Genomic DNA, 126834 nt, shown 5'->3' with positions numbered 1-126834 from the left:
CTTCAAAGTACCTGTCGTTGAGTTATGGATGGGGTCGGAGAGGATTTAAGTTTTTGTTTTATTTCAGCTGGTCTGAGATATTGTTAGTGCACTTAATTTTGTTTTTTGTTTTTTTCCCAGATGTTATTGTACAGGTTTCCCAGGGTTCCAGTGGGGACCCTGTCTTGAAGAGGGGGGGTGTTACGGCCCAAGGCCTTTTCCTCTGGGTCTCTAACCTCCATGTTTTGGTCTCCTTAATTGGTGCTGATTGGAAGTGGAGGCAGCTGGCCAGTGTCTCCAGATGACGTCAGATCCACTTTAAGATGTACCACTTTCTTTGACTAAGTCCTTTATTTTCTTTCTGTCGCCCTGTCACTCTCTCCCCTTTCTCCCTTTCTTCCCCAACCAGTTTTGATCTTTGTTAAATAAATTCCTTTTCTTAAGTTATCCCTAGCGTTGCTTCCCTTTCATTTGTTATGGTTTAAGAGCCGGACCATAACAACTGTTCAAAGGTATAGATGACAATCTTTTATTTCTGGGTGGATCATCTAAATAAGGGATTCTCCTAATTGTCAATCATTCTAGAGATATGTTTATTTAAAGCCGTCCTACGTGCTCGTCCCGTTAGCTATCTTTTTCTGCGTGTTCGCACTTTCAGGCGTATATCTGTGGTGAGCTACGGTTTCATACAGTCATTGAAGCTCACCTTTCTCACCACAGTTCTTTGAAAATGGCTGATGGTCGTAAGAGAAAAAGTGTCTACGAAGTCTAAGAGAAGAAAAGAAAAGCCTCCGAAGAGGCAGATATATCCCAGAATGCTTTGTGTGGAGGGCTCTCCTCACAAAGCATTATGGCACTTGCTGTCATGGTGGTGTACCATAGGCTGTCGATACCTGACAGCTGCGACTAGTAACAAAGATGCTGTATGTGGACACAGTAGGCTTGTATGAGCTATGGGATCAGCACATTTTAAACTTGCACGAGGTGTGCACGAGAAGAGATGGGCTCCTGCATGCTCTTGCATATGCATTTTTTTTTTTATGGAGAGGGCAGGTCTTTTAATAAATACTCCAAAATACCTTTAAGATGAAAAAAAACTCACCAGACTACAGAATGCAGTGCTATTTATCTGCGACAGCTGAATAATCAAAAACATTTCGATTTTCTTCTCCCCAGGATCCTCATCCATCTTCTCTTTGGGAAACCTGAGACATTCCTGGGCCTGCTGAGAGACATAGTCCCTGCAGTGTGTCCTCAGCCCCCTACCAGTGGAACATGCCTGGGACACTTCATGAGGGAGGCATCCGCAATAGATTTTTGAACCATTTTAGGTGGACCTGACTCCTCTGAATATAAGTAGTACAATGGACGAAAAATGAACTATTTTCATGTTTTAAAAAGTACAATGGAAGGGTATTTATCAAGAAATGTAAATAGTTTTATCAGAAATATGCTTTGAATAGGAAAATAAAATGTAATTGTGCAGTTAAGACAGAAAATGAAGAACCGAGTTTGTGACCGCCAGGTGGTGGACAGAGAGAAGCTTGTAAACAGGAATTCATGAGCCTGAGGAATAAGTTGTTGCTATGCTAATGTTCCAAAAAAAGTTAAAGTTAAAAAGCAAAGTTAAAAAACAACTTCTTCTTAACTTCTTCTTCTTAAAAAAACAACTTCTTCTTCACCAACATATGCTAATGTTATACAGCCGCTGCACTGAGGGCACATGCTTGTCTAAAGAATCAAACAGTAAAGGTCTTTATTGGCTAGACAGAAAGTACTCACAGCCGGATGAATATCCAACATGCCAGACTGGTTAAAAGAAAAGGCTAGGTAGACAGCGGTGGGTTGGGGATAGGATACATTTCTCTGAATTCTGCTCCGAAACACCTTTTCTTCTTTACCTTGGACAAATATTGAACAGTGTTGGAACAAGAATTTTTGTCCCCTATGATTTAGAGGAGAATAAGACGGGATTACAGCCCCTGTTGCTTTTTAGCTTCAAAGGCCAGTGTTCTGGGGATCAGGACAGCTAGGTATTTTAGTGTAGTTTAACCTGATCAGTGGATCTAAAGACTGAAGATGAAGACCAAAGACAGGTTATCCTGGGGCTGAAGAAATCTGTTTCTTAGGAAATTCCTTTAGAAATGAAGTCAAGTTTTCCGAGACTTCCCGGCCACGGTCTGAAGAAATGTGTTTCTTAGGAAAGGCCTGTAGAAATGACCAAAGGAAAGAAATGTTAACAGACACATACCACTGCTGGTGTGCACACCATAACAGCAGTGTACTGTAAGGTAAAACAACATGTTACTAAATAATTTTCAGGAAATACTGATAGAAATAAATGAAAAATATTACCGATGTGGGGCTTCAGCCCCCACAGAAAAGTTGTTGGATGTATGACTACACCGCCTTACTAATCATGATACCTGCAATAGAGAAATTATTCTAAGGCTCTCAGTTACAGTGGTAGAAAAGCTTACGGAGTATACAATGTATGAGCTGTTTACTTTTATCCAAGATTCCAACTAAGTTATTGTTGACATGTGTATGACTGACTGAATGTATTCTGTACTGTAGTTACCTATTCCACACCGCAAGGGGGTGCTATTTGTTTTGGAAGAGACCTACATCGCTCTCTCTCTGTTCTTGTTGGAGACAAAGGTTATCAATGGACGTGGTCCGCTTGTTACTAAAAAAAGGAAATAAATATGCCCTATGGGCTGAAGAGAGTAGTTGTCTGTCTACCTTTCCTAGTGTTGCACTATTGGACCGCTGTCAACAGGTTATGGGCCCAGTGGTGACGACAAAATAGTTGCAACAACGGAAAGCGTGACGACGAACGTGCGGTAGCTAGTTCGGCACGGCTAAGCTAACATCTGAGGAGAATGGCACAGCAAAAGGCAAAGTGGCCGATGTTTGACGGTAGGGCCGAAGAATATGAGCTCTGGGAAGAACGGATGCTGTGTTGTATGCACCGTGTCGGATTAAAAGAGACTATTCTGAACGAGCCTGGAAGACCACTGACGGCGGAGCAACAAGCCGAGGATGAGAAGCAAAATGTTGATGCTTACTGTGCGTTAGCGCCATTACTGGACAACGTGAGTTTGGGACTGATATTCAGAGACTGTAAAAACAAGGGGCGCGAGAGTCTCCAAGTGCTGAGGGAGCACTACATTGGCAAAGGCAGGCCAAGGATTGTTTCATTGTACATAACGTTAACCTCGCTGAAGAAAACTGAAACCAAAACCGTAACAGAGTACATTATCCGGGCGGAGCAGATCTTCACGGCGTTGAGAGGCGCAGGCGAAGCACCGAGTGAGGGGCTGATGATGGCAATGATTATGAGGGGACTTCCAGAGAAATACAAACCATTTACGCTGATGGTGACTCATGGTTCAGTGGAGGTGACACTGACTGAGTTCAAAGGGAAGCTACGAAACTTCGAGGCGTCGGAGGGAGCAGAGCCAGAAGCCGAGACGATGGGAGAAAGGGTGCTAAAAGCCCGCACAGCCCTGAAGAAAAAGAGCAGCGGATCTTCAACAGAGATGGCATGTTGGCGATGCGGTGAGAAGGGACATCGAAAAGACGAATGCACAAGGAAAGTTTGGTGCGGTTCCTGCAAAAGCACAAACCACAGCGACAAAACCTGCAGGAAGAAAGAGCGTGCACAAAGTTCCAAGTGTGCTCGCGCTGAAGACAGCGGCGGCAGTAACAGCAGACGCGGCAGAGGCGACAGGAGCAGCGGCCGCAACAGCAGAAGCGGCAGCAGAGGCGGTCAGGCAACGAGCGGTGGAGGACGGATCGAGGCGAGAGACGAGACCGGGCAGAGACCGGGGACACCTGCAAGCCAGTGCAGCAGCGGCAGATTGAGGGAAAAGGGCTGATCGTTGACACAGGCGCGACGTCCCACATGCTGAACGACAAAAGCCGGTTCAAAACCTTCGATACCTCATTCAAGCCAGAGAGTCACAGCATGGAGCTGGCCGACGGGAGGCGGATGTTCGAATTGGCGGAAGGCAGAGGAGACGCACAGGTATGTCTCATGGACAGCAACAGGCGCAGATGTACAGTGACTCTGAAGGACGCCCTGTACATCCCTTCATTCCCACAAGAACTCTTCTCTGTGAAATGTGCCACAGCACACGGTGCCAAAGTACTCTTCGAAGAAGGTAATAACACTCTGGTGGCACCTAATGGGACAAAGTTTAACATTCAAGTGTGTGACAGAATGTACTATTTGCAAACCGAGTGTGATGAAAATGATATGTGCAATGTTAGCCATGATATCCAAACCTGGCATGAGATTATGGGGCATTGTAATTACGACGACATACTGAAACTGCAGAATATAACCATAGGCATGCACATTAAAGGTGCAAAGCGCAAGCCTGACAAAGAATGTGGTGTGTGCATAGAGGGAAAGTTTACCCAGACGAGAAACAGAAATGCAACTGAGAAGGTGAAAACACCACTTGAGTTGGTAAACACTGATCTAGCTGGCCCAGTGACCAATGGTTCAATCGATGGTTACAAATACATGCAATCTTTCACAGATGTGTGCACAGGAGTAGTTTTCACATACTTCCTCAAGACAAAGAGTTATGCCTTACAGGCTACTGAAAAGTTTCTGGCTGATGTAGCGCCTTATGGCAGTGTGAAATGCATCCGATCAGATAACGGGACTGAATTCACAAATAGAGAGTTTAAGACACTCCTGAGAGAGAACAAAATTAGACATGAGACGTCCTGTCCTTACTCCCCACACCAAAATGGGATAGCTGAGAGGGAAGGGCGTACTCTCTTCGAGATGGCAAGGTGTAAGCTCATTGACAGTAATTTACCTAAGAGGCTATGGCCTTATGCGGTACAGGAAGCAGCCTACACCAGAAACCGGTGCTTTAATAAGCACATTGGCACAACACCATACACAGCACTGACGGGAAAGAAGTGTGATCTAGCAAAGATGCGCAAATTTGGATCAGAGTGCTATGCATATATACAAAATAAGGGTAAACTAGATCCCAAATGTGAAAAGGGCTTCTTCATAGGGCATGACAAGGAGAGCCCTGCCTTTCTAGTTTACTACCCCAACAAGGAAAAAGTGCAGAAACATAGGCTGGTAAAATTTATCACGAAGACCACATGTGACAGCGAGACTCAGACACAGGGATTAGGGTTTGACTCCATCATAAATACTGACAAGACAGACACATCACAACCCAGTGCTAAGAGCACAGATGTACAGACTGAGGGTCCAGGATCCCCAGAGGATGATGGCGAGGAGCACCACAGGGTGACGCCAAAGACCCCAAGCAGTAGAAGGTACCCCACTAGAGAGCGTAAGCCCCCGAGTAACCTTAGTGATTACGTTACTCAGGGGGGTAGTGATGATGATGATAGTATGCTCACCAGTATTGACTATTGCTACCGAGCGGTGTGTGGTGTACCACTGACTTTTAAACAGGCTATGACATCTCCACAGGCGAGTAAATGGAAGAAGGCCATGGACGAGGAGATGCAGTCTTTAGAGGAGAACCAGACCTTTACCCTGACCAAATTGCCAGAAGGCAGAAAGACAGTGGGAGGTAGGTGGGTGTACTCTATTAAGGAGGGTGGTGATGGTCATGAGCAGTACAAGGCCAGATTTGTGGCAAAGGGGTATAGTCAGAGAGCAGGAATAGATTATAGTGAGACATTTTCCCCCACAGCCAATATAACAAGTGTACGCGTAGTCATGCAAAAGGCGGCCCAAGAGAAGTTGATACTACACCAAATGGACGTAAAGACAGCGTACCTACACGCGCCAATAGACCGGGACATTTACATGGACCAACCTGAAGGTTATGAAAAACTAGGGAACAACCTAGTGTGTAAATTACAGAAATCAATCTATGGTTTGAAACAGTCGGGTCGGAATTGGAACGAAATGTTACACAAGTGTTTGTTAAGCGACAATTTCACACAGAACCCAGCAGACCATTGTGTGTACTCAAAAGAGTCAGAGCAGGCAGGGAAGGTGATAATAGTCATTTGGGTGGATGATCTGATCATCGCAACGAACAAAACGCAAAGTCTAGAGCAAGTGAAGTCAATGCTGTCCAACATGTTTAGGATGAAGGACCTAGGCAGGCTAAAACACTTTCTAGGCATAGACTTCAGTCAGACTGATGAGTGTGTAACTATGTCACAACAGAGATATGCTGAAAAGATCATCAACCGTTTTGATATGCAGGAGTGCAGAACACGCGAGACCCCATGTGAACAGAAGGTTGACTACACTGATGATGCGCCTAAGATGACAGATGTGAGGAAATACAGGGAAGCTGTAGGTAGTCTCATCTACTTAGCTGCTTGTACGAGACCGGATCTTTGTTTCGTGGTAAGCAAGCTTTCACAGCATTTTGCAAGCCCCACAGAGGAAAACTGGGTGACGGTAAAGCACGTACTGCGTTATCTTAAAGGTACTATTTATAAGCAGCTGACTTTTAGGGAAAGCAGTGATGGTTTAGGCCTCCGGGCATACAGTGATGCAGATTGGGGCGCGGACACTAATGATAGACGGAGCACGTCTGGTTACTGTGTGAGCATGAGCAAAAATAGCTCGCTGGTGTCATGGAGAAGCAAAAAGCAACCCACAGTAGCCTTGTCAACATCCGAAGCCGAATACATGGCTTTAACTATAACAATACAGGAGTGTATTTATTTAGGGCAACTGCTGAAGGCTATGGATTCCTATCAATATGCTCAAACCATTGTTTATGAGGATAACCAGGGCACCATTGCACTTGTAAAGAATCCTGTATACAGACAGAGGTGCAAGCATGTTGACATCAAGTACCATTTTATAAGATCAACCATTAAAGATGGAAAGATGGCACTTATATACTGTCCTACAGACGGGATGATAGCAGATGCTATGACCAAACCAGTGTCAAAGGTCAAACTGAAGAAATTTTCTGAATTCATGTTTGGTAGAAGCATCTGAGGGGATTATAAATGTGTTAAGTTCTGTATGTGCTGTAAAATGCACTGATTCAACTCTGTTTTATTCTGGTTGTTAAAAGAAAAGAAAAAAAAAACAGGTGTACAGGATACAAGTCACTCATAAGTGGGAGTGTTGACATGTGTATGACTGACTGAATGTATTCTGTACTGTAGTTACCTATTCCACACCGCAAGGGGGTGCTATTTGTTTTGGAAGAGACCTACATCGCTCTCTCTCTGTTCTTGTTGGAGACAAAGGTTATCAATGGACGTGGTCCGCTTGTTACTAAAAAAAAGGAAATAAATATGCCCTATGGGCTGAAGAGAGTAGTTGTCTGTCTACCTTTCCTAGTGTTGCACTATTGGACCGCTGTCAACAGTTATAAACATACATGGTGTTGAATATTGATTAATCATTCCAAACAGGACAACTTATTGATCCATGTGTTATGTTAATTAGCCAATAATTATATTTGCCATCGAATAGCGTTCTGGCAAATGTGATTATGTGTCTGTCTGCTGATAGTGCCCAGTAAACAAATTATTTCAAGTAGGACTAAATAAACACTATCAAGATGAACATTTGTCATATTGTTTCATTTCAAGATTGATTAATTGTTTTTTTGTGCATTTTTAGCCATAGAACATGGCTAAAAATGGCTTTGACTGATCTATTTAAACTGTAAACTGAAACATCATTAGGTTAAATTTGTACGTTTTTTTTTCTGCTTGTGTCATACCACTGAAAGGTACTTTTGTCTGTTTTTGTTTTTGTTCTGTTCATGTACAGCTCTTTGAATTATCTTGTCAATAAAGTGTACAGTAAATAAACAACAGATAGAAATCATTCAAATACAAAAAATGAAAATGAAATACAAGCCAATAACCAATAAAACCATACTGTGATGTCATAGTCCATTACTATTTTTAAGTTAATATTTATGTTTGTTAAGAACTTAGGTTTGTTTTAAAGAATTTAGAAAATTAGCTTTAAAATCTTAAAGAGAACAGCAGTTGCTCTATGTATGTGTTAAAAAACAAACAAACAAACAAACAAAACAAAAAACAAAGAAACGCCCCTATGCAGAGAAAAACAGCCAGGGGGAAAAATCACAAACATCATTTGAACATAATAACAGAAAATAGAGTTTTGAAATGTATTTGCTTTAATAGAAATAACATTTTGGAGAATTTTTTTGCCGGCAAGCTATCAAAATGATTGAGTCAAAAGACCAATTCACAAAATTCTCTACTTTTTGTTTGTCTATCAGTGTTCACAAAGCCAAAATGACCAGGGTGGAAACACACTGTGGTTATTTTAAGAGAACATTTGAATACGTAAAGGTATGAATGTGTTCTCTGAGTCACTGTACGCATTATAAAACTACTACTATGATACAGTTTCATTAGTCCCATTTTATTTTAGCTCTAACTGTTGCTATTAGCAGATTTCCCATTTTCTGCATGTAGCTGTCACCAGGGGAGACTCCCATTGTAGTAGCAGACAAGCAGAGGAAGAATGAATGGGCCGTTTCAACATCTTCACTAAGTTATTTCCCCACAGGCAGCCAGCTCTGGCTCATTAGTACAGCCCTCACCTTACTTCCTGTACGCCCCTTGCCTGTCTCGCAGGTGACATATGAGGCCTGCTGATTTTATGTTGTTCCTGAAGGGAGAAATAAAGAATTCTATCTAAAACAATTTAATGTAGGTGCAGTGCAGCAGAATAGAGAATCAGGGTGCTCATTGTTTGTGAAAAATCACATATTTTTTTTTAACATTTGTGCATGCATGCATACATGCAAGTGCCATGCCTTCCTTCATCAATTTGCTCATGTGTCAGAGAGGTTTACAGAGAAGCGTCAACTAGTGATTAATGTTGGAGAACCCTCAGATTAAGCTTTTATTTGACCCCAGAAGGGGATTATTCCAAGCAATGTCTCATTCCTCCTTTCTTAACTTCCATGGATTCTTGTTCCAGTGTCTACAAACACTGTTAATTTAGACCCATAACTTTGTATTTAAAACATATACTCATTGTAATAAATAAATACTACTAACCTCTCTTTTTGTGAATTAATATTTACACCCTTTGCACCAGAAACAACATTCTTAAGTACGCTTAATAATCCATGCACTCATTAAAGGAGAGTTGGGAACACCAGCATTCTGGCAGCTGTCTTTTGTCTTATATGGGAGTGGCACAAATTAAGGTGCCAGGTTCCTAAATATAGTGGGAAACGACAATACTGCCCCCTGCTGGTGATTGTATAGAATGAACAATGAGTGGCAGACAATTTTTGAGTTTTGTCTCCAAGCTACACTGTGTCAAAGTGGAAACTGACAGGCTAGTTAATAATATGATTTTTACCTGTTCCATTGTCTATTGTTATATTTATCTCTGGTCTGATACTTAGAGACATAATGTTTGTGAATAATAAAATTAAACTTCTGCAGTTTATAACATGTATTATTGTACCACTCTAAAGAATTGAGGAATATCAGCTTTCCTACTACTCAAAAGTCTTAATGTTGTAGAGAAAGGAATATTTTTCCAGTCAAATTTAAAAAGTCATATTATATTATATACAGGTGCTGGTCATAAAATTAGAATATCATGAAAAAGTAGATTGATTTCAGTAATTCCATTTAAAAAGTGAAACTTGTATATTATATTCATACATTACATACAAACTCATATATTTCAGATGTTTATTTTGTTTAATTTTGATGATTACAAATGACAACAAATGAAAATCTCAAATTCATCATATCAGAAAATTAGAATATTGTGAAAAGGTTCAAAATTGATGGCCCCTGGTGCCACACTCTAATCAGCTAATTAACTCAAACCACCTGCAAAAGCCTTTAAATGGTCTTTCAGTCTAGTTCTATAGGCTACACAATCATGGGGAAGACTGCTGACTTGACAGTTGTCCAAAAGACGACCATCGACACCTTGCACAAGGAGGGCAAGACACAAAAGGTCATCGCTAAAGAGGCTGGCTGTTCACAGAGCTCAGTGTCCAAGCACATTAATAGAGAGGCGAAGGGAAGGAAAAGATGTGGTCGAAAAAAGTGTACAAGCAAGAGAGATAACCGCACCCTGGAGAGGATTGTGAAACAAAACCCATTCAAAAATGTGGGGGAGATTCACAAAGAGTGGACTGCAGCTGGAGTGAGTGCTTCAAGAACCACCACACACAGACGTATGAAAGACATGGGTTTCTGCTGTCGCATTCCTTGTGTCAAGCCACTCTTGAACCACAGACAGCGTCAGAAGCGTCTTGCCTGGGCTAAAGAGAAACAGGACTGGACTGCTGGTGAGTGGTCCAAAGTCATGTTCTCTGATGAAAGTAAATTTTGCATTTCCTTTGGAAATCAAGGTCCCAGAGTCTGGAGGAAAAGAAGAGAGGCACTTCATCCACGTTGCTTGAAGTCCAGTGTAAAGTTTCCACAGTCAGTGATGGTTTGGGGTGCCATGTCATCTGCTGGTGTTGGTCCATTGTGTTTTCTGAGGTCCAGGGTCAACGCAGCCACATACCAGGAAGTTTTAGAGCACTTCATGCTTCCTGCAGCTGACCAACTTTTTGGAGATGCAGATTTCATTTTCCAACAGGACTTGGCACCTGCACACAGTGCCAAAGCTACCAGTACCTGGTTGAAGGACCATGGTATCCCTGTTCTTAATTGGCCAGCAAACTCTCCTGACCTTAACCCCATAGAAAATCTATGGGGTATTGTGAAGAAGAAGATGCAATGCACCAGACCCAACAATTCAGAAGAGCTAAAAGCCACTATTAGAGCAACCTGGGCTATCATAACACCTGAGCAGTGCCACAGACTGATCGACTCCATGCCACGCCGCATTGCTGCAGTAATACAGGCCAAAGGAGGCCCAACTAAATACTGAGTGCTGTACATGCTCATACTTTTCATGTTCATACTTTTCAGTTGGCCAACATTTCTATAAATCCTTTGTTTTTATTGGTCTTCAGTAATATTCTAATTTTCTGATATGATGAATTTGAGATTTTCATTTGTTGTCATTTGTAATCATCAAAATTAAACAAAATAAACATCTGAAATATATGAGTTTGTATGTAATGTATGAATATAATATACAAGTTTCACTTTTTAAATGGAATTACTGAAATCAATCTACTTTTTCATGATATTCTAATTTTATGACCAGCACCTGTATATTATATTATATATAAGGGTCATATTTTTTGTTCTTTTTCAAAAGTTGAAGAAGTTAGTCTAAGTTTTGACCTAGTTTTTGACCTGCCTACATTTTCCTTAAGATTCAAAAGAACAAATACAATATTTGAAGAAAAATGTATAAATATACATCAGCATTCACAAAAAAGAGCAAAATAGTTGAGAGAGAATACATATGTTATAGGAAATCAAAATTGCATTTGACAGCAAAACAGATTAAAACTGCAGAAAAAAAAAATCTAAAGGTTGATTTTTAGAAACTCAGAATACTTTTATATTGGAGTTTTATTGTATTTTACTTTTCAGGGCATCTAGTCAATTCAATGACTCTTGGAAATACAATTTTTTAGTTTGGTCATTTATGATAAAGTTGGTTGGTTACTGTATTCAAATAATATAGCAATGTAAAGGTAATTAAAAGATACTCATTACAACTCAATGGCCTAACGACAATAGGCCCGTAAGCAACATTATTTGGGTGAGCCCCATACGAAGTACAACACTCTGGGTTACCCTTAATACCAAATCGTAGTGTAAAAAATAAATTACCCAAATACATTGTTCTTTTAAGATCTTTATTGCAGTTTGAAACATATTATATGAGCATATATTTTTTTACCAACCTTCTAATGAATTATACACAGTTATTAACAAATTAAAAGTACCACTGTCAGCTTTGCTATTGGTGTCGTGTTTAAACGGCTCACCATCACGTTGAAATCTGGCATGTCTTGGGGTATAATTAAGGTCCGGTCAGTCATCTTAAAATCAGGTGGGTTTAAAAGAAATTTTTCGCACCATTAAGGCCCCGTCCACACGAAGTCAAACCCTGGCCTAAACGCACAAATTTGTCACCAAACCAGCCTCTCATCCATACAAAGCCGGCGTTTCGGGGGTCTGTAAACGACCTTTTTTTTATTATGCCTTCAGAGTGGGAAGATTTTTAAATGCCGTTTTCGCGTTTCCATCTTTAAGCTCTAACCACATTTTTTTTCTTACACGCATGCGTCATAGCGTTGCCTCTAAACACGCATGCGTGACACAGTATCACAACAACTGTGTTGAATGGTTGCTGCTCATGCTGCTCACCCTGCTGTCGGGCTTACAACAGAATCTTCTTCTTCTGGAATATCTCCAGGAAGAACAGAGCAATATCGACGACATAGTTCAGCACCTGAATTTGACTGAACCACGAAAATGGACCCGCAGGGCCATTTTCCGGTTTGGTTGTTGTATAAATATTACTGCGCATGCCCAACATTTCGTTGCCTGTTTTCGCCTATTTTTGCTTTGGCACCACAGCGCCACTTACAGGCCTGGAATACATTTTGCAGCGTTTTAATGCATTCGTGTGGTCGATCACATTTATTTTACGTCTCCGTCTTTACGACAAACGTTCTGGAAAATATTAGCGTTTCGTGTTCGTTTTGACTTTGTGTGGACGGGGCCTCAGTCTGCATTTAGACGTCCTAGTCCACAATTGCGAAAGGGGCCTTCCAGGTGTCATTGACGGTGCCCGTAAGAGTTCGGGGCCTGTAAACAACTGCAGTCTCTGCTTACCGATAATTATGCTATCGTTACAACGTATTACTTTATAAACAGAAGCCTTGTAATTTCATTTAGACTAAGTGTTTTTACCATTAATGCTGAAACAGTTCATTAGATTAATTTAGACTAGATTATGATTAATTGATTAGAGCATCCTAACCTTCTATGCAGCACAACATTTACATAATAATGCAAAGATGACCTGAGTTAGATATATTTCTGTCTATATATGAACATGCCCTCGGTGGGGCTGGAGATTTGTATCACAAGTCTAACTAGTTTAACGCCACAATGTGAACATCTATTTCCTCCAGTGTTTTTATTTCAACAGCTTGAAACTTCTTACCTAATTAGACTTAATTAAGAAACTTTAAACTGTCCTACAAATTACCACATCTGTTTACCCTTTGCTAATTAAGCCCCACCCCCACCTGGTGCCTGTAATTTTAAAAAATCTGTCACTATGTTAGAACAAAACAGAATCTAATCCTTTATGATAATACTATTTTCACAAAAATAAATTCTATATTTTCCACTTGTTAAATTAATGTGCATCATTAAGAAACAGATGAGAATCGACTAGCATACTAAATATGCTAAAAAAAAAAAAAATGTGATTGTGAAATTTGAACACTCCATTGTCCTCCAACTTCCCCCACAGCAGTTCTGGTCTGATGGTGTTAAAAGCGCTGGAAAAGTTATAGAACATGAGTATCACTGTGCTCCCGGTGGTCTCCAGGTGAATACAGTAAGTGCCCGCTGCAGTAGGTAGTGCCAGCAGGTAGACGATGGCATCCTCCACTCCGGTACACTGAAATGCTTTCGAGATGTTTACAGAAACATTTCAGGTACAGTGTCTTTTGAGGATTATTTGTCTCTTAAGAGTAGTGTTCATTTATCTATTGCCTTTTCCCCACTGAAATTAATGGGTTAACCTTGGTTTGAAAAACCCAGGTCGACCAGCCAATAATCTGCATTTGGATCCCTTCTCATTGGCAAAAAAGGTTGGTGTAATCCCCTGCTTGCAAGTAGTGTGGCCTCTGTCCCTCTTTCCACTGGGTGTCTGGGAACATTATTCAAATTCCAGCATGATGGTGCGACAGAAATCACGAAAGTAAACAATGCAGAGCGACATGTAAGGAAGCCAGGGTATAGTAAGTGTTCTGTGTTTTTACTCTTTTGTCCCTCTGAATCCCTCTTACTAGTGTTGCGCCATGTTTATTGAATGTATACCGAGTTTTTTCTGCATGTTACATCACAAAGCTATCTCTATAGTTATGCTGCTATAGTTATGTTGACCCCTTTTCATTCTGCTTCATTCTATCTCTATTCTCCCACTCTGCAGAATTTGTTAGTTCAATGTCTAGCGCTGTGCTCTCTCTGCTTTTTATAGTAGCTTCATCTGGTCTGCTCCTGTTTGGCTGTGACACCAACCTGGAGAGAAATATCAGCCGTGCTGCTGCCATCGACACCTTTGTTTATAGAAGTTGGAGCTTGGCCTGTTTTTCAGTGTAGTCCTGTTTCTCTGACTGTGACTGGCTGGATGTGCTCTCTTCATCCTTTGACATGGGAACTGGTACCTCTCTCTGGTACCAGCTCAGTAACAAGCTACAGAGTTCCCCTCCTCTGGACTTCACTCCTTTGCCAGAGAATCCAGTGAGCCCGCCTCAGCTGATGAGCAGCCGCACGTTATTAAAATAAATGCCTTTTTAAATAATCACTGTCTGTCTCGCCTGAATTTTGGGTCCAACGTTCTGAGTCTAAAAGACCCTAAAAGAATACTTGGATTTATATTAAGATTAAAGTGCACACTTTAATTACTTACTAATAGTTGTAATTTGTGATAGAAATCAGATATATTACTTTGTATTATCTGACTGAAGGCAGCTAAGAATAAATGCATGCCACACTTTTCATTTTTTAATGAAATATTTGTATGTTATCAGTGTTTTTAAATAAACAATTGTGTACTTTTGGAATTAAATTTGGAGTTGTAAAGTGACAATGAGTCGAATATTTACAAGATTAAGTTTATAAAGTAATATTTTGTTACCAAACATATTATTACCCAAAGATTAGAGCAACATTAAACCATTATTGGCTTTACATAACAGAGGTGTAGGTTGAACTGTTCTGTTTACAGCCATAAAGATAAAAACTCTCCCATCATAAGCAGTACGAGCCTTTATAAAGTCTTTATAAAGATGGTTATTACAGAAGACATAAACAATACCAGCCCCTGCACCTGTTCAGCTGCAGAATTGTCAAAAAAAATCACAAGTGGTTCATGCCTACATCGATTGTAACTTCTGAAGCACGCTTTCTGATTTAAGGTGCTTGACAAAAAAGCCATCAACAGTGAAAGCAATTCTACAGATCATGGTACTTTTCACAGAAGCACACACAATTCAAAAATGGTAAAAAGGACATATGTATTTCCTGTTTGATATAAAATACGACCTTAGAATCGCTGTCAGACAATTTTATGGAAAACCCCCCAAAAGCCTTGACTTAGATAAAACAAATAACCCCTCTGTGAAGAAATGAGGTAGAGACGTTGACAAAAAGAGAAGCACCAGTTCATGGGAACACTGATATTAATTTACTAATCATGATTTAAGGAATTCCAGAGCAGATGCAAATGTCATTCACAAGTCTGATTAGGGTTAAAAAGTCTTTCCTAAGACCTTTGAACCCAAGCGAAATACATTAACCATTAACTACAAAGTAACACAACATGGACAAGCAGTAAGCGCTTTCTTTGGGTAACTGAACTCTTATAATGCATTAAACAAATGCTTTTGATAAAGTATTCTGTGGACAGAAAAACCGAAAGTAAAAAAAAAAACCCAAAAGATGTACCTTATGTCATGTCCGACCTGGGATTACTTTTTTCAAGTGTAGAAATCCTCAATTAGAAACACGACTTTTTTTTTTATTAACTCTGATTTATCTCTGTGAGACAATGAGCATACATTGATGATCCGAAACATTTAATTTTGACAGAATCTATAAGGGTATATTACAAGTTAAACTGGAATTAGATGAGTCTTGGTGTAAGAGTCAACCTTAATTTTCTATCAATCAAGAAAAGAAGAATTGGTTTTTGATAACAGCACAGTGTGGTGACATCAGTACGGACAGAGGTGCATCCCAGCTTAATCATTAGAGTAGTCTGTAGATGAATTGCTGTAAAGCTGATCAGTTCTCCCACCAGCATAATGCAACCAAAGTCAACATTGAGGTACTCTGATTTTCAACATGAGCTATTCCCTCTAATAAATAGTAAAAACCAAATATACCTGGTATAAGAGGTCCCATCAAAGGGACATAATGGCATAGTCTAAATGCTCAACATCTATTTTGTTAACTTTGACATGATTTGTACTTGTACTGAATAAAAATTACACAGAAGTTATAAATGCACCTAGAATATTTAGGCACCTGAGACCTCAACACTACACTCAGGAAATTGGTGTAAATATGCAAGAGTGGTGCTAGCTGTTATCCCTGTCTGAGTGTTTGAATCCTGAGACTACACAATGCTGGCGAGAGAAACAGGTTTTCAACTCTTTGACGTTAGTAGATGCTCTTTAAGGCTAATGTCATTTCAATGCCACATTGCGGTAATATTCATAAAGATATCCCCCCCCCAAAAAAAAACATACCCACCCTATCAAACTATCACCATCCCCAACTCCATTCCCTTTCCTGACCTACCCCATCTCTGTTGATAAAACTGTCAGATTTTCTCAATGACTTCCTGCTGTGTGTCCTACTTGAGTGGAACACAATGATGCGTAACACAGTGGAGAAAAACCCTCATTAATTAACTTCAATCTGCTTTGCCAACTTGCCAACAATGTGATCTGAACAGAAACTGAGAGCTACAAAGATGTATAACCTGAAACAGTTCTTTACCTTTTCAGAAATCAGTTCTTAGGCTTACAGTATATAATATTCACATATGGTAAATGAAGAACTCAAAGTACCTGTACAACTCTAAAAGGGATAGAAAAGCAATGCAGTGAAAATGTGCATAAAAAAATATTTCTCATAAATTCTTCCTGTAAAATTAAAAAACAGTCTGCGATGTTTCTGTGTGGATAAAATTAAGGGCATAGATATGTGTGAGGAGCTGAGGTAGAGTGAACTGAGACAGAGCTAACAAAGGGTGCAGGAGGTAGTCCAGCAGAGACGGCCTTCCCTGCTGCAGCCGGGCAGTGCCTTGAGTCTTCAGTTACTAAATGCTCAGATCTCAGCACAGATCTTGATATATTGGGAGAGTGGAAGCCATTGGTGAGGCAATTGTCTGGTTGTGTCTCAGTGTCTGAGTTCTGTTGCTCTACGTTGCCTTCTGCCTCTCCATTGTGATGAGCCAATATTGTTCTTTTGGGAAGACTCTGGAGACTTTTAGCTACTATAAGGTTTTCTAGATGATCCTCTCTCACTGTCGAACTTGGCTCACTCAAAGGGGAATACACATCTTCTAATAATGAGGGTCCCCTGGTGGAGTTAGAAACCCCACTGTTTCCTTCCTCCTCCTCCTCTTCCCCACTGGGGTCTGACAACTCAGAGTGAACGATGACTTCCGCCTCTACCTGGTTACTGCACAGAGACGTGCACAGATGGTCGTCTTTTTCCTGCAACACAGTAAGACTAGTATTAAACTAAGGCTTACAATTTTCTATTCACTTTACCTTACTTACTTGATTGTAAAAATTAAGCTTTGAACACACCCAACTATTTTCCTACAGATGATACGTATTAATATCACAAGGTCTAACATCACTAGAATTAATGAAATCTTATCAATGCTAGTAAAAATAAAACATTTTTAATTGAGTTCTCCTAAACCATAAAAAAACAAATTCACGTTATAAAATTACTCCAGCTTCTAAATGGTTATTTAAAACCTTGGACAGATACAGTTAGGTGTGTAATGGTACACAAAAACATATTTTCTACCCTTCATTCATAATAATTCAATATGATTTTTTGTTGAACAATAACAAACATTCATTACAATTTCTTTAAATTAGTTATGCCTAAAAATAAAAAAAAAACAAAAAAAAGTTTAGAACTGACAAGAGATTTGATTGAATTATTATCCATGAATAAAGTAACAAAACAAGGTAGTTTCAAGGTCGCAATAAAGAGCTAGTTGCAATAGGTACCGTATTTTCACGACCATAAGGCGCACCGTACTAAAAGCCGAAGTCTCAGTTATGTGTCCCATTTCTGTATTTAACACACACATAGGCGCACCGGACTATAGGGCGCGTTTTTTATATACAGGTACATGACCTCTACTACCTTTAAATAGCTCTACTGCGTATTTAAAAATACAGCGGGCCCAAAACTGAGTATGACTGTGCTTTATTCATGTATTTATTACAAAGTATTAATCAAACCTGTGAGCTGGCCATGAGACAGACACATCGCAGATGACACAGCGCTGTGATCACTCCTAAATTAACTTAAAATCCTGAAACCTGCCGACAGAATATGTTCGCTTTTATTGCCGGTATCCTGGTGCCTGCAGTTTAAATTATTTAGATGAAAAACACCTGCCAGCCGCCGCGGTGAACCCGGAGGCTACCCGGCCTAGAGGCTGCTGATGAAGGGATTTCTACTGCTGGTGTACCGCTGGTATGTGGGGGTCTGAGCGCCTCCGACAGAAATAGATAATCTGGATGAACTGACTGCAATTAAGTTTTCAGGTGGCCTTTCTCACTTAAAAACATATTAAAACTACTTTATTCCCACGGATCACAGCAAATATAGCTGCAAGATTTAGATCATTTAGATGAAAAAACACCTGCCAGCCACCGCGGTGAAGAGGAGGAGACCCGCCCAGAGGCTGCTGTTGAATTAAGTTTTCAGATAGAAAAATAGAGCGGGAGCAAAACTGAGTATGATTGTGCTTTATTCATGTATTTATTACAAAGTATTAATCAAACCCATCAAAGTCATCTTCCTCTGTTTCTGAATTAAACAGCTGCGCTAAATCAGACATGCCAATTTCCCCTTCTTCGCTGTCAGAGTCACTTTCCGTGCAGCGCGGCTCCTCAGAAATAATGCCGGCTTTTGCGAAAGCTTGAACAACAGTGCCAGCAGACACGTTAGTCCAAGCATCTACAATCCATCCGCAAACGGTGGCGTAACTTGCCCGGCGCTGCCTTCCACTTATCGTGAAACTGTGGTCTCCGTCTGTCATCCATCGCTCCCACGCCGCTCGCAGCCTTACTTTGAACGGCCGCTTCACACCGATGTCGAGCGGTTGAAGTTCCTTTGTCAGACCCCCGAGATAACGGCGAGCACAGCGTTCATTTGATTCACCTTTTTTTTTCACATCGGCTGTGAGATGGGCACGCAGCGATGGTGATGCGTGGAAAAAAGCACCTGGTCTCCTCACATACACCTGCCTCAGCCACGCTTTCATCATCTCCTCATCCATCCAGCCTTTTTCATTTGCGTTAATGTCATCAGAGCGCTGTGTCTGTCTCGCTGTCAGCTCCCAGATCAGCTTCTCTGATTGGTTGATGCGGCGCGTCCAGCAGCAAAACTTCAACTTTTTCCATCTCGAGCAGCAGCAGCACGTTGGCGGGGCGGTGCGTCAGATGCTTAAACGCTCCCGACGCGCTGCGCCTGCTGCTCAAAACGCGCTGCGGGACCTTTTGCTGCGCCTATACGCGCGTCAACCATTGACTTTGCATGTAAACTCGCTGCTTCTGCTGCACCTGCTGGGTCCGGTTCACACCGATGTCGAGCGGTTGAACAGCGAGCACAGCGTTAATTTGTTTCCCCATGTTTTTCACATCAGCTGTGAGATGGGCACGCATGGAGTTACATATTAACAGCGATGGTGATGAGTGGAAAAAAAACACCTGGTCTCCTTACATTCAGCCACTCTTTCATCATCTCCTCAAGGAGGTGGTCTCAAAAGTCGCAGTTACAACACACATAAGGCGCACCGCACCAAAGGGCGCACCGCACATTTTGAGGGAAAAAAAGACGTTTAAGTGCGCCTTATAGTCGTGAAAATACGGTACCTTAATACTGTGGACAGACGGAAATGACGACGAGTGTCGCAATAATTATATGTGGAGAGGAAGTGATGATGTTCTACGGTCAAATTAGTTTGTAGCCTGTTGCAAACAAGATTAATCATATTTTGATTTGCAATAATGAGGAGCATTTGCCAACTACTCTTAATTTATAAAAGAATGGTAATCTTCACATATTTAAAGGTACAGTGTTTATTTTTTTAGCAACATCTAATTGGTCCGACTGCAGCGACATAAATCGCCAAGGTAATTGGTTTCTAATTGATTAATTATTTTATTAGCCTGTGTAGGATAGATTTTAAAAAGGCCTAAGATGACAAATATACTCATTATTTGTTCCACATTTTCGTCCTGTTTTAGTGAGTTGCTTAGCATGCAGATATAAACAAACTGATTAACAATTGTCTTTTAGTTTGATAGCAAGATTGTGTTGGTTGGAAGCGTATATATTCTCTTTTTACAGAGTTCAAGCCTTGACTATTGCATGGGGTTTTTTTTAGAATAGGAAGGAGAGGAAGAAGGAGAGGAAGATGGGAAAGAGAGGTGCTAGATTGGAGCCTATGAGATTTACCAAAGCATGAATCTAGAAAATTATTTTGGTGTCTACCTACATGGTCTATGTGATATAAATAATCCTTATTCAACATGTTTTAATTACAGCTCTGACCATAAGACGCAGTAAAGTTACTGTTGTTGTTACTCTACACTTGCTGCAGACTCACTCCTATATATTTAGAAATAGGAATTTCTAAGGACACCAAACAGGATTAGGATTGACACAATCAGCTCATTGATGATTAGTGGATTAAAGTTGCGTTAATTCTAGACAAAATATTGCTGCTAATCTATTCTCACAGTTGGGTTGGGAGCTGAGTATATACTAATGATGACTTTCACCTTGATATTTTAGCGTGGATGTATATCTGGGGGCGATAACGAATCAGTCTTTCTAACTGTGTAGGCATACTGTGAAATTACCACATCAAACGTGAAGTGCTGACATGGTTGAAGCTATAATCCCAGCTTTATCAGCCAAGCTAACCTATCTCCTCGCTCAGTGGATAGCCATTAGAGGCCAGCCATTAGCAATGCTCAATCTCCAGGTGGCCACATGCCACCCCTTTTACAAACTACCTGCAAGGCGAATTATCATGAGAATACATGACCAGTGCGCCGCGGAGAAAGCTGCGATAGATGAGAAATTGATCGAGGCAACGTCTGTGTCAGATTTTTGGAAACACTATATTGTATAGTGTTGGACAATATTTTTTGCAGTAAGAACACAGTAACAAAGGAGCAAAAAAAGTATTTATAACTTTGTCAAAATCTTAAGTTAGAGGATGAAATTACGTGTGATTTTGCAAACATAAAAAAGCTTCTGTACAAATGCTCCACAATTCTTAGAAGCTCACTAATTTCCCCGCTACCAGTGTTATTGCTTTTGTTACTTTTTTGTTCTTTTGCCTTTCCTGTGTCGTTTTGCAGGAACTCCTATAGGTTCTCCACCTGGATTGCCCACAAGGAACAGTTTCTTTTTTTTTACAGACAAAGCAGCTGGTTGTATTTTTTTTATTGTTTTCTTTTTAATGCTCTTTCTGTCTTAAGGTTCAATCTCCTTTCCAATGCTTTTCTTTCTTCTGTCCCTCTGTCAGGTTCGCCATTATGGTACACATGTACATTTTTTAACAACATTAATAAATAAAGCAGTTTTGGGTAATCAAGGGGGCTTCTCACCAAAAAAGCCTCCCTTGGCAAAAGAAATTGGTTCAGCAAAGCACGGTACTCAGATTTCAGTTCTGCTGCCATAATGCTGAGCAAGGTTAAAAAAAAAAAAAAAAGTTAATCTTTTCTTTTAAATTCTGGAGGTAGCACACTCATATCATGAATGCCTTTGGCAGAATTTCACTGAGGGATTTTAATCTAGATCGATTACAAGATTGTGTTTTTTTTCTTCTTTTTTTAGAAGCATACATAACCTTGTTTATATAGTCTATAAACCTAAAGCAATATGCATGGTATAGTTGTTACATGTCAGGTACGCCAGTCATTAACCCTGACCAAGTCACCTTTCAGTAGAACTGCAGTCAGTCCCTGGACTGGCATGGCTATCACTGCCCCTACATACTTAGGGACTAAATTCCCACTGGGATCAGCTTCATAGTCATGGTAGGATACTTCTTTGATTTTATTTATTTTGCTCAGACTACTCATAAGCCCACCAAATGTTGAAAGGGCAATATTATCGCCATTACTGTTAATATATAGTAGAAATTTTACACATTCAGTAGTAAAATGTCACAGGGGATGGTCATTTTAAAGATTTATTTAAGAAGGGGGATGCCTTCCTTCCATCATCCCGCCTCAACTCCAGTACAGTGTATAGTTAGCCTGATAAACCAGACTAAATGTGAGATTAATGTGTAATTTAGTCTGGCCCCGATGAATGAGACATCGGAAGACTATTGATGAGAACAACCCGTTCTCTTTCAAACCATGTCTGTGCCTATTGGTCAACGCCAATGAGTGCAACTGACTGTGACGTGGTAAGTGCGGCAGAAAGCTGGTGGGGGAGTGTTAAAAAACAGGCTGTCGGTCAAACGGCAAATACGTCCTTCTTCTGAGCATAGAGCCTCTTCCTGCTTATGTTTCATCAAAAACCCCAAATGTAATCCTTCCAAAACTGATTCCAAAGCTGAGCCAAATGAGAACTGTTCAATGGTTGTTGCTATCTTCCTTCTTGTGCTTTCTCCAGCGTCGCAAAGCTTTGTCGTCACGCCCTCAAATCCCTGCACACTTTGCATCCAAAATTTCAAAATACATCTCTGCGTATTGTGATTGGCCCGCCAGTTCCAGGGCCTGAGGCATTGATCGAGGCTAGACCCACTTGTAGGCAAAATTATTTTGGCCGCTGGCGGGTGGGGCTAGTTCATTAGGCTAGTGTATAGTAAACATTTCTGTCAGTAAATCACTGTAATTATAACATACTGTAGCTTTAAAGTAGTCTATGCCTCTGTTTTTAAATATTAAATAGCAGGTCTCAGGATACTTTTTAAATATCTTACATTTTATATTACATTTTATAGATAAATTTTAGTTGTATTTAATGTCCAATATTAAGAAAGGTATCCATATTTTTTCAACATTTTAAATCAAAGTAACTGTATAGTTACTTTATCAATTAAACTACTTAGTAACAATAACCAGTTAATTTTTTTTAAGTAACAGTCAAACACTGAATATAAGTATCATTATACCCATAGATAGTGTTTCTAAAAAAGCATATCACCTAACATAACGGTTTGGATTGTTTGCAGGTGAGACAAATCTCATGTTTTACTGATGTTTTACTGTATAATTTCAAAAAACAACAAAGATAAAGGATATATATTCTATACTTATGCCCTCATTCAGTTCCACAATGTTATAGCACGTAAAGTACATACGTAAAGCTCTTGTAATTATTGTTAGACTTTTTTTTGTTATATTCCTATTGCATGTTTTATCTTATAATATTTCACCATTATCTAATCACCATCATAACTATCAAAATACTATACTACCTTCAAGTTACAGGGGAATATTTTATGTTAGGACTTCACCTGGGACTCTACTTCTCCAGGTGCTGAGAAGGAATCAGCTAAAGGAGACTGCTGGTGTCCTTCTATTGAGCTCCTATTGAGTGTAACTGTCTGTGCAGACAGGAAGGCTCTGCAGAGGGTCACCATGATGGCAGAGAAAATCATTGGCTGCCCTCCTCCTTCCCTGAAGAACATTGCAACCTTTCTCTGCATTAGCAGAGCTTTAAAGATCAAAGCAGACAACATTCAGCCTGGCAACCAGCTGTTAAACCTGCTGCCATGGAAAGATACTCTACTCTTTAAAAAGCAGGACAAGTATATGCCTGTGCCATCAGGGAAGAAAAAGTCCATTGATGGAATAACCTAACCTGGTCATTCAGTATATTCAGGTAGTCAGTTGACCTCATTCTTTGAGTACATACTGTTGCTGAACCTAGACCTGACCAACTGCAGCAACCCCAGATCATAACACCGCCCCCACAGGCTTGTACAGTAGGCACTAGGCATGGTGGGTGCATCACTTCACCTGCCTCTCTTCTTACCCTGATTCGCCCATCACTCTGGAACAGGGTAAATCTGGACTCATCAGACCACATGACCTTCTTCCATTGCTCCACAGTCCAATCTTTATTAGGGATGGAACGGTTTATGAAAACCGTCCGAACCGTTCGGTTCATGCGCTGCTCCTTTTTCTCATAGGCGAAGCGTGTACACTCCAGAACAGAAGGTGGCGGTACTGCGACCAAAGCCAACAACCAGTAGTAAACAAGAAGAAGAAGAAGCGAAGCAGCGTAGCCGGATGTAGCAGAAAAAAATCAGTAGTTGTGGAGAATTGTGTGGGTATGGCGAGTGGTAAAGAACAGGAGTTGGAAGACGTGCCAGCAGCACTTTATAGGTCTGCTGTATGGGACCGCTTTGCATTTAGAGTGACCTATGATGACGGCGGAAAGAAAGTTGTGGATAAAAGTGCAACAGTGTGCAAGCATTGTGCAACACCTTTTGTTTATGCTAACAGCAGCATGACCAACATGTCAGGCTAACCCCGAAATCCCACGTACTCCGTCAGCGCTCCGCTGCGCACCGCCCTGCTGCGCACCGCCCCGCTGCGCACCGCCCCGCTGCGCTCCAGACCGCCTGCAAAAAGCAAAGCCTACAGCCTCCACTGTGGCTCCCGTCCACTCCGCTCTGAGTTCCTTGGAGATCGTAGAGGGCATGCGCGAGATGATTAAATTCAGAGCAGCAAAACATGTGGAAATAACCCAGGGTTTCCGCAGATCATTAAAAATAATTACAATTCATTCATTTTTTGGGATTTTTTCATTAATTCCATTAATTTTTATGAGATTTCTGTGTAACAATCAACATATACCGAACCGAAAACCGTGACCACGAAGCGGTGAACCGAACCGAACCATAGATTTTGTGAACCGTTCCACCCCTCCTCTTTATGCTTCCTAGCAAATTGAAGCCTTTTTTGTCCGGTTAGCCTCACTGATTAGTGGTTTTCTTACAGCTACACAGCTGTTCAGTCCCAATCCCTTGACTTCCCTTCGCATTGTGCATGTGGAAATGCTCTTACTTTCAGTATTAAACACAGCCCTGAGTTCTACTGTTGTTTTTCTTCGATTTGATCCCACCACACGTTTAAGTGATCGCCGATCACGATCATTCAGGATTTTTTTTCCGGCCACATTTCTTCCTTGAAGATGATGGGTCCCCACTATCCTTCCAGTTTTTAATAATGCGTTGGACAGTTCTTTAACCCAATTTTAGTACTTTCTGCAATCTCTTTAGATGTTTTCTCTGCTTGATGCATGCCAATGTTTTGACCCTTTTCAAACTGACTAACATATTTTCCATGACCACGGGATGTGTCTTTCGACATGGTTGTTTAGGAAATGAGAAGCAAGTCATTGTAACAGTTGGGGTTAAATAACTTGTTGCCAGCTGAAAGATAATCGCCCATGCAGTAATTATCCAATAGGAGGCTCGTACCTATTTGTTTAGTTGAATCCAGGTGGTGACTTATTTTTGGGCCACGCAGTGTAGATGCAGCAAAGGTTATATGCAATCTTTTCTAGCTTTGGGCTAGAAAAATCACATAGATCGCAAGATCGTACTGTTTTTATTTGTGATTGATATAACTATTTATATTGGTAAGTATTTTTATTTTCATGCCCTAACATATGATAACAATAATTATATTCTATTCTAAAAAAGAAAACACATAATTCAAAATTGTAGTACCTTTTAGCAACAGATAGAACAGCTACAAATCTGAAGAATGCTCTTGTTTTTCCTTTGTTTATGTAGATAAAATTATTGTTCTGGTTTGAATCCAAAAAGTGTGAATAGATCAAAATATATGATTATCAACTACAATGTAAGCTTAACTGAACAGACGGCACCACATACATCTGTCAGCAAGATCCATCTTTTCAGATGGATAATTAAGAAACTGCTGTTTTTTTTCTCTTTACTGTTTAAGTGCATGTATGAAATTTAAAAAGGAAATATATGAAATGACAAAAAAGTCATTACTTTGGAGCCATCAGGGAACAATGTGTGGCATTAACAGTGTGTGGTATAATAAAAACGTGCTGTGAGCATGCTCCAGTAGAGGGCAACGACCCAAATAACAAAGAACAAAATCTTGAGGAAGAAACAGACAATTCAGAAAAAGGAACAAAGAAATCTATATCTATAATCATGAATCTGCTGAGAAAAATAATCTAATGTTTACTTTAAGGCTGCAAACGCTAATGCATTTTTCACCTGTAGTGCATTAACAAAGAAATTGTCAGAAAGGATTTAAAGTACCGTATGAGAAAAACATTCCTATTAGTGAATGGTTCATATTTGACACAAACTATATATATATATATATATATATATATATATATATATATATATATATATATATATATATATATATATATATATATATATATTCTTTTTTTAAATTATTTCCTTTTTACCATGCTAGCTGTAGTAATAAACATGTTGAGAGCTCCATTAATCAGTGCTGGAGACTCCTCCGTTATAGTGTCTCTATATCTTGTGATCCTGTTGACCCAATTATGACTCACAGAGCCATTCCAAGCAATCTGCAAGATAAACACAGATAATGCATTATAATACCTACTATATCAGCGCAGGAGAAACAAAAGTGTCAAAAACAAATAACAGATTTTGCTTTATCTATAACTAAAAACTGTGCCCACACAGCAGGTTATGAGTTTTGATTTAGGTACAGGAGCATCCTCCCCCTCCCCCAGAATAGAACTTGCCATCAGACTCTGTTCTTCTGAATCATTTGTCCGCTGCTGACCCAACTCCTGGGTCCCAAGGGGCATCAGAGTCTCCAGTTCATGGCTATCGCTGCACTCTGGCACTTTGGCTGGAGCAGGGCATCCAACTTTTCTGCACTGAGGGGTCACAGCTGTGGAGTTCAGACCTCCAGATAGTTCTCTGTGTGAAACAGTAATCTCATCATTAGAAAAAGGAGACTAAGAACTGAAAAATTAATAAGCAAGCAGGTGCATGACTAGATTGCATCACAGAAATAATTCAAATTATCTCAGTCATTCAAATTCACAAAGGAATCTCTAATGTTATATTAATTCGTTACACAACCAGATATGATTCAAACATTTATTTCAGATCATTTTGAGGATTTGGGTAATGGAGATCTATCTGTTTTTTTTTTTTAGGAACTTTAACTAAATTATCTAAATTATCACCATGTGTAGAACTGACCTGGATTTACTGTTGCGGAAGCTGAAACACATACAGAGAAGGATGCAAATGAGTCCCAAACAAACACCAACTATGATGCCTGTGACTGCATGAACGTCCAACTCTGGTAAAACATCAGACAGAATAGAAAAATTAGGAAGCATATTTGATTAAATAAATATATACATGAATGGCAACAAAATCTAGAACTTTCTTTTACTAAAGTTTTTCCCTTTTAATTTAAAAATCACAAACCACAAGGTTTTTATTCCAGTTTAGGAAATATTGCAAACTGGAATAATTGCTAATTGGAAACAGTTTTTTTCCCCCATTTAATGTTCAATTTATTCAAATAGCACTAAATTCACAACACCTGGTTTATCAAGGCACTTAACTGTGTAATTTCAATTAAGTTAGAGGAAGATATTTGGTCACATTTGACTCTGGACAGTCAACTTCATGTATATTCATGAATCCAGGGTATTGGCATTGTGGATTACCAGTTGAGAAAAAACAGATGGCAGCCACACTCCAAGCTCTAGTTCAATTTATAATGTCACATGAAATGGAAATAAACTGCTTTTACTTCAAGTGTTTTGAAAGAATAAACTGCCCTGTATTTATTATTTACAAGAATAAAGTAATTTTGTTTTCAAGAAAGTTTGCAGGTGCACAGAGAAAAATGCAGCAGGAACAACTTCATCAGAAATTTTATTCTAGGATTTTGGTGCAAAATATTATTGAAGTTTATGTAAAAATAGTGAAAAATTCAGAATAATAATACTCAAATGCCAGCCTTTTCAAAATATATTACAAATTAAAATCTGAACATTAGTCAAACTTGTGTATTCACTCCCAACAGAGTCAATCACTCCTAAGTCAACTTTAGCTGCAATTAAACTTTGAATTTATCTGTGGTATATCTTTTGTAAAGTTGCGCATCTAGAAATCAGCATTTCCTTTTTTATGTCCATTTTTGCCATATAGACAGAAACAAATTCTTAGTATATGATATTGATAAGCATAAGCATCTTCCATGTCCCTGCTGGATCAAAGCCTCCCCACAGCATTGTGCTGCCACCACTATGTTTAAATTTAGGATTAGTGAGTTTAAGGTATAGTAAAGAGTATATTTTCCAACTTATTAAATGTCATATAATGTGTAAAATTGCATTATTTCTATCTAATCCTACCAGCATATCTTCATCCACACTTGCCGTATGGAAATTGTGGGCTTAAAACAAACTTCAAAAAGGAATATTTTTTTTTGTTGCTTTCTTTCAAATACTGCTTCATTCATGCAAATCATCCAAACCAGGTCCGATTTGTAGAATGGGTAACTTGCAGCGGTCCTGTCTACACATTCTTTCTTCAAGGCATCTTGGCTGGTCCTCAAATAATCCTGTCAATTTCCTCAGACAACCATGTTTTGATAAACGTACAGCTGCAATTAATTAAATATGGCACAATAATGTGCTTAAAAGTTTGCCTTTTGTTTTATAACCACCGTTATACCCTTCTTAACAACTCCAACCCTGACATTACTGCTGTAATGTTACGTCAATGCTCACTAACAAAAAGCTGTATTTCACAGAAGCAGAATTTTTAAGACAGTTTGTCACCATGGATTTTATTTAGGGGCATCAGTTACAACAGGGCACAATATTTTGTAAATCTGTCACATAAAAGTTCACTGTTCTAACTGACAGGCGGCGCTATAAGTTTACCTCTACAAAGCCTTGAAATAAGATTTCCTTAAAGCAAAAAAACAAATTAGAAATGTCTTATGGAGCTACAGGACATAGCACTGCTTAAGGAATGTAAGAGTCTGTGCAAAGCCTTTGTGGTCACTGTGCATAAGTAAATTCTGGTACAACTAATTAACCAAGTTAATCCTTAGGTCCATCAAGGAAATCTCCACATTTACTCCTCTTTAATCCTTCAAGTTCCACATCATTTATCCTTCTATTCTATTGATAATTCTGTTATATAGGGCATATTTAATGAATGCTTTTCCTTTTTTCAATTTTATTTTAGTTTGTGTTTCTAGTTGCACATACCATATGTGGGCAGTGGAGTCTGAACATCCATAACAGAAGAAAAAGGCCCTGGTCCCACTTTAGTCGAAGCTCCCACTTTAAAGAAGTACCAAGTTCCCCCTGACAAACCATTGACCTCCGTACTAAAGATATCCCCTGAGAAAGAGATCATGTATTAAATTAAACAAATAATTATATTCAGCACCTCAAATGTGAACAACTTTTAATTATTATCGATGAACATACCATCCTCTGAGAGATTTCTCCACTGGTGCTCTGGCTCACTCGGGTTGACTGTAAACAAAATACTGTAGCTGCAGATAATGCCATTTGGTTCCAGAGGAGGGCGCCAGCTCACCAGCACATATGAGGAGTCCAGAGCGCTCAGCTGCAGTTCCTGGGGTGGTGTGGACGGCCCTGAGGGAGAAATGATGATCAGATAAGTCATTAGGGGCCAGCAATGAGGCCTTGCAGCTGGGCAGTGTTTATTGTCTTGGTGGGGGATTTGACTCGGAGTGTGAAAGCCATCTGTGTCCTTGTGTCCCTGCCACCTGGGTACAGGAGAGGATACACTATGAGGGAAATGGGGGGAGGGTGAAGGGGCAGGAAAAGGCCTAGGATATGAATGAGTTAACTGCCATAAAAACAGCAGAATAAATAAACAAATTTAGTAAAAATAGTTTGTGTTCATTTTTAGACCTGAGCACTTAAACAACTAGTTATTAGCAACCACAAATGCCCATCTTAAACACTAGTTTATTTATTTATTATTGGTGAGTTGGTTGCAAATAATTACTTGCACGTATAATATGATCCATCAAACTAAAAGTTACCCACTGCAGACTATGGAGCCCTTAAAAAACTGCAAAGTAACCTTTCCCTTTTCCAGAATTTGTTAAAGCATGGTCCTAAAAGGAGCAGGAAATGTGCCTTGCTGCTTCATGAATCATGAATATTACTTTAATCAACTTCCTATTTATGCTTGTGAACATTAAAGCCACCTAAAAATGAGAAGCTGAGACTTCTCCTGGATTGTTTCTACCAAATAAACAGAAAAAGCTCACACGTCTAAAATATATATTTCTCTGAGGATACTCACGGTCAGGCAGTGTAGACTCCTCCACTGTGCCACTGAAGGGTCCTGTACTGTCCTCCCCATTAGACCGGACTGCCAGCTCATAGTGGGTGAAAGGCTTCAGTCCCCCCAGCAAGATCTCCAAAGAGGAACTGCCACACATTAATGAGTCAGTACCTAGACACAAGGTGTTTGCTATACAAAATCTGTATTTCATTTTATTGTATAGCTGTGTTGATTCACAATAAGCAACCTAGGCTAAATTGAGGAATAGTAAGTTGAAAATTTAAAAGCTTTTTTTTTTTTTCCAAGTTCAAAATAAAAGTAAACTTTCTCAGCAAGTCTAATATAAACATGGTATAGCCACAATAGAAGTAGAGAAATGAGAAAAGAAACAGTAACTAGGTGTTTTTATTAAAACAGTTCAGTTCTGATCTAAGCTTACAGATTGGTACTAACTCTGTTCACCTCATTTGATTCGAGTTAAATCTACTCATTACAGCTGGGTACCACAGCAGTGTGGGTGGGGTTATCAGGGCAAGGTGGCCCCATCATCCATATATGACACAAACAAAAGGCAACAATGAAGGAAGCCACAGAAGGCTGCAGACAGCAAGATGAGGCTCTCTAGAAAAGAACAGGAGAGGGAAAGGAGCCATGGAGCTTAAAAAAGTGAAGGAAAAAAGCTAGAAAACACATGAGGGAAAGTCAATATTACTAATATTAGCTTGCTATAGTGGTTATTATTACAATAAATATTCAATTGTTAATATACAGCTTAGTATAATGCAGTGAAAAATCAGTGCACAACGGGTGACTCCACATTTTCAGCATATCTTAGTGTGGTTTAATTAAGTTTAAAAAATAATTACTATTATAAAATAATTTATAACTGTTATCAATAAAGCCCAAGTGAGCTCAGCCATGCATTGGTAGTAATTGAAAAGGGAATGACTGACTATCAGTCCAGGATTCTTTAATACAAGTTACTCAGGGTCTTTGTGTTTAGTAATAAAATTAATTTAATCATATTTCTAATAGGATTATCAATATTTTAATTTTAATTAAGCTTCTGCCTATAGGCATACCATCACCACAGCATCTACTCTGTAGTTCTGCTTTGATATTCTGATATCCTCAAATGTTTAATGTCACCTTTGATTGAAATACAGTACATGTTTCCATTTATAATAGTGTAAATATGTTTACATATTTATCAGGTTTCTTTATTTTTCACTCACAAAAAAGAAAAAAGTTGGAGTCTGCAGACTGATACTATTGCAACAAAACATTTTGAAAAGTATATGCTAAATAATATATTATAATACTAAATTAAAATAAAAATGTGTCCCACGGATTTTTTATGCTTTGTGTAATATTTACAGACTTTTTTTTGGAAACATTGCAATTTGGTCCAGTGCAGAGCCAATGAACTTTACATGTAAATAATTAACTGTATACTCTTAGAGCCTGGTCTTCAGGTTTGTGCCTCCTGAAGGTTGGTTAAAAATGAGTTCATATGTGCAGATAAGATCTATAGAGAAGGCCCAAAGTGATTTACATTTGCAACTGAGCAGACAGCGTGTGCCAAACCATTTATGCACATGTCCCTTCATCTATATTTGGATCAGATTTTCCAAATCCGAAAGTAAACTGCAGTGGCAATGTCAACATTTGCAACGAAAACTTTGTAGATCACCAGCATTACACCCGCTTATGCAGTCAAATCTGCATAGCTAACAAACTACCTTGTGGTCAGAGATTGTTTATACAACTTAAGACCCAGAAAACAAGTTAATGTCAAGTCACAAGTCTCTGTTTATTGCCCTAAGTGCAACTTCAGTCCAGGTCTCAAGCACAAAAACCCATCCCTGTCCCTTAGTTTGTTCTGTTTCATAAAAAACACGTTGACGTCCTATAATATATGTTTTTTTTTTTTTTTGGATATGGGAAATGTGTTACTTCTATTTCAACATTAAACACTACTTTTCCAGTATTCACCCTGACATTCTGACCTGGTATAATAAGAAACCAGAGATGCATTGGTGGTTCCTGCTGGGCTGCAGCGTACTATATAGTTGATGATCCGTACATTAATGAACCGGGGTTTCTCCCAGCGGAGCCAGATGGAAGTGGAGCTGTTAGCCGTTGCTTGGATGCTGCTGGGGGGCAATGGAGGCGATGAGGATGGTCCAGAAGCTTCAACACAACAACACATTAATTCTCTTAAATGCTAGAAAATAAACTTTTTTTAAATTTTTGCATTATCACCATGAGGACACATTTTAGGTTATTTTAATGCTTATCTATTCATGCCTAAAAGCAAAGTCTTACGTCTACTGTAAATCTTATCAGTCCTTCCTTTCCACACTGCAGCCTCTCCATCTTTTTGTCTGTTGAATCCCCAGACCCTCACTTCATACTGCCGGTCAGGAACTGACAAAAAGAGAAATACAAGCAAGGATAAAACTTTAAGGCAGCTTTTCCCAAACTTTTTGAGCCATGCACCTCCTACTGTGTCCCAAGTGGGTTTGTGCACCCCTATTCCCTGACACCTTTAAAAAAACAAAACACTTTTAAACAAAACAAAGCCTTTTTATAACCATATTAAAGGTGGCATTTTTAATCATGTTTATACGACAAGAGCACACATAAACAACCAAAGAAAGTTCCAAAACTGTTAAAAACCATTCCACTGGACTTTAAGATATTTTGCTTCCAATCCAGGAAGCTTTTTCAATTCAAAATGTCAGAAACAGCATTGAGTTTGAGGCTTTATAGAGAATTTAACGCTATTCCTGACATTTTGAGTTGAAAAAGCTTCCTGGATGGGAAGTGAAACATCTTCAAACTTGGAAACAAAGTCCAGTGCATTGTTTTTTCTACTTTTTAGAATAAATATGACCTGGATGACTGAGAATCCAACCAACGAAAATGCAGTTAAAATAACACAACACCGTCATCATAACATGTTATGGAAAATAAAATTAGAATTGAATTTAAACTCAACTGCAATAAAGTTACACACAGCATAAGCAAAATGATCCTGAGGATTTACATGTGCAGTGAGAGAATTTACCTATGCGTGTTTTCACTTTCTTTATTTCGTGTACCTGCTTTTTAATCTAAATCTGACTCAAAATGAACGTCGCAAAATAGAAACTCTAGGAAGTTTAATGATTTGTGTCTGATGACAAGTTAAGGACTCTGCTAGAGAGGCATAGAGTAACAATACCAGAGAGATAGTGCCAGCCTCGATAAAATGTATTAATCTGATAAATAAAGAGTTTGTTCCTGATTGTTTTACAGCGATTACATTCAGTGGGTAGAACTGACCATGACGACACACCTCAGCTCACCTCATCCCCCACCATCACTGGCTGCAGGTTTCCCTGTTCCTGTCTGAATATGGTACCTTAAAATGAACAGCACCTATCTGTATCCCATTATCCAATGAAAAGTATTACAGCTCTGAGCGTGAGCATAGTCACAAAATTGTGTCTATCTCAAATTTTTCCCAGCAGCAGAAGAGGTGTGGGCATGTGTGCACAAATGCACCCGGTTCAGAGACACAGCACTATGGGCAGGCCATGCAATACTGCTTCTTTGTTTTAAACTAGATGCAACAGACTAGCTGTATACACAATACATAGAAGCACAACTTCCTTTATAATGCATCCTAAAATGAAGCGGGGAAAAATATTACTTCCAATTAAATACATTTTCCTGTGAATTAATTTTTATTTATTGTTATTCATTATTATTATTGTTTATTTCTTTGTAAAGGAAATGGTTATGTACACCTCTTTATTGTGTGAGGGAAAATATATACTTGTGTTATTATCAGACTGCCATTACAATTTACAATATATACACATATACACACACATATACAGAGATGGATAAAGTACTCACTTTCCGTACTTGAGTAAAAGTACAGATACTTGTGTTAAAAAATACTCTGGTAAAAGTGGAAGTACTGATTAAACTTCTTTACTCAAGTAAAAGTAACAAAGTACAGGCTTGTAAATTTACTTAAAGTATAAAAGTAAAAGTAGAAACCACTTTTTTCATGCAGTTGCCTACATTTTAAATGGATGTCTGCCAATAGGACTAGATCTCCGTTGTGTTCATTTTCAATCATCTTGTCATCCATACTACTATGCTAACGCCACCGCCACCAAGCTGCAATGATTTGCCGCGAATGAATAATGCTGAATCTGTCGATTCATCTTGTAGTGGTGCGTCAAATGCAACGTAGATTCCCATCCAGTTAGATTGAATTTGGTATTGATGAAGTGAAAAATAATAACGGTAACTCCATTGAAAATTTTCAAAACTAAAGTAACGAGCCAATTTTTTTAAAATGTAAGGAGTAGAAAGTACAGATATTTGTGTAAAAATGTAAGGAGTGGAAGTAAAAAGTCGCCATAAAAATAAGTAGTAAAGTAAAAATATCAGAAAAATCTACTTGAGTACAGTAACTAAGTATTTGTACTTCGTTACTTCCCATCTCTGCACATATATATATATATATATACATATATATATATATATATATATATATATATATATATATATATATATATATATATATATATTAGTGCTGTCAAAATTATCGCGTTATTATCGCGTTAACGCGAGGCCATTTTAACGGCGATAATTTTTTTAACGTGAGATTAACGCTATGTGGTTTTATGGTAAAATTTTCCAAGTACATCCCGCTGCAGCCTGCGAGAAGGCGGGGCTGTTTTCCCCCAGTCTATGCATTTTCCATAGGCTTCAAGAGCGGAGCTCCTCAAGGAAAAAAGACGCTCATACACTGGGTAGCGCTAGTGCCTTTTCTTTAAGCCCCACCACCAACAAACAAGTTGAGTGTCTGGTAACTAGTAGCAACCTGAAATACGCTGAGAAAACAGATTACTGAGGTGAAATGGAATCTGCTACGGCACTCTTGCTGTCTGTGTACGCCACAGGTCAGTATCGCGTGTGTGTGTGTGTGGGTGGGTGGGTGTGTCTGTGTGTGGGTGGCTGGGTGTGTGTGTGTTCTCATTTTTGTTAAGAGGCTGAAAAGTAACTTTCTAGAGCATAGACTACCTCCATCTAGTGATGTCGGTCTATTGATTTTGATGTATTGATTGAAAATTGTTCATTATTATCTTGGTTAATTAACATCTAATGTTAACTGTACTACATTTTATAGCAGTAGTCTCAGCCTGTTTTCAGGGCCTTTTTTTTGGCTACATATTGTTATTTTTTACTACATGCCTCCCCATCTTCTTGCCATATGTTTCTATGGCATAAATCAGTGTCTGTGACCTGTTTTCATTTTAAAAAAAGAACATTGGCACAAACCTAGCCTGTATGTATTTTTTGTATGTCATCGAGAGTATTTAAATGATTTTCAATCAGAAAAAAAATTTGCGATTAAAATGCGATTAATCGCGAGTTAACTCAGGCATTGATGCGATTAATCGCGATTAAAAAAATCTAATCGATTGACAGCACTAATATATATATATATGTAGAACCTAAATACCGGTCTATTAAAAAATAATTTGGAGAGGACTAACTTCTTACCCAGCCCAGTCAACAGGTGATGCCTTGCCTTCTTTCGAAGCCTGATGGTGTGTGTCTTCGATGACCCTTCTTGCTTAGAGGTCCCATCAGCTTCTGCTTCCCGATATGAGAGCTTATAGCCGGAAACCATTGTATGATTTGGTGAGGGCTGCCATGTTACATTGAGAGTGCTCACTCTGGATCTCACCTTCAGCTCAGAAGGAGCAAAAATCACTGAAAAAGATTTTTTAATAAAGGTAAGATTAGCCTTTTTCTACAGCATTCCTCTTCACCCTATTAAAAAATTGCAGATATAATTGTGATTATAAAAAGACGTTTGAAAAAGATCTATTAAAATGAACCAGGTTTGCGGTGATACTTGAGAATTAAAATAAATTTGAAATTCATTAACATTTTTTTTTTAAGTAAGGCATATTGAGACATATAAAAAGTAAATTCCTTTTCTTAGAAACTTCTTACTTGTAAAAGAGCCAGATAGCAAAAGAGATATTTTTAATACAAAAAAATAAATAATTTTTTTTTCTTCCAAAGGTTTGGTTGGGACCTTTTTGATTGAAATAATGCATCAACTAAGGGTGGCACAGATTTAATCAGTTTCTTGTCTTTGCTTGGGTTGTTGGGAACTGCATTTCCTTTATTATTGACATTTGGCTGGTCTCCACTGTTGGTTCTAGTTTAGGCCAACCCAATTATGTTAATCCACATTTAACCATAAATAACCGAGTAAATAAATTAATATCTATTGACTTTGTAAAAGACAATTCATTATTTCACAAAAAAATGCAAACATCCTAAAAAATCAATTATTGATTGTTGTTTCACTTATTGTCTTTTTAAGATGCAAAGGTGTGAATTAGAAGAAAGACATTTTAAACTTAAAGCATGCCTGAAAATCAAGATATGACTTAATTGTATCTTGAAAAAAATTCCCAAAAAGGTGAGAATGTCTTGACATGTTCTCTCTGTTGAAACGTTTACTCTCTTCTCCGATGTACTTCTTCGGTCTGACGAATTACAAATAACCGTAGCCTATTAAACAGCATCCTTGCATAATGGATCAACCATTTAACAATGGAAGCTGTTTGCTCACATGTAACTGGAATGCATCAGGGCTTGATAAAATTTTATTTTTAACCATTAAAATTTCTTCTCAAGGCTTTGGAGCCACATTTTTTTGATAAGTTGGATTAACTGCTCAGCTCTATTCTGGTATTTCACACAGACTAAACACTGCATATTTTCTATAGAGTTCGGAGCAGGTGAGGTTGCTGGCCAATCAAGCATAGTCATATGATACCGAATAATTTTTGCATGAGGGAGGGTTCCAAGTCCTTGGAGAAAATAAAAACAGCATTTTCTAGCATCTGGTTTTTAGAAGGAAATATGACACGCTCTTATACTTCCTGAAAAATGATTGTTCAAACTTTGGACTTGTTAAAACGCAGTGAACCAACACCAGCAGATGGGAAGGAACAGCTTTAGATGGCTTACATTCCTCTAAGTGTGCATCATCTGACTGCTAAAACATATAGCCAGTAGTAGAGTTGTAAAGAAAAAAAAAAAAAAGAAGGGGGATGGTGGATTTTTCTTTATTTTTAGGAAGTATGCATGGTCTGAGATCCTGAAGTTTGAACTCCTGCATCGGATTGATGGTGCGATAGGTGCCACTAACCAGGCATGTGCAGAGGGGGGGGCTAAGGGGGCTTGAGCACCTGCCCCTTTTGCTCCATGATCCCAATGTGCCCTTTTGGTCCCTTTTTTTTTTTTTTTTTTTTTTTATTTGACACATGTACTGAAATTATTATTATTAACTTTTTTTTTGGCAAGAAAAACAATACAATAAGCCCTCCGATCACATTGTTACATTAGACCTTTTGCCGGTGACAACGCACTTGCCTCTCGCACAGTCAGATAAGGCGGCTAACTGCGGAGCTAAAGGTAGCGAACATTCCACATTACACTGTGGCCGCTGTTCATTTGGCCCTAAGCAAGATCAACCATGATCGGACGGATGGCTGTTTCTTCAGTCTGCACCGCCTCTCCAATGTCAACCTGAATAGACATGTAAGTGAAACCAAATGAGCCCCATGGATGATGCAGTATTGTTTGATCTAAAACACTGTTTACTCTGTGCTTTTAGTCTTTTACATTGAAAATTATGTTTTTTAATTCACAAAAACCTGTTCTGTAATGATTACAGAACAGTTTTTTTGTGAATTAAAAAACATAATTTTTGGTGAAAATACTGGAGTAGGCTTCCTACTTGTCAGACAACGGAAAACTTTGAACGTTGTATAATTTCTCTACTTTAGCAAAGAGTAGCGGTTTAAACGGAGGAAAGTATAGGATGTGGCGCGCCTTTCTCTGAAGAACTACTGAGCGGGAGGAGACAGCCAGGTGAGAAAAAGCTGTTCTTATCTATCGATTCAGTATTTTTATCATACAGACAATAGGCTGTTGTTCTTGTGCTATGAGCTAGCTGCTAGCTAATGACTTTGCTAGCAAAGCAAGATAACTAAAAAGCTTCCCTGTGTCGTTAATGATAGTAGGACATTCTTCAGTATTACTTATGCAATAGGGGCACATCGCCCGTCAAAAACCTATCATCTCCATAATGGATATATGTCTGATTTTCTAATTTCCTTTGCTGCATGATGTACACTTCATTTATTCTAGCGTTAGGTAAATGTATCTTGAAGGAGAACTCATCCAGAACTACCATGATAGATATATGATAGATATAATGTATGAAGCTGGTGAAAACAAAACTGCGCAGCTTATGCAAGGAGGATCGGTTGTCAGACCTTCTTTTGTTGGCAATCGAGAAGGATGTGCCAATCATTCACTGTGAGGTTATTAACATTTTTAAAGACATGGCTAACAGAAAACTGCTGCTGTGAACAAAAGAGAACAAAAATAGCAAAAATGCTTAAAAGTTGGAAATTTGTTTTTAAACTGTTAAATCACCATGACGGAAAATAAGTTTTTGGATCATAATCTTGGATTTAGTTTGGGGGAAAAAGAAAGGCAAGAGACTGAAATAAATAAGACATTGACCTTCACTCAACACAGAAAAGATGAGACAATGAGGAAAAAAAGAAAAGACAAACTGACAAGAAAAAACGAAGAGGAAAGATTGAAGAAAATGTATATAGGTACTTACAAAATACACTAAGACACGAACAGAGTAGGCTTTTCTCATGGTGACATGCATTAATAAAATGTTTGTTTTGTTCTTTTTTTTCTGCAGTTCCACGTTAAAGTTTGATGCAGCAGCTCTGCTTTTCTGAATGGACCGTCTCCATCTCCACTGTCAGTACAGCAAACCAGGCAGACATTCTTTTTTATAGATTACAGTACACTAAAAGGTTGCATTGTGCCCTTGTATGCATTTTTAACAGTTTAATTCTGTAAAGACAAAATATGTCTGGTGGTCCAGCTCTGATTTACATCTTTGGCTAAATTGCAGGTTTGAATATTGAAATACTTTCCTATAACAAAATAGACCCGCAGAAAGAAATTACTAATAAAATATTTTACATATGCATAGTTCTATGTTCTATGTAGAGATTTCCCTTAGCTTTGATTGTATGTCTCACAATTTTGTAATTTATCATTGTTCATTAAACTCTGAAAGCTATGTGACTTTGTTAATATTCTGTCCTAAAATGCGATAAGATGTGCCCTTTTTTTTTGAGCACCTGCCCCTTTAGTGGTCTCTGCACGGCCCTGCCACTAACTCAGAGGTGCTTGAATATCCAGCTTCTAACTAACTTCCCTGTACAATTCATGGCAGATTTCTAAAGATGTCTTAGAGTTCACAACGTTATTTTTCTCTACACATCCCATACGGCTGAGTTCTTTCTATATTGTGGCATTTTGAAAAACTTTGTCAAGAAGAGCCAGCACCATTGCAGCCATGCAAAATTCTGCAGGTAACTGTTAGGACAGCTCAGTGACAGCACAATAAAGATATTAAAAAATAGAGTTTTGACTAGTCCAAATTAACTGAAATAACTTAATTATAAACCTCGATGTATAACACCTTAAATGACAAATCAGATTTGACATATCTTTAAATGCATTTTGACTCTCCAAAATCTGATTTAAAATATCTTGAATTGTTATTTTTCCCTAGAAATATTATAAAAATATAAAACATCATTAGGGCAGTCAAAATTTAGTAAATAATGTATGTCTATTCTATTAAAATCTCTGTATCTCCATAATGGGTTTGTATTATGAGTTGTCTTCTCAATTCAGAGGGCCCCATGCCTGTCTTTACCTAGGGCCCCAAATTTCCTAAATCCACCCCTGCTTCGATTCTCTCCTCCAGGTTTCCTCTGCTGTGTCGAAAATTACCTCCTCTGTCGCGGGAGCGTGCATCTCCCTAAACTTACGCCCACTGATGAGAAAACGCATTGTAATATTATCGAAAAGGGAAATTTTAAACATATTCTTAATGTTTTCATATTTCTTATACATGGATGCCTTAAAATTGATAGTTTTGGTGGACAGATCAAAATATCAGATACCGGTCACATATAGGCAAAAAAAATCAGATTTGGCTCACTTCGGGCTGCTGTGTGAACGTAGACCAAGATCACGGGTGAAGGGAAAAATTTAAATTGTGCGAAAGAAACAAAACAGAAACAAAAATAGGCACTTGAATACATTCAAGTTTTTAATTGTTAATATTTTGTAGCTATATATCAAAAAACTATATCAAAAAAAATTTTTTATATCATATGTTGCTATTATAAGTATTTATTTGAGGGTTTTTTTCTTTTATTTTTGATTATGTCAGGTTTGATCTCTAAAATGATGATGCAATAAGCCTTATAAGTTTAGGTAAAAGTCTAAAAGCTGGCTCTATCACATGTCTACATTTTGTATCCATAGTTAACAGTGCAATCTCTTAATAAAAGTAAAGCCTTGCGTAGTGTTTCTCTTACCTGTGCTGTTGTCACTGGGCCTATAGCGTACTATTGTTTGGTGCTGGACCCACTCAGAAGGAACACCAAAGCCAACAGAAGTTCCAGCAGCTATCCTCAGCCGGTAAACCTGGTTTGGGCGCAGCTCCCTGAGCGTGAACTGAGTCTCATTGCCTCTCAGCTCCACTGAGAACATGATATCCACTATTGACAACACAGAGCACACTCAGGTTTTTTAAAAATCCCACGGGGACGTTTTAAAGTGAGAGCAAATGGGTGCTTTTTATTTTGTAAGATGGCATTTTGGATTTGCATATTTCCTGTTCCACTTATGAGAATTATGTAAAATATAATGCTTTCTGTTATCTTGTGGAAATAGGCTACATGGAGCGTTGGACTAATAAAACCATGAAGCCTGTAAAAAGGACTTAAAGGAAAAGTCCGGTCACATTCAAAATACAAACTTCTGAAAGTACTTTAAATATAAAGTTCTTACATACTGTTCAATGAATGATAAGTGTTTTTAAATTAAGAGTAATTTTCATATGAATGTGCTTCATTGGTGACATCCAAGAACACTACTGCCACCTACCGGATTATGACGTCACAGTGCGGTATGGGCTGTTGAGCAAGTCCCAGTGCTATATCTAGTGTTTGTCACAACATGCTATGACTCATGATGGTGACAATCAGTGCACTATGCGAAGCAGAGAGTAATGGATTAATGACGTGTTTTTTCTATGGCCAGAAGTTCAATGGCAAATCCTCCCTCTTCAAGTTGGCAATCCAACGATAAACCCGTCCGCGGAGGATCATGAATCGGAAAGGTGAAATAACACATTTTTTCCACTTTTAGCCGATGTATTACAACATCCAACTGCCATGCATGTGGGCATTGTCAGTTTCACTATAGCTCTGGTGAATTTCAATGGTGAAGTCCTCTGGAAATCTTCAATAATTGTTTTTGATCCTATTGATTTTCATTGTAAAACAAGGAGAATGGCACTAAGCTTACCGCACCTTGACGTCACTGCCAAAAGATGTCAGGAGTCGGGTGTTTCTATATTTGGGCAAAAGTGGCCGCTCCCAGACTCAATAATCTATAAAATATTGTTTTTATTTTTTTACCGATTAACAACAAATCAATTGCGAACGTATTAGTTTTAGGTGTAGATAATGACCCATTAATTATTCTTTACTGACCGGACTTTTCCTTCAAAATAGTAATTATTGTTCTGCATCCAAAGAAACATGTTCTTACCTTATATGTAAGCACGAACAAGGCAACAACAACATTCTAAATCAGTAATACAACAGTTTCATGGATGTAAGCCTACAAGTTCTTTTCAGTCTTTTTCAGTCCATTTATAACCATATGTTGATTTTAAATGTATAAAAGTGTTTTGCGTCATCATTGAGGTTACTCACTCTGATCCAGCGCACTGTAATCAATGCGGTAGCGGGTAACAGCTCCTCGGCTGTGCTGTGAGGACAGCGGCTGCCATGTCAGCCTGATGTCAGTAGGGGATGTACTAACTACAGAGAGCTGAGGCGGTGCACTAGGCACTATAAAAGGGAAGAAGGGCACATATTAATCAATCTTTTTGTCCTACAGTTATTCCAAAATGTTTACATAATTTAACAAAAACAGTAGTGTTTTTGGTATAGGGTTATTCATTTATAGCAGCAAAAAAATATTGCAGAATTTAAATTTAACTTTCTCCAGTGAAGTCACTTTAATTAATATCAAGCAGATATGTATAGATAGTATTAATCATTTCTTCGCTTTTAGAAATCCTGCAGTGTTACATGATTTATTGTATAGGTTCCGTTTATATTCTAGATCTAGTTAAAAATGCTAATTGTTTACATCTGTTGATCCTTTACACCTAACCCGTTATCTCACGTTCTCCCTCCAGCCAACAGCAGCAGCTCCAGCATGATCATTAGGTGCTTATTTTATACTTGTCCATTTTAAATGGGTACAGATCTGCAATAAAATTTATTTTAAACAATATTCTGTGCTTGGTTATCTGTTATATTTAATTTTTATGCAATAGGTGACATAATAATGATGATAGGGGCTTATTAACTCAACCCAGATAAAAAGCAATGTTTTTTAAACTCAGAAAGATAGAGTGGTCATTCTACAAAACCAATGATCTGAACAATAATTATCATTTGTGATGATTTTTAAAGGTGCCTGGGGACTCAGGAGGAGCTGTTAAGGATGGTAAGGATGGTATTCTACTTAAGATTTAACTTTCTGAGCATAGTGAAAAGCTGTAGGTATAAGTCTAACTTAAAATCTCCTCCTAAATGCATCATCCCGTAAAGCATACAACTGGGTTTACAGCATCAAACAGTGGGAACACTTTTCTTCAGTGGGTAAAGGGGAGTCGTGTTTTGTGAAAACAAAAGTATGTGGCTAGTTACTTCTGTATTAAGTATCTACTGTAGGTTAGTATTTCAGTTACTGCACAAAGTGACTAGTTTCCAAGAAAAGTAACTATGCAATACATTTTTTATGATCCAAAATTTTTTGGGGTTTTGATAGTTGCCCTGTTCTTTGAACTTTAAATACAACTGAGAGATATATTGCCAAATATAAGTTTAATATCAATAAGTTAATAAAAAAGAAAACAATTATCTGAAAAATATTATTTACTAGTGCTTTCAGATAACAGTATATCAGTGTCACACTAAACCATTTTGGTGTCTTAAGGAGGACAAGTGATTCAATAATTGCAATTTATGTAGATATGATTATATTATGTTTTTTACAATAAAATAACCCTCAGATTACTTGATATTCATAGACACCAACAGGCTTTACCTTGCAGTAAAATAGGCGTGTAACACTATAAAATAATCAAGGGGGCTAAAATAAAATCCCTTAGATTAAATAACAGTTATGTAGTAGGTGAGTTCAAGAATTTATGTTATCAGATTGTGTCTGGCTGAGCTGCAGCTGTTTTTGATGAACAGTGCAATAATTTCATTCCTGTGCAATGCATCACCAGAACTTGGCCGACAACCTTCACATATCATTTATAAAATATGTGAGAAAAATCTGAACAATTAATATGGGTGCTGCCCTTCTATCATTTGTAATATGGCTGTGTTCACAGATAAGTTCAATTTTTAGCTAATACAAAATAGAGTTGAATAAAATAAAGTTAAATAAAGTTAAAACCTGCTAATGTTTAAAGTTTTTCTTTTTGAGGACAAATTAAGTTCTTCCACATTTAATTTTTCAACAGTTGTCAATCAGGAGAAAAATAGACAAAATAAGTTCCAAAATTAAAGATATTCTATGAATAGATTGAAGAAGGTAATCATCTACTGAAGAAAAGCACAATGCTTACATTACCAAGATGTGAATATGTCTTTGGTAAATAAGCCTGTAGGAGTGCAGCAACATTTAATAAGCTTCATGAATTTGTGGCACGTACTGCCTATGGAGTATGTGCCAGACAAAATGTTCCTCACAGGGCTAACTCTTGATTTTTATTTAATCCCTAAATATAGTGAAATGTCTTCCAAATGTGGAAAAGGTTTAATTTATTTATGAAGTTTGAATCTTGCAGCAATAATCTCAAAAGAGATGTTTAGTATGAAAAAAAATGAACTAAATCAATTTGACAAAAATATATACTTAAATATATACGTAAAATATCAAATAATACATTAATTGACATTATTGGGGTATATATTTAAATGTAATAATTATTTTCTTTGTACTACTACAACAACTACTACTACTAAGACTACTTCTACTACTACTACTACTAATAATGTTATTATTATTATTCAAGGAGATATTTATTTTACAATGATTGGTCTAATTATTACATTTTGAGAAACTGTTGTGCTTGTGCTCCATAACTTGATGCAAAAACCCTACCGAAAAAAAACAACAAAAAACACCAGAACAACATAACTACTGCCAAGTAAGATGGTGTGCCTTCTTTGTTGCCTGAAGGAACTGCTACTTTATTCAAAGTGGGGAGAGATATGAACAATTTAAAATACAGAAATATAGAAATATAGAAATTTGAAAATCACAGAGCTTAGATCTGAATCTAACTGAAGATCAATTTAATTATCAGAAGAGGCCATTTCTGTTAGATGCCAGCACAATCTGCGATACCTTAAATATTTCGGATTGCATAGACTACCGTCATATATTATGCTAATAGACTCTAAACAAAATACTGCAAAATAATACATGTGTATCAAACTAAAATATAAATAGCTGCTTCATTTGGCTGTAATTTTTTCAATTGGATTTTAAAAATAGTTGCACCCATTATAGGATACACATATCAAATAATATCTTACATTTGTTTCTTAACATTACAAAACAAAAAATAATGGAAGGGTTAGCTCAAACTTCTAATATCCACGGTTCCCAAAAAGGCTCACACCAATTCAAGCAACATCATGCTGTTTGTTAGGATAATTATCATTGATTATGTGTGAATTTATTACACCTCAATATTAGCTGCCTGTTGTGTGTCAGAACTGATCTTTTGCACAATAGTTTATCAAATTAGGAGAGTTTCTCTGTCCAGATATACGTTTCTAATCTTCATTCTGTAAAAGGCAAAGATTTGGGGATGGGAATGAGAGTGGTGTCCTTCAGCTAAGAAGTAAGTATAATATTTTGATAAGGCTGGAGCCATGGATGTCTCCTCATCTGCATCGGCAGACTGAAGTATAAAATGCTTCTCTAACGGTTATTGGGCCGCTTCCCGAGAAGTGAGCCCAGTTGGTAAGCAGCTCCCTTCTGTAACTCTAAGCAACTTCTCTGATCTGAGTAAGATTACAATTTCTATCAAAATCTGTTGTCATGTCTCCTGGTTATTCAATACATATAACATTATGAAGTGTTATTTAAAGAGTTTTTCCGAGTAATCTCTTTTCAGGAAAAAGAACCGGAAAGCTTCAAAATGAGCTTTCCTTTAACATGTTCGAGTTTCTGCTAACTACTACAACAAAATTAGGGTTGCCAAGTCTGTGAAAATGAAATAAGGGACACTTCCTGGCCAGGCATTGTCTTCCACCTTGCTGGCATTATGAATTATTATTTTCTTTTTAATATGAGTGTGAATCCATTTTGTAATTATTTTAATAAAACCTAAAATAAATTAGACCCCTAATTTAGTTTTGTCGCATTGGACAGTTCATTTTTTTAAATGGGCAGTTGGCAACCCTAAACATGAGAGTTTAGTAGTCCTGGAAGACAGGATGTAATGAACAGCTGTCTTGTCTAAGAGCAGAAAGACCTTAGTTGTACAGTTTTGCTTTATTTAAGTGTATAGATTATTTGCCTTTTTATAAAGATTAAAGTACTTACCATCCTCCAGCATCTCTACAGTTACAGGCAGCGATGGAGGACTCGCTCCCATGGGCGAATAAGCCACCACAAAAAAAGTGTAGGCAGTATGGGGCCGAAGCTCTTTGATGAGATACTCTGTGGTTTCATTGCTAACGGCAAAGGAAGACTCCTGATTATCTGATCCTAAAAAGAATAGATTAACATCAAATATGTGAAGTTTATTTATTTCATGATCCCACCCCATTTTAAGCAAGCCACCTGCTGTGCGTTGGTAGTGAACAGAGTAGGCAATGATTTGGTCTGTGTTGTACTCAGGTTTCTCCCAGGAGAGCAGGGCAGTTGTGCTGGAGTAAGGAGTGGCAGTCAGGTGGCGTGGGAGGCTGGGGAGACCTTCCTTCACAATGACCGTCAGTCTGGCAGTGGCACAGGCTGTGCCAAGCCGATTTTCCGCAATGCACTGGTAGTAGCCTGCATCCTCCAGAGCCAGCTGGTTGATGAGCAGAACCCCAGGGCTTTGCATCTTTATCCGCCTGAAAGACCTGATGGGTTGGCCATTCTTTAGCCAGTGCAGCTCTGGAAGAGGCTCCCCTGAACTGTTACACAGAAACCTGGCAGTACTTCCTCTAGTGAGGGACACCGATTCAGGGGACTGAACAATCACTGGAGGGGCTGTTAAAAAAAAAAAAAGGAAGCAACCTTTAGCATTTTTACTCAGAACTGTCAGTCTGCAGTTTTTAACAGGAGAATCTGAATTCCACAATTACACAAAATCATCTATTTCACATTTTTCTGAAGGAAAAAGAACACTTACATTATTTCCACCTAAATAAGATGGTGTAAAATATTGTTTACTGCTTTGCTACAGTAGCAATCTACTGTCTAGGTAGTAAACAGATATTATGACAGGTAATATTGTTCAACAATTTTCAGTTTGTGGCTTTTGAGCCTTGAGAGGATACTACCTGGTTGACCACATTACGAGGGAACAGTTGATATCTACACAATGACTAACAAGAGAAAAGTTTCCTTACTGAAATTATATGAAATAAAACTAATCATATTTTGTTAATTAGGTTATTCCTTTCCTTTCCTTTTTTTCTGTCTTCTATTCATTTATTGAAAACGCAACATAACCAAACAGGTGACAACTGAAATCATGACTTAAAAGGAGCAGAAAGAAGTATAAACATATATCATTTGACCCCATTTCTATTTTTTTCCAACCCTATTTCCTTAAATGATATAATACTAAGAGCTTATTTTCAACGTCAGTTAAATTAAGATGTCTAAATTACATTGAAATGTTTGTCCCTATAAACAATTCAAAAAAGTCTACATAAAAATGTCATAGCATGGCATCATGGAAATATATACAGAAAAAAAATGGAGCTAGATGGAAGAAAATTATGAACCTCCACATGCCTGGTCACTTGTAAGGATACAGTACTAGCTGAATAAAAAAAAAAAGACAGTTGTTATAAGATTCTCATACCTAAAGGTCACCTAATGGACATTGTTCCAAAGACCTCAATTTTGTGACCTTATGTAACAAATACTGAAGCACTGGGGTAAAATGACAATCATTTGCAGTGGTGCAAAGGGTCACACAACCAGAAAATTATTGAAAGGTTTTTGACCAAAGTTCTACAATTTTTTAGATCCGTTGTATTGAATAAAAAATTGAGAGTTACCCTCTGAATTTATTGAAAGTTTAAAATGTATCTTAGGAAAAATATTCCTTTGTTAGATTAAGAATAGGAATAATTTCACTAATCCTAAAAGGCTTCAATAATGAAAATCCTTTGTAAAGATTTGATTTCAAAAAGTTTTTTCTCCTTCGGCAACAGTTCAGATTAGTTTCTGCAAGTACTGTATGTAGTTACTGGTTGAGATGCACTTACAAATAGATGTTCACTTGTAGCTATACAAATAAAATACTTGTTCGTACAAACATGATCAGAATCTTTACTTAGAAAAAATACATGCTTAATCAGTGCTTTAGATCATATTAGACCTTTCAATACTGTGAAGATGAATATACAGACTAACCTTAAGAGCTGTCTTAAAATAGAGATATAATTCATTACATAATTTCTCAAACATCACTCTTACCAGCAACATGCAATTCAGCAGCAGCAACGACAAACTCTCTAGTCTTGGGCTTGTTGGCTCGGCAGACATAGACACCAGCATGGTGGCGCCTAGTGTCCCTAACCACTAGGTTTGTTGCAAGGACGATCACGTCAGTGGAAATGGGTTTTCCGTCTGATTAAATGAGAAAACAGTGTGGAGCATGAGCATAGTTAGATGTCACAGGCTGGAGAAAGAAAACTGCAACTAGTCAGCGGGGGAGCTGGCTCCCTGGGAGTGCAGCAGGCACCCCAGTCCTTTGCTCCCCATCCCCGAAATCCTCCCTCTGCCTGCTCCATCACTCGGCCACACATGTAGGTTTTTGGGGAGGGGGTCGTTACTGGAGGGCCACACCTTCTGATGACGTCCCCCACCCCAATTTTATTTTGCATTTTAGACACTTCCATCTACATCATTTTCACAACACACATCTATGTAGGGCATTTTCGGGGGGTGGGGGTCAGGGCCACCGGGGGGGGGGCTTATTTTATGGGCCTCACCACGGTCGGCCTCCTCCATCCCCTCTCGCATCTAGACATTGAGGGTTGAGGGTTGTCGAAGGGGGAGGGGGTGCTGGCACCGTCTATCTCCTGGAGGGGGGGTGGAGTGTGCCGGACACCCCCTCTTGGTACTCCCAGTTTTAATTGCATCTGAGAGCAACACGCAACAACACCACATTCGAGCGGGCGCAGTGAGGATCGGGGTCTTCTCACACCCCTGTTCTCCGGCTGCCGCCTGGAGTCTGGGGCCTGGAGCGGGCCACCTGGTCCGTGGTTTTGGCTGGGGCTGGCTGCGGGGCCTAGGTGGCCTGCTGGTGGCGGGGCTGTCACCTCTGCTCTCCCCAAAGAAGGTTGGATGGAGGGGCATGAAGTGCCTGGTTGAAGGTTTTTTTTTTTTTTTTTTTTTTTTTTTTTGTTCTTTTCGGGGGGGGGGGGGGGGGGGGGGGGGGTTCGGGTTGGGTGGCCGGCGCGGGATGGGTGGGCCCCGGTCCCGGGGGGGGCTCTTGCGGGGGGTGGTCCGGTCCGTGTGCGGGGTGGGGGGCCGGGCTTGAAGCAGGAAAGAGATGGGTTGGTGTGGCGGTGTCGCCGCTCCCCTCCCCTCACATCCGGATTTTAGGTTCACTTATGGGGTCATCCGATAGTCCCGGGACCGACCACCGGCGTCACCGGGTTTTTGGTCCTGGTATTATTGGATGTGAGTGTTATGTGTGAATGTGTGTCTGCGTTGTTATTTTCTTTATTTATTATTATTATTATTTTATTCAATTTTTTTTTTTTTTTTTTTTTTTTTTTTTTTTTTTTTTTTTCCTGTGGTACGAGTGGGGGCACTAGGGAGGGAAGGCATGATTGAGATGGTGTGTTTTTTTTTTTTTTTTCTTTCCCAGGTTGGGGTCTCAACCGCACCCTCTCCCAAATACATCTCAAGTCTCCGCTAAGTGCGGAGCCCATTCCCCCCGTCCTGCTCTCCCTCCGCTGGCTGGCGTCGGGGCTCACCGGTGCACTGTTGGAGCTGGGGGTGGATGCCCGGGGGACTGCTGGCTCATTCCTGGCGGCCTCTCCACTGGCCCCGGCCGGCCGGGGCTTTGCTGGGGCTCCTGTCTGGGGGTGGGGTGCCCTTGGGGCCTCGGATCCCTGGGGCCTGGGACTGGATCCGCTTCGGGGTGGGGCTGGGTGTTGTTCGGGGATTTTCGGGGTCGGTGCCGGTGCCTTCGCTACGATGCCGGTTCCTGGGCGGTGTTTCTTTCCTATGCCGGTTCTGTGGTATCGGTTCGGGGAGGGGGGGAGCTGCGCGGCATGGTGGGGTGCGGGTCTTGGGTCCTGTTTTGGGCTCCGGTTTTTCCGCTCGCACTTCTCCTCTTGCCTATTTATTTTAATTGTAATTATTAATTAATTTATTTATTTACCTATTTATTTGTTTTTTTTTTTTTTTTTTTTTTTTTCTCTTCCTCGGTGGGGGGGAGCGGTTGCGGGCGGGTCGGTGTCCGGTGTCCGCTGTCGCATTGTGGGGGCCCCTTTTTTTTTTTTTTTTTTTTTTTTTTTTTTCTTCTCTTTTTTTCTTTGGGGGGTTTGGCATGTCTGTTTTCTCGGGGGGCAGGCGGGCCTGCTGGGTGGGGGTCCTGCTGGCGGCGCGCCGCTGGTGTGTGGGGGTCCGGGCGGCTCCGGCGGGGGTAGTGTTGGGGGGCCGGTCTGGGCGGGCTGGCTGCGCTGGCTGGGTATTCGGGTGGGTTTTCCCTCCTGGAGGCATGGCGGGGCTGCTCTGTTCCCACTGATCGCGGCGGGTGGGGCTGCGGGGCGGGTGTGGGCCTGGGGTGGCTATGACCGGCGCGTGGTGGGGGGCCGGGGCGGCGGAGCTGCTCTGGCCGCGTGTCGGGGCCTGGTGCGGGCTGCGGGGGGGGGTGGCGGACGTGGCTGGGCTGCTTTGGCATCGTCCGGTGGGGGGGGCGGCGCGGTTCGCTCCGCTCTGGCTTTGTGCTGCCCCTCGGGCTGCTGGGGGGGGTGGTTGCGCCGGCTGCGGTCTGCTCCTCTTGCGGTTTTGCGCCGGGCGGCTTTTCTGCTCTCGGGCTGATTCTGTGCGCGGTGTGTTTCGTTGCGCGCTGTTGGCATCGGTCTTGGTGGGTTGGGGCTGCGCTTTTGGCCGGGGGGGCGTTTTGGGGGGGGTCCCGCGGCGCTCGTGGCCGGTTCGCGGCGGATGCGCATGGGCCCCGGCCGGGGGCGGGGCCGTCTTAGTGTTTTCCTGGGTGGTGCGGTCGCGGTGGGTGTTGCGGCCGGTCGCCGGGGCTTGGTGCGGGGGGGCGGGGCGTGTTTCGGTGCTCTGTGGGGCTGGGGCGTTTCGGTCGGCGCCGTGGGGGGGCTGGTGTTCGGCGCCCGGCCCTACTTCGGGGTGGCCGGCTGCCGGCGGGGCCCGCGGACTCGTCCCCGCGGCTCCCCGGGGCGCCGGCATGGCGGTGGCTGGGGGGCTTCCTCGTGGCTGTCTCTCCTCCTGCCTTGGTGGGGTCTGATTTCCGGGGCTGGCCCCGCCTTGGTGCCTTCGCTTCTGGGGTCCCCTTGGGCGCCTGGGGCTTTGGGTCTCCCGGCGCTGGACTCAGTGCTCTGGGGGGTGTGCCTCTCCGGCTCTCCACAACCACTATTGAGCATTTTTTTCTATGGTTAAAACTTTACATGCACAAGTTCACCCTCACAAACAACTACAGGTGCTAGGCTTCAGGTACTTAGAGATTCACTTCCAAACAGAAACCCCACATTCATATCTTCAGGTAACACAGAGTACATGTCAGACTTAATAATATTACTTTAGTGATAGTTTCAAGGTGTTTGCTTTATTGTATATCTCGTACCATGTTTTTTGGTTGTGCTGTTCTTTTTTCTTTTTTTTTTTTTTTTTCTCCATCTCATTACAGGTGTTGAAGCAGACTGAAAATGTTTTGTCATTGTCTCCTTCCTATCTCCTCTTTCTTTCATCTTTTGTCCTGTTTTTTTCTTTTTCTTTTTCCTTCTTCTTCTTCTGTTTTTCTGCTCTACTTACATTGCAGTGTCCATATGAACTGTAAAACTCCCTGCATAATTATAATAAAGCAATTTATATACATGAAACAAGTGGAGCGGTATGGCAATTGCGATACCGCTACACTTGTGAAAGTAAAATCTGTTGGGCTCCTTTTGGCATCAAGACAATTATTCTTATTGCCACCTTGCCAGACAGGACACTGTAGAAAAAAAAAAAAAAAAAAAAAAAAAAAAAAAGAAAACTGCAACTAGAGATAATTTTTTCAGTCTTTAAAATGCCAGAGAAAAAATGTCAGAGAGAGAAAGTGTGAGCGTTTTGAATAGCAGACAATATGGTAGGAATATGGAGGACCAGCTCTACCATATTTAAAAATAAATACAGAAATAAATAAATGCTCCATAAATAAATAAACATGCAATGAATGCCCCCAAATACAATAAACAAATAAATGTAGGTAGAAATCAAATTATACAGTGAGACATAAATGTATTTATCTCTTTTAATTAGCTTCTTTATTTATTCGCCTTTGTAATAATTACCTTATTTATTTATTTTCCGTTATAATCTTCAACTTTATTTATTAATTACTTATTTTTTAAGTATTTATTTACGTGCATGTTATATTTTTGTCTGCTTTATTCTTCCTTTGTATTTTTTCCTCTGTACTTTTTTAATAAGGTAATTATTACAAAGGCAAATAAATAAAAAAAGCTAATTAAAAGAGATATATGCATTTATGTCTCACTGTATTACTTTACATTGTATTACATTTCTACCAACATTTATTTGTTCATTGTATTTTTGGGGGCAATTAATTGTATGCTTATTTATTTATTTCTGTATTTATTTTAAATCTGGTAGAGCTGGTCCTCCATAAGGATAATACTGAAGCATTTCCAAGATTGCAAAGTGATCAAAGTGGGCTAAATGCTCTTCAATCAACACTGCAAAAATTCAATTTTCTTAAAATTTCCTGAATTTTCCCTTGAATTAAGAATGTAAGTGAGACTCTTTGCCTGTAGAGTAAGACAATTCACATAAAAAAAAAAAATAATAAAAAAAAAAAAAACTGCAGTCACATATTTAAAAGGTATAAAGTCTAATTATTTCATTTTAAGGGTAAAAATACTAATTTCATTGGGAGAAAATCTTATTTACCTACTCAAATGAAGGGTAAATACATTTATTTTAGGCAATTATTTTACTAACTTTTAGAATTTTGCAGTGCAGCTTCACTAAGAGAAATAGATGTTATAAGAACAGCAGATTCTTAAAAAGTACCACAAGGCCCCACCAACCAAAACACAGTATAAAAAACATACTTTTTTACTTTCTTTGAAGTTGGCAAGAATAAAACGAGGCGATGGACACTACCACAATTACTCTGTTAGGTTTGTTATCAAACTTAGAGATAGAGGCTAGTTCAGATTTAAGCACCATCTTTCTCAGGTATCAATGCACCAATTCAGATTTTTTCACTTTTAATCTGTTCTTGATAACTGAAATGGATATGTGCCGAAGTTGATGCTATTATTGTTTTTTAGTTGTTTTAAGTACCTTTAAATTTTTAAGTATCATATTTATGAATGTAACCATGTATATCCCAAAATTTGACATAATTATTATGTCAGAAAAGGAAGACAGAAAACAGTAAATGGTGTTTAAAAAGACCTACCTTGTCTACTCCAAGACACAAAAGGTTTTGGGTGACCCTGCGCCATACACTCCATCACAGCAGGATGGCCCAGTACCACAGTGACATTCTGAGGTGGCACAACAATCACCACTGGGTTCAGGGTATCAATGGGTCCTGTGACAACAACATTGGAAAACACTTCAGTGTACAGTTCACCGTTTTACAACAGCACTTCTACAATAACAAGATCTTTTACTTTATGTTTTTTGCAAACATTTAGTAATTTTTCAGCCAGCAAACTACTAATTGGATCTAAATGCAATACAAAAAGAATTTACGTAAAATAGTAGATAACTACTTAATTGAAATGATGTATTGCCTCTTAGTCTTTTGGATGGTTGATGCACATGTCCCACTTAAAGAACATGTGATTGTAAAGGCTTGGAATGAAAACAGGACAAATATTTGATGAGAGCACAAAGCAAAAGGCGATTCAAAACCTGCAGATAAACCTTACCAAAGCAGGAAGGAAACATTACCTAGAGGACTGAAACAGGAGATAAAACTGAAGCTACAGGAGGTGGTGTGTTAGAGGTAAAAGCCCATTATATGGTTGAGAAAAAGAGAAGATTACACAGAAGAAATAGGGCTTTTGAAAAGGCCTAAAAGGTACTCTGTCACAGCTTCAGGTATCAAAATAAAGGATTCTGAGCATCCTTAACAACAAAGGGTGATATTCAAACCAAACTTTCCATGGGTTGAATAAGTGCTCGTCTTAGATCTTAAGTCCCTGAGGTAAAGCCGGAGTTGATGAAAGGAATGATCTCGGCTTAAGGGTGCTTCATTCAGCCAACACATCATCCATTAATCATTGAAATTGCATACAAGAAACCTTGATGATACATCAGGCTTTAAGAAGGTCAGGCTGCCTCTGCAACAACTTTCTAGCAGATAGTTCCTACAAGTGATGAATCTGAAAGGTGTGTGTGTAATGAACTGCCAAAAATAGAAGCCAAAGTAAAGAATAGACAGAAGAAAAACAATGTAAACATTTGGCTGTGTCTATTAATGTTTTAGCTATTTTTTAATCTTCTGAGTATTGAGTTATTTTGGTCCGTTGCTGCCTTCATTACTACCATCAAATCTGTCATCATGTAAATAGACATTATTTTAAAAGGAAGTCATTTTACTGAGAAACCTGAAATCATAACCTCAATGAGGCTGCAGATGAGGAAATTCATGCAAATTAAAAGAGTATAGGCAGAACAATTTTCTGTTATTACAATATAATTTATGCCTCAGATTAATGAGATTAATACATCAGCATAATTTTAATTCAATAGTTTATTTATATAGCGCCAATTCACAACACACGTCATCTCAAAGCACATTACAGAAACAATTCAACCAGAAATCGATTCAGTTTTCTATTTAAGGAAAACCAGCTGATTGAATCGCTAAATTGACTCAAAGGCAATTCCTCACACCAAACATACTTGTTGTGACAGTGGAAAGGAAAAACTTCCTTTTAACAGGAAGAAACCTCCAGCAAAACCAGGCTCAGCGTGAGCGGCCATCTGCTGAGGCCGACTGGGGTTCAAGTCAGAAGAAAGAGACAGAAGCAGACATAAATAAAATGAGCAAATTGCCCCTAACCAAAAAAAGCAAGTGCAATATGTCTCAATAAATATAGGCAATATACTCTCATGAAATAAGATATGCGGAGAGAGTGGTTTAAAGCATTTATACTGAGTGTGTTTTTAAATTTGCATAGGTGTGTGATAAGGAAAATTGGGCAGTGCGGATGGGTTGAAGCTAAGTTGAGGTAATTTGGTCACACAGACACATCAAGCATGAACCAGAATTTAGGCAGTTGAAAAGAAATAACCAGTCGAGATATCTGAAATCTCTATAGTATGCTTTTGTATCAACTTCTTATGAAATGGTGCAGTCAAATAAAAATAACTGAAAACCACCTCAACCCATCAAGAAAACAAGAACAGCTGTGCAGTGTTTCTGCTCACTGACCTTACTTTACCATTAACACGCCCTCACTCAGCATTGTCCATCGTAAAAATCCACTCCGTTACTGGATTTTAGAGCTCAGCTCCCTCAGACACCATCCCTCATTACAATTAGTTAGGTGAAGTGTTGGCCATGAATATAACAGCTCTCAGGGCTACTGATTAGGTTTTTTTTGTCCCCTGCTCCGTTTGGTTACATTGAGAAAGAGCTGAAAATGGCCTCCACACAAAACTGTTTAAGCAAACAACTGAAGGAAAGGTTCCATCATGGGTACCTGCAGTGATGGGAGTAACGGCGTTGAAAGTAACGGCGTCAACGGCTTAAACTCCAGAGGGGAATTCATACACCCCGCTGGTCTTCCTTCCCGATTCCTCTCCCCCCCCGCTCTTTTTCACACACACACATAGGGCTCTGGGGAGGGGACTTCGGGCTGGTGCTGAGAGGGGGGCATCAACGTGCCTTAGCTCGCCGCATGCCGAGACAACCTGCTCCCCAGTTTTTAACTGCATTTAGACACTGGACACATGAAACAACAACAGCTCGCAATCACCTCTGGGAGGCGGGCCGCGGAGTGTGTGTGTGTGTGTGTGGGGGGGGGGATAGGTGGCCATGCTGTCTGTGCGGCCCCGCTCCTGACATGGCTTAGCACTGCCTCTCAGTTTTAACCGCCAACAACACACATTTTACACATAGCCATGAGCGGGGGAGAAAAAACAAGAAAAAAAAAGAGAAAAAAAAAGAAAGTAACGGCGTTACTAACGCCGCTACCTTGTTTTAATAACGAATAATCAAAATGATTACTCTTACTGTAACTATAACGCAGTTACATTTGCCGAAATCCCGTTACTGGACGTTACTTAGTTGCACAATTAACCTTTTTTCATGATAGGACTCGTGCGAGCGTCATGAGAGAGGGGAGGATGGAGAGTGAGGAGGACTCCAGTGGCAAAACAGCGTTTTCCAGCTGGAAATACCGGTGTTACATCGAGCTGCGTTTCCCCATTAGATACGGTTTCCCCTGCATCTCCACACAGCGCGGCGGCACGATTCACCGCGCAAGCGACAGGAAACGCGCATGCTCGCTAAAGGCGCTTAACAGCTGCCCTGTGCTCGCGCCACAGGGGAACTACGATGAGCGTGAACGATCATTTGCCTTTATGGAGAAAGAGAGAAATATGGATGGATGGATGGATGGATGGAATAGATAGATATAGCTACATGTTGCAGTATCTATAACAACCCAAACACAGGATTTCAGAATTAGACATCCCCAGTTATTAATTTCATACACTCGCAAAAGTAACACAATAGTTACTTTTACTAGTAACTAGTTACTTTTATTGTGGAGTAACTCAGTTACTAACTCAGTTACTTTTTGGGAGAAGTAACTAGTAAGTACAACTAATTACTTTTTCAAAGTAATGTGCCCAACACTGGGTACCTGTCACCACAGGAACAAAAGAAGTAAGAAGCAGGGAAAAAGAGCAGGGTGGAAGAGGAGAGACCTACGTTGACTGTCATGTGCAAACTTTCCTTTTTATAACTCAGTAAGTGCTTTAATTTTTTTATAGCCTCCAACGTCTAAGAAGCCAGATCAAAAACAAATTAAATCTTGCACTCCAATTTTGTTAGCCTAAAACTGAAAACATCTTAGAAAAGAAAAGCTGACAGTGCACATTTGCAAATAAACAAGAGTTTTGGCATGTTTTAAGACAAGACAGAAATACCATTTTTGAAATAAAAAAAAGGGGGGATTCTTTACATATGTCATATTTTCAATCAGAGACCACCCACTAGAAAACCAACTGACAAGCACTTTGTTGTAAAAACCTCACCATACCAGCTGCTTTTTTCAAATAGAGAGAAAGGGTTGGTTTCCAAGAACCAGTGCTGCTTTTTTTAAATTGTGTTTTAGATACATCATTTATAGAAATAGAAAGCAATTATTCATTGGCATACTATGCTTTTGTAATATCCTATTCACATTTAACAGCGAATTAACTTCAGTGCTGATCACAAGTACGTTTGGGATAAATTACAGTTTCTTATCATTACTGCAATTTCTTGGAATAAAGAGTGTATCTTGCAATGGCTTTAAAACATGCTGCCAGTACATACTTATCCTAACTCATCAAAGTAAATTAGAAAAGAGTATAATAAACCACCAGTCAAAGATTGAAATATGAATCATTTAATTACTATTTTTATCATTAACTTATAAATGTACTCATTTGGTAATTTACTCTTCAACCACATTCCCATTTTATTTTGACTAAAAGTAAAATAATTTCTTTGTATTTAAGTAAGAGTTTGGGGTTAGAGGTTGTCAAACATAATTCATAAAGAGCATCTTTTTTTTCTAATTATGGGGATGCATAGTTGAAACTATTGACATAAAGTATACAGCAAACCTTTTTCTTAACATTACTATATTTTCTCTGTGTCTTTTATTTAACCCTCTCCCCGCCTTCCTGTGATTCTGAATGTAGAAGACAGATTCAGCAATAGGGATCTTACCAGAAACCTGGGGTATGATCTAGAAACAACTTACCATTGCATCCCCTTCAATCATCAAACGCCACAAAGCACCGCAAAAGACCTCACCTGTTGTGACAGTGAGTCTGGCTTCAGTGCTGATGTCCTTTCCGGCAGAATTGGACGCAACACACTGGTAGATGCCCTCATCTTCTTTAGTCACCTTCAGAATCTGCAGAACCCCATTAGGAAGGTAAATGAATCTGTTGTTGAATGAGGGGAAGAACAAAGAAACAGAAAACAAAGAAGACAAAAAAGAATTACTACAAATTGCTTGGTACAACCATTCATAGGTAAGGAGTAGAAAATATCTACTGGGGCCCTACAATCTACAATACTTTTTTCATGGGATGAAGAATTGACCTTCAAAAAGATAAGACTATAATACCTAGCTAAACACCAAACAGAGAAAGCATAGTAATATCCCAGCTAATATTTTTGGTGGTCCCCTTTTTCTGCCAAAACATCATATACTCATTGATACATAGAGCCTGATGTACTGTGGTATTTCACAGCAAGATATTAACATCGATAATTTAATTGCAGCAACTTGCGAGTTTGGATCTCCATTGGTCAGGTTATTTGGACTGATAGTATGGAAATATGGAAGATGAGTCATCACCTCAACGTTCTTCTAGTGCTTCAAAAGACAAACCCAGAACCACTTCATTCTGCTGAAAGAGCCCACGGAAAATTGTGATGGCGGTTTTTATTAGTACCATGCCTGCAACTATGTTAAAAGAACAGCCATTTTAAGGCTGTCAGTATGAACTGATGATGGCTGGGCAGGGCCGTTATTGGTGTATAATGGTTTGACTGTTGAATTCACAAATCAGGGGTTTATACAGTTGATGCAGTGTCTGCTGGTCTGCTAGGCTATGCTTGTAAGAAAGATATACCTGTCAATTTGTGCTACACCAATATCAACATGACAATCTATGCTGAGAAGAAAGAACAAGAATTTCTTTCCATAGTCTTCAACAAAGGCAGAGGAAATGAGAGGAAAGTGAAAAGGCTCTGTGTAGGAGGCCATAGCGAGTGGAATGTTTGAGTTAGCATTTCAATAATGATTACAGTAGAAACTAACACTATGTTCTGTATTTAGACTCAGTCCAACTGATGACAAACACAAGTAGAGATGAAGCCATCCCTTATATGTCACAGGGCATATCAATTGATATAAAACACAAGCCAACACTAATAACTACTTAAAATCAAATGCAGATCAGAATCTTTGTCTGCTGGCCTAGCTTTTTCTAGTAGTGCCACTTTTCCCCAAGTAATACACATGCATCTCAACCACATAAAATCAAAAGAATATGTGTTACAGTTGTTTGCCTGGCTCATAAGATGCAACAAATAGCCTTGGCTAATTGTTACCCTGTAATTGACTGATTATTATTTCTTCCATGAGCAAGTTTCAATACATACTGACTAAAGCAAAATAGCAATAAACTCCAATCACTGCAGTTTGGGAGGTTAGGCCTATTCTCCCAATTCCCTTAATTATTTCCTCTTGAACATTCAATCTGTTTGTGCTCTGTAAACTTCTAATAGAAAGTGTTCATGGGCTGTAATATACATCTCATACACCATAAGATGCCATAATAGAAAGATAAGTGTTATCTATAACACCAGTTAGTGGTCAAATTTTAACACCTGGCTGGTTTTAAACTGTTACCTGGTAAAAAAAAATGTTTTACTTAGAAAACCAACATGGTACAATTTAAATAGCACATATTAAACTTTTAAGTACAAGGTTAACATGATAGAAATCAATATATCCCAGGAAAACATTACTTCTGCAAGTGAAACCATTAGCTCCAAGCCTATTTAATGATATCATCAAGCCTAGTGATTTTTCAGACAGTTAACATGATAAAATATTGTTATCTACAGCCTTTTCATGTGGGGAATGTGAAAGAATGCAAAAAGAAAATTGGAAAAAATAGAGGGTAACTAAGAAGAAGCAATGAATAGGGAAAAAAATAACCAGAAAAGATGGATATGATGAGGAAAGGATAGAGGAAGGTGAATGGAAGGTCAACAGCAAAAGAGGACAATGGATTATACCAAAGAGCTGGCAGATAGTCTGGGTGAGAAAAAGTCACATAAAAGCATGAGAGAATAAAAAGAGAAAAGCCACTGTAATATCAGCTATTTCTTGACTGATTTGTGTGAGAGATCATTAATATTGCCTGGTGAGGGAGAACCATATTGCACCAATAAGATCTTCTTAGCAGCAAGCTGTCTGTAGGTCATGTGGGGCTATAGCCGACATTAACCGTTCACCCTCCATTATAGGACAGGAAATACATTCCCTGACCTTAGGGCTACAGTAAAAAGTCTATTACACTAAGCTCTAAATGAGAATATTTCTGAGAGAACTCGCAAAAGAATCTCTTACAGAGACGGAAACATGGGCTTACATGCTAATTTTCTTCTTTTTTTTTTAGAGGACTAACACAGGGGTGCTTGTTTTCACAGGACTATTCTTCAGTGTCCCTCTTACAGTTACTGGAATCTTTAAATGGCTTTTTTTAAAACAGCCTTTAATACATTTCAATATAGCCCATAATTGCCATTTTTTTAAAGACCTGTGAAAACATCCTTGCCTCAGCTCCAGATATGTCATTCAAGATTCAACATTCTGCTGTAGAAGTGAAAATAAATATATCTAATTAACAGGAACAGACAGACAGATCAAGACAGTTTCAATGTTTTTATCACGTAAAGGTAACATCACTGCCAGTAGTGATGCACACTAAAGCTTTCAATGCAAGGCCATTACAGTGTAGTACACTGTGCATTACACTGTAATGGCCTTGTATGGAAAGCTTTAGTGTGCATATATATGTATATATATATATATATATATATATATATATATATATATATATATATATATATATATATATATATATATATATATATATATATATATATATATATATATATTATTGTTTTTATAATATATGTGTGTTCTGTAAATTCAGCGCCACACTAGTTGCCAGAGAATCAGTAACCCCCCCCCACTTCCTGGCAGTGTATTTTTTTATGCTTTTCTGTTGCGCTTTTTTTTTGCTCAGTTTGTTTGGAAAGAAAGCCTTAGTTGTTCATTGCTTGTTTAAAATAACAAGAGAGGCACACTATGCTGTGTGAGTGTTTAAGGAAATAGTTGACCTAAGCCAGTAAACACCTCCTTGTAAAAATGATGAAGAAAAGCCCAAGATCCAGTTTGAAAAATAATGCACAAAATAAAACTTGTAATTAAAACTTGATTCCAATAGGTCTTAGACTTAAATAGCTTTTAGAATAGAGTTGATTTAATAATAGAGGTTATCAAAGCGTTCAGGCAGGAAATTAATGAGGAGTATACAGAAGCAACTTAAAGTCAAGACAGGAGAAAGCAAGGAGACATACAGGAAGAAAATGGAAAACAAGCTCCAGATAAATAATATCAGAGATGTGTGGCCAGGGATAAGGAAGATCACAGGCTTCAAGCAGAGGGGTAATCAGATGAACGTCTGGACAGAGCGAATGAACTGAATACATTCTTCAACAGGATCAAGCTGGGAACAAGCACAGCACCCTTCTCTCTTGCCCACAGACAAATGGACAGCCTGTCCTCATCTGCCATTGAATCTCCTGCATCTGAGTTTGTTGTCAGCAACATCAAAATTAATGCTAGTCCCTCCACCTTTCACCTGTTTATCTCTAGAAGTGAAGTGAAAAGGCAACTGGAGAGACTGAATACTAATAAATCAACAGGTCCCAATGATGTCAGACCCAGAGTTGTGAAGGCCTTTGCATAGACACTCTGTGGAATTCTACAGGATCTCTTCACCCTTAGTCTGACCATGGAGACAGTTCCAGAGATGTGGACGACCTCCTGCCTTCTTTTAGTATGAAAGAAGACTAACAGTCCTCAGTGACTATAGGCTTGTTACCCTGACATCCCACACCATGAAGGTCCTAGAGATACTTCTGTTGATTCACCTCAGCAAGCGAACAAGCAGCTATCAGGACCCCCTGCAGTCTGCTTATCACTGTGGGGTTGGAGTTGATAACGCCATCATTCACCTACTTCAACAAACCCAGTCTTATAGAGAAGGCAGATACTACTGTGAAGATCATGTTTCTCCAGCACATTTAACATAATATAGCCTAACTTACTTTATGAGAAATTTCAGAAGACTCAAGTGGAGGCATCAACAATCGCCTGGATCAATGACTACCTGATAAACAGACCACAGTTTGTTAGACTGAAGGGTCAGCTGTCTGAATAAATAGTCAGCAGCCCAGGAGCACCATAGGGGGCGGAATTCTCACTATTCATTTTTTTCTCTCTATACTTCTGATTTGAATTAAATGAGTCCTGTCATCTGCAGAAATGCTCAGATGACTTTTCAGTCATTGGGTGCATGGTAGATGGACAAGAAGCTGAGTACAGAGAGCTGGTGAACCGCTTTGCGGCACAGTGTGGAAACTATCATCTGATCTTCAAAGTCAACAAAACAAGGGAGATGACTGTAGATACCAGAAGAAGGAATAAGTTGAAACCAATTAAAATAATGGCATAAGAAGTGAAGGTGGTTAAGTATTATAAATACAGTGGGGCAAAAAAGTATTTAGTCAGCGACCAATAGTGCAAGTTCTCCCACTTAAAAAGATGAGAGAGGCCGGTAATTTTCATCATAGATATACCTCAACTATGAGAGACAAAATGAGAATAAAAAATCCAGAAAATCACATTGTCTGATTTTTAAAGAATTTATTTGCAAAATATGGTGGAAAATAAGTATTTGGTCAGTTACAAAGAAGCAAGATTCCTGGCTCTCACAGACCTGTAACTTCTTCTGTAAGAGGCTCCTCTGTCCTCCACTCGTTACCTTCATTAATAGCACCTGTTTGAACCCGTTATCAGTATAAAAGATACCTGTCCACAACCTCAAACAGTCACACTCTAAACTTCACCATGGCCAAAACTAGAGAGCTGTCAAAGGACACCGGAAAACAAAATTATAGACCTGCACCAGGCTGGGAAGTCTGAATCTGCAATAGGTAAACAGCTTGGTGTGAAGAAATCAACTGTGGGATCAATTATTAGAAAATGGAAAACATACAAGTCCACTGATAATCTTCCTCGATCTGGGGCTCCACGCAAGATCTCACCCCGTGGGGTCAAAATGATCACAAGAACGGTGAGTAAAAATCCCAGAACCACACGGGGGGACCTAGTGAATGACCTGCCGAGAGCTGGGACCAAAGTAACAAAGGCTACCATCAGTAACACACTACGCCGCCAGGGACTCAAATCCTGCAGTGCCAGACGTGTCCCCCTGCTTAAGCCAGTACATGTCAAGGCCCGTCTCAAGTTTGCTAGAGAGCATTTGGATGATCCAGACAATGACTGGGAGAATATCATATGGTCAGATGAAACCAAAATAGAACTTTTTGGTAAAAACTCTACTCGTCGTGTTTGGAGGAGAGAGAATGCTGAGTTGCATCCAAAGAACCCCATACCTACAGTGAAGCATGGGGGTGGAAACATCATGCTTTGGGTCTGTTTTTCTGCTAAGGGACCAGTACGACTGATCCGTGTGAAGGAAAGAATGAATGGGGCCATGTATTGTCAAATTTTGAGTGAAAACCTCCTTCCATCAGCAAGGGCATTGAAGATGAAACGTGGCTGGGTCTTTCAGCATGACAATGATCCCAAACACACCGCGAAGGACTGGCTTCGTAACGAAGGTAACGAAGGAGTGGCTTCGTAAGAAGCATTTCAAGGTCCTGGAGTGGCCTAGCCAGTCTCCAGATCTCAACCCCATAGAAAATCTTTGGAGGGAGTTGAAAGTCCATGTTGCCCAGCGACAGCCCCAGAACATCACTGCTCTAGAGGATATCTGCATGGAGGAACGGGCAAAAATACCAGCAACAGTGTGTGAAAACCTCGTGAAGACTTACAGAAAACGTTTGATCTCTGTCATTGCCAACAAAGGGTATATAACAAAGTATTGAGATGAACTTCTGTTATTGACCAAATACTTATTTTCCACCATATTTTGCAAATAAATTCTTTAAAAATCAGACAATGTGATTTTCTGGATTTTTTTTTTCTCATTTTGTCTCTCATAGTTGAGGTATATCTATGATGAAAATTACCGGCCTCTCTCATCTTTTTAAGTGGGAGAACTTGCACTATTGGTGGCTGACTAAATACTTTTTTGCCCCACTGTACCTTGTTATTCATTTGGACAACAAACAAGAAAGAAAACAAAACAGTGAAATCAGCTACAAGAAGGGACAGGACAGATTGCACTTCTCTAAGGAAGCTAAGGTCCTTCATCATTTGCAGCATTTTACTACATATCTGTTGTGGAGAGTGTAACCCCTTCCTCCATCATCTGCTGGGGTAACAGCATCAGAGAAAATGACTTCAAAATTCAATAAGGTTATAAAGAAGGTCGGCTCTGTTCTAGGAATTAGAACCTCTGGTCATTATTTCACAAAGATTTCTTCAAGAATATGGACAACAGTGAGCATCCTCTTCAGAACATTTTTAAACAACAAAGTGTCTTCATCGAGAGGCTTCTCCAAATCCGGTACAAGACAGACCACTACAGAAATATCCTTCATGGCTACAGATATCAAGGCCTACAACAACTCAATGAAAAAATAAAACAACCTATATTTACTGTTCCCTTTGAGATTGATAAAGTGTTTTTGAAATGAATTGAACTGAATGATGTAATGTGGTCACCAAGTCTTCTAGCAGTCTAAGCCTATAGCAGCAAACTATAGGGATAACTCAGGATTTTGTCCACCATTGAAAATGCTAACAAGACACTATGATGTTTGTGCCTTAATAAGAAGTAATGTAAAAAAAAAAAAAAAAAAAAAAAAGAATCAAAGAGGTGAAAATATGTATTTTTTTGCAATTCAGTGTACGTATCCCATTTGGCAACATCTGAAAATCAAAACATTAAATATAACTTAGGTTAACAGACAAATTACCTTGTATCATCATCAATAGTCACTTTGTCCTTTTGCCATGTAATGACAGGTAAAGGTACTCCCGTCATCTGGCACTCGAAGCGAGCAAATCCCCCAATAATCACCGTCTGTGGAGATGGCTCCTGATAGAGCCTGGAGAGACCTAGGGAGTAAAAAGTAACATCAGCATATTTATTTCAAACTAGAGATCTTCTTATTAACACAACTATAGGATCCAACAAATTTTGTTCCAACAGTAAGATAGGATTTATGACTGATTCAAAGCTCCCTTCTCTTTTATAAAGAGATACCGTAATACTATTATTATTTGGCATAAAAAAAAGTTGTTTGAAGAGTTTCAGAGAGGTTAATTATGTATCTTTAAATGCTTTTGTATTTCTTATTTCATATAACAGATAATTCATGGAGTTTTTTATTTATTTATTGTCACTAATATACATCCCTGAGTACTTATGAGATGCACCAGATGGCAGCAGTGAGTAAAGTCATTGAACCTCTGGCCACCTTATGCTGATGGGTGTAAAAAATAATGAACAAAACAGTTTAACATATCCCTGATGCTGAAGCCCTGACTGAGATGCAAAGTATGGTGATGGATTAAAGCTGAGAAAGCACAAAAAGGAGCAAGAGGAAGAAAAAACAGGCATTAAAAAAGTATACAGCGAACAGAAAAGAAAAGAAAATCTTAAATTAGGCTCGTGCAGATTTTTCAGTTTTCTGTTATACTCACTATAAGTGGTTGAAAAGCACTGAAACTAACATTATATCAGATTGTGTTCATTGAAGTGTGAGAACATAACAATGAGGCATCCCGATAACCAAATAATCAGAATCTTCTCAGACATTCTTCCATATTACTGTATCATATTCTCTGTCTGAACAGAGCTGCATTACTAATTTACAGTAAACTTGTGGAACTTTTTTTCAAGATTATTTTAATTCTTATTTTTATTTTAATTTGAATTCAATTTATATGGTCTGACCCATCTCATTCTCATGACACAAACAGGCTTTGATTGCTGATGCTGATTTTGATACACAACCCGTACAAACTATTCAAAAATGGACATGATGGGTCCTTACCTTTCAAGAAGAAGAACAAGAATATGTCTAAGTCATAAAAAAATCTTTCAAAATAAAATAAATCTATTTTGGAGAATAACAAGTACAAGGGCAATGACATTATTTTTTAATAAATGTGATACAGGTATCAATAGGACTTTTGTTATTGGTCAAAAATAGAAATTGTAGGAGTTATATATAGAATGATTGTCAATATAACTGAAAATATTATAAAAAGCATTTAACAGAAATACGATAAATTAGGGTATGAACAGAGCATGGGGTGAGGTTGCACGTCTGTAAACATCTACCAGATTTCGTTTGCTGGATTGTTAGGAAAAAGGCTTGAGAACTTTTACTCACCATAGTTTACCTGTTAGTGAAAGTTTAGCCCAAATGATAAATTGCTTCATTTAAGAATGTCAGTTTATATCACATTTACTTTCCTTCTTGTGAGTCCATAGTTTTTATGAGTGCAATCAGTGGCGCAAAAACCGGGTATGCAGTGCATGCAACGCATAGGGGCGCTGCACTCGAGGGGGCGTCAAAGTACCCCTCTAGAATATAATTATACAGAAAAAGAACAACTAATTTATAATGCTTTTGACCATATGACTTAGTGGAGAACTCCACAGACAAGGGATGAAGGAGACAGACATGAGGTTGGTGATAGAAGAGACAAGTGAGGACATCAGGTAGGAATAAAGACATTAGGGAGGCAGCAAAAACATATATACTGCAGCAATGCGGCGTGGCATGGAGTCGATCAGTCTGTGGCACTGCTCAGGTGTTATGATAGCCCAGGTTGCTCTAATAGTGGCTTTTAGCTCTTCTGAATTGTTGGGTCTGGTGTATTGCATCTTCTTCTTCACAATACCCCATAGATTTTCTATGGGGTTAAGGTCAGGAGAGTTTGCTGGCCAATTAAGAACAGGGATACCATGGTCCTTCAACCAGGTACTGGTAGCTTTGGCACTGTGTGCAGGTGCCAAGTCCTGTTGGAAAATGAAATCTGCATCTCCAAAAAGTTGGTCAGCTGCAGGAAGCATGAAGTGCTCTAAAACTTCCTGGTATGTGGCTGCGTTGACCCTGGACCTCAGAAAACACAATGGACCAACACCAGCAGATGACATGGCACCCCAAACCATCACTGACTGTGGAAACTTTACACTGGACTTCAAGCAACGTGGATGAAGTGCCTCTCTTCTTTTCCTCCAGACTCTGGGACCTTGATTTCCAAAGGAAATGCAAAATTTACTTTCATCAGAGAACATGACTTTGGACCACTCACCAGCAGTCCAGTCCTGTTTTTCTTTAGCCCAGGCAAGACGCTTCTGACACTGTCTGTGGTTCAAGAGTGGCTTGACACAAGGAATGCGACAGCAGAAACCCATGTCTTTCATACGTCTGTGTGTGGTGGTTCTTGAAGCACTCACTCCAGCTGCAGTCCACTCTTTGTGAATCTCCCCCACATTTTTGAATGGGTTTTGTTTCACAATCCTCTCCAGGGTGCGGTTATCTCTCTTGCTTTTACACTTTTTTCGACCACATCTTTTCCTTCCCTTCGCCTCTCTATTAATGTGCTTGGACACTGAGCTCTGTGAACAGCCAGCCTCTTTAGCGATGACCTTTTGTGTCTTGCCCTCCTTGTGCAAGGTGTCGATGGTCGTCTTTTGGACAACTGTCAAGTCAGCAGTCTTCCCCATGATTGTGTAGCCTATAGAACTAGACTGACCATAATGGTTTGAATTTCTGATGACCATCTCTCACTGTGTTCTTTTTTGGGAAAATTAATGCAGGCAAACATGGTGAGTCAATCACCACAAAGGAGAATGTGGAACAGAAAGGTGCAGATGAGGGAGAGGAGCAGAGAGGACCAGATGATGAAGAAGAGGGAGAGGAGCATAGAGGTTCACATAATGAAGAGGGAGAGGAGCAAAGAGCTGCAGAGTAGAGTGCTGAGACAAGGCTTTATTCAGAAGATCCATCTGAATGGCCTTTACCACACAAAATGGGGGACATATTTCGGCAGTACATGGTTGAAAATGGCCCACCGAAAGTTTCTGGTGGCCCATATCCAAGAGCAGAGAAGAGTAAGAGGTGTTTTTTCAAAGGATACTGTTTTTGTTTACTGTCTAATGGAGAGAAAGTTGAACGACATTGGTTACTGTACAGAGGGGGGCGCCGATTTTGTGTTTTCGCATCTACCTCAAAAATATGTAGTTGCGCCCCTGAGTGCAATAAAAAGGATAAAACTAACAGAAACATTTTGTATCAATAAAGAATTTTACTTAGATATTTTTTATTTATATTATTTTCTAACAGTAAGTAACCAACTGAAAAACTTTTGCTTTCAACAAGTGATCCTGGGCGTAAGTTCAACTGAAGAAACTGATTACTTGCCCTTACCCGCCTCTGAAAAGCCAATAAGCTTTGAACCACACCTCAACTAAAGCCAATAAGCATCCAGAGTTCATCTTAAGAGGGTCTTCAAATCCAAACCGCAGTCTGCTACCCGGCCAAAGCGCAAGTAGTGGTTGATCTATATCTGACTATGATTCAGTTGACCCCGATTCAACCCACTTCCAGCCCCTCCTCCACCATCGTAGCTAAAGCTTCATCAGAATGTCATTCCTCCCGGACTCTTACTGCATTGCCTTCCTTGTCCCATCTTAACCAGTTTGGCAGAAGACCGCAATGTTGAGCCTGGTTCTGTCAGAGGTTTCCTTCCAAAGGGGAGTTTTTCCTCTCCACTGTCGCTTCATGCTTGCTCATAATGGACAGTTTCATGCAACCTGTGTTATCCAAGCTGGACTTCCATCTTTCAGATCCCCTAGTGAAGCACTAGTATCAGCTCACACAGTCCTCTGGATCTCTTCAGCCAGCAGTCTGACCACCTTCATCTATCTTCACTCCACCAACAGTTTCAGGCCTGTAGGGACATATTCTTGTTCTGTACTCCTGTTAATTCAAATCAAAGCAAAAGTCAGCGCCTATATTTCTTGCCGAGGTCTAAGTGCCAAAGATGAAAGTAATAGCATTAATAAAATTCTTCTAATTGTCTTTTATTTCTGAGTGAGTTTTCCAGATTGAAATGACCTAAATTATCTTCAAAACTATTTCCAGAGAATAGACTTAACTTAAGAATAGACTTAAGTTTTCTCCAGCTTTTCTAAGCACATGGTTGGTAAAAAAAAAACTTTTCCCTCCCTTGCCCAATGTTCCCCATTGCTGGTTGAAAGGATGAAAAAAAAGTGTATTTCCCTGGCTTAGAAGAAAAACAAATTCTGCTCTGAAAATATTTCTGGTGATCTAACAATAGGAAAGTCGTGGTTTGAAAAACTAAGGAAGTGGCACCTGTGAATTCTATCAAGAAATAAGCCAGATGTTCACATGGATTTATCCAGCCCTCAAGAGCCAAAACAGGCACATCATCAATGGAAAGAGGTATGTTCTCTTAATGTTAACAAAGTGTCTAAAATTGCAAAATAAATGGGCGTAAAGTTATAAAGTTGTAGTTTTCTATTTGTAAATGAAATAATACTATCAAACGTTTCATTCATACATCTACAAATGCCTCTTTAAAACAATTGATGATGCAGAAATAGCCCTCTACAAAAATTGAGATAAACACCTCTGATATAGGCCATTTAATATACAGGTGCTGGTCATAAAATTAGAATATCATGAAAAAGTAGATTGATTTCAGTAATTCCATTTAAAAAGTGAAACTTGTATATTATATTCATACATTACATACAAACTCATATATTTCAGATGTTTATTTTGTTTAATTTTGATGATTACAAATGACAACAAATGAAAATCTCAAATTCATCATATCAGAAAATTAGAATATTACTGAAGACCAATAAAAACAAAGGATTTATAGAAATGTTGGCCAACTGAAAAGTATGAACATGAAAAGTATGAGCATGTACAGCACTCAGTATTTAGTTGGGCCTCCTTTGGCCTGTATTACTGCAGCAATGCGGCGTGGCATGGAGTCGATCAGTCTGTGGCACTGCTCAGGTGTTATGATAGCCCAGGTTGCTCTAATAGTGGCTTTTAGCTCTTCTGAATTGTTGGGTCTGGTGTATTGCATCTTCTTCTTCACAATACCCCATAGATTTTCTATGGGGTTAAGGTCAGGAGAGTTTGCTGGCCAATTAAGAACAGGGATACCATGGTCCTTCAACCAGGTACTGGTAGCTTTGGCACTGTGTGCAGGTGCCAAGTCCTGTTGGAAAATGAAATCTGCATCTCCAAAAAGTTGGTCAGCTGCAGGAAGCATGAAGTGCTCTAAAACTTCCTGGTATGTGGCTGCGTTGACCCTGGACCTCAGAAAACACAATGGACCAACACCAGCAGATGACATGGCACCCCAAACCATCACTGACTGTGGAAACTTTACACTGGACTTCAAGCAACGTGGATGAAGTGCCTCTCTTCTTTTCCTCCAGACTCTGGGACCTTGATTTCCAAAGGAAATGCAAAATTTACTTTCATCAGAGAACATGACTTTGGACCACTCACCAGCAGTCCAGTCCTGTTTTTCTTTAGCCCAGGCAAGACGCTTCTGACACTGTCTGTGGTTCAAGAGTGGCTTGACACAAGGAATGCGACAGCAGAAACCCATGTCTTTCATACGTCTGTGTGTGGTGGTTCTTGAAGCACTCACTCCAGCTGCAGTCCACTCTTTGTGAATCTCCCCCACATTTTTGAATGGGTTTTGTTTCACAATCCTCTCCAGGGTGCGGTTATCTCTCTTGCTTTTACACTTTTTTCGACCACATCTTTTCCTTCCCTTCGCCTCTCTATTAATGTGCTTGGACACTGAGCTCTGTGAACAGCCAGCCTCTTTAGCGATGACCTTTTGTGTCTTGCCCTCCTTGTGCAAGGTGTCGATGGTCGTCTTTTGGACAACTGTCAAGTCAGCAGTCTTCCCCATGATTGTGTAGCCTATAGAACTAGACTGAAAGACCATTTAAAGGCTTTTGCAGGTGGTTTGAGTTAAATAGCTGATTAGAGTGTGGCACCAGGGGCCATCAATTTTGAACCTTTTCACAATATTCTAATTTTCTGATATGATGAATTTGAGATTTTCATTTGTTGTCATTTGTAATCATCAAAATTAAACAAAATAAACATCTGAAATATATGAGTTTGTATGTAATGTATGAATATAATATACAAGTTTCACTTTTTAAATGGAATTACTGAAATCAATCTACTTTTTCATGATATTCTAATTTTATGACCAGCACCTGTATTTATAATGTTGCACAAATATCATCTCACATTAATGTCAGAAAGAGCTGCAGGCTATAAAGGAGGTACTATTGATTAACCCTTGCCACTTTCACATTGACGAGCCTCAGCATCTGACATGCTGCCAGACTAAATTGCAGAGCTTTTCGGAAAAATATTTTTTAACTCACAGCAGTTAGCCTGACTTAATGCCTGCAGACAGACTCCTTGTGTTTGCGTTGGTGGATCACTATGTATCTCGCCTCTAACGGATTGTGCACATGAGGGTGAATGACAGCAGATAAGCAAGGGTGCACAGCAACAAATGTCAATGAAAGAGAGGGGGGCTGGGCTGTTCAAAGAAAGCACTTTTTTCTATGCTGTGATGGAACAATGGTGACTGGCAGACATTCCACCTCTGCTCTTTCAAAGTGTAACTGTGAGTTTTTTTAAGATCACTGAATGCGAGATTAAATTTCACAGCAGATTCAACCTGCATCCTTGGTTAAAATCTTGCTCTTTATGTTGTGATGACACCGAAAAAATGTTTTCATTATAGCACTCACAGCTAAGGGTGGACTAAAAAAAACCCTCCTGACAAGATATTTTTTTTATATTTTGAGGATTCTGGTGAAGCCTGTATTAAGGAAGATTAACCAATTATTTTAGATACAAAAAGGGCAAATATTTTTCCCTTTTTTTCTCAGGTCTTGACTTTCTCCTGCTATCTTTTTCTGTCCCTCATTCTGTGCCCCACTATTTGGCCCCTCGGCTATCGGATTGCAGCGTTTTTTTCCCCCTCCCCTTGTGCAAGCAGATAATTCTACCCGTGACCTCTTTGCTTCCCAGCTCTAAGGCTGAGATTGTGAAAGCTCATCAAGCATACCTCCAGCCTGGACAACTATTTGTCAAAGCTACTGCAGAGCATGTGCAGCCCAGTCAGGAAAGCCCTTCAGCACTGTCGGAGGAAGCTTTTTTTAAGCTTAGTCCAAAAACATTTTTCATTGTGGAACTATCCTTCAAAACTATATTTTATTTTACACATTCTTTGTAAGAGACAGGGAAAAAAACATATTGGTCACATACTGACAACTTCGGATTTTTAACATGAAAAAAAATGTTTCTGAAATCTGCTGAATATTAAAAAAATATATCAGAACTCTCTCTGTCTCATAAATATAGTAGAAAAGTTAATAACCTGCCTTTATTTATGATGATCTTGCTTCGTTTTCCTCTATAATAATATCAGGCATGAGCTGGTTGCCATTCTCACAAAAAAAAGTCACAAAAAGTCACAATAACAAAACTTCTTACATTTTCAGTCATAGTGTTCATGCAATATGTGTTTGTACGGTATATATCTAAAGCTTGTCATAGTGTTTAGATCCCTCCAATGCCACTATCCTCCCTCCTGTGTTGTTGCTAGCTCTACAGGTTAGGGAGCTTCCAGAACATCTTTATATTCACCCCTGGACATGACGCTGTCCATCACTAAGCTCTGTAATCAAAATCTGGCTATATGGGAACATTTTAGCTGCTACAAGATGGCAACAGCTTGGAGGGCGGAGGTTGTCCTACGGTAGGTGCGCTTGGACAGTGGCAGGCAGAGGAGGTGGTACCTGATATTATCTGCATCTGGAGAAGTCTGTATCTAAACAAGTCTTACAATCTTACATCCAGCCAAAACATCCTTGTGGTCCTGTTTAGAGATTGATATACCAAGCAAGAGCTGCTCAAATATCTCAAAATACTCCCCCAGAGCAGCACGACAACTTGAGAAGCACTTTGGAAGTCTTGTTTAGAGAATATATACCATGATTTGAAGAAGTCTTACCAAGTGAAATTGTCTTGCACTGGCCAAACATGTCTCATGCATTTTGAAGGTTGATTATATATTTGGTTTGTTTTAAGTAAAAGGCATATTACTCCATCTGTCTCTAGCCGTGCATTTTCTGTACATCCATTCATGCATGTACTGTTTGGTACTGTTTTGTGCATGTAATGATTGATAAACTTTATGCTATATAAAAACTACCAACATTATGATAACATCAGTAAAATGGATGACTATTTTTGCACTATATACCCTGGTTTCGCCGTGTGGTTTAGCTATTAAAGCAGGTTATGTTACCGTAAAAATGTCATCTCAGCCCCTGCATAGATAATATGCTGTGTGCTGTCTTTGTTACCTTACTCTTAAATAAAAGAAAACAAAGAAAGCCACAGAGTGAAATACAAAAGAATAAAAGAAAAAATAAGCAGCTCTATCAGAAACTTTATTTGAATAGAAGAGAAAGTCCTTGTCTGTCTCTAGGACTATCAGGGACAAACAAATGATTCATATGTACATGGCACATGCAAAATCAGAGCAGCTGTCTTTCTAATGTGTTTGCACAGATGTGATCTCTGCTACATTCTCTCATCACTCTTCTCCAAGTGAAAACACTGTGGGGAATGAAATGTCTACAGAGTCGATATTAACGCAGTTCTGCTAGAGCCTTTCTTACAACTGAAAAAAACTTCACCCAGAAACTAAACATATTTTATTAAAAATAATAAAAAAAATACATTTGTATTCACTTTTAAGTGAAATACAACCCCTTAATATCCCAGAAAACCCATTGTCTAAGGATAAATCAGCTATTTGTAAAACATCAATAGAAGAAAAAGAAATTTTAAAGCTACAAAAGATCTTGAACTTCAATGGAGATCCAAATTCCGCAGGACAAAAACCCGAAATATACAGAGAATAAGAAAGTAGAAAGGTTTACACCTTAGCAGTTTAATGAATAAGACTTAAAAAGTTAACAACAACAACCTAAATCCTAAAAAAAGCAAAGCTAATGAAGATATAGACAAACAAGTTTGCATTGATATTCACAAGGAAAGGGTTAGGGTTAACCTAAGCATACTTCTTTCTATTCAATATAATAAAAATAATAAATTATTGTGATTTTATTTAGATTACAAAGGGTGTGGATAGTTTTCCAAAATAGTTGAATCGTTTTAAAGGCAATAACTTTTCCACCTGTCCTTTGCCATTTTCGCCATTCACAGCATTAATTAAACACCCCCGCTCCTCTTCCTTTTAGTGCTTTGGTCCTTATTGTTCCTCAAAGAAAAGATCCTCATAAATAAGCATGTAGCATCTGACAAAAGACGGGCACTCACATTGGATGGTGTCTCGTCTTACACAAAGCAAAAGACTAAATAAAGACCAGGACTTGAGTTTGAGATAAAAGGAAGCCCTTTTGTCAGACAAAAACAAAATTCTCTCCCCTGTTGCTTTATGTCATGATCTTCTGTCTAATAACAGAAAAATGAAACCCCCTTGTGTTAAATGTACAGTGATAATCTTTGAGCAAATTCTAAACATACTTTTCATAAAGCTCATATTTTAGTATAATTTTTAGTGGTCAAATGTAACATTCTAATATGTTATATTACTAAGTAGGAAATGCTCAAGAAATACTGAAATAAAGCCTGTTAAATATGTATACAATACATTTCAAATGAGTTACTGAAATAATCCAACTTGGCACCCTGCATTGCCTGGTATGGCATGGCTAGAACCTCACACTGGAGCTAGGTCAGGGGTTGGCATCGCCTGGTGGTTTCCTCCTCGAGGGACCCTAGCCAGATCACGTCTAAAGGAGTGCAACATTTAGTTGCCACCACCATGAGGGACCAGTGTAAAGATGTTTGGGGAGCAGTCAGAAGTGGAGGCCTGGGAGGCCTGATACCTAGAACCTGGCTCCTTGAGAGAAGCTACACTCTACCTACTTTAAAGTGGTCCTCATGAAGAGCCAAATTGCTGGGGAGGGTCTGCTGTCTCCCCACAGTGCTATCCAACAAGTGGAGTGTTGGATTGCTCTCCTCGAAGAGATTCCTTCATTCTACTTGGGGACTTCAACACTTGTGTTGGAAATAACAGTGACACTTAAAGGGGATTATGGATAATGAGGACCAGACTGCTAGCTCTTGGTGGTATTTCACTGTTGCACTTCTGTGCTAGCCATAAATTGTCCATGATGAACACTATGTTTAAGCATAAGGATGTCAATTTGTGGCACCAGGACACTCTAGGCAAAAGGTTGATAATCAACTTTGTATTCAAGTTCTAGGCTGGATACCTTTGACACACATGTATTGAGAGAGGCAGAGGACCAAGCGGGTATTGAGAATCTGCTGAGAACGCTTGATGGAGACCTAAGGGAGCGACTTAATCAACTCTCAACTTCAAGACAACTTCCGCCAGATTCCAGGGGAGGCTGGCGACACCAAGTCTTAGTGGACCATGTTCTCTGGCTGTGGATTGCCTGTTGCAGTTGGCCAGAGCTGTTGCCTAAAAGATATTCTGTAGCCTGAGCCTCCTCCCGGAGGGAGACTGGGAGTTTCTCTGCCGATACAGTTGTCCCCACAACAGGGGGACAACTTCCAGGGAATGGAAGACAACGAGTATGAGTATGACAACTACTCGTGCAAAACTTCCACTTCAGTGAAGATAACTTTTTTTTCTTCTTCTTTTAAGGTTACTGTTTTACAAATGTACTTGTTGATTATTTTTTTAATCAGCTGAGTTTGTGTGGTGTCACTTGTTAAATAGAAATTTTTAATTTTTCAATGATGGGTTCAAGCCATTGTGCAAAGTGGCTTAGTAGTAGAGCAATAGCATCATCTCTATATGCTTAGACATAAAGGCTACAAAAACTTCTAAAACACTGTGGTGCAAAGTGAAAGGAAGGGATGCATTAAATTCCCATCTAAACAACGTGAATCTCCTACTTGGATTGTTCTTTTTGATAATTCAATTATGATAGAAGCAAGTCTTCATTCAATCTGACTAATTATGGGCAAAAAGAAAATTCTGAATGTCCTCTTTTAAACAGCTGCAGTCTAACAGACTGCTAATAATACCAGATGCTATAATTTTAAACTTCCATGATAAGATCACAACTATAATTGGCTTATGAGATTATGAACCTCTACTTTTATCTACTTTTTTTCATTTTTCATTGCATTGATCTAAGCTTTGGCCTTCATAAAATCACAATTTAACTAACTTTGATTTCTAATATCTAGTTATCACTTACCAAAAAATAAAAACAGGAAATATGATCATCAAATCATACTTTTATCTCTTTTCCCAGGGAACACATTTTTCCTTAAACTCAGGGCTTTAAAGCTTTATGTATGATTTAAAACCTGTGTAAATGTCTTAGTTTGTACAAAGGTGATGTTGAAAACAGGTGCCATGTATCCAGAAGAGTGGACACAAAATATGTGTGTTAGTGTGCTTCATGAATATGTAGATTCTACTATAATAGGGAAATGTAAATTCAGGATGCAAACATTTCTGAGGTTGTTATGGCTAAGTAGAAAGCATTAACTCAAAAACAGGTGATCGAGAAATGATCTGTGCTCATTTCAAAATAATGAAAGAGTTAGAAATAAAAAGAGTAGAATATATTAGTGTGGAAAAATCCAACAAAATTTAATTAATCAATGCAGCCTTTGAGCCATGAACACAAATGGGAAACATCATAACTTAAGTGAAGTATTGTGGTATGTTTAGAAAACACAAAAGAATTGTTTGCTCAATGTTCTTTAATCATGTGAAGTATTGTGTTCAGTTCAACCATTACCGGTCTATCTTGGTTTGCTATATTTTCAATTAATTGAAGGTAAATTCAGCTTTTTAAAAGTAATCTTACTGCTGAGAGACAGTGGGTCCCTTCATCTCGATCAAAGTTGACTTTTTAAGGTTTTATGATTTATATTTACTCTTTTAAATAAAAACTTTAAATTTACATTTATACTTGTTTAATTGTTGTTTGTTGGGAGCTGGAGAAATACACCTTTTCTCCAGCAGAGTCCGCCCTGGATCCTCCCTGCTGAGCTGCTCTGCACACCTGCAGCTGATGATCTCATCTGGAGGACCTGGACTACTTAAGCTGCCTTCAGACCTTGCCTCGACGCCGCAGTGTCTTAATCAGTTGGTTAGCACTTAAGCCATAGATCCCTAGTGAACCAAGTCTCCTTTGAGTCCAACCTGGATTCTAACCCTTTTGTCTCTGCTTCCAGGTTTCCTGTTCTTTCTCCTGTGAAGCTCTGGAAGAGCTTAACCTGCCGAGCCAAACCTGAAGACTCACTCTCTGGATTTCCTAGCAGCTCTGGATACCGAGCTGGAAACACAAGCCAAGGTCAAAACAGCCTTTAGAAGTAAGACGCTGAAACAGCTTAAGGACTCTGCCAACCCAAGCGTTCTCCGGACCCAACAGTTCCGCTCCCAAAGCCTCCTCTACGTTCATCAAGGTACAAACCTGAACACAATCAGTCAAGTCTCAACCAAGCCTTCGCTAACCAAACTGTCTTTCTCACAGACGCCAGTGAACCGGTCCCAGCCCAGAACCATTGCATCAGTCTTTATTATTTGTGTGAATTTGCCAATAAACTCTGTTAAACTTTCCATTCGTGTCGTCAGTGTTCTGCATATTGGGCCTCCCTGATACCCATCATGACATTGTTATTATTGTCATGATTACCTCCAACTCCATGACAGATCTTATTTCTTCTTTTATGGCCATTCCCAAGTCATACATGCAATTTATTAATTCAAAGAGGGTGGAACTGAAACAGTTTGGATGTTTTTTCTTTTCAGAGCAATCATGGTAGATCAGCAACATGTCCAATTAGCCAACATGCATTGATCTAATAAATGTTATGGACAGGTTAATGCATGGACATAATAATGATCAGATGGGTTTGATACTTACAAACCATTATTGTGAAATTCATTATAACTTGGGAAGGTTTGTTAGAGCTGTTTCTTTTTTCTGGGTGGAACAATAAGCAAACCAATATAGAAATAGTTTCCAAATGGATAAATAGAGTAATCTTCTGGAAAAGGCACATATTTAACTTAAACAAAGATCAAACAACATTTGCAATGTTTAAAAGCAGATTCCATGTCAGCCAACTAGTAAAATTAAATTAACTCTGCTTTTTTCTGATAAGAAAAGGGGTCAAATATTCAGATAGCAAGCCATTGAAGCTCACTGATAAATAGCTATAAAAGGGAAATTTAGGCATGTCAGTGGAGGAAATTAGGTATATTTGCATTTGTGTTGGTGAGAGAGTCCCGTAAGAATTAAAAATTGTGCATCAACTTCCTGCTTTTAAAAATTTAGAGCTGTATGTTTTCTTTTGTCTACCAACAAAAGAGGAAGGCCTGTGATACAAAATTACTGTAAAAACCTGACTAGAGCCCAGAGACACAAAAAATCTCTACATTAAAATCCCTACATGAAAGAAGTGTGTCCTGTTAATTGTGTAACACCTACTTGCAAGCAGCACATTTACTGCCCGACTGGTCAGTGCTCCAATGTCGCTGGCACTCACGCAGCTGTAACTACCCTCTACATTCTTTGGTGGCTGACTGTCTGTGGAGGTGGGTAACAGGAGAAGGGATCCATTGCTTAAATACTGATGATCTCCTGGTGCGGGGGGCAGAAGCTGGCCATCCTTGAACCAGGTAACATTAAAAGGAGTGTCACTGGACCCCAGGTTGCAGTCCAGCAGAAGGGGTGAACCAAGCTCTAGAATTACATGGCTGGGCCCGGCACCACAGCTCAGTTCCACTGCAACAGGTTTTTCTGCGTAGAACATAAGAAAAAAAAGGCTGTTAATTAGGCTATTACATTTAAGTCCAAAACATGCCAAGTATAGCTTTATTCAAGTATGTATTTATAAACCTAAATCCTCTATATAGCCAGATTTTTCTGTCTACTTTTACATGTACGTGAACTCTTGTGATTGACTTGTTCACACAAAAGCAACTGTTAGGTAAACATATTCGAATAGAATTAAGTATGTGAAAAAGAATTGCAGCCTCTATTCAAATTTGTCACAGTAGTACTGCACAGATAAGTATTCTATGAAGTATTCAATCAGGTTTCTCCACAGAAAAAAATGCAATTGCAGCCTATTACTGCAGAAAAACGTAACGCACATATGACAGCATATATTGACTTAATATTCCTGTTTTAAAAAGCTAATGTGCTTTAAGTACTTTGCACAAATAGAACATAAGAAAAGAAAAAAAGGAAAGAAGGTTGCACTTTAGTAGGTTCTCAACAGCAGGTCAGGATTACAAACTTAAATGTTGAACAATTTAGATAGAAACATCAATGGAAACTCAGGAGAAAAACGGTGTTTAACTTTGATTTAAATCCCTTAGGTTTTCAGCACCTTCACAGGTTTGTTCCTGATTACTACGGCATAAGAACTAAATGCTGTTTTTCCATATCTGGTAAGGTTCTGATTATAATAAATAGACTTGAGCCAAGGGACCTGAGTAGTCTGAAACATTGATTTACTGGCAAGTCTGTAATGTATGTTTTATGTTTTATGGACTAAAAGAAGTTTTTCAAGGTCTACACTCTGAGATGAAAAACTTGAAAATGTGCTATTTTTTCTTAAATGATGTTGACATGAGAGCACATTCATTACTTGCAGGCATTTACCAAAAGTTTGATTGGGTTCATAGTATGTCAATCAATCAATATCAATGTCTTGGTAATATGGAGCTGTCATTATCATAGTCATAGTAACGTATCTTGTTATTTGTTATAATATGAGCAAGGCAGAGCATGTAGATATTAAATAGGTGGGGCCCCAAGATTGACCCTGCATTGGATTTTTGTGCTTTCTGTGTAAAGTTACGTAATCACACAACACAACAAATCTATTCCCTTTAAGTGGAATAAAAACCAGTCAAGAGCTGTACCAGAAAGAGTGACCCAGCTTTCCAGGAGAATGGTCTATCCATTCTATTCTAGGAGAGCACAACAAAGTGATTGAGGATGTCTAATCAGTAAGGTCCAATAAGTGATCGAATATATATATATATATATATATATATATATATATATATATATATATATATATATATATATATATATATATATATATATCTATATATATATATATATATATATATATATATATATATATATATATATATATATATATATATATATATATCACAATAAATTTTATAAATATATCACTATAAATGTGTAATGCTGAAGCTTCCTGTCATGCCAATGATTGCTCTAATTATGAACATCAAAATGCTGTGTAAGTCTTAATGTGTGGAAATGAAAAGGATTTTTTGAGGACAACTAATCCTGTCATGTCTTTAAATTATATAGCTCCCATTCCTGCACGCCCAGTTTGAGTAATGCATTTTCCGTTTATTAGGTATGTTTTTTTTTATGACGGCCATGTTTCAAATAATTTTCTCAGTATGTATCAATTTCATCTCACAATTTCCTGAAGTAATATATTTTTTTGCTGAACTATTTACAAAGATAGTCAAATCGTCTGTTTGACTGTCAGATTTTAAGCTACCTTCTGGGTGGTATTTGTCTTTTCAAATTTGTCGTCTGCACAGCAAAATGTATGTTAGGTCATCCACATTACTTTTAAGCTGGAGCAACTGGGCAGGAGTATATGTTACCTGTGCATCGTATATTGCATCTGAGAGCTAAAACAACACAACCAAAATATCTGTAGTAGCACAATTTTGATGGCGATGAAATTGTGTATACTGTAGTGCGTATTGAGCCAGTTTTTTATTTTCTATTATATTGTATTTTCATAAGCCATAAGCAAGTTTTAAAGGTATAAGTGTTCATACAGGTATACCAAAGTTTCTTGTTAGTTGATTTACAGAAATTGATGGTTTAAAGGAATAGTACACCCAAAACATGATTAGTCTTCATTTTCTACTCACCGCCATGCTGAACAACACTCTGGAGTACTTTTTTGATATCTCAAATGCATCTGGAGATCTGGGAGGCTTCTTGCTGTCTGCTGACATTCAAAAAATGGAGGTCTATGGTGCCCGAGACAGAAAGGTCCATAAAAGTCCACAAAAAACGTGTTAATATTCCTCCATACTGCTCGTCCAATGTATTCCAAGTGTCCTGAGTGGGTAGCATCCAGAATTTACTCGAAACGAAGTCATTTAGAATGTTTTTAGAGCATAAACAGTAGTGTATAGGATTTCCTGAAAGCACGCGCCTGCGAGTTCACGACGCTACGGAAACCGCGGCATACCAAACCAGATGAAAGTGCGCATTCAGCTCGGCAAAGAACTCATGCTCTTCCTCAACACTGAAGTCCTCAGATATTTTTCTTTCGTTGTTTCTTTCTTTGCACAGGTAAACAGCACATTTCTTCTTCTACGCTTGCATTATCGGTAGAGCAGACGCTGAATGCGCACTTTCATCTGGTTTGGTCTGCCGGCTTCCGTAGCGTCATGAACGCGCAGGCGCGCGCTTTCAGGAAATCCTATACACTACTGTTTATGCTCTAAAAACATTCTAAATGACTTCGTTTCGAGTAAATTCTGGATGCTACCCACTCAGGACACTTGGAATACATTGGACGAGCAGTATGGAGGAATATTGACACGTTTTTTGTGGACTTTCATGGACCTTTCTGTCTCGGGCACCATAGACCTCCATTATTTGAATGTCAGCAGACAGCAAGAAGCCTCCCAGATCTCCAGATGCATTTGAGATATCAAAAAAGTACTCCAGAGTGTTGTTCAGCATGGGGGTGAGTAGAAAATGAAGGCTAATCATGTTTTGGGTGTACTATTCCTTTAATAAATAAATCATCTTTGAATTTGTAGACGTTAACATAAAACAGGTAGTTTACTGGAATATTTAGTTTCTCTGACATTAGATTAAATAAATTAACTAGAATTTGATTTTCTCCTCTGAAAATGAGGTAATTCTGAGTGAGAAAGTTGGCACATGCACACGTTTACAGTGGGGGGAAAAAACCTGCTGTACAAATGTACTGACACACATAGATCATGTGCAAAATCCTCAAATCCAGAGCCCTCACATGTTTCAAATGGGAAGCAAGGTTTGCACTTGAAGAAGCAACTTAACAAGGTCCGAGGCGCCGTAATAGACATTTTAAAACTAATGCCACATCAGTAAGGGGATCTATGTTTCTGCCCCAAAAATAAAGAAGGAAGCACAAAGCGGGGAAAACGCCACAAACCCAGGAAACCAGAGGCATTTTTGTGGAATAACGTCGAGGCAGCCCACACAGACTTGATAGAGGAGAAACAGGTGTTGGTGTAAAATCCAGAGTTAAATACAAAAACTTTTGAAACACAACACAACTCTTAAAGTCCACCATTGTTGTTTCTTGGTGCTAAGGGAGGGAAGAATCCTCTTGTGTAAACATGTAAATTTGTAGTTGGTTGTGTAGAAAGGGTTTTCCACCCAACACCATAACACACTGGGAAATAATTCCACGGCAATAAAGGTTTTGACATTTTATGTTATGTTAATCATATTTCAGAATAACCAAAACATTCCTTGAAGCAGTTCTTAAAATGGGATTTAGCACAGTCTACCATCCATAACAACATAGATGAAATCTGAGCTATTATAAACACATCTGCACCGGAAATCTTGGAGTGCCCTACTTTGAATGGGATTTTGTACTAACTAGAACACACTGAGCTGTTGTAACACTGATGCAATAATAGCAAGGGTCACTTGAGTTAATGGTGCATTGAAGGGGGAGAGAATTGAACACATGTTCATTTTGACATTTTCTCTACAAAGTATGCTACTGTGAGACTGAATAGGTTGAGTGGTCTGAGCTATTGTAACAAACAGCAATGGAGTCCAAAAAGTAAAGATAATGGAACCCAGATCAACATTCAACAGTAAAACAAACAGGGTAAAGAAACCAACTGAGACAAAACTGGAAAAAAAAAATTTTTATGACAGGTTGTTGCTACAGTAGAGTTAATTTATAATTTTATGAAATTGAGGTTGTGAAGATTTTTTCTGCTCTTAATTAAAACATATCACCTACAATATCTTACAAAGTCATTAAAAACCTTTGAGGTTTTAAAGTTTGTCATATTACAACTACAAACTTTATTGTCAGTAATTAGGACTCGTTTGTGATGGAAAAATACAAAGTAGCACTTTATCTAAAGTAGGCAGGAAGCTTATAAAAGATCTTCTACGGTAAAACTTTTGCAAAAAATATTGTAAATTAACTCCACCCATTATTAAACATGATGTCAACAGCATACAGGGCTGTTTTTTCTAAAGCAGGAATTAAAATTGACAATCTGATAAAAACTTTAACAATTTTACAAAGAACATTGAGCAAACATTTTAGTATATAGATGTATATACCCCAAACAGATTGTAGCTAAACTGTCTTAAAAAGTGTACTTTAAAGCATAACAGTATTATAGTACAGTATCAGGGATGCTAAATATATAGGTGCATGACACTGCTGATATTTGCAATTGTATATGTTATATTCATGACTAAACAGCCTTGAGAGACACTTTAATTGTGAGTTTCGCATGAAAGTGTGTTATTTTCATGCTAAAATGTATTATTTTTATTAGCTATTTTTTCCCTGGACATTATTTCAGAAAGGTACACAAGACACCTATCAATAATTATAGATATTGAGTGATATAAAAGACTTTTATCAGCATATCTTTAGACAGATCACACAGCCCAAACCAATGGTGGTAATATTTTTGTCAAGGACTGCACATTCTAGTATGCTTGTTATATTAATGTTGTTAAATAATGCTCACTCTATCATTATCAGTGCTGATGCTAACTTAAAATGCTAACTTGTTATCCACCCACGAATATTATGATTTGCACTAAAATTGTATATTTGGTCAACTAGAATAAAAGGGAGAGGAGCCACAGACGCTTTGCAGTTTCAAATTATCTTTTGGGATATATAGATAATGCCAGGCTGCCACACTTGTAATTGTTGCAGTGCTATTTGACAGCACTGCTGTCAGGGAGATATTCATAGAAAGTAAACAAATGTGGCCAAATTTGGTGAGTTGCCACACAGTAAGCTGTGCTTAGTTATATTCAATTCACTAAAAGGTACCAGTACAATTCTCCATACAGAAAACTATTTCAACTGCATCCTGTGATACCGCTGATAAGCTATTGAAACCCTAATAGGGATTTTTTTCCCCCACAACAAGGCTTGACATCTTGATGGACGCATAGAAAGAGAGAAGTCTCATTCAGCTAGTTAAACTGCTATGACAAAGTTTCCTGTCTTGTTAAATGCTCCGAGTATAGCATAGTTATTGGAATATTCATAATAATTTTGTTGTGACATTACCCTTATAAAATTAACAGATTAACAGATTGGTTAAAATGTAAGGGTGATATCAAACTGGCAGTTTCGTACACCTTCAAGATGCCTTAATCTCTTTAGTGTAACTGAATCTCATCCACTTTGTGTTAGGATCCTCAGGCTTGCCCTCCAGAGGGCGCCGAGGATCCTCTTCTGCTCTGTGTTTTTCCCTTAGGGTTGAGTTTCTGTGGGGATCTGGAGACTACCCTCTTTCTCCAGCAGAGTGCGCCGTGGGTCTTCTGGAGCTGGAACCTTCCTGCACACCTGTTGCTAATCCTCTCATCAGAAGACCTCTCCTATATAAGCTGACTTCAGACCTTGATTCCACGCCGCAGTGTTGATCTTAGTTGGTTAGCTTCCTGAGCCTCAATTACTGAAGAATCTTTGTTATCTCTAGTGTGAGATCAGATTCTAACTCGTCCTTGTCACTGCCTCACAGGAATCCTGTCTCTCGTGAAAGCTCTGGATGAGCTTAACCTCCTGTCTCCTCGTGAAGCTCTGCATGAGCTTAACCTCCTGTCACCTCGTGAAGCTCTGGATGAGCTTAACCACCTGTCTCCTCGTGAAGGCTTTGGATGAGCTTAACCACCTGTCTCCTCGTGAAGGCTCTGCATGAGCCTAACCTCCTGTCACCTCGTGAAGCTCTGGATGAGCTTAACCTCCTGCCTCTTCGTGAAGCTCTGGGAGAGCTGTCTCTCTGGCAACCTGTCTCAGGCCTGCAGCTCAGGGAGAGTTGCATCACAGGAAGCCAGTCCCAAGCCTGAAGCTCTAGGAAAGCTAACCTGCTATCTGCCCTGGTGAGCCAACCCAAGATTCCTACATGGTTGAAACCTGAAGACTTCTGTGTGGAGTTTCCCTAGAGGTTCCCATGTGGATTTTCCCCAGTTGTTCTCTGCAGTGAGCTGGAAGCTCAAAACTAGGACTGCTACGCTAAGCCTGAAGCTAGAGGCTTAGCCTCACATGAACTCAGCTACCAGCCATCTCCCGTTCCCTGCACGGACCCCAGTGAACCAGCCCCCTGCCTGAACTGTTCCAGTAAATTATCCATGTGCTTGTGCCCTTTAATAAACTCTTTGGACTTTTACTAGTGTCTCCGTGTGTGTTCTGCATCTTGGGCTTTACTCTCAGAAACCCAATCATGACACTTTGTGTTAATGCTGGTGATGTTTTTCAAAGTAAATGAAATGAAATGTAACAATGTGACAAGGCTATTAGATAGAATTTAATTGCAGATATGCTCGAGAACTGTGAACACTTAGGGAGAAAGGCAAAGAAAGCTGCTTGGAAAAACCATGCCCCACGTGCTAAAATCACTTGCTCTTCATTGGGGATCCCAGAGGTGAAGGGGCAGTTTTAATCAGGGTTAAGTGAGATTCTTACTTCATTTATTCCTTCTAAACATTAAAAAACGTATAAAAATTGCCCTTTAATGGCTGTATTAACGTAACTATAAGTTGACTTTGCAAGGTGCCATAGTTACCAACCCTAGCTTTGTAGTCTGCAAGGAATTTCAAAACAAACCTCATGTTGTAAATCTTAGACATAAATGTAGAGATGATGATCAGCCAAAACCTAAAAAATAAATGTTGATAGAAGTTATGTAAAGAAACCTATATAGTAACCTAGATAGTAAAAGACAGAAAGCTCTAGAAAATAAAAACATATTTCCAACCTAAGAATTATATTTTAGAGGTGTTGGTTTTGTAATCAAAACTTGTTGAGGACGTACCAGTATTCACAGCTCATTATCACGGAAAAATATTTTTCACACATATAGAGATTAAGAGTTTAATAAGAAATGGAAAGAAAGTCTATTATAAAAAGAAAAAAAAACACACATTTTGGGTTAAGCCGAAGAATGAAAGTGAGCAACAAAACAAGGTTATGCACACTGTGGTGTAAAACTAAGCGCACAAAAGAGCTTTTTTTAGTCCAGCGCATATCCTAAGTTGACCAAGAGCAACAGCTATTGCTACATCTTTCTCTTATAGTAGATTATTTTAAATTGTTGTGTGTATGGTTGCATTTCTGTGGCAAAATCAGGATTTTATCAAATCCAAAGCAAATATTTGATTTATCTTTAGAGTATTTCTTTTTCCGACATTTAAGGGTCATTAACACAGCGTTAGGAATAAATAGCAACCACTTATTAAATCTCAGCACCCCTATGTGAATAAATCAATACCTTCAGGCCACAGTGTTAAACCAAGCAGTGTCAATGCAGCAGGATCACACATCTCTTCAGTTTTAATGCTTCTGCTAAAACATAACATCCATGACCGCTATACCTTTCCTTTGTCTAAATATTGAGATGTTCCGGAAACATAATTATCGACTGGATTATTTGATCAAGCTATGGAGATGCTTTTGGGATTTAATACTTCTCCTCATTCCTCACTTGGCTTGTCATTTAGCTGTGTCTGCTGGTTGATTTAAAGGCACACTATGCAACATTTTTCAGTTAATTAATGTGTTCCATAACGTTTTGGATGATTAAATGAGTCATTTCAGGTTGAACAAAGGTATTCTCGGCCGCCCTGGTGGTCTGTGGGGGAAATACTGCACTTGCAATTGCAGGAGCACCGACCCGCACCCACAGGCTCAGAAGTCTCGCGAGAGTCAGTCTTGCTTTACGGCCGAGAACTGCTACACCCCCCAGTTAAAAGCATTCTCGTTGCTAGCACAGTGGCGATCCTTGTGCAGTTATGCTACGTTCACGCAGCAAAAGCAGCAAAATCGTGTCTGCTGCTTCATTTTTGCTGCTTGAACCAGTTAGTTCTGACGCTCTGGCTGTGCGGTGCAAAAGTGTGTCTGACGCGCGTTGGGCGGAGCTTCACTATCCTTTCTCTGCCTTGCAGCTATATTTGCTGTGATCATTTGGAATAAAGTAGTTTTAATATGTTTTTAAGTGAGAAAATACACCTGAAAACGTAATCAGTGCCGTCAGTTCATTCAGATTATTATCCTGCCTTCAATATTTTTTCTGTCGGAGCCGCTCAGACCCCCACATACCAGCGGTGCGCCGACAAAAGGAACCCCTTCATCAGCAGCCTCTGGCCAGGTCACGTCCTTGCGGTTCACCGCGGCAGCTGGTAGGTGTTTTTCATCTAAATAATCCAAACTGCATATTCTGCCGGCAGATTTCTGCATTTTAAGTTAATTTAGGCGTCAATAAACTGTTTAAGAGGAGAGAGATCATAGCCTCTGATCATCAGCTCTGTGTCTCTCTCCCTGCTTCAGCTGCTCAGACGCGCTGGGCCTGCTGCTCCTTTGCTGCGCCTTGACGCGCGTCAACCATTGACTTTGCATGTAAACTCGCTGCTTCTGTCGCGCCAGCTGCGTCCAGTGTGAACGCAGCATTAGTCATTCGTTGCGTTCGCCTGTCTGCTAAGCTAAAAACAACCGCGCCTGGCTTGACGGAGAAACCAGGAGAACAGCTGTGCATATTTACGACAGTGCACTTTTACTTTCGCCCTCTGGGGGGAGTCTCGCTGGAAAATCAACACCGGTTGCATAGTGTACCTTTAAAGATAATATTTTATATGTCGGTGTAGATATGTGATCCATAGTACTGCAATTGTATGTTTAATATCAATCTTATGTTAATAAAAAAAGTAGGGATGCACGATATAATCGGCCCTCTATCGGTATCGGCCTGTATCTGCCTTAAAACTGAATATCGGACATCGGCCACACCACCGATATTTAACCCGATATTTGATCAGCTTCTGAGTTTCTAAAGTCTAAAAAAAAAAAAAAAAAATACTACTTCTTCTTCTTCCTCAAAAACTTATTTTTTATAGACTTAAAAACTTCTAAAGAGGAGGGAAAAAATATTGATACATTAAAATATCACAATATCCTTATATGCTGATATATTGCCATTTAAAAACACCATATCAATCTCTTTTACTAATAAAATATTGCTATATGTCATCATTATGCTACGAAATCCCCCGAAAATTCTAGAAACTTTTCCACCTTTTTATATGTTGATATATTGAAGCCGTATCTATCTATTTTACTAACAAAATTTCACAAGAATTTGCAAAATATCACGAGAGTTTGTAACAGAACGATTAAATTTCACGAGATTTTGAAAGTAAAATAGATCGATAACGCGTTTTTAAAAATCAATTTGATATCAGCATATGGAAATATATTTGAGTACATTATTTTTCAAAGTGTCAGAAATGGATAACAAAACTGCTATTTTCAATGACTACTTATTTTTGTCCAGCTTTAATATCGGTATCAATATCGGTTATCGGCTACATGAGTTTTAAAATATCGGCATATCGGATATCGGCCAAAATCCCAATATCGTGCATCCCTAAAAAAAAGTATTAATTCTATTGACAGATAATCTTACTAACCTACTCAAGTTCAGGGTAAATACACTGACATCATAAAAATTCTAAATAATTCTAGACTACTGCTTTGCAGTGTGCTAGTCGGGAAAGCTTACTTTAAGATAATTTCTTTTAAAATGTAAATTCTCTAATCTAGTTTTAAGTACATTTAAGACCTGAATCTAGTTCACTGTCACAGTTACCTTATAAAGAACAAGTTATATACATTTTAAACCAACATCACATGTAAGATTAAAAGAAAGATGCTACATTTGAGAACAGGGACACTACTTTTAAGCATCTCTATTTTATCATAAGACATAAAAGCTCACAATTGTAGTGAATCCTTAGTCAAAAATTGTTATTGTGACTAGTTTTAATATTTCCTTTATATCTTCTTTTCCTAGAAATCTTGTCAAGCATATTTCCATTTGTTTCATTGGCAGTTTTTTCAATATTCCAGGCAGAAATTCTTTTTTTTTTTTTTTTTGGAGTACCATTATTCCAGTGTTTTAAGGAGAAACTACAACATATTTACTCAGTGTCCCAAAATAAACTATCCCAAGCCTAACAAGATTAGACATAGGGTTAGGGTTATAACTCCTGCTAGGTATTAGAAATATACTATCTGAACATGTGTTAAATAACTGTTAGGATTGGGGCTATAAAAAAGATCTAAAAACCAACTAAAAAATATTTTAAAAAACAAAGAAAAAAAAACATCTAGCAGCTCTTGAGAAACTATTAACCACAAACCTTCCATATCATGCAGAGAGATGCCCCAGTAAAGCTGCAAGTCACTCAACCAAGTAACAGCTGCTATGTGAAGTGCTAGCCATTCCAGCTGTGTTTCCTCCCACATGGATACACCAATGTTTTTCTCACACCAATTCATGGTCAGAAACACAGCCACTTTCAAAGTCAAAAACACCTCATACATTTACTCAAAGATTTTTACAAAGGGGGAACATTTCACTACAGAACCTGCCTGAGCATGTGTGCACTCTGTTCTTCATGCCAATCCAAAACCTATATTATTTGCAGCAGTAAGAAATACTTTATCAAATTAAAATATTACTTTACTTACAGTTTGATTAAGTTTATGTCACACAGACCAGATAAAAAGATTCTAATATATTTGAGCAATCAATTAAATCATAAGTACAATGCTTTAATTTCTTTTAATGTAATAAATATTTAGTAAAAAAAAAAAAAATATTTAACCTTAGCTGAAGCAATTCATACTCAAAATATGAATCAAAATAAAATACATTTATATTTATTCACCAATTTCATTGGTTGTTCTGCTAATTTAGAGTAACAGGCAGGGGCGTTTTACATAGAGACTAGGTGGTGCTAAAGCACTAGGAAGTTTGCCCTTTATCAACGAAAATGCCCTTTTGAAACCCGTTTTTTTTTTTATTATCATTAATATTATTAAGATTTTACTGAGGATGGTTTTGAAATGATCTTTTGAAAACCTGAGCCATTAAAAACAACGGAAATAATACCCCGAAATGAGCCACTTCCTTGCGCACACCCGACCAGCCTATCTCTCTTCCTTTGTCACGTGAACTCGCGCGGTCGCCTGCAGGGCATGCCAGATGCGCAGCATCATAGCAGTTCAGTAAGCGTCTTCAGATAGCAGGAACCGTCGCTGACAGGCTGCTTCTTCCCTGCCCCATTAGCCAGGTAATACTGTATACAGATCAAGCAAAATCTTTTTGTTGTGCATTAAAATGTCTCATTCAGCAGCACCAAACAAGCATTTTTGCCGACTGGTCACCTGAAAAACTAGTTAGGCTAGATAAAGTTTTACACTGTAGCCCAAGTCAATGACAGATAATGTGAGGACTACCACATAGGCTACAAATAATTTCGGTAGAGTTTGCAATTGCAAATCTGTGTGTTAAGACAAATGTTTTCTGTTGTATAGGTTTTGTTAGGCAACATAAATTAACACATTTTGGTCTCTTTATTGTCTTAATTGTATATTGATTTAGTAATTTCAGCACAATGCCAAGAAAGGAGGGTTAATCGTATTGAAAAATCTTAAAAACTGTTCACATTTTATTTTTAAGTGGTTTGTACAAAATCAGCAGGTATTAAAATAGCTATTATTTTGTAGGCTACCATAAGTCATATCCACGTGACAAGACTTCCAGTCATGTTGCCCTAATAGCCCATTATTTAAACTAATGTAGCATATTTGTTAAAGCTATTATTATTATTATTATTATTATTATTATTATTATTATTATTATTATTATTATTATTATCATTATTATCATTATTATTGGTATTATTATTGTCATGATGGTTATTATTATTATATTGTAGCCAGTCACAGCAGGGAAGCTCTATACCATCAACATCTACCAGGACAGGAGATGAGAAAGAGTTCAGGGAAGACACAGAGATAGAAAAAGACCAGGATGAGGGAGAGCAGATGGATGAGGGAGAGCAGATGGATGAGGGAGAGCAGATGGGTGAGGCAAAACAGGGAGATGAGCCAGATGAAAGAAGAAGAAAGATGAGCAAGCGTACTACTTTAAACTAGTACGCTTTAGTCTGTTCTGTTGGTGGTGTGACTTTTTTCCATTGAAAACTCACTTTTAGAGAATGTTACAAATAAAAGTCAAATTTCATTCAATATGCGTGTGTTTTTTTTATTTTTTATAATTAAGTGTTCCATGTGTGCTAAAAAGTGCCCTCCCCCCCTCCTGAGCACCTGCCCCCTAAAATGTCTGTGCACGCCTCTGGTAACAGGGTAAAACAAGGGGGAGGGGGTGCATCTTTACAGCTTTTTACGCCTCCTACACAACTTATTTATATATGGTAAACCTCTTCTAATCACAGAGCTGGTTTCATGCATGTACCGCCTCCCCAGCTGCATGGGGCCGCCACATGGCCATATCAAGGGCCAGAGGCACTTGCAAGAGTCAACAAGGCGCGCAAACAAAGTTAACACAGGAGTAACATAGAAGGTTCCGGATAAGAAAAAGCCAAAATCCAGAAATCCAAAGTTGAGAGCTTGTAACACCAGTTAACAAAAAATAATCTGTTATTGGGTTAGATGGTATGACAATAAACCATGACAATGTATAATCAAAGAAGTTGCACCAAAAATAAAAAGGTTAGAGACATTTTTGTTTATTTTTTGCTCCTTCCTAAAGTGAGACTAAAGGCTGCTTACTTACTATGAGAAGCAAGATTTTTTGGTTTTCTCACAGCTGCAAGGAAAGGAAAATGATGTCATCTTATTCTCACAGCCCTATCTTAGGGATTCTTGCTGCCTATTCTAAACATATTGCTTGGGCAGATTCTTTTTATTGCACACTATTGTGAAATTAGTCATGATATGGAAGGGTATTGCTCAGTAGGAAAAGCTGAAATTCTGCCCTTATATTGAGGAAATGTGTACAGTGATCTGTTTTTTAAAGGATACTTTTGAGAATAGGCTGGTTGAGGCAGTTAGAGAAAATGATCATTTCTGATGGTAAAGGCTAAATAGCCTGTAGGTAGCTGCCCTGGGGCTCACTGACAGAATTGAGGCTGCCATACACCATTGGGGTCTCTGACCACCATCAGTAGGCAATAGAGGTGAGGTGTCTTGCTCAAGGACACAACAAGACTGAAAGAACCAACAACCCTTCAGTGATAGGGTTACTCTTCTAAATACCATAAAGCATCTTGGTCTCAACCTCCTTCCTCATCATCTGAAGATAAGCTTCCTCTTTCAATGTGTTGCTGTTGCGTTATTTTTACAAAACCAACCAATTTATGATGAGATGCTACACATGGGCAAGCAATCATACAGCAAACATAGATAAATATGGGAATATAAACATTTATAATGGAGAAATACAAGTTGTATATGAAGAGGATCATAGCAGATATTAACCAACTAGAAACAAATAATTTCTTTCTTTTTGTATTTGTTTTATTATTTTTACAGAGAATCTAAAAACAGGCTTTTTATTAGCCATTATACTGTATTTATAATAAAATACATAAAATAAGCCCATATGCTATATGTTTTTTTCATTTGACTGAATATAAAGTATTTATAATTTGTAGAAAATGTTAGTTGGTGGAATGAGAAATGTATTAGCAGTATATCTTATGGTTAGGTAACTGTTCCCTATTAACACATCAATGCACTATAATGCTAACTGAAATAAAGCTGGCAAACAAAGCCTCTTGCTTTAACATTTTAGAGCTTGAGTTACTGAATAAAAGCGTCCACCCACATTCAGCACAGCACTGACTTAAAGCTTTCTCTCTTTAATTGCTATTGCACAAGATGACATAAAAATCAACATTTTGATTCCACACATTTACCCATATAATACTTAGCCCAGGGCATGTTTAAATAATATGCGTCCTAATGTAGTATCTTCTCTCTGGGGAATGGCTCAAGATATAGTCACAAATTGCAGTTAACACACCCAAGCTCCCCAAGAAGAGGCACAGTGGGTACATTGGAATATCTAACCACTTGCACACACAAACAAAAAAACAAACAGAGGCCTAAATTGCAGAGTGTTATTTTTATTAAGTCTCAGAAATCTGCCTGGATATAAAATTGCTAAGGAGGGCTCTGAATTGAGACAGACTTTCTAATCAGCACTATCAATATTTACATAGATTTTTCATTATAAAATGTAAATAACTTGTAGTTGGAAAAGGCTTGAATTTAACAAATAATTGAAAATTAAATTAAATGAACTGTGGAGATTAGAGATGTCCCGATCCAGGTTTTTGCACTTACGATCCGATACACATATTGTTTTTGGACTTCCGATCCGATACCGATACTGGCCGATACCAGCCTATCCGAGCATGTATTTAAGTTTAAGTTAAAGTATTTAGCCTTAGTTGTAAGACTCATGTTGAAAAGGGTTTTAGTAATCTTGATAACATCTAGCCAGCTGAATTAGGTGAGATTGAATAAAACACAATGATTGGTAACAACACACTTACCTGTTTATTAAGAGATAAACACAAACTGGACAAAATAATGAATAGCAATCTAATATTGCACAGTGAACAGTAAAACCGTAAACAGTTAAAGGTGCTATATTACTGTTTTAATAAAAATGCAAAACAGACAAGAGTGGAAAAAAGTCTATTAACTTAGAATCAGGACTCTACTCTTGAAAAAAGATACTGCTTAAAAATTTTTTTTTTTTAAACTGGATCGGCAGTCTGGATCAGCATGTTTACATGCTTTGCCGATACGCATTTTTTTGCCAATATCGGACAAGCCTAGGGGAGATACATATATAGATATATCACTCAGAATGGCCGGGCATCCTGTGGTAAAATGTCAAGCACCTGAAAGCTCATTTTGGCTGCTTGTATCTGGCATCTTGTTATTCGGTAATGATACAGAATTCATGAATTCTGTATCATTACCATCATAGGTGAAGGTGGGAGCATAGACCAGCTGGTCAATTGAGAGCTTTGACTTCTGGCTCAACTCGTTCTTCAGCACAAGGTACCAGCACAGGATCTACATAATAGTGGGAGCTGCCCTGATCAGCCTGTCAATCTCCTGCTTCATTCTTCCCCTGACTTCTGAAAAGGACCCCAAGATCCTTGGAATCCTCCACTTGAGGTAGGAACACTTCTCTGATCTGAAAGGAATAAGCCAGATTTTTCTGGTCGAGAACCATGGCCTTGGTCTTGGAGGAGCTAATCCTTATCCATTAACTGCCCTGGTGCATGCTGTAGGTCTTGGCAGAAAGGGGCCAGCATAACCATGTCATTTTTAGCAGGATCTCCAGGCACTCCCTTAGAGATAAATGAGGAGCTTGGTCGAACAAGCAAATGAACAGCTGACATACAATCTGGGGATATATAATAGATAAATTGGAATAAACAAATACAAGTAGTTTAGTGATGCTCTAAGAATAGTGATGAATAATGCATCGTTTCCAGAAGAAGAGCATATTACATAAATTAGAAAGTGTCAGTAGTGGGGACCTGGGCTTTGATAATGAAGCTAGTAGCAGATGGCAAGAAGTGTCTTTTGTTGGTGGGAGGTTTTGGTCCTGATGGACAGCAGCCTCCTGCCAAGACATAAATTCTGTTACAGTTTGTGTCCATGGTGGGAAAGGTCAGCAGCAATCTTACTTGCTTGCCTTTAGGTTCTGGAGGTGCATAGTTCCTGAAGAGAAGGAAGATAACAGTCAATCACCCTCTCTGCAGAGCAAATGATGCCCTGCAATCTACCCTTGTTCCCAGTGTTGGCAACAGGGTGCTAGATGATGATTGAGTAGAAGATGGACTCAATAATAAAGGAGTAGAAGTGCATCCTCATTATTTGTGGCAGGCACAACTCTCAGTTGCAGCAACAATTTCTGCTGTGCTTTCTTGGTGATGGAGGTGTTGTTCAGCTCCTACTTAAGGTCCTAATTGATGATAGTGGGCAGACAGTGAAAATAGTCCACAATGGCAACTAAGGAGTCACACAGGATGAAGGGGAAAGGTGAGAGTTTGCTCTTTCTAAAGGTTAGGGTTGGGTGAAAGGAGCTGGCTAACTTTGAGAAGGGGATATCTTGTGGTTCCAGAGCTGAATGAAGGAGTCATGGGGAATGATAACTGGTTGACTCAAAGCAGCAATATAACTGGCTTATTTGTAAGGCAAGAGTCTTTAATTTAGTGAGGGACTCTGTGTTTACAGTTTGTCTGAGCTCCTTTCAGTGGTTGTGACATTGCAGAGAAGTGGTATTTCCGTCTCTTTGAGTACAACCATTTAGCATCCCACACCTCTTTGCTAAACCCAAACCTAGTGGGGACCAAAATATTTTTTGTCCGCCTCATAAATTCCAGCTTCCTTTCAAACCTTCTGTGTCTAAGCTTGGCTGTAAACCAGCGTCTATCATTGTTAAAACTCACCCTGGTGCTTGTTGCTATACAGGTCTTTAACAAAAGCTGGTGCAGGATGTTACAACCTCTGTAAACTCATTCAGGCTATTGGTAACGGTCCAGAATACTTTTCACTAAGTGTAATCCAAACATGGCTGAAGACTCTTTAAAGCTTTGCTGGTCCACATTTTTTGATGTCCCTCCCACAGTCCTACACAGCTTTAATATCAGCCTGTATGCAGGACTGAGATGGACATCATCAGAGTGACAGAGAGCAGCACAGAGGACAGCATGTTGCAACAGTGGTTCGCAGTTTTATCCCTCTCTGCTTGGACACTTTATATCTATATTATGGGTGTTCTTGGCTTAGGTGTCCCTTGTTAAAGTCACCAAGAAGAAGTATAAAGTAGCCTGGGTTTGCGCCTCAATCTGGTCAACAGCATGCACTATGCATAAGCAATGTTGGCCAGCAGCAAAATATAAATGCCAAACATGGTAAATAAAGTAAAAATATTCCAGATTAGAAAAGCAGTGATGCTGCATCACTGTCATGTCGTTACATCCGCTGTGTTTAATCTAAAAACAGATACAGCCTTCTTTGCTTTGACAGGACATTCTGTGTTTAGTCCGCTCTAAACAGGTAGAAGCCAGCAAGCCACAGCACAGAGGTGGGTATTAGTTCAGACAGCCCATTCTACATGAAGCATAGAACAGAAGATGAATAAAAGTCTTTGAGCAAGGGTTTAAACCATGCAAATGTTAAAACATGTCATGAAGTATTTTTGGCAATCCTGTCAATTTGATAAGTTGAGTGAGATTTATGTTAAACTCAGAGGTTTTATTAGAGAGGTTGCTTGTTTTGCCCTACCCTGCTAGAACAGATTGTCCATACTAAAATCCTCTGTGCAATTTACATAAGCGTAATTGATTCATTTACCTAGTAGATTTTATCAGTTAAATTTTACTTCAAGTTTAAAGAAACTATTCATTATCATGATCTTGGTGCTGTTGACTGGCTTGATAACTCATTTCACTCTCCTGCCCTGCCTAGCTCAAACCAGTTTCTCATTACCGTTCATCTGATCCACCTGCTCTTGCCTCTATTTAACCAGCCTTCAAACCAGTCATCAGTGCCATATTATTCTCACGCCAGTAGTGAGAGTTTCTCTAGCGTACCTTATTGTGCACTTATTGCCTGATCCTGACCGGTTCTGCCTTTGGACCTCTGAGCCTGCAGATCCCTGTTCTGATCTGTTTGTCTTAACTGTCTTTGGATTCCTGCTAGATTCTGCCTGTTGACTGAACTTGGAATTGATTCCTGACACCGTGCTGGATTTATCTTCGGTACCTCTTCAGACCTCTGATCTCTTGGTTCTGAAGCCTAAGCACATCCTCAACACTGGTTTTGGCTTCTTCTGGATTATCCTGACTTCCTTCGTCTGCTCAGTTCTGATCCTCTGCCTGTCCTCCGACCTGCCGGCCTGGGGCTCTCTGTGCAGCGCCCACCACGTATTATTGCCAGCCGAACTGCTGGAACCAGCCTAATCCTCTGGGAATGGACTGAACTTTAAGAGCAGGTTAGTGACTCACATGTTCATAATCTTCCTGAGCCAAATTAACATGGTCACTAACCTGTGTTTTCTCCCTAAAAAGGTTCCTGCCTTGCATGCCCTAGCTATTCTCTGAAGATCCATCATTTCAAATAAACACCTTTTGAAATATCTGACTGTCTGTCTGCCTTGAACACTGGGTCTTCTTTTATGGGCCTTAACAATAAATCACATGTCTATGAAAGTAATAGCTGGTGGAACCTTACAAAAATAAACATTAATTTCTTGTCCTGAACTTATATTTTTACTTATATTTATAGCTGTCATTCTGAAGTCATGATAAAGATCCTTTACTGGATTTTTTTCCAAAAAAGAAACAAATTAGATATTGTGATTTGATTGTGTGAGTGATTTTGTTCATTTTTCCTAAATATTGAAATATATATCTACTCTTACCTTACAGGTTCAAAGCATACTTCTGATTTTTACATTTGATCATCCTCGCTACTCCTCAGAGACTCCACCATAGACATAGCAGTAAGGGCTTTACTGCAATGTTGCAAAGAGATTTATGAAGCATCAATTTGGAGGCTTGGATTTCCACTGCAGGCACCAGAGTTTAATTAAAGGTGTGCAGTAGACATTTCATCATGGGAAATGGCTCTGATAGTAAAGACTTACTTTGGAAATTATTGGAAACCGTAGAGTGGAGCTTACAGCATGCACATTCTCTGTCTGATCAAGCATTCAATATGCTGTATTTTTGTACGTGGTCAATGTCATATAGACTTAATAATCCTTCCAGTCGGTAAAACATGTCAAGTACAAACTGAAACAAAAATCTAAAAAATCTCATATCAACAAAAAAATGTGCATAGTTTTGTAATTTTTTTTTTAAGTAATGAAAATAAAAGTGATTGCATCATGTGTATTAAGATAATGCTATTTTTAACCAGCACACAGTGACTTTTGATCAGTAGCTCTTTGCAGGAAAGGCAAATGCAGCCACCAAATGTAATAACCAACTTATATCTTCTTTTTATACATGATAAAATGCATTATAGCAAAATGGGTGCTATTCTGTACAAGAATCACTAACAACTAACTGGTAGATGAGCTAAACTTCAGGATTTTTCAGACATATTGACCAAACCAGGCAATTTTGCACCAGAGCCACATTCACCTAGTTGCACTTGCATTCCAACACCGTTACGCAAATTAACTTAGGGTTAAGGACCTTGCTCAAGGGCATTGCAGCACGTGACAGGGGATGAAGCTGCAATCCAACAAACTAGCTTATGATTTTAAGATTACCAGTTTTTCTATTGAGCCATAGCCAAGCTGAAATGGTTAAAAATGCTCCAAACGTTAGTGGGCATTCATTGTATATTCATACTTCAGTCTGTGTATCAAAATCTGCATAACAATAAATAAATGGGCACTATAACAATATTATAACTGCATGAATTAATATTATTGTGCAATATCAGCAATATTTGACACCTATTTGAAACATTTTCTGAATTCAAAATTTAGTATGCATTAAATTTTTTAAACTGGCTTTTAACTAAATAAAGCAATATTTGCACTATTTTTTTTATAATTTGTTGCTTTAATTTTTATGACTCAATCTTTATTTTATTCTACTGTACATGACTTTAATGGTAAACTGCTCCATAAATCAAAATTTTAAGTGGTTTTATGTGATCCATTTTGTGATCCAAAATACAGCACTATATAAATTTATTTTCAGGTTGTCATACTGTCAGAATGTTACCCCAGGAAAGTCTATAGAAACCATTTTAAAACTAAAACAAAAAGTTAATTTTCTATATTAGAATCAGAGTAAAGCTTGTAGTGATATTTTATCAGAAATGCAGATACTTGCATCAGCAACTCAAAAAATAAGCATGCTATATATATATATATATATATATATATATATATATAAATGTCAGAATTAGCCTGGGAAAAAAAACTATAGTGCAAAAGGATAAAATAATGGTAAAATTCAAAAGTCATTATGGCATTTGTAATAGAGATAGAGGTATTTCTATTCAAGAGCTAAATCAGTGTGGCACCTGTGACAAACGTTTCTAAAAGACAAAAATACTTGTTCTCCATTTAGTTTGCATTAAAATGGAGTGTTGGCCTAGTGGTTTAGAGCAGTGCACTTGTGCTCTGAGAAGGTCTCAGGTACCCGGTTTGATCCCCACAGACTGCCACTCTGGGTTCCTGAGCAACACCCTTAACCCCACACTGCTCCCTGGGAGCCGCACAATGGCAGCCCACTGCTCCCCAAGGGGATGGGTCAAAATACAGAGTGAATTTCCCCATTGTTGGACAATAAAGGGGTTTACATTTTTTTACATAAAAAATTGCAAAACCATACATAATTCTTTTTTTTTTTTCTTTTTACTTGCTATACTGTTTTACTATATACAGAGGACAAAGATCTGTCTAGACAGTTTTAAAACATACTTTTAGGATTGTGTTGCTTTACAGAACAGACAGAGGTGACAAAAAAGATTAATATCCACAAAGATTACCGTGTTAGCTAATTTTCTTTAAAGAGACAAGGTTCTGGTAACAATGGAGAGGATGTGAATCTGTAAGCAACTTTGCAGAAGAAGATAAAATGATGGATTAGCTGAAATGTAGACAATCCCTACGTCAACCCTGCACACAACTAGCCTCCCCTTGCTTTACAACTCTAGGCCTACAGGTGCTGGTCATAAAATTAGAATATCATGAAAAAGTAGATTGATTTCAGTAATTCCATTTAAAAAGTGAAACTTGTATATTATATTCATACATTACGTACAAACTCATATATTTCAGATGTTTATTTTGTTTAATTTTGATGATTACAAATGACAACAAATGAAAATCTCAAATTCATCATATCAGAAAATTAGAATATTGTGAAAAGGTTCAAAATTGATGGCCCCTGGTGCCACACTCTAATCAGCTAATTAACTCAAACCACCTGCAAAAGCCTTTAAATGGTCTTTCAGTCTAGTTCTATAGGCTACACAATCATGGGGAAGACTGCTGACTTGACAGTTGTCCAAAAGACGACCATCGACACCTTGCACAAGGAGGGCAAGACACAAAAGGTCATCGCTAAAGAGGCTGGCTGTTCACAGAGCTCAGTGTCCAAGCACATTAATAGAGAGGCGAAGGGAAGGAAAAGATGTGGTCGAAAAAAGTGTACAAGCAAGAGAGATAACCGCACCCTGGAGAGGATTGTGAAACAAAACCACTTCAAAAATGTGGGGGAGATTCACAAAGAGTGGACTGCAGCTGGAGTGAGTGCTTCAAGAACCACCACACACAGACGTATGAAAGACATGGGTTTCTGCTGTCGCATTCCTTGTGTCAAGCCACTCTTGAACCACAGACAGCGTCAGAAGCGTCTTGCCTGGGCTAAAGAGAAACAGGACTGGACTGCTGGTGAGTGGTCCAAAGTCATGTTCTCTGATGAAAGTAAATTTTGCATTTCCTTTGGAAATCAAGGTCCCAGAGTCTGGAGGAAAAGAAGAGAGGCACTTCATCCACGTTGCTTGAAGTCCAGTGTAAAGTTTCCACAGTCAGTGATGGTTTGGGGTGCCATGTCATCTGCTGGTGTTGGTCCATTGTGTTTTCTGAGGTCCAGGGTCAACGCAGCCACATACCAGGAAGTTTTAGAGCACTTCATGCTTCCTGCAGCTGACCAACTTTTTGGAGATGCAGATTTCATTTTCCAACAGGACTTGGCACCTGCACACAGTGCCAAAGCTACCAGTACCTGGTTGAAGGACCATGGTATCCCTGTTCTTAATTGGCCAGCAAACTCTCCTGACCTTAACCCCATAGAAAATCTATGGGGTATTGTGAAGAAGAAGATGCAATACACCAGACCCAACAATTCAGAAGAGCTAAAAGCCACTATTAGAGCAACCTGGGCTATCATAACACCTGAGCAGTGCCACAGACTGATCGACTCCATGCCACGCCGCATTGCTGCAGTAATACAGGCCAAAGGAGGCCCAACTAAATACTGAGTGCTGTACATGCTCATACTTTTCATGTTCATACTTTTCAGTTGGCCAACATTTCTATAAATCCTTTGTTTTTATTGGTCTTCAGTAATATTCTAATTTTCTGATATGATGAATTTGAGATTTTCATTTGTTGTCATTTGTAATCATCAAAATTAAACAAAATAAACATCTGAAATTTATGAGTTTGTATGTAATGTATGAATATAATATACAAGTTTCCCTTTTTAAATGGAATTACTGAAATCAATCTATTTTTTCATGATATTCTAATTTTTTGACCAGCACCTGTATAAGCAGGAGATCCCACTGAGAGGCAACTTTCTCCTTAAGAAGTACATGTCACCCAAACAAGCTAAATTTTTAGAAAAGGTCAGGGACAGCTTGAGATTTCAATTACCATATGCTTTAAATCTACAAGCCTATATAGGAAACCTAGTTAGAGGAGCTCCAGAAAGATATCAAAGGTGTGAGTTGTCTTGGAAATTAGTTAGATGGAAACAAAAATATATGAAACTGAGATGATTTGGTGTTATTTCAGGTTTTTGATTTTCTTTTGTGTTTGTGACCATTTTTTCCTCATTGTTCTTCTTTTGTGGTCTTTTAAGAACTGTTTTTTTGGGGGGGTTTAATTTGGGTCTTATACTTTTATCTTGGAGTTTTTTCTTGTTAGTTTTAGTTTTTTTATTCAGGTTTTTACTTAAAAAGGGGGTTTGGTCTTGTTTTATTTACCCTGTTATAGTTTTGCTATTTGGTTTTACTATGTAGTTTTTCCAGTTTATATTGGGCCGTTCCTATCCAGATGTCATACAAATTTTTAAAATGTAAGGGGAGTTAGATGTGTTTGCTTTGATTGGAGAGAATTAACCATGTGATGCAAAGCATAATGTCATCATACATTGATGTTATGCTTGGCTGTAATAATCAGGAAGCAGAGAAAGCAAATTTATGGAAACTGCAAATCAGTAATAGAGTAGTTTTAATGAATGTGTTGCAATTGGGCACTTACTTTATCATGTCAGCTTGTATTAGTGAGGGTGCATGCCATCAAGAGGCATTAAAAGAGAACTGCGATTCTAATGCTTCCATTCAAGATGCTGAAAATAACTGTCCATTTGTGTAAGTCAGATGTTCACCACTTCAGAACTTATGCAAAAAAAAATTATATCTCCTCATAACTGCATTTACCACCATGATCTTGGCGCTGATGACTTCCTTGATTTTTCATTCATTCACCTGCCAAGCTCTGCCCAATTTCTCATCACCATTCAGCTGTGTCACTTGCTCCAGTCTCTATTTAACCTGTCTGCTTCCAGGCTCCACATCTGCTCACCTGCCCCTAGCAGGGTCCTCTTCCCCAGTAAGATTGGTTATATTCATCTCCCATTCCTCATAAAACAACAAACTCCTCTTCAAGCTGTCTCAACTTACAGGGTTTCCTAGTTTCCTTCTAGAGATACACGGGTGGAAGGCAAAGATAGCCAAATCATCTCCTGATTTAGTTTAGAACAAGCCTATTGAAGCAGAAGGAAACGTTGGAGATTTGGACGTAAAATAATCAAAGGTGTGACCGGAAAGCTTTGGGTCAAAGGAGGGTGGGATGCCTGTTTGACTGAAGGCAGGAGAGAACAATGCTAAGCTTGACTGAGTTGAACCTATTGAAAAAAGGTGTTCACTTAATTCCATCCTGATTCTCTCTCTGCTTGAAGCCTGTGATCTTTTTCATCTCTGACCAAACATCTCTGATATTGTCCTGCTGCAGCTTGCTCTCTAGATTGTTCCTGTATGTCTGTTTGCTGTTTTCCATCATTATTATTGTGTCCATATCTGTTAGAATTATTAGAACAAATTTATATCAAATATCATGTATATATTTGTATATATATCTGCATATACCAGAGATCCACTAAAAAGAATCAGCAATTCCAACACTGTAACTTTTCAATTACGATTAGGTCATTATGAACGCCTAAGGCTGCACAATTTTGCTTTTTTAACACATAAACAGTGGTGAAAACGTCTTCACTCAGTGCCTAATAAATCCCACCTGAACTATTCCCTGTTATGCATGTTTAACAAGGTACAACACATGCAAGTATTATATAAAACAACTACTCTCCGTGTTGAATAATTCCTATCCATCTATCATGCTTATCCCTGCTGGAGTCTTGAGGGGTTCTGGTGCCCATCTTCAGCTGTCTATTGGCGAGAGGCAGAGTCCACCCTTGACAGATTGCCAGTCCATCGCAGGTCAACACAGAGACAAACAGGACAAACAACCATTCCTGCACACACGAAGGAGAATTTGGAAAAGCAAATTAACCTAACAGTCATGTTTTTGGACTGTGGGAGGAAGTTGGAGTACCCGGAGAGAACCCATGCATGCTCAGGGAGAACATGCAAACTCCAAGCAGAAAGACCCCGGGCCAGGAAACGAACCCAGAACCTTCTTGCTGCAAGGCAGCAGTTTTACCCACTGCATCACCAAGCAGCCAAAACACAATCAATTGAAACAGAAAATGTCTAAATTCCAGCTATAGCTTGAGTTCATGTCCTTAAAGTAGAACGCCGTTTTTTTTTTTTTACATTGGGCTCTTGATTTTACCTTATTACATCATGTTCTACACACCCATTTGAGTTTTGTGTCAGTTGGAGCTGTTCTCAAGATATTCCGTTTAGTTTGTGTCTTCAAGTTGTTAACCCAAAGGAAGATGTTACTTGGATATAACCTAACGAAATATCTTCAGAATGGCTCCAAATGACACAAAACTCATATGGGTGTGTAGAACATGATGTAATAACGTAAAATCAAGGGCCCAATGTAAAAAAAACAAATGGCGTTTCCATTTAAAACTAGATACACACCAATCCAATCCAGGAATTGGATATTGGTTTTGACATCAACTAGCCGCGTCATATATTTGTGATTTAAAATCTGATATCGGAGATCTCATCCAGTGCACTTTACATGGATCAGTTATTTATGTCTTTTGGGAGCTTACGTGTTAATAGATGATATAATATACATTTGCTACCTCTTTTTAAAAGTTTATTATAGGACTAAAGTATTTACTCACATGGTAAGATATATGGTTCATCATTCAACAATGGAATCAGACCGGTATTGGACATTAGCCGATACACTTAGCACAGGTATCGGGATCTAAAAAAAGTGGATCAGTTATTTTCTACTTGAAACCTATTACATGCATGAAGCAGTCTGATATTGTTTAAAAAATCTTCTGTCAAAGGGCTGTGAAGAGAGGGTTAATCTCCACTATGACTCTTCAATTTATTAATTCAGTTACTATTCAAAGCTGATATTTGTTCCTGATAATAATAAAAATAAGCATAGACAGAATTTTACCTACTAAACAAATGCTAGTAAAAGAGTTACTAGGTAGAAACAGTAGGGATGCACCAATAGGAAATTCTGGGTCCATATAATTATCCAATATCAATTTTGCTGTTATGGCTGATAAAATATATATACCATTATTATATATCTCCATACCCTTTCGGACGCCATGAAAAACACATTGTCATCTAGATTCTACAATCCTGAGCTGCATCACAATCACTGTCATGTCACCCGACAAATACCAAGTGATCGATCTCTTAATATTGGCCCAGTATTACTTATTATGCCGAAGCAATCAGCTTAGAAATGTCCAACATTGGCAGATACCGTTATTAATGACAATGTGTCAAGCATTCCTAATAATCAGCAATATATTTCAACAAACACATTACAGAAATATGAAATCGAACACTAAACATATTCAAGCTGATAACAACCTAACAAGCACAAAGCGGAATAAGTTTAGGATTGGTGTGAACATGCCTTACACTTTTTGTATTTTCAGTTCTCCCCTTTTCAGATACAGTTTTAACTCCAATTAAGGTCTTAAATCTTGCTCTATATTATTTAAGTTATATATTTAGTTCATCCAGTTTAATTGTGTTACCTTTTTTCTTGCAGATCCTTCTTAGATTGTTCTTGTCCAACACCACACCTCTGCCTTTTTTTTTTTCTTTATATGGGACCCACAGGGTTTCAACTGGGGCTTAACTATTCATGAATTTATAAATTCTAATTTTCTTAAATTCAATCAAATTATATTGCACCAGAGTCATTTTTTATAGGTCTTTTCTTAAATTCAAAATACCACCTCAAAAACATTAAAACAACCCTGTGACACTGAACTATACTTTATAAAATGTATTTCTAGCTAAAAGCTTGCAGCCAGGCATTCAGATTTCGTATAACTGTTAAGTGCATATCGCTTGATGGCCCATTTGTGGAAACAAAAGAAGTAGTTGTGCTGTAGTAATGGTTAAATGCCAAAACACTCGGCATCAAAAAACACCACTGCGGTTTTTGCAAAAAAACAAACAAGCCAAAAAAACACAACATAACACTGGGAAGGTTTGATGCATGAGTAGTATTTAAGAAAGTCCTATTACCGCTGCAAATCTCCTCAGACAGCAGTAGCGGAGATAGGCTTTTAAAACAGGGAATGGCAAAGGGGTGGCAAGGTATTACTTGGGGGGATTAATAAGTGTATATAAAGGGTTCAGTTAGACTACAAACATTTTTTTTTTCTGCAAAATGTATATAGATTGATTTAAAGTAGTTTATTTTCCACAAAGTATACAATTATGTACTGTACAAAGTATTATAATTGTAAGTATACAGCAAAACTAGAAATAAACAAGTACTCAATGTGCTCCTTGCTAATCAAATCCAATAGTAAACAAAATCTGAAGGTAAATTTGGACCTGTGAAAACAAGGCAGGACAAGCAGTGGTGCACATTTAAATGTGTACCACAAGAAGCATAAAAATAGAATAACAAAAAAAAAAAAACATACAGCCCTTTAAAACTGACTGTAGTTGACCACTGCCCAGTGATATGACAACACCAAGTTCACAAAAACAATCAGAAAAGAAAAATCTGCAGTTCTTGTGAGATGAAGCAAAATGTTTTACAAAGTCTTCTATATTTAGGGAATATGCCCTCCTTGACTCAACACTGGGTATTCCCAGGTGACTTTATCTATCATCTGCCATTGTCTTCCTGAGGCGGGTTTTTATTAATTCAAGTGCAGAGAATCTTCTTTCGTAGTATGCAGTGCTAACTGATATCACAAGCCAAACTTTACTCGGCCTAAAAAAGTTATAGAAATTCTCTTTGTAAGGTTCCTAAAGCGTAGCAAACTTAAGTAGAGAAGCTGGTCTCTCTCCACTTTTCTTCCTCCTTAAAAGAAGCCCACTTGTTTGATGAATCTCATGATTAAGGTTCTCTAAGTCTGACTTGAATGTTTCCCCAAAAGCAAGCAGAGGCTACTCTTTTAGGCCTGAAATTCATATACAAGTCTCTCAATGCAGCAATATGGTGCATTACACATACCAATATGAATAATTCTACCTAATTTTAGTGAGTGTTGTGGAACATTTTGCTAACGTGTTCTTTTAAGCGTTTTCAAGCCAGTGTGACGGTATATCTCTGTTTCATGACACTAGTAATTAAAGTAGTACAAAATACACTATATTGCCAAAAGTATTTGCTCACCTGCCTTGACTCACATATGAGCTTAAGTGACATCCCGTTCCTAATCCATAGGGTTCAATATGACGTCGGTCCACCCTTTGCAGCTAGAACAGCTTCAACTCTTCTGGGAAGGCTGTCCACAAGGTTTAGGAGTGTGTTTATGGGAATTTTTGACCATTCTTCCAGAAGCGCATTTGTGAGGTCGCACACTGATGTTGGACGAGAAGGCCTGGCTCTCAGTCTCCGCTCTAATTCATCCCAAAGGTGTTCTATCGGGTTGAGGTCAGGACTCTGTGCAGGCCAGTCAAGTTCATCCACACCAGACTCTGTCATCCATGTCTTTATGGACCTTGCTTTGTGCACTGGTGCACAGTCATGTTGGAAGAGGAAGGGGCCAGCTCCAAACTGTTCCCACAAAGTTGGGAGCATGGAATTGTCCAAAATGTCTTGGTATGCTGAAGCATTCAGAGTTCCTTTCACTGGAACTAAGGGGCCAAGCCCAGCTCCTGAAAAACAACCCCACACCATAATCCCCCCTCCACCAAACTTTACACTTGGCACAATGCAGTCAGACAAGTACCGTTCTCCTGGCAACCGCCAAACCCAGACCCGTACATCAGATTGCCAGATGGAGAAGCGCGATTCGTCACTCCAGAGAACGCGTCTCCACTGCTCTAGAGTCCAGTGGCGGCGTGCTTTACACCACCGCATCCGACGCTTTGCATTGCACTTGGTGATGTATGGCTTGGATGCAGCTGCTCGACCATGGAAACCCATTCCATGAAGCTCTCTGCGCACTGTTCTTGAGCTAATCTGAAGGCCACATGAGGTTTGGAGGTCTGTAGTGATTGACTCTGCAGAAAGTTGGCGACCTCTTCGCACTATGCGCGTCAGCATCCGCTGACCCCGCTCCGTCAGTTTACGTGGCCTACCACTTCGTGGCTGAGTTGCTGTCGTTCCCAAACACTTCCATTTTCTTATAATACAGCTGACAGTTGACTGTGGAATATTTAGGAGCGAGGAAATTTCACGACTGGATTTGTTGCACAGGTGGCATCCTATCACAGTTCCACGCTGGAATTCACTGAGCTCCTGAGAGCGACCCATTCTTTCACAAATGTTTGTAAAAACAGTCTGCATGCCTAGGTGCTTGAATTTATACACCTGTGGCCATGGAAGTGATTGGAACACCTGATTCCAATAATTTGGATGGGTGAGCAAATACTTTTGGCAATATAGTGTAATCATAGGTGTTACTCAGCACAAGCACTGCGGTGCAACATCTCCCTTGCTTCCCGATAAAACAGCACTTTGTTTAATTTAGTACCAGGAAATGTGCATACCAGCAAACCAAATCTTTTTCATTGATTCTGTGTGCCGCTTGGAGCACGTCAGCTTAACCGATTAAAAGTATAGCAGAAGCAGGCTGCGTAAGGATGCGTTCATGTCTGCTGGGAATTTTGAAAATTATCTTCGCAAATGTTCATAAATTTCAAACAGAGTTAATGTTTTCAGTGGGGTGGCAAGAGGGGTGGCAAGGATTTCTTCTGGGGTTTCTTCCCCAACTAACCCTCTGGCTCCGCCACTGTCAGACAGACAACAGCTGTCTGTCAGTTCTGTTGCTCTGGTCTACGCCCAGCATTGGCACGGGTACTTTCCCACTGCCCAGGAAAGACAACAACTTTGTAACCCCTTTTAATGACATCCATGATGTCTTTGGATCTTAACTTACTTTCAGAGCTGACTGTCATGATGTTTCATGTGTCCAGACAAAGTTTCTGTTCAAACGAGGTATTACACTAAGATGCACGATAATTGTCTCTTCGGTGCACTTTGGGTTAAGCAGGCATATCCTTCATACAGTGAAATTAGTGGCAGTGGATAGAATGGCATAAATTTTACTAAACTAAGAATAGTGATACAACCTGATATCTAAATATCAGTAAGAAGTAGAGACCAGCAAAACTACAAAAGTACACTTTACCTAAGTTAATCTAACTAGTAAATGTATCTATTTAGTCAATCTCTTTAAGTTAATTTTCTAATTTTGAGTGTAATTTTTTTACCACATTTCTTTTGGACAAGTTGATACATAGACCTTAAATTTCATTCACATAGTCTTAAAAATGGTCTCAGATTTCATTTGGTGACACCTATTGATATCCTGGACAATTTTTCATTTTTGGCAGCAAATACATTCTCAAGTTAACCATAATGTTCTTTCATTAACACATCGATTTTTGTCTTTAAACTTACTAAAGAGAGCACAAGAAAATCAACGTCAAGCTGAACGTCATGGAATTGTCCATATTGACTTTTTCCTCATAGCTTACAGTTCTCCAACTTATATCAGAGACTATGTTTTGTCATTTTTACAAGTTCTATAATGTTTAACTTATTGATCGGTGGTTAAAATGGTGTTTCAATCATTTAGTTACAGAGTTGGTATTTTTAACTCTACCTTCAATTTTCAACCAGAAACACCTGTGAAATTAAGCTTGAAAAGCCTTAGATAAATTTATCAGCTCAATGATCGATGAACAGCATTTCATCAATGCCTCTTCTTTGGCAGTGACAATGCCAAAGAAGAGGAAAGGTCAAGTCAACTGTATTTAGTAAGCTCATAAATGTTTCTTTCCTATAAATAACTTGTTAGCTACTATTCATACCGAGATTTCTCCATACCAAAAAATACGATATTATATTTTTTACTCATCATCCAGTGTGAATTTCCTAGACATAAACAGAAACTGAGCGTCTGCCTAGTTTTTGTTTTCCAGTCAGTTTCAGATTCAGGTCAACTGGATGTTTTATAGTGATCCCATCATTAAGACACACTAAAAACACAAACTGAATCACTCAAATTACTGAAAACTCAAGATACTCAAGATAAAACTTTTTACCACTTTTAGTCCCCTCATAACTTTTTATTTGACTAAATATTTCTCATAAAGAGGGACTTCATATCACTTTCTTACCTTATTATATTAAAAAAAGTTAAAATGACATGTTATTTTGAACATTGCTGACATAAAGTATTGGACCACGCTTGTGTTGCTTGGAGAAAGAAATAGCTTTGAAAAATTGCCCTTTGAGATTTTCTTAGTGCTTTGTTATGTTTTTATTAGTTTTCTTCCTGGTACTTTTGTTCCAGAATACTCTGATTCAACCATTACATACCGTAAAACTGCACATTTTATTATATGAAATGAACTGCTGACTGGATATGATTGTATTGTCTACATAAATGACAGATATTAAGTCCCAAGAGAAAATAGAATGATATTCATGAAACTTGTGTATTTAATTACATGTCTGAAAAGTGTAGGCCTTTCATACATTGTTATTGTAGGAAAAACTCTTCAGTTGTCACATGTGTATACCATTAAAACTTTCATAAAGAGTAAACAAAATTGTCTACCTAATACAACCACTGCTGTATGCCAATACTATTTAACTCAATCGGTTCCATTAAAAAAATAAGAAAATTTAAAAAATAGATAATTACCTTTTAATACTATTAGTCTAAATGCAATAATCAATGTGCAATACTACAGTCAACGAAAAAAAGGTTTGCCTGCTTTCTTTTCTAATTTGTTTATTATATTATTCAGACAATAAACATTTAGAACAATAAATTAAAGAAAACAAGGACGTTCTAATATTTTATTCCTTGACCGTATTTTTGCAGGAATTAAATCAGAAACCTTTATTTTTATATATTTTTATTTTTCTGTAGTCTTTTTGGTAATTGCTATTTCCACATTGCTCAGTTAATCAATCACTTTGAGTTTAGCTCTAAACGTTTACAACTGTAAATCCCTGTCCTGTTAAGATAACTCGCTTATCTTAACAGTGAGGATTCAAACTTTCACCGCGTTCAGCTCAAAGCGCCATGGTGCCCCCATGATTACATTTTGGGATTCTGCAACTTAACAACCCCAGTCGTTTATGTGCTTCCTTTGCTAAGAGGAAACCAAAGTAGCAATATCCACTCATCTCATAAACATAACAGGGGCCATGTGAGGTGAAGAGGGGGAGACTGGGGAGACGCAGCGAGGCGCAAGGTGTCCATTTCCCCGGCTGCTCTGTCCTGTCTGATTCCCAGACCTACTTTGGTGCTGAGTGATTGCACTTCAGGGATAATCTGAGCGACACTTAACCTCACCGAAAGAAATAGAAGACGTGATTAAAGAAGACCCTACCTTGCTTGGTTGGACCCCAGGCCAGCGAAAGAAGACAGAAAAGCCAAATTGTAATCTCCACCGCCATGTACAGCCTTTGATTTCCACCAGCGGGGTAGAAGCGTGCGCCTGTATACAATCACATACACCGTAGTTTGAAGCATTTACAGCAGCATGCACACGCTGGAATCCGCTATTCTCCGCGGCGGAGCTCAAAAGGAGCGCTCTGAGGGTTTGGGTGACTGTAGGGCATTGGTCCCGCAGCTTCCCGCACAGAACCACCGCATTAGTCGGGGTAGAGCTGCTGTGTCTCTCGGCGCTTCAACGCCATGTTGCGAGCCAATGTTAAAAGCGTGTGTGTGTGTGTGTGTGTGTGTGTGTGTGTGTGAAAGAGGGCGAGTGTAGCCTTCCTATCATCACGCACACACACGCTTGGCCGCGCGCGTGTACACGCACGCGCACGTTTATCAGACATTGACTATAGTCCGGTGGAGTCCAGAAAAGCTCCTCACACACAAACACCTTTTTTTCCTTCTTTTTGTTGGACCCCATGCTTTACATTCATCCTGACGCGCTGCAGGCTAGAAATGCGCATGGGAAATGTGTTAATAATCCATTCCAGCCCCGCGTCTGTCTGCAGAGGGGGGCACAGGACAAGGATCCCGCATGTGCGGGAGTGATATTAAGAGTCGATAACAGTCGGGATGAGTGTCTGTGAAGACTACTAATGAGTTGCCCCCCCATGAACCCAGTGTGGGACGGACTTTGGTGCTTAAGGAGATCTGGACAAATAGCTGCACATGCCGCAGACATTAGGTTTGCTCGCAGTCATTCTTAAAATGTGCTTGTTTCATTGTTAGTGTTATCTAGGTGGAAGCATTCACCTCTCTAATGTTTTGTGTCAGGCTTTAGATAAAGGGGGTGGAGCAGGACGACCTCATGTGGTCCAGGAGCACCCCCACCATCACCCCCCCCCCCCCCCCCCCCCCCATAAACAAAAAAAGAGAGAGAGAGAGGTGGTGGATGGGTGGATAGGTGGGTGTCTGTTCTTGGGAGGGGCTCCTTCTGCATGCTGATCAATCAGCCAGCTGCTCCCACCCCTGTCTGGGGGTACTAAGGGACCCCCTTTTATGGAGGCACTAGCAGCAGTCAAACAGAAGAGGAACAACTGGTTCCCATCAGATGGAGACAAATGTCCTTTCCTGATTTAGGTTTCTGATAAGGAATTCACTGATCTCAACATGATTATGCAGCAATGACATTTAAAGCCGGATCTTTAATTTGTCCCCACAACATATATGACGAGCCTTTCATACTGCTCACATTCCCTTGCAAAAGTATTCATACCCTTTGAATTTTTTTTACATGTAATAACATGCATCTATAATTTTCTAAGCAGATTTTTCTAGGATTGAACACAATAGTTTAGAACAAAGTAGCACATAATTCAAAACGGCACAAGTGCTGTAGGACAATCGGTCAAAAAGACAAGTCAGTCTTGCACATTACAAACCCCCCTTTTACAGAGGAGGGGCAAGTATTGATCCATTTTTGAAAGAGAACTGTAAAAAATCTACAGAGGGGACCTACAGAGGGGACAAAGTAAACATGCAGGTGAATGTGCTCTGAAAATATATAACAAAGTGGATGTGTTTGTAATATACACAAAATCCCCTTGTTACATTTAAGATTTTTACTCAGTTGAAAAATTTCTTGAAAGAATTTAAGCATTTTTGTTTAATTTGACTGAGCATTGATTTTTCTGTTAAATATAAACTTCAGCACTTCTAGTCTCTAAATGTGTATAAATGTGTAAAACTTGCAGGGATATACACTATATTGCCAAAAGTATTTGCTCACCCATCCAAATTATTGGAATCAGGTGTTCCAATCACTTCCATGGCCACAGGTGTATAAATTCAAGCACCTAGGCATGCAGACTGTTTTTACAAACATTTGTGAAAGAATGGGTCGCTCTCAGGAGCTCAGTGAATTCCAGCGTGGAACTGTGATAGGATGCCACCTGTGCAACAAATCCAGTCGTGAAATTTCCTCGCTCCTAAATATTCCACAGTCAACTGTCAGCTGTATTATAAGAAAATGGAAGTGTTTGGGAACGACAGCAACTCAGCCACGAAGTGGTAGGCCACGTAAACTGACGGAGCGGGGTCAGCGGATGCTGAAGCGCATAGTGCGAAGAGGTCGCCAACTTTCTGCAGAGTCAATCACTACAGACCTCCAAACTTCATGTGGCCTTCAGATTAGCTCAAGAACAGTGCGCAGAGAGCTTCATGGAATGGGTTTCCATGGTCGAGCAGCTGCATCCAAGCCATACATCACCAAGTGCAATGCAAAGCGTCGGATGCGGTGGTGTAAAGCACGCCGCCACTGGACTCTAGAGCAGTGGAGACGCGTTCTCTGGAGTGACGAATCGCGCTTCTCCATCTGGCAATCTGATGGACGGGTCTGGGTTTGGCGGTTGCCAGGAGAACGGTACTTGTCTGACTGCATTGTGCCAAGTGTAAAGTTTGGTGGAGGGGGGATTATGGTGTGGGGTTGTTTTTCAGGAGCTGGGCTTGGCCCCTTAGTTCCAGTGAAAGGAACTCTGAATGCTTCAGCATACCAAGACATTTTGGACAATTCCATGCTCCCAACTTTGTGGGAACAGTTTGGAGCTGGCCCCTTCCTCTTCCAACATGACTGTGCACCAGTGCACAAAGCAAGGTCCATAAAGACATGGATGACAGAGTCTGGTGTGGATGAACTTGACTGGCCTGCACAGAGTCCTGACCTCAACCCGATAGAACACCTTTGGGATGAATTAGAGCGGAGACTGAGAGCCAGGCCTTCTCGTCCAACATCAGTGTGCGACCTCACAAATTCGCTTCTGGAAGAATGGTCAAAAATTCCCATAAACACACTCCTAAACCTTGTGGACAGCCTTCCCAGAAGAGTTGAAGCTGTTCTAGCTGCAAAGGGTGGACCGACGTCATATTGAACCCTATGGATTAGGAACGGGATGTCACTTAAGCTCATATGTGAGTCAAGGCAGGTGAGCAAATACTTTTGGCAATATAGTGTACCTCCAGGCAAGGCAATAAAGTTTATCAGTACAGCAAATGTCATTAATTAAACAATTCAAAGTGCTTTACCCCTAAAGACCCCTAAAGGTAACAGACCTGAACCTACAGAGACACATAAAGGCAGTTACCAAGTCAGCCTTTTATAACGTGAATAACATCTCCAGCATTAAAAGACTAATGTCAAGCTATAACAGGGTCTTGGCTTAAGTACTTCCCTCCCAAGCTTAACCATTTGCAGAAAGTCATGGAGGAGATTCACTCCATGGAAAAACTGATATATCTTTTACATATAAAAGGACATTACTACAACAAAAGCTGGACTAAATAGCTGACATACAAGAGCAAGGAAACATTACTAGGAGTAACATCTTGTAATGAAAACTAGATTTTTTTTTTCTCTTTCTATTTATCTACAAATTAGTGCCCCAAGTTCTATGTGTGTTTCATTGAATGGAAAAAAAAAATAAATAAAGAAAATTAAATTAAACAAAAAAAAAAGACTAACACCCGAGCAGGATGTATGAAAACTCATTTATGCTTTTATCTTTGTTGGAATTGATTACTACAATAGTGTCTTTATAAGTTTACCTAAAATCTCAGTCAGACAGCTGCAGCTGATGCGAAACTCTGCTGCCTGTGTTCTCACTAAAACTAAGAAAGTGGAACAGATCTGCCCAGCTCTAAAGTCTTAAACTGGCTTCCTGTAGCTCAAAGAACAGACTTTAAAATCCTTCTCTTAGTCTATAAATCACTGAATAGATCAGCAGCTCAATACATAACAGATTTGTTGTCAGTGTATCAACCCGCCAGACCACTCAGGTGTTCCAGTTCAAGCCTACTCTGCAAACTCAGAACTAGACTGTTGGCCATCAGCCTGCAGTCCATCAGGACAAAAACCTCACGCCAATCCGGTACCAGCGTTATCAACAAGGCCCAGAGATCTCCATGACACTGTCACTTTCTCTCTCCATCCCCCGTTCAGGACCTAGAAGCTACACCAATGTAGCATCTCCAGACGCCCTGGGTTACATTAACGCACAGCCTACTGTGCATATAGTACAGAGCTATATACTATATATTGTATACAGTATATTGTATGTTTATATTGTATATAACTATAGATTATGTACTCTGTAAATATATATCATTTGTCTGAACCATCAAAACCAAGTCAAATTACTGTCAGTGCAAATCTACTTGCAATGAACTTGATTCTGATTCTGTTAGAACCAAACATAGAGAAGCAGCATTAGATCTTATGCTCCACTTTTCTGGAACAAATTCTCAGAAGACTTAAAGTGCAGAAAGCCTAAGCTCTTTAAATGAAAGTTAGAAATCTATTTGTTTAGAACTGACTCTGACACTTGACTGTATACAAAAAAAACCTGCCTTGCCTTGCCCTAAAAACTTGCTGCTTTAAGTGCAGTGAACACTGGGTCTACAAAGTATTGACTAATATCAGAATTCATAAAGTATGAATGCCTAGCTTTTTATTGATGAAAATATCTTAATGTAAAAGGGCATATCATGTGTCTGAAGATTTTCAAAATTGGTTGTGATATAGCCACAAAAAATTAGACAAATTCTCTTTTTTTAGTCTCAATTTCAACTTCACTTTTATTTTCACCTGTGAAAAATGTGGTTAAACCAAGAAGGATGACTTAACACAAGACCATTATTACTTCACATTATTACACCACAACCGTTAACTTTTAAAAATCAAGTTAGTTGTGTGATTCCTAAAAAAATATATTTTTTTTATCCTGTTGGATTTAGCCTTTAGCACTCTAAATCTTTTGTCTCAGACTAGGCGCTCAGAGTCAGGGTGGAGAGGATGATCAAGACACTTATCATCCATAGTTGACTAAACTTGAGCCATTTTACAAAATGAGGTAAACATCTAAGGTTCTAGTTGTGAAGAAGGAAAAAAAGTATAAGAAAAATCTTGGCAAAATGTGAAAGAAAATCAGTGGGCGTACACACTTTAGCTAGATACAATGTATATTGAAACAATTCAAATCACCATTTGCATTAATTAAAATAAATGTTCATTTTGTCTTTTGTTTGCTCCCCCTGAAACCCATGTAACAGTGAAAATGCTAGCTGTCAAATAATAAGCAGGTCTATACAAATCATTAAAGCATTACAACATTCCTCTGCTACAGACAGTGATTTAGTGGTAAAGATTGGGCCATAAATGCTTCACTCCAGTTAACTGTAAATATATTGAGAGGATTGTATTCTCCCAGACCCCCTATCTTACACTCTCTCTGCCAAAGGTTCTGCTGACGACATCACAGGAGCGAACAACTCTGGACACTCAAGAATCTATTGGTCGAATCACCAGACATGAGATGTAATTTAGTACCCACCTTCAAATTAAAATGTTTAACTCCAGTCCTGAGAATATGCAGGTAATGTTGGGAGCTGGAGAAGTTCCACCTTTCTCCAGCAGAGTCCGCCGTGGATCCTTCTGAGGGAGCCTCCTGCACAGCTGCAGCCCATCAAGATCATCAGAGGATCCACTATATAAGCTGTCTTGAGACCTTGCCTCAACGCCACAGTGTTGATCCAGTTGGTCAGCGCCTAAGCCTAGATCCTCAGTGTAACTTTGTGACTTTGAATCCAGCCTGGATTCTAACCGTTGTCTCTGTCTTCCAGGAAACCAGTGTCTCCTCTGTGAAGCTCAGGAAGAGCTAACCTGCCGAGCCGACCCTCTGAGCCAAACCTGAAGATTCATAGAGAACTTCCATGCAGCTCAGGATTAAGAGCTGGAAACCCCAAAGCCAAGGTCTGTTCAAGATTAGACGTGAGACGCTGAAGCAGCAAGCGGACTCTGCTGATCAACTCCTCTCCAGATCCAACAGTGACTCTCCCTAAGCTAACCTGAAGAACCCTCAAGGTACAATCAGTTATCATCAAGAAATCAAGCTCCAGCTTGCAACGCTAACTGAACTGTCTCTCACGCAGACTCCGGTGAACCAGTGTCCAGGCCCGAACCAGAACCAGTACTTTCAGTGTGCTTGTATCATAATAAACTTGTTGAACTTTTATTCCTGTGTCCGTCAGTGGTGTTCTGCATACTTGGGTCGCTATTAGTGAACCCATCATGACAGAACACTGCGGCCAAACTCAAGGCCCAGCAGATCACCTCACCCGTCGATTGGAGGAGCAGGATGCCCAAATTCAAGGACAAACTCAAACGCTCCGTGAGTTATACCGCCTGGTTGATATTCATAACCATATGCTACAGAGCTATGCTAACTATTTGAACAGCGCTAATGCTGCACCAGCACCACAACCATTACCGGGTCCAGTTCCACCTCCGAGGTCACCAGCAGTGACGTCATCAGAGTTCCGCCCAAGTCTTCCAGAAAGATTTTCTGGTAACATGAAAGATTGCAAAGGATTTTTATTTCAGTGTCGTTTGATTTTTCAGAACTCCCCAGGCAGCTTCTCCACGGATTACAAAAAGATAACCTTTATCCTCTCTCAGCTAACAGGAAGAGCCTTGGAGTGGGCTCAGGCAAGATTTGCCACCGACGATAGCCTAAACTGCAATTACTCTGATTTCCTCTCTGAATTTACTCAGGTATTCAACCAAGAGACAGATCAAACCATTGACTCTCGAGCTCTTTTCAATCTAAAACAGGGAAATTCTTCTGTGGCTGAATTCTCCATCAACTTCCGGGTTAAAGCGGCAGCTTCCGGATGGAACCAAAGCGCTCTGAAGGGAGCCTATTTCATGGCTTTAAATGAGCACATTAAAAATGAGCTTGCAACCCTCGACGAACCAGCTACCCTCGAAGATCTAATTCGTCTTACCATTAGATTGGACAATAGAATCCGTGCCAGAAACAGTTCTAAAAAGAAGGGAACACTTTCTTCTGCCTCACATAACGTGACTGTTTGTTCTTCCTCTACAGAACAGCTGCCCATTCAGAGACCTAAGTCCCAGTCTCTACCGCTGCCCATTCAGGCCTCTCTTTCGGGCGAAGGAGATGTCGAACCCATGCAGGTGGGACACACGAGGCTAACCCCAGAGGAGAGACAAAGACGTTTTCTAAGCAAATTGTGCATTTACTGTGGTGAGAGTGGACACTTCATCGCTTCCTGCCTGGCTAAATCAAAAGCCTGGGCCCGCCAGAGGATCTGAGGAGTCTGGCGGGCCAAATTAACACAAAGAAATCTCCTCGACTGTTACTTCCTGCCACGTTGTTTTGTGCTAACCAAAGCCTCTCCTTTTCTGCATTCATCGACTCAGGCTGTGAACGGAACTTAATCGATTCTAACCTCGTCCAACAACTCCAAATTGAAACCATTCCTCTGACTCAGCCTCTTAGTGTTTCTGCTATTGACGGGAAGAGACTTCACCAAGTTACCCATCAAACTCAGCCCTTCGAGCTACTTCTGTCAGGTAACCACCGAGAGACAATAACATTTTTTGTTTTTCCCTCTGCATGTTCCCCTCTGGTGCTTGGTTTCGAATGGTTGGAGAAGCATAATCCTCACATTAATTGGACAGAGCGTCACCTGGAATCATGGTCCATCTCATGCCACGAAACATGCCTCCGTTCAGCTGCCCCCTTGGTGGGGTCTCCTAAAGGTGGGGGGGAGATGGACTCTCCTGACCTTTCTTCTGTTCCTTCCGAGTACCATGACCTAGCTCCTGTCTTCAGTAACGTCAGTGTGACGTCCCTACCTCCACACAGACCATATGACTGCGCCATTGAACTCTTACCTGGTGCACCACTACCTAGCAGCAGGTTGTATAATATTTCCAAGCCTGAAAGAGAAACCATGGAAAAATACATTAATGAATCATTAGCCGCAGGAATAATCCGTCCATCTTCCTCTCCTTTGGGCGCCGGGTTCTTTTTCGTTGGAAAGAAAGATGGCTCCCTGAGACCATGTATTGATTACCGAGGTTTGAACCAGATCACAATAAAGAACAAATACCCACTTCCTCTACTCGCCTCTGCATTTGAACCCGTACAGGGAGCCACAGTTTTCTCTAAACTGGATTTAAGGAACGCATATCATCTTCTTAGGATCCGAGAAGGAGATGAATGGAAAACAGCCTTCAAGACTCCATTGGGCCAATTTGAGTACTTGGTAATGCCTTTTGGTCTAAATAACGCTCCAGCCTGCTTCCAGGCCCTCGTGAATGACGTACTCAGAGACTTTTTAAATGTGTTTGTCTTCGTTTACATTGACGACATACTCATTTACTCCAAGAACCTCGATGAACATAAGAAACATGTTCGCCTTGTTTTACAGAGACTGCTGGAGAACAAGCTGTTCGTAAAGGCCGAGAAGTGCGAATTTCACCAGTCTTCAGTCACCTTTTTGGGGTTTGTGCTCGAGGGCGGCCAGGTAAAACCATCTGAGGACAAGATAAAGGCAGTCTTAGACTGGCCAGTTCCAGAGAACCGCAAACAGCTACAGAGATTTCTAGGCTTTGCAAACTTTTATCGTCGGTTCATCAGGAACTATAGCCAGACCGCCCTTCCATTAACTACTCTAACCTCTGTCAAACGCACATTTCAGTGGACTCCTGAGGCGCAAGCTGCCTTTGATAAATTAAAATCTTTATTTTCCAGAGCACCTGTGCTAATGCAGCCTGACCAAGCTAAACAGTTTATCCTTGAGGTGGACGCTTCAGATTCTGGAGTTGGAGCTGTCCTATCCCAGAGACTTGATACGGATCAAAAGATCCAGCCCTGTGCATTCTTCTCCCGTAGACTTTCTTCAGCTGAGCAGAATTACGATGTGGGAGACCGAGAGCTGTTGGCCATCAAGCTAGCATTGGAGGAATGGAGACATTGGCTGGAGGGAGCTGAGCATCCGGTTCTTGTATGGACTGACCACAAGAACCTGGCTTACATCCAGTCAACCAAGCAAGCCAATCCCCGCCAATCCAGATGGTCCATTTTCTTCTCACTGTTTAATCTCATCATCTCCTACAGACCTGGATCCAAGAATGTCAAACCCGATTCTCTCTCTCGTCTTTACTCCGTCGATCATCCCGAGACACCTGAACCTGTCCTTCCGGCTTCCTGCACAGTGGGAGTGGTTAACTGGGAAATCACTGACCTTATCAACTCCGCCCTGGCTACTGAACCCGATCCAGGTAACGGTCCCACTAACCGAACCTATGTACCATCTTCCGTCAGGTCCCGTCTCATCCAACGGATGCATGCTGCCAAGTTTTCTGCTCATCCAGGAGTCAGCAGAACAATAGCTCTGATCTCTAGACGCTTCTGGTGGCCCACCCTCCATAGAGATGTCAAGGAGTATGTGTTGGCTTGCTCCACATGTGCCCGTAATAAAGCCTCACACGAACCTCCTTCTGACCTGCTTCAGCCGCTTCCAGTTCCCTCGCGCCCTTGGTCCCATATCGCCATTGACTTTGTCACCGGCCTCCCCGTTTCTCGAGGTATGTCCACCATTTTCACCATTGTAGACCGTTTTTCGAAGGCCTGCCATCTCATTCCCCTTAGGAAACTCCCCACGGCCTTCCAGACAGCCCAGCTCCTCATCAAACACGTCTTCCGTTTACACGGTATTCCCCAAGAGATCCTCTCGGACCGGGGTCCTCAGTTCATTTCCCAGGTTTGGAAGGCATTCTGTACTGCTCTCGGCTGTAAACCCTCTCTGACTTCTGGTTACCATCCTCAATCAAACGGACAAACAGAGAGGATGAATCAGCAGCTGGAATCAACCCTTCGTTGCCTCACCTCTAACAATCCCGTGGACTGGAGCCAATTTCTCACTTGGATAGAATACGCACACAACTCCCTCAGATCTGCTTCCACTGATCAATCTCCCTTCCAGATTAGTCTCGGTTATCAACCTCCACTTTTCCCCGCAGACGAGAGAGAGATTTCGGTCCAGTCAGTGAACCAACACATCCGCCGCTGTCAGAAAATCTGGAGAGAAACCATCGCCACCCTCAACCGATCTTCAGAGACCAACAAACGCTTCGCCGACTCCAGAAGACGTCCCGCCCCCGAGTACACTGAGGGCCAAGAGGTATGGCTGTCCACTCGGGACATTCCCCTTAAGGGGATGTCCCGAAAACTCTCGCCCAGATTCATAGGCCCCTACAAGATCTCCCGAGTCATCAGCCCATCTGCCGTCCGTCTCCAACTGCCTCAGTCTCTCCGGATTCATCCTACCTTCCACGTGTCACAAGTAAAACCTGTCGTCTCAAGTTCTCTGTGCCCACCTTCCGACTCCCCACCACCCGCCCTGGAGGTCGATGGTCATCCAGCCTTCACAGTTCGACGCATTGTGGACTCCCGTCGACGAGGTCGCGGATGGCAGTACCTCGTCGACTGGGAGGGCTACGGACCGGAGGATCGCCAGTGGGTTCCGGGCTCGTACATCCTCGATCCTGCCCTTATCGAGGAGTACCAGCGTTCCTGCCCTTCGACCTCTTCCGGACCGCCAAGGGGCGGTCGTTGGGGGGGGGGTACTGTTGGGAGCTGGAGAAGTTCCACCTTTCTCCAGCAGAGTCCGCCGTGGATCCTTCTGAGGGAGCCTCCTGCACAGCTGCAGCCCATCAAGATCATCAGAGGATCCACTATATAAGCTGTCTTCAGACCTTGCCTCAACGCCGCAGTGTTGATCCAGTTGGTCAGCGCCTAAGCCTAGATCCTCAGTGTAACTTTGTGACTTTGAATCCAGCCTGGATTCTAACCGTTGTCTCTGTCTTCCAGGAAACCAGTGTCTCCTCTGAGAAGCTCAGGAAGAGCTAACCTGCCGAGGTTCACTCCGGTGAACCAGTGTCCAGGCCCGAACCAGAACCAGTACTTTCAGTGTGCTTGTATCATAATAAACTTGTTGAACTTTCATTCCTGTGTCCGTCAGTGGTGTTCTGCATACTTGGGTCGCTATTAGTGAACCCATCATGACAGGTAAAAATGATGGTAAATGTTATTGGCGCTCAATGTTAAAATCCACATGATGCATATGCTTCTGTGACAGGTGCATGAAGTTAGAGTGTAGCACTTATTAACTCCGGTGATAAGCATTAAATTAGTTTAGTTCCTCAGAATTCTGTGTGAGGTAAATATATTCCTCATAAAAGCTGCAAAGGAGTCTGCATTTTGATCTCAATCACACTATATTTACTCGAAATAGCTTTAAAAAATAATTTTCTTCCTTCCATTTTAAGTTGACTTTTATCCATCTACAGTGAAATGTTTAGCGAACAAACATTATATATCACGGTCCATAGTTCATGTTTGGAAACAAGTATGTAAACGAGACTGATGTATGATTGCTTTGCTACAGTGTTATTCCATCCCCTTCCGGTAGAGGTGTGCCCTCTGCATGTTTGGTCAGCAAAAAAAGTGGGGGATTTGTTTACTGGACCTTAAGGGCATTGGGCAGTGATTTTAAATGTTGATCAGGTTACAGTATTTTTTTTAAACCTGTCATTACCTTTGAAATTTCACAATAAAGGAAACAGGCAAATTTGTCTCTTCAATCAGAAAAAAAGATTTGTAAGTTGGAATGTCCTTCGTTTTTTAGAAAGACCTATTCTTATATAAGTATTGAAGAATTGAAGAGACATAGCACTATGTACAGCTGATCACAAATCAGTTTATTTGAGAGAGTGATTTAAAAGTGCTCTTTTGAATTGTAATAATTACAAATCACAAGTAGATAAGTAAATTTTGTTTATAAACCCTTTCACAGATAAAATATACCATAGATAGTGCTATAAAATAAAAACGTACGTAACAATCTCGGATCAAACAGGAAATAAAGAGAAAAACAGTACACATGTAACATCATAGAAGCTAAAACTGACTAAAATTTACCATAAACAAATGGCCCTTTAACTGTTTCAAGACAGCAGAACACATTCTACAGTTATGGATCTACTTCTCCATATGATGTATCTCCTTTGGTCTCCCTCTCTGTACCTGCTTTTCCTGAGCAGGTACAGAGGGAGATAATAATTGGGAATCCTTTTCGGGAAAGCCTGGTGTGATTAAGCCTTTCTTTCTAGGAGTCTGGCCGAATTTATTTGTCCTCCAAAACCCTGACCACCCAGGGTGCAGACCAGGAAGCAGTCGTAGTTTATTAACACTACTCTCTGCAACTTCTCTACTGTTACACACTCATTACTCCATCTAGACCGTCTTGCCCACAACCAAAATCAAATAATTTAGAAACGATTCTGAAAGGAGTAAATCATGATAATTTAATTAAAATAAAAATAATCTCAAGGCTGGACTATTGTAGTTCTTTACTATCAGGAAGTCCACAAACTGTAGTTAAATTCCTTCATCCGATCCAAAATGCTGCTCCCAGAGTTCTGCTTCCTGTTAAATCCAGAATAGATTTAAAATCCTCCTTCTCACATATAAAGCCATTAATGGCCAATTGCTCCATCTTATATCAGAGATCTGATTGTTCCTTATGTCCCTAACAGTGCACTTCTCTCTTAATCTGCAGGTTTACTAGTGATTTCTGGAATTTCTAAAAGTAGAATGGGAGGCAGATCTTTTTTTTGTAAAATGACTACTACAAAAATGTTTAGTTATTTGATGATAACATTTGATTCAATGTTTGATAATGAGTTTACCATGCAAAAAATCTAATTAAGTTATGGGTGTCAGGGATGGTTGAGGTTTGAGGACCTAAATGTAGAGGCAAGGAGGCAGAGGTGAGTTTTTTGTAGATTTAATGAGAGGTTCACAAACAACTGAGACAGGAATCAAAAAATAAAAAAATCCAACATGAAAAAAGTTAAACAAACCAGAACCATGGAGACATCAGTTTGACTCTCTGACAGCAGTGTCAGAGAGGAGAATGTTGGCCAGAACCAAATCTATCCTGGACAATTCTGCACATCTTCCTTATGATGTGCTGGTCATCGACAGATGCTGGTCATCTGACTCAAGCATCTTCAGTCAGAGACTCATTTGATCACATTGCACCACAGAGAGTCATTCCTGCCTGTGGCAATCAGACTGTAGAATTAATCTCTCTAACAGTCGTTTCATTTCATTACTCATTATTTATGTATTTCATTACTTCCTTATGAACAATAACACAGTTATATGCAATAATTGTAATTTGGTGGTGAGCAGCAATGTAAATTGAAAATACTGTCAATTTTCAGTAGTGTCATCCTTATCTAATTTTATTCTTATCCTTATCTTATTCTTGTGTGTTATTTTTTCTTACCATCTTATTTTTCTCTTTTCTGTAAACGGTTGCACTGCAAAAAAAAAAAAACAATAATAACCTGCAGGGGGTTAATAAAATTATTTTTTTATTTTATATATTTATTATCTATCAATAACCGCCACTGACTTGGCAGTTTATGAAAACAATACAAAGGTTCTTCATGTTAGATCTATACACAACTACATCACAGGTTATACATTATCTTAAGAAACATATTTTTTTAATACTTACAAAATTACAAACTTTAAGGGGATTTCTATCTTATTGTCATCTCAGAATCGAGGACCCAGTATTCAAGGCAAGACAGACAGTGGGATTACTTCAAAAAGTTTTTATTAAATACAGGGGGATCTGCGGCGATCTGCAGTGGCTAGGTCGTCTAGACAGCAACCTCTGCAGGAGAGAAACACAGGTTAGTGACCATAAATATCTGACTGAGGATGATAATGAATGCGTAAGTCACTAACCTGGTTTAACAGTTCACTCCATAGCCAGAGAACGAGGAGGGATCGAGCAGGTGGGCTGCCAACAAGATCCGGTGGACGCCGCACAGAGTGTCCCAGATGCAGCAAGCCTGGAGAACATGCAGGGTTCTTAAGCCACGTAAGGCAAAGAGATCAGAACAGGAACATGCAGTCTAAGAGTCCAGGGGACCGAAGCCGGGTCAGGTAAATGGATCCGAACAGGAACAGGCAGGCTCAGAGGTCCAGGAGTCTGAAGAAAGTTCAGGCAAACTATTCAGACAGGAACAGGCAGGTTTAGTGGTTGAGAGGGAGAACAGGTCAAGATCAGGTAATCAGAAACACTCAGGTAATGCTAAAAACACTCTCACCACTGAGATCAGATGGAAACAGGCAGGCTAAGAGGTCCAGGAGTCTGCAACAAGGTCAGGCGAACAGATCAGAAAAGGAACAGGCAGGCTCAGAGGTCCAGCAGTCCGAAGACGGTTGAGGCAAACTGTTCAGATGGAACCGGCAGGCTCAGTGGCTGAGAGGCAGAACAGGTCAGGATAAGGTAATCAGAAACACTCAGGTAATGCTAAAAACACTCTCACCCCTGAGATCAGATGGGAACAGGCGGGCTCAGTGGGTGAGAGGCAAAAAAGGGCAGGATCAGGAAATCAGAAACTCTAAAGAAACTATCACCACTGGCTGGAGAGAACAACCTGCAGGAGCAGATGGATCAGATGAGCATTAAGGAGAACCGGGCAGAATGGGACAGGTAAATGAAATGAATAATTAAGCCAGTCATCAATGCCAAAGTCATGACACCTATAGTATAGTATACTACACCTGTAGTATAACTATCTGACTGAACATGGTGTTGGCAGCATCAGGCAAAACGGATGCTTTTCATGAACAGGTACAGAGAGGCAAATCAAAGTTTATAAAATATTATTTAAACTAAATAAAAGACAATTACAGAAGGTAACCTTTTCTAGGCTCAAAAAGACCAAAACAAATACAAAACCTTAAAGATACAGCATGAGCAAAAGAATAGGAGAGTCCAGAGCAGAACTGAATTGAGAACAAGTTACAAGATTTGAAGATTATGTTCATTCATTCTCTTTCACATAAGGCTGACAGGGCATGACCTTTTTTAAAATGATATAGGAAAAAAATCAGTCTTAATTGGTTCTTTTTTTCATATGTTATTTCTTGTCTTCTGCTGTTTTCTTTTATCATGCTCAGTTTGTAATTCAATTCAATTCAATTCAATACAGTTTCTTCTTCATATGGACCCACTTTACAATACATGTCTTCTCAAGCCAATTTACAGACACAATGAAGTCTGTTCATACAGACAAATTGATTAAAAATTTTTTTAAGGGAAACTAGCTGAATTCAAATTGAAGTCATTGATTTCACTTTACTTGCAAGATTAGCCTGTGGGTAAGATTGCCACAATGATATTTGCTAGTATTTTGTTACTGGCTCTTCAGAAATCCTTCACACTGAGTATGCAAATAGTGACAGTGCAGAGACAAGAAACCCCCTTTTAGCTGGAAAAAACTTCCAGCAGAGCCAGTCTTAGTGTGAGAGGCCATCCGCCGAGGCCAACTCGGGGATGAAGGAGATAGAGGCAGAAATATATGAGAAGTAGAAATACAAAAGGTAACGTTAAACTAGCAACGCTGGAAGCCTTGTTTAGGAAAAAACAGTTATACAGTTTTGGTGTCAAGGGATGAAAGAGATCACATACAGTTTATCACAGTAATAGCTGAGTCCATCGATATGTCTAGGAGAGAAACAGGACCACAGCATTGCTTTTGTTAGGGTTTCAATATTTGCTGTTGATAAGCAGCCTATCCCAGGCTGAAAAGAAGTCTGCATGGTGAACCAATAATGTTAGTTTATGTTGCCTTAATGCTTCATTTGAATAATTTAAGACAAAAAAAAAAAATATGACATTCATTCTCTACACGTTGCAAGCTAAAAAACTCATGACCTGCTGGTGGAGGTAATGGTTGCAGGTGAACTGGTATAATT

The 126834-nt window shown here is 39.3% G+C and overlaps 1 protein-coding gene across 2 annotated transcripts; it reads right to left on the bottom strand.

Annotated features, from left to right (window-relative positions):
* Positions 1 to 15578: 15578 nt before the first annotated feature.
* On the bottom strand, positions 15579 to 111422 carry igdcc4 (immunoglobulin superfamily, DCC subclass, member 4). 2 transcript variants are annotated; one of them, XM_038289844.1, is made up of 20 exons: positions 111072 to 111422; positions 78596 to 78907; positions 64941 to 65082; positions 57993 to 58126; positions 53403 to 53537; positions 48206 to 48358; positions 46352 to 46762; positions 46112 to 46276; positions 42178 to 42315; positions 40771 to 40953; positions 35816 to 36028; positions 32570 to 32671; positions 32251 to 32434; positions 30260 to 30387; positions 29407 to 29577; positions 29182 to 29316; positions 27143 to 27245; positions 26674 to 26854; positions 26362 to 26490; positions 15579 to 17378 (listed from the first exon to the last, which is right to left on the bottom strand). In XM_038289844.1, exons 1-20 carry the CDS (start codon positions 111136 to 111138, stop codon positions 16848 to 16850), a joined length of 3717 nt encoding a protein of 1238 aa, XP_038145772.1. In that variant the 5' UTR covers positions 111139 to 111422; the 3' UTR covers positions 15579 to 16847. The 2 variants fall into 2 exon arrangements, with proteins under 2 accessions (XP_038145772.1, XP_038145773.1); XM_038289845.1 differs by lacking the exon at positions 26362 to 26490.
* Positions 111423 to 126834: the final 15412 nt, after the last annotated feature.

This window comes from Cyprinodon tularosa, unplaced genomic scaffold (assembly GCF_016077235.1).
Source record: "Cyprinodon tularosa strain WSP-4 unplaced genomic scaffold, ASM1607723v1 ctg272, whole genome shotgun sequence".
NCBI classification, from domain to species: Eukaryota; Metazoa; Chordata; class Actinopteri; order Cyprinodontiformes; family Cyprinodontidae; genus Cyprinodon; species Cyprinodon tularosa.
The sequence above is the reverse complement of the archived record's forward strand: the minus strand, read 5'-3'. Positions and strand labels throughout refer to the sequence as shown.

Bases quoted from the DNA above. Each gene is read 5' to 3' on its own strand.
- igdcc4 (XM_038289844.1), bottom strand. From the start codon at position 111,138: ATGGCGGTGGAGATTACAATTTGGCTTTTCTGTCTTCTTTCGCTGGCC. The intron at 53,538-57,992 runs GTGAGGTCTTTT...TTGTTGTCACAG, and splicing joins CAGACTCACTGTCACAACAG to GACCCATTGATACCCTGAAC. The intron at 17,379-26,361 runs GTAAAAAGGAAA...ACTGTGTTGCAG, and splicing joins TTATTACTACAGCTAGCATG to GAAAAAGACGACCATCTGTG.